Genomic DNA, 114,136 nt, shown 5'->3' with positions numbered 1-114,136 from the left:
AATCCTAGCCCTGCCACTTCCTAGCTTGGCCACCTTGGGCAGGTGAAACTCTGAATTTTTCTCATCGGTACAATGGGGATAATATGCCTCCTTCCAGATTGTTGTGAGGATTGGATGAAATAATAGAGGAATGCTATTGTGGGTGGGAGAACGCACTGTAAAAAAACTGTTCAGATCTAAGACAGGAATCACAAGGAGAAGGGCCCTCTCTCAAAATGCTCACAGTGTAGAAAGGGATTAAGTGGAACACTGGAAATGCCTGTAAAAAGGTGTAGCCCTATGAAGGATCTAGTCTTATTTTTGGTGTAGGGAAGACATGAACATTACTAAAACCCCAGATCGAGCTGTGGCTCGTGCCAGAGTGCAATGCTGTAGTCTGAAGAGAGGTGCTCTGGGATGGGGTGGGATGGAGTGGGGGCTCTTGGAGGAGGTGCTGTTAGAGCCAGCCCTGTGATTCAAAATCTTCTGTGTGCATAAAAATAATCCGAGGTCCCATCTTAGACCTACTGAATTAGAATCTTGCGGATGGGGGTTCCAGGAATCTACATCCTTACAAGCTCCCAAGAATATTCTGATGCAGGTGTCCCAGGAAACAGGTTTTAAGATACTGAGCCAGGGCTTTGAAGGATAAGGAAGAGTTCCTTTCTCTGGATTTTATTGACTTGAAGCTTGCCATCTCCAAGCCTTTCCTCTGAGGAAGAGAGCACAGCAAAGTACTGTGAGCTAGATTTGGACAAACCTGGCTTTATGTCCTAGCTCTGCCATTTTCCAGCCATTTGATTTCGGACAAGTCACCAGGCCTCTCTGTGTCTTCACTTTCTTACTCTTAAAATGGAAGGAATACTAGTTATCTGTTTCAAGATTGTTGTGAGGGTCAAGTGAGATATTATCCACTTGAAGCATTTAGTACAATGCTTGGCACATGGAAGCATTTGATAAATATTATCAGGGGGTTATTGTGATTAAATGAGAAATATCACACATAAAACCCTCAGACTAGGGTCTGGCTCATCGTATGTGCTCACTAAATGTCTGTACTTGTTTTTATTATTAGAGAAAGTTGGTGTCCCATGGTGGGGGAAAGGCTTGGCCCCACATTTATGTGCCAGCACACACACGATGACCAGTCCTGCTTACCCTTTTCCCCAGTGACACATAGGCTTACTTGAACTGGGAAGTACAACGTAACCTTCTGTTGTAAGACTCCCTAGGTGACATTGAGATGTCGACATTCTCTTCTTCACCAAATTGGCTCCTCTGAATTTCTGGGGAGCCCAGTCAGGAAGCCTGAAGAATCATCCAGCAAGTCCTCCTCCTTGGGGCTGGACTTTAGCCTCCTGTGCATCCCAATAGCCCTCACTTTTAGTCTAGGCCATCTGGGTTCTTGCAGGGGCATAGTTTGAGAACTACTGACTGAGGGGTTCAAGTCCAATTTCCCGGACTTGCATTCAAGATTCTTTGCACTCTGACTCCCACGCTGCATTTCCAGCTTCATTCTCTCCTGTTGGACCGTGCATAGCCTGTGATCCAGCTGCATCTGATACCCGTCTTCCCCAGTGTGTCTTGTGCCTTTATTCAGGCCACTCCTTCTGCCTGAAATGCTGTTTCCTGCCTCGGAAACTCCAGGTTCAGATGTCATTTCTTTGATGTTTCACAACTCCCTAGGTCATCTGCTGCTGCCTTTGTGTTTTCTCTGGAGCTGTGTTATGGCCTTTAGTACATCGTCTCTTATTTATTCCCCTCCAGGCAAGAATGGAGCCATGTTTGGTTTATCTCCATAACACCAGCACCCGATATGAGCCTGGCACAGGGTAGGTGTCATAAATATTCCATGAGTTGCAGGTAATTGAATTTCCTCATGGCCTAGAACTGTCTGTGGTGCCATCTCCTTTTCCCTAGATTTGGGCTGGTCACTCCAGGCCAGGAATTTCCTTCTTCCTTCTTCTCTCAAGGATTATAGAAGTTTGTGGTCTTTTTTTTTTTTTTTGAGACAGAGTTTTGCTCGTTGCCCAGGCTGGAGTGCAATGGCGCGATCTTGGCTCACTGCAACCTCCGCCTCCCAGGTTCAAGCAATTCTCCTGCCTCAGCCTCCTGAGTAGCTGGGATTACAGGTGCCCGCAACTACGTCTGGCTAATTTTTGTATTTTTTCTTTTTTTTTTTTTAGTAGAGACAGGGTTTCACCATGTTAGTCAGGCTGGTCTCAAACTCCTGACCTCACCTCTGCCTCCCAAAATGCTGGGATTACAGGTGTGAACCACTGTGCCCGGCTGAAGTTTGTAGTCTTTTAAAAGTAAAGCAGAAAGTCCTCTTCTCATCTGTCTACCTGTTGCTTGTGTTCTCTTTCTCCCTCCATTATAGTCTGTGCCATCTTCCCCTGCACAAAGGGCAAAGGGATGTGGAATCAGTCAGAACTGGGTTCAAATCTAGGGCCCGCCGTCTATTTACTAGCTGTGTCACCTTGGGCAAGTGTCATATGCTCTCTGAACCTCAGTTTCCACACCCATAAAATGGGATCACTGGTAAAACTCCTATTTTGAGGCTCCCTCAAGACCCCTCTGCAAACAGCACCCTTGGTTGTTTCTTCTGTTCACTGGTTTTCTCTCCTTGAGTTTCCTTTTCTGGGTGGGCCTCTCTGGCTCCTCTCTGCTCCAGCGTCTCTGTATCTTAGTTTCTTCCCTAAGGTTTCCCCTTGGTTTCTTCTTGCTTCTGCCTCCCTCTCCCTATTTAATTATCTGTGTCTAATTCTTGCCTGCTGTGTCTTTTGGTCCCTTTCCTAACTCAGTGTGGAGCTCATCAGCTCTCACAAGAGAGGAGACCAAGAGCCCAGGAACTCTCAACCCAGCGATACCTCCTCCAGCCCCAGGGCAGCTTCAAGGTGTGTCCATCTCAGCATGAAGCCAGCTAGGAGAGGGGCAGGGCACAGGGAGGGCCTACATATACCTTGAACTCCTATGCTCTGTTCAGTGTCACTGCCCAGTGGTCAGACCCATCTGCCCATGGCTTTCCCTACTTCAGCAGTCTTTATAGCTGGAGCTGTAAAAAAAAACAACAAAAAAACACCAGAGATCAGAACTTATTACTCCTTATTACTCCTCTGCTTAATTACTCCACTTCAGTGGCCTCCCATTAATTACTCTTAGGGTTGAACCTGAAGCCCCTTCCTTGCTCATGGTTTCTTGCCTGACCTACAGACCCTGCTGACTTGTCTAGCTGCACCTGGCTCCCTTCTGCCCCCGACTCACTCCATGCCAGCTGCCCGGCTTCCTTGCAGCTGCTTGTACCCACCAGCTCCTGCCTTTGCACAGGCTGTCCCCTCTGACTGCAATGTTCCTCTCCACTGATTTGCATGAGGTTGGCTCCTTCTCATACTTCAGGTCTCAGTTCAAATGTCACCATGTCACTTCTATAGCAAAGCCCTCTTGGACCACTTATCTAAAGGAGATGCCCCTTCCCTATCTTCTTTATCATTATACTCCCTCGTTTCCTTTAGCTTGCATATCTTAGATGGTAATGATATATTTATGTACATGTTTGCTGTTGGGCTCTCCTACTAGAATGTAAGATTCATGAAGGCTAGGACCATTTCCCTTTCATTCATTCCATCCAGTCAGTATTTATTGAGCATCAATTACGTGCCAGAGGCCGGGCGCGGTGGCTCACGCCTGTAATCCCTGCACTTTGGGAGACTGAGGCAGGTGGATCACCTGAGGTCAGGAGTTCCAGACCAGCCTGGCCAACATGGTGAAACCCTGTCTCTACTAAAAATACGAAAATTAGCCGGGCGTGGTGGTGGGCACCTGTAATCCCAGTTACTTGGGAGGCTGAGCCAGGAGAATTGTTGGAGCCTGGGAGGCAGAGGTTGCAATGAGCCAAGACTGCGCCATTGCACTCCAGCCTGGGCAACAAGAGTGAAACTCCATCTCGAAACAAAATAAAATAAAATAAAATAATAAAAACATGCCATATACTGGGCACGGAAATACAAGATGAGTCTTTTCCCAAGGGAGCTCATTTCTAGAGGTGGAGACAGATAATGAACTCATCATATAGCCCGCACTCTATTTGAAATTGCAACAATTCCCCTTGCCTTCCCTGTCCCCCCACCACCCCCAAATTTCCTGGTGTATGAGACAGTGATAAGGGACGTACACCAGAGGGTTTGCTTTTTTGTTTTTGTTTTTTTGGTTGTTTACTGTTCTTGTCTTCCCACTGGAATGTAAGGTCCATGAGAGTAGGGAATTTTTGTCTGTTTTATATCTCTACCCTGGCCTATAGTAATTGTTGAATAAATGAATAGACCCCAATAAATATTTGTTGAATGAATAGGTGTCCAGATGGGAGGAAGGTCTCAGCCCCTATTCAATTCAAACCAAACAACTTTGATTCAAATCTCGGTGCTGTCAAATACTGTTGCATAACAGTGTTTATGCAGTATAATTGTTGCATACCTAATATATGATGATTAAATGAGTCCATGTGGGTAAAACACATAGAAGGTACCTGGTCTTACATAGTAATGAGCAACGAGTTTGCAGATCATAGTGCGAGGGCTCATTGTGGGTAGAGGCCCAAATACATTTAACCTGTGTAGCCAGAAGGTAGAGTAGGACCAGTGAGGGCTAGTGAGGGAGGTAGACTTGCACGTCATGAAATGAAAAACTTTCTAAAAGCCGGCGTTTCCAAAGCCCCAACAACCGCTCTTGGCCAGGTGATGAGCGCCCTGTTCCTGGAGGTATGTAGAACACGCATTTGAAGGCGCCAAGGTACAAGGGATTCAGGCATCGGATGGGACAGAGGCCGGGTGTCCCTGGGTCACCGTCCCTGAGAGCGCTGTACGGGAGCTAGGCGTGGGCCATGAGCGTGCTCGCCTGGCAGTGTTGGTGCCCTGTCCGTGGAGACGTCCGTGGGCGTCCAGACCCAGCCGCGGGGCCTCATGGCGGGGAGGATGCGGGAGCGGGGGAGGGGCGCGCCAGGGCTAGCGGGCGGCCGGACCCGCTGCAGCACCCGCCGTGGCCAGCAGGGAGCGCCGCGAGACCGCCGAACCCGCGGCCGGGCCTGACGTCAGCGCCCCGCTTGCTCCGGCTCCCGCTCTGGACTCGGCGCCAGTCCCGCTCCGCGCCGCGCCGCTCCGCTCCGGCTCGGGCTCCGGCTCGCCTCGGGCTGGGCTCGGGCTCTGGCGGCGGCGTCCCCCGCGCCGGGCCCCGGGACGGGCGGCGACGCTCCAACCATGGCCCGTGCCCAGGCGCTCGTGCTGGCACTCACCTTCCAGCTCTGCGCGCCGGAGACCGAGACTCCGGCAGGTAAGCGCGCGGCGGCCGGACCGAGCCTGCCCCGCCGAGCCTCGGGGCCCGTGGCGTAGCTCGGAAGAAAGTGTGAGTGTTGAGTGACCGGGCGTTACGAGCGTGCTCCCTGTGTGTGTCTGAGCGTAGGATGGGCGATTGTGTGCCCGGGGTGTTGCGTGACTGCGAATGTTGTGTGTCCGTGAGTTCTGTGCGCAAGAAAAGGTGATGTGTGTCGGCGAGTATGTTGGGGGTGAATGTTGTGTGCATCGAGGCATTGGGTGTGCGCTGAGTGTCTTGTGGGTCTGCCAGTGTGTAGTGTTTGTGTGGCCAAGTGGGTTGTGTGTGCATCTGAGTTTGGTTGTGTTGCGGGAGTTGTATCTGCTAATGTGTTGCATTTGTTTGCATTTTGTATGCCTGGCCGGGAGTGCTGTTTGTTTTGTGTCTGAGAATGGGTTGTGTGTTTGTGTTATGCCTGTGGCCGGGGGTGCTCTCTGGATCCCGCCTGAGTGTGGATCCGGGAACGCGTGTGTGGCGTGTGTGCTTTTGAGATCCGTGTACATGTGTGAAGGCGTGGGAACGGGTCCGGAACGTGTGTGTCCGTGCGCTGTGTACGTGTGGGGAGTGTCTGGGGTATGTGGTGTGTGCCGCCGGGGGCCGCGTGGGTCCGAGTGAATGCCAAGTGTGCCGGGAATGCGTGTGTGGGAGCGAGTCTGGAACGGATGTGAGTGTGTGCGAATGTGTCCGTGTGTGCTGGCTGCGCGTCCAGGAATGTTGCGAGTGTGGAGCGCGCCTGGGCCGCGGCTGCGAGTGTGCCCTGGGCCCGGGGCCGCCCGAGGGGGCGGTGGCAGGACGTGTGTGCGCGCGTGTGCGTGTGCGCGTGTGTGGCGCGCTGGGCCGGAACAAGTTGTCGCGGCGGCGCCCCCTGGGCTGCCCGGGTCGGGCAGGGCCCGAGGCTCAGGGGAGGACCGGGCCCCGCGGCCGCCGCCTCGGGCATGTCGGACTGTTTGTTGTTTCGCAAGTTCCGCGCGGCGCTGGCGGGCGGCTGATCCGAGGCGGCGCCGGGGCTGCGGGGCGCCCGGGCCAGCGGGCCCCAGCGAGGGGCCGGCGGGCGGGGAGGGGAGGGCTGGACCGGCGGGCGCTCCTGCGGTGGCCGGGCCGCGGCTGCGCCCCGGGCGGCCGGGCGGGGGCTGTCCCCGGGCTGGGCTGCGACGTCGGGGCGCGGGCAGGGCCTGGCTCGCCGCCGGGGGACGGCGCCCCCTCCCTTGGCGCGCAGGACGCGCGGGGGACGCCCGGGCCTCCCGGGACGCTCCCTTGGTGGAGCCTGCAACTTTGTGCGGCCTCCCGGCCGGCCGGGACCGCCAGGTGTGTGCTTGAGTGTGAGCGTGAGTGTGAGCGTGTGGCTCCGCGCTTGTCTGCTGTGTGGTCGCGTTCTCCGGGTTTCGGAGTCTGGTGTCTTTGGTGTGCGTGCGCGTGTGTGTGTGCGCGCAGCTGAATGTGTGTATACGGAGCCTGTGTTTGTGTGTCCGTGTGCTCGTCGGAGTGTGGACGGTGTGTCGGGTGTGTGTGCGTGCGCGTGTTCCACATCCCACCCTGAGGCCTGGGATCCTAGACCGCGGCCCCTTCCCGCGGAATTTCGGGGCCCTGCTCCGGGTGACCTCCCCCGCCCTCGCCACCGGTGGGGCTGCTCCGCGGGCTCCGGGTAGCCGGGAGACGCCCGGGGCGGGATCCGAGCCGAGACACGTGCCGGAGCGGAGCCGCTTCCTCACGGTCGCCAGCCGCAGACAACTGACCTCCCCGGCATCGCGTTTGCGGCCCTGTTGCCGGCTCCGGTGTCTCGGGCCGGAACTCCCGTGGCTCCAGCGTTCGCGCCGGCCACTGGCCAGCGCTTGGGCCTCGCCCTGCAGCTCCGGGGCCATAGGGCACAGCTTTAGCTTTGACCTCCCCGTTCCCGAAAGGACGCCCAAGGCGACCTCCCACCCCATCCTCTCCAACTTCTCCCCCATGTCCTGCGGCAACTTTGCCTCCCTCTCCCACCGTGAAATCAAACCCGCGGGGTTCTGTATGCGCCCCATCCCCGCTCCTACCACCATCGCTTTGATTTCAAGAACACTCACAAGCCCCAAGCCCTGCCAGCAGGAGGACTGTCAGGAACTGAAGTTTGGGAGTGAGGCCTAGAGCAGGTTACTCCCATTCTTGATGCCTCAGTTTCCTCTTCTGCCTCATAGCCATCATGATAATGGTGTATGGCACTTTTGGTAGATACCAAGTACCTTGTAAAGTAAGGCTCTGTCTGTGAGTGCCAGGGAACAAAAAATGGATTTGAGAGTTGTTGCAAAGCCCCAGACAGAGGCTGTGATTTAAAGCTGGGGTATTCGGTGTCAAATTCTGCCTCTGCTACTTGCTATTCATGTGATGTCTGGCAAATCACCTCACTTGTAAAGTTCCTGGCCCCCTTTGTTATTCTTAGAGATGAACTCAGAAGCCCAAGTAGAATAGATGTGATACCCCTTGTCCCCAGTCTGGACAGAGTCAGCCCAGCTCCCTGAATGGCTCCGGAGCTTCCAGGTAGGGGCGGTGTGTGATGCCTTCTCAGCCTTGCAAACCTGGTAGTTATTTATTCTGCTGTGTTCTTGCTATTTTGTCCTTTTGGTCGCAGGAGTTGTGGACGGCAGGAATGAGGGAGCGGCTGCCCAGTGGTTTCAGGTTGGGCAATAAAGGCTTGTCTGGGCATCCCTCCCTTTTCCCTGGGGCTAGGGGAGGGGACTTAGCAGGAAGCAGTGACAGTGGCCGAGGTGGGGACGCTGAGCTCCTGGACAGCCTGCTGCCCAGCTCTGGTGTCGGAAAAAACCTAGGGCAAGCATCGTGCTTGATGGAGACAGGCCACCATCCTTCCATGATTTTCATCAGCTCAGCTGGGCATATGGGGTGGCCTTTCCATGCAGGACTGGGTTGGCCAGAGTTGCAGGGGGTACCTTGTGCTCCTCCTTCCTCCCCCTCCCCCCTTTTCTCTTCCTAGTTGCCCTCCTGCATCCTGGAACGTCCTGTCTGCCCTCTCAGAGACTCTTTCATCTGTCTCCTTCTGTCCGTCCTCAGCTATCTTTCACCTGCAGGAAGGCTCCAGCCTCCTCCTTCCCTCTTTCCCTCATGGTGCCGGGGATCTTTGTAAAATACATTTTAACTCAAAGGGTTTAAAACCCTTTGAAGGCTCCCCATTGCCTTCAGGGTGAAGTCCTTATCCCTTGGCCCTGTTGCTGGCTCTAGCTCCTGCCCGCCTGTCCAGCTGCATCTTGTTTTGTGTCACTGCCCCTTGCATCCTATGATCTGGCCAGCCTGACCTTCTTACCAAAGACCCAAATGCCCACAGCCTGCTGTCTCCTCTCTGGGCCTTTGGGCAAGCCGTGCTTTCTCTGCAGAACTTTCTAACTCCAGCTTTTCGCTGGTGAACTCCTGCAACTTGATGGGCTCTCAGCTCTAAGCATCATCCACTCCCTGAAGCCTTCCTCGGTGATGCCCTGTCCTAGCCTAGGAAGTTGGGGGTGGGGGTCAATTGGATTTTTACATAGCATTGTAATTATTGTAATTACAGTTTATTAGTGCTGTCTCCCTTACCAGACTGAGAGCTGAGGACAGAGACTGGGTTTTTAGTTTACTTCTGAATCTTAGTGCCAGGTACAAGGCCTGGCCCACCGGGTCTGAATAAATATATATGGCCTGAAAGAATAAAGTTTAAGGGGGCCAAGTTCAGAGGTGGAGATGCCAGATGGGGGCGCACTGATTCCACTGAAGGTAGAGATTGAAGAACCAGGTTTCCCTCCAGGAATCTGGAAAATTCCTGGAGGGTGGGGGATGGTGTTATGTTGTGAAAAGGCCATGTTGAGAGTGTCATCTGGGAGCTTTGAGTTGGGGAGGTTGAGTCCCTGGCAAGAGACTGAAGGGAACGGGCCTCCTGCCTGCCAGCCCCTCCCCCAGGCTCTGGCCCCACCCCTAGCAGCTGGCAGGGCTCTTCCAGCCCCCAGTCTCAGCCTTTTGTGATGGGGCCTGGCAGTTGGTGAGACGTTGAGTCTCAACGGTCTGTGTGAGTGGCTGGGGAGGAGGGAGGGAGCCCGCAGGGCCCTGTGTTAGGAGAGGGAGGGAAGCTTCCTGGAAGACCCTCCCTTAGTCCTCAGTCCTAGATCCTAGGGTGGGCGGGTGGGGTCACAGCCTCTGTTCTCACCGCTTGTGCACCGGAGGGAAGGGAGGAGAACTGCATCCCATGGTGGCCCTGGCAGATGGGGTTGGGGAGGCTGGCTGAGGTGTGTGCAGATGTGACTCTAGCATCTGGGCAGTCAGAGTGGGGGGTGTGTAGGGATTGTAACTAGGGGCATGGACACATGTGACCTGTTAGGGTGTCTAGCCATCTGGTTATCGTGTGGTGTGGCAGGATCTGAGTTTGGAGTAGGGAGGTAACCAGCTGCTTTGACCCCTGGGGAGCCTGGTGCTAAGGGTGTCTGGCTATCCAAGTATCACATTCCTGGAGTTGGGTGCAGAGCTATTTGGATGGGTGGTGTCTCGCTATCTAGGTATGGACAACCCAGTACCAGCATGTGGGAGGAGCAGGGTGTGCAGACAGAGGCTATCCCAGCATCCCTGGGTGTGGAGGTGGGTGTATCCATGTGTCTGGGAGTCCTCAGGTTAGTGGGTATTTATAAGTGGGGAGTGTCTCTGTGTTGTGTCCAGGTATGGGGCTGGCCAGGTGCCTGAGTGTCTGGTTGTAGGGGTCCCCAAGTGTCCGGCTATCTGAGGGTGGGGTTATCTGTGTATGAAACAACAGGGACCCAGTCATTGAAGTATCCAGTTGTTAGTGAGTCTGGGTGTGGGGTGCCATGTGTCTACTTTTTTTTTTTCTTCTTCTTCTTCTTTTTTTTTTTTTGAGATGGAGTCTCACTCTGTCGCCCAGGCTGGAGTGCAGTGGCGTGATCTTGGCTCATTGCAACCTCCGCCTCCCGGGTTCAAGTGATTCTCCTGTCTCAGCCTCCTAAGTAGCTGGGATTACAGGCGCATGCCACCATGCCTGGCTAATTTTTGTATTTTTAGTAGAGACTGGGTTTCACCATGTTGGTCAGGCTGGTCTTGACCTCCTGACATTGTGATCTGCCTGCCTTGGCCTTCCAAAGTGCTGAGATTACAGGCGTGAACCACAGCGCACGGCCTTTTCTTCTTTTTTTTTCAGATGGAGTCTCGCTTTGTCACCCAGGCTGGAGTGCAATGGCATGATCTCGGCTCACTGCAACCTTTGCCTCCTGGGTTCAAGCGATTCTCCTGCCTCAGCCTCCCGAATAGCTGGGATTACAGGCACCCGCCACCATGCCTGGCTAATTTTTGTATTTTTAGTAGAGATGGGGTTTCACCATGTTGGCCAGGCTGGTCTTGAACTCCTGACCTCAGGTGATCCACCTGCTTCGGCCTCCCAAAGTGTTGGGATTACAGGTGTGAGCCACTGTGCCTGGCCTCATGTGTCTATTTGTATGTTTAGATGTGGAGGTGCCCTTGTGACCTATGGTGGTGTCCATGTATCCAGGATGTGTCCACAAGGGGTGTGGACGTGTTGGGTGGGAATGTCCTGGTGGCTGTACCCAACTCAACCTCTGGTAGCCCCTTCCCTGGGACTTGCCTCCTGATCGCTCTTCAGACTCCAAAGCCAGAAGCCTTGGAAGGGGCCCCGATAGTTCTGTTTTTCAACGGTCAGCCTAGAGCTGTGTTATCTAATAGAACCTTCTGTGGTGATGGAAATTGTCCTCTACCTGCATTCTCCAATACAGTGGCTCCTGAGTCATGTATGGGTATTACATTTAAATTAATTAAAATAAAAATTCAGTCCCTCAGTTGCACTAGTCAGATTTCAAGTCCTCAAGAGTCACATGTTGCTAGTGGCTCTCATTGTACTGGTTAATGCAGGCAGAGAACATTTCCATCCTCTCAGAAAGTTCTGCAGACAGCACTGGTCTAGAGGCATGAGGCGGCCTGCAGCACCTTCAGTGAGGCCTGGGCATCTCTGGGAGGGGAATTGGTCTGGATGGACCATGACTCAGTGGCTCTTGACAAAAGGTTTTGTTCAATCCAGGCCCCTTCTCTGCAGCCTTATTAGATCTTGCCTGGACTATTGCAGTAGCCTGGTAGCCTTCTTGGCCTCTACTCTGCCTGCCATCACGCTCTCGGTTTCTTTTTTTTTTTTGAGATGGAGTCTCACTCTGTCACCCAGGCTGGAGTGCAGGGGCACCATCTTGGCTCACTGCAACCTCTGCCTCCTGGGTTCAAGCAATTCTTCAGCCTCAGCCTCCCAAGTAGCTGGGACTACAGGCGCGTGCCACCACGCTCGGCTAATTTTTTGTATTTTTAGTAAAGACGGGGTTTCGCTGTGTTAGCCAGGATGGTCTCCATCTCCTGACCTGGTGACCTGCCTGACTCGGCCTCCCAAAGTACTGGGATTACAGGCATGAGCCACCGGGCCCTCCCCAGGCTTTTGGTTTCTAATGCTTCCACCACCCTGTGGCTGGAATAAGCTTCTAAGGCAGACATAGGATGCTGCCACTCCTTTGTCCCAAGCTGAAGGCTCCCCAGAACTCAGGGGACAAAACCCAAACCCTAGCATAGCAGATGAGGCCCTGCATGACCAGCCCTTTCTTTCTGAAGCAGCTTCACATGATGCCTTTCTTCCCTGACCCCACTCCTGCCTATCCGCTGTCTGCTCCAAATCACCAGGCAAATTGCTGATCCAGGAGCCTGCCATGCCAGTTCATACCTCTCTACCTTTGCACACACTGTGCCCCTCCCTACTTCTCACCTCGCGGTGGGGGTGGGGGATCTACCTACTTGTTCAACCTTCACAGTTCAGCTCCATTGTCACTGATGCAGCGAAGCCTTCCCAGCCCTCTCCCGGTGCAGTTGGTCAAATTTCTCCCATAGTGGACGTCTGACAATGTGCTGCAGTTTTCCGTCTCCTTTTTCCACTAGGCTGGGAGCCCCCAGGGGCTGAGCTGTGTCTTCGTCATCTGTGGTCCCCAGGGCCTATACGTGGGAGATGCCCACTAAGTGGCTGCATCTCGATGCCTCTGGGTGCACAGGGAAGGCTTGGAGGGGTGAATGCAGGAGCTGGGGCTCTGCAGCACAGTCATGGGTGGGCTGGCTATGCCTCCTCCTCTGGCTCTGGGTTGGGGGCTGCCATTGCCTGCAGAATGACTGTGGGAGGACCCCTGAGGGGGACAGCTCAGAAGATGCTGCTTCCAGATGACGCAGGAGGTCTTGGGCAGATTCCCAGGATGCAAACCACAGGACCTTGTGATGACTCAGAAGGGACAAGGAGAAAGGGGGCTTGGAGGGCTGCTGAGGCTTGGGAGTTTGAGGGCAGAAGCTGGGGAGAAAGATTGAGATGGGGCTGTTAGGAAGGGGAGATGCTGAGGATATTTGACAGGGCAAGATTAAAGCTAGGGGTGGGGTGACAGCTCAGCCCCCGGGGGCTCCCAGACTAGTGGAAAAAGGAGACGGAAAACCGCAGCACACCGTCAGATGTCCACTATGGTGGGTGACAGCTGAGGCCTGGGGGACCACTGGCGGATAGAAGATAGCTGGTGGGAAAGATATACCTGGGGGATGGGACAGCTGACAGTGAAGGGACAGGCGGTATTGGGGGAACAACTGAGGGTTGGGGGACAGGTGGAGGATAGAAAGAACAAGGAGATGTGGGTGATAAGAGGTGGAGGTAAGAGGTGGAGATAAGAGGTGACAACTGGGAGGTATCAGAAACCTAGTGGATAGGACAGGTGAGTCTCAGCTGAGAGTGGGAAATACATTGCTTAGAATGTGTATGTATGTGTGTTTACAGGAGCGTGCATGTGGACTTGTGGCTGGGCATGCCTGTCAATATGTGTTTGTCTAGCGTGTGGTGGTTGAGAGCATGGGTTGAGGACCCAGACCATCTGGGTTCTAATCCTAAGCCCACCACTTCTGGCTGTGTGATACTTTGGTAAGTTACTGACCTCTCTGGGCCCTTAGTGTTCTCATTTGTGGAATGGGGATAATAATAGAACACACTGCATGCGTTTGTCATGAGGATATGTTTTACGGTTATGATTATGTAGGTTAGAACAGGTCCTGCACATAGTAAGCACTGTGTAAGTGTTCACTGTTATGATGTGTGTATGTGCCTGTGTGCGGTCATCCTGTGTGCCCAGAAAAGTTTGTTCCTGGTTTCTGATGAAGTCCAGGCCTGGGAGGGAGTAATAGTGGTGGGGATGGGGGTGGTGGTTGGGGAGTGCCTAGCCAGGTTGATTGAGTCTGGCTCTTCTCTGACATCCTAACCTCTTGTTCATCCTACTTCCTGCCCACCCTGTCCCAGGGCCTAATCCAGTAATAGGTCTTTCTCTCTATCTCTCCTCTGTCCTGCCCTGGGCTGAGGGCCAGGGGCTGTACTTTAATTGTCCGAGAGCTTTACCAGCAGAATTTGAATTCATTGTTTTCCTGCCAGCATGCTGGGGCTCTGCTCAGTTATAATACCTGGACAATGTGCTCGATTCTAGATGGCCTATCCTGTGGGTGGCAGTGGCTTCATCCTTTGCCCTTGGAGAGTCACTGGGGTGGAAGATGTTGGAGGGAGGGAGACAAGCCAGATGAGATTTCAGCCCCCAACTTGTGGGGTGAGCCAGCGTGGCCGGGCAGAGCTGTAGGTAGAGGGTTTTCCAGGGATCTGAGCTCCCCTCTCCTCCAGTGCATCACAGGGAGGCATCACGACCCTCCCAGCAACACTGTTGCAGCGTGCCAGGCTCTGGACTGCTCTGGATGTGCGCTGTCTGGGATTCCTGGGTCCAGCCTCCTCGCACAGCCCTCTGTCTCAGCCCTCTACTTCACTGGGATTGCTGCATTGCATTGAGGGTGTGCGTTCTCCTGAGTTTCTGCATGCTGTGCCTCTGCATTGTCCTATTGGACCGTGCCTCCATCCTGCCATGATCCTGCCATGTGTGTGTCTTTGCTGCTCTCTTGTATACTGTGTCACTCTGCTGGATGTCAGTGTTGCATTGGGAAGGTGAATTCTCCTGGGTTTCTGGGCGGAGCCGCTCACACTGCACCACTGTCTGAGATCAACACATGGTTTTCTGTGGCCACATTGCATGTTTGTGTCATAGAGCATTTATATTCTGCACCCCAGTGCCTCACCAGGCAGTCTACATTGCATTGGGCACGTGGACTCTTTTGGGGTTTGGGCATAGCTCCTCGCATTGCAGCACTGCACCGTGCCAACAGATGGCATGCTACCACAACATTGCATCTTGGCATCACACAGCATCTCTGTACTGCACTGCACTATTGCATGGACGTCAGTATTGCATCAGGACTGTGAACTTTTCCTGAGTTTCTGGGCATGGCCCCTCTGCATTCCACAGTTGCATTGTACCAACAGTGCACTTTGCCCCACATAGCACTTCTGTGCATGTGCACTGCTTTGCTGCACTGGATATATGCCTCATGGCCCAGCCCTTGCACTGCGCCACTGCTGCTGAAACGCTGCCCCTATGGTGTCCTGGCCTTTCACTCTCCTACCACCATGGTATCTGTAGGCTGGTGTCCTTTTCCAGGTTTTTGTTGTCAGCCCTACGTGAACAACATCTTTGCATTGAGTGTCCTCACTGCCCCATGTTGCACACGACTCGGAGTCTATATCTATAGTACAGCTTGGGACCACTTTCTTGGGCTTCAGGACTGGCTTAGGTTTGCAAAGGCAGCACCGCTGCACAGTATCTGACATTGCATTCGTGCACTGCACAGGATTACTGCCCAGGGCCTCTACCCTGCAACGAACCTGTTCACTGTTGGGTTGTATGCAGTCTACCGGATTGCGGGACCCAGAGCCCTTGTGTTGAATCCACTGGTTCCACACAGCATCTATTTTTTTTTTTTTTAAGATGGAGCCTCACTCTGTTGGCCAGGCTGGAGTGCAATGGAGCGATCTGGGCTCACTGCCACCTCCGCCCCCTGGGTTCAAGTGATTCTCCTGCCTCCGCCTCCCGAGTAGCTGGGATTACAGGCATGTGCCACCAAACCCAGCTAATTTTTGTATTTTTACTAGAGACGAGGTTTCACCATGTTGGTCAGGCTGGTCTCAAACCTCTGACCTCAAATGATCCACCTGCCTCGGCCTCTCAAAGTGCTGGGATTACGGGCGTGAGCTACTGCGCCCAGCTCCACACTGCATCTTAATTGTACTCCATTTTGTGCCACTTCCTACCCGTGCCTCGAGTCTGCACCTACTCTGTTCCTCAGGACTGTATTTATTGGGCTTATATTCTAGGCTGGGTTGCCGCACCCAGCAGTTTCTTCTTCACTCACTGCCCCTTTCCCATCCCCGTATCTCTCTGTTGTTCTGTGTGCCCGTGCTGCATGTCTATGCAGGGCACACACCCTTCCCCTGAGAATGCATGAAGCTTGAACTAGTAAGGCTTAAACTTACCATCTTGGCATTCCTCCATACACCTATCACGTAGCACTGGGTGCCAGCCCAGTGTACCACTAAGTGCACTGCAGTGGCGCGGTGTGCCTTGTGCCGCTCTGGGTCATGCCCATGATGGATGTGGCTCTTCCATGGTGCATCATGGCCCTGGCCAGTTCTGCCATGCTGTACCAGATGTCTGTAATGAGGCCTGTGCACACTGTGGGCTCTGCTCCCTGCATTGTGTAACAGTATTCTGTCTCTACACTGCAAAGCTGCTGCACTGCACCCTCCACACACTGCACTGTGGCACAGCAGAGGCCTCTCTCCATGGACCTTTATGAAGTACAGATCGTCACACTGCTCGGGTTTGTGCACAGCCCCATGCCCCTCTACTCTGTACTCTGTCTTCGTATGTTGCAGGGTGTCTGCAGGGCAGATCTGTGAACTCTTTGCCCACTGCACCACTGCACAACATAGTCCTCCATTCGGCCCTTTTCCTCTGTCTGGCATCCAGCCCTGGCCTGTGCCTTCCCCTCATACTGCCAGTGTGGCAGCTCTACTGCTAACTCTGGGATTTGCAGCACATATTGATCAGGGAGATGGGGAGTGGGCCTGGCATAAGATCTCCTGCTGTACTTGGTTTCCTTCCATTCTCAGTGGAGATGGCAAGATGTTGGCATTGTCAGGCTGTCTGTTGGCTCTGTGGGTGGTGCTAGCTCAACTTTCCCTGTGGCCCAGCCCTGGGCGATCTTTCTGGTTGCAGCTATGGAGACTCCTGGGTGATTAGAAAATGGGCATACTTCTCCCAGCCCTGACTACAATTAATGACCCATCAGTTTGTCAGGGCTCTTCGGGCAGCTCTGGGAGCCTCGGCCTAGGTCTAGATGAGTTGACTTGGGCAAGGAGAGTAGCAAGGTGGGCTGGGCCGGGCCTCTGGGCTGGAGTCATGGTCCTAGAGCTGGGTGTGGTTGGTGAGGGTCAGACTAGCTGGGATCATGGGGTCAATAAGTCCAGGCACTGTTGGCTATACACAGGGCTTGGGATGGGGTTCAAATGCATGAGACGTGGTCCTTGACCTCAGGCAGGGAGGAGGTAGGGATTAGACAGGCCTGAGATGGAGCTGTAGTTGGGGTGGAGAACCCAGGATGGGGCTGGGTTAGGCAAGCAAGTCAGGGGTGAGGCCAGTGTTGGTTCCAGGCTTGGGTTGGGCTGCTGAGAATAGGGGTACAACCTTGGATGATGAAATAGTCCAGTGTTGTTGTTGGGGTTGTATTTGAATTCCCCCACCCACAACTGGGCATGTACCTGGGCTTGGGTGAAATCCCAGCCCCTAAATGTGCAACCTGTTGGGAAAAGTTTTGCTTCTCCTGGGACCACTCTTGGGAATTGGATGTTCTATTGACAAACCAAAGGGCAGAAAAGTCTCATTGCAAACAGGCTCTGTTTGCCAGGTGTCTTCAGAAAATACTGGTTGCAGCGGCAGCCGCATTGGGCATGGAGTGCTGTTCCCTGTCTGGTGTGAGGAAAGTCTGGTGCACAGTGCTTGTGTTCACACTGACACATACACATATGCACAACTCCCATCTACCTTACTGCACACACCCACCTCCCCCTTAGGTGCAGGCTTACCACTAAATATGCCCTGTACCTTTGCTTGTAAATGGACGTCTATACACCCACGGCTTCACAGCGCCTGCCCGGGAGACCTCCCCTTTCCGACACCCATGCCCACCCTCATGCACCTCTGCCCCAAGATGACTCTTGCTCACGTGCACACTCACGCAACTGCAACCGGTCATCCGACCTTAGCGGTCCCCACTCTCATTTTACAGGTGAGGAGGTAAGGATTCAGAGAGGGCAAGTCACCTGCCCAAAGTCACAAAGGGACTTAGAGGCTCAGCGGGAAAAAGATCCCGGTCTTCCGCCTCCCATCTGAATACTTGAAACTCAGTACCAGGCTGTCCTGTCATCTTAGAGCCATGAGTGCACGTGTGCACACACATACACACATGCACACCTGCACACACTCACACGCACACCTGCATGTGGACACGTGCATGGGGAGGTGTGGAGCCCCTCCCACCAGGGAGACCCCTCCCACACTCCTCCAGAGGCAGCTCTGCCCCTTATATCACCCCATCCTGAGCCCAGCCGGATGTGGCTAAACCATCCCCCTGCCTTCCCAAATTGTGGCTGACGGTTGCTCAGGCAACCGCCTGCCAGATTGGGGAGATTAGCTGAGGAATGTAGCTGGGCCAGTTTGAACTGAGGCTGGGGGAGCCCTTGGGGGTCTTGGGTTGATTCAATTCACCCTCTCAGGGAGGCCTCTGTAGAGATGAGGTGCCCAAGGGCAGGCATTCTCCCTGTTCCCAGTCTGAGGCTGCATCCCCAGGCTTGGCCCAGGCTGCAGAAAGGGAGTGTGTGTGAACACTGAGCGTGGGGCTCAGGGCATATGTGTGTTGTGTGCTGTGCACCTCTCTGAGTGTGATTGGAGGGTGAGCCGTTTACATCCTGGAAGGGGACTTGAGGCCCCTGTCCTCACCAGTTTCTGACATCTGACTCTGGACCCCTTGGTGGCTTGGTCCCAAGCTCCCTCTGGATCCTGCTGTGCTCTCTGGAGACACCACCTGCCCTACTCATGGCTTATAGGATATATCATTTATCTCATCTGAATCCAGGATGAGATAAACTTTCCTACTCAAACACCTACTGTGGCTTCTCAATTCAAAATGAGGCCCAGCTCCTCACCCTGGCGTTCAGGGTCCTCCATGATTTGGCCTCACTCCCCTCCCTCCAGTCATAGCTCCCACGGCTTTAGCCAACCTGGGCTCCTTTCTGTGCCCTGGACGAACTGTGTTTATTGACCACCTTGCTTTGCTCCCCTGGGTCCTTTGCCACAAATGCCTTGCACCCATTTCTACCTATCCTTCTTGGCTCTGCTTAGATGCCGCCTCTTCCAGGAGGCCTTTCCCCTCTACCTGGCCCCCTCCCCTGGACCCCCTCTTGTGGCCTTGACTCTTCCCTTATTCCCTCATTCCCTCTTCCTCACCCTCACTGGGACTAGGAGGTCCCTGAGGGCAGGGCAGAGTCTTCATCATCCTTGTACCTCTAATAGTGCCAGCCTGGGACCTGCTTTGTACTGGCAGGGAAAAATCCCCTGTGAATGAAGCTGAATTAACACTTATGGCCAGCAGAAGGGCAGGCTTTGTTTTGTTTGTGCCCAGTTTCCTGGAATAAAGATAGGAGGTTTAAGTCTGAGCTTCTGCACATTGTAGCTGCATGGCCTTGAGTAAGCAGCTGTATCTCTCTGAGCCTGTTTTAATCTGTAAATTAGGAATAATAATAGTACCTAATAAACTAACAATAAGACAAAAATAATACTACCTACCTTCTGAGTTGCTGAGGATTCACCGGCTCAGGTGGTCATGGTGGTAATTCACAGCCCCTTCATAGAGGTATTGATGTGTATATGTGCATGTCTGTGCCCATGTCTGTGTCGATGGAGTCAAGAAGGATTCCTTGCCACCATTCTTGCTCTGAACTCAAAGTCAGATTTAGTGGCCTCCAGCAGGAGTTGAGTCTCTAGCAGAGCTGGGACTTGGCTTTGGGGCTTTTGGCTCCTAGCTGACCATTCCCATCTCAAGGGACCAGGGGAAGGGGTGAGGGTGGGGCTCTCCTTAGGGAGCCTGTCCCCAGAGATGTTACCCACTATGGGCTGGAGCTAGAACTGGGCCTGGCCCAGAGACACAGGTCTAGAGACGGACATGGGTCAGGGAGAGGGAGTGAATCTGGTTAAGGAATCACTCTGAGGCTCATGCCTGTAATCCCAGCACTTTGGGAGGCCAAGGTGGAGGCACCACTTGAGGCCAGAAGTTTGAGACCAGCCTGGCCAGCATGGTGACATCCCCGTCTCTACTAAAAATACAAAAACAAGCTGGGTATGGTGGCACGTGCCTATAATTCCAGCTACTTTGCAGGCTGAGGCACGAGAATAGCTTGAACCTGGGAGCTGGAGGTTGCAGTGAGCGAGATCATGCTACTGCACTTCAGCCTGGGCAACAGAATGAGACTCTATCTCAAAAAAAAAAAAAAAGGAATCACTCTGGATGGGGTCAGTCAGTCAGCCCATCCAGAGTGACTCCTTGGAGGTCACCTTGGCCGGGGTCAGTTGTAGGGGTCATTTGGCAGAGGTCAGGGGTCACTGTGGCTGGGGTGTGCAGGTCTGGGGTCGGTCAGTCTGATGGTTATTCTGGCCGAAGTGAGATAGTCTGGGGGTCATCTGTATGAGGCAGAGGCCACTTTCAACAGGGACAGTCAGCTGGGAGCCAGGCTGGCTGAGGTCGGCCTATTTGGGGGTCACCAACTTGGGTCAGTCTGGCTAGGGATCATAGGACTGTTGTCAGTCTATCTGGGGGCTCCTGTGACTGAGGTCAGGTGGTCTGGGTGTCACTCTGACCAGGTTAGTCAGTCTGGGAGTCCTGGCCGTTCGTGTGGCCTGGCTCAGGATGAACAAGAGGAAGCCAAGGGGCTGGCACTCCCAGGCTCTCCCCAGGGTGGTGAGTGAGACATCAGGGCAGCGGCTTTGTTACTTGTGAAGGAACAGGAAAGGCCTGAGCCCCATCCAGGGCTTTAGATCCTGGGCTTCCCTTTCTGGCAACCCCTCTACCTCAAGGAGGCCTTGGCTAAGAGCCTTAGGGCAGACCCAGCTCAAGCTGAAGTCAGCTGGCCTCCTCCTCCAGGAAGTCCTCCCTGACCACCATGCTCTCTCTCTGTACTTGCCATGTTCTTTCTCTCTGCTGCACTGTGGGTCTTTTTCTACAGGGGAAGCTGAGGCCCTCCAGGTACAGATGGGGTTAATACCCACCTCCTACAGGCAATAGGGTATGATGCTGACCAGGGATTTTCAAACAAAGAGCCAAAGAGCTCAGCCAAGGTCCTGCCTCAGCTCTGGAAAGAGTCTTCTGTTACTTCATCCCAACTGGTTGGTGCCATCCTCACACCCACGTCTCACCATTTCAGGAGAAGACCGGGAGCCCCCAGCAGTGAGGAGCCCCTTTGTGCCTGGCTCTTCTGGGTGTGTTTTTCTTTTTTCTTTCTTTCTTTTTTTTTTTTTTTTGAGACAGAGTCACACTCTGTCACCCTGGCTGGAGTGCAGGGGTACCATCTCAGCTCACTGCAACCTCTGCCTGCTGGGTTCAAGTGATTCTTCTATTTCTGCCTCCCAAGTAGCTGGGACTATAGGCATGCGCCACCACACCCAGCTAATTTTTTAATTTTTAGTAGAGATGGGGTTTCATCATGTTGGCCAGGCTGGTCTTGAACTCCTGACCTCAGGCGATCTGCCTGCCTCGGCTTCCCAAAGTGTTGGGATTACAGGTGTGAGCCACCGCGCCTGGCCTGGGTGTGTTTTTCATGTGCTACTTCACATCATCCGCATCACCGCCTAGAGGAGTTGCAGCTGCAGATGAAACAGTAGAGCCTCCTAAAAGTGAAGTCGCTTGCTGCGTGTGAAGATGCCTAGCACTGGGCCTGTGACATAGCACTCACTCCCCAGGTGTTGTTGTTTGGGAAAAGCTCTCTCAAACGGTGTTTTTCCTCTGCCCTCACACCACCACAGCAGCAGTCATCAACACAGGAGGCCTCTGTGACCAAATGTGTGGGGGCTTCTCCCCACCACCAAGCAAGCAATTAATTCTGTAGCAGACACCAGGTGGGTGTCCTCCAATTCAGTTCTAGCACAAGAGTCAGATCCCATGGGTTGAGGGCTCAGTCCCCATGACTGCCTCCTCCTCCAGACACCAGTCGCAAGTCTGGGCCTCCAGAACTTCTGGCCGACCCGCTGCAGGTTGGGGTTCCCACGACCCCCTCTTTGAGTTTGATTAATTTGCTGGAGCAGCTCACAGAACTCAGGGAAACACATTAACTGGTTAATTATAAAGGATATTGCAAAGGATACAGATGAAGAGATGCATAGGGTGAGGTATGGGAGAAGGGACATGGAGCTTCCTTGCCCTTTCTGGACCCACCATCTTCCAAGAAGCTCCATGTGTTCAGCTGTCTGGAAGCTCTCCGAACCCTGTCCTTTTGGGTATTTACGGAGGTTTCCTTACATAAGCATGATGGACAAATGTGATTGCACATAAAGCACCTGATCTAAACCCAGCAAGGCCTGTCTGCTTAGACTTTACTTGGCCTTTCCGTGGCATTCCTTCCTCTAGGGTATGGGGCAGGACCCTCTCTGGAATGACCCATGATTAGATTAGAGCCCTGCCTTGGACAGGTGAAAGGAGGACAGGAATAGGTCAGAGAGAAATTTTGTTTCCTGAGGCCTGTTTCTGAGGCCTAAAGTGTCCAACATTATAACATAAGACTGTACAAAGGGTTTTATATATATAAATAAATATGTATTAGGTTGTGCAAAAGTAATTGCTGTTTTTGCCATTACTTTAAAAAAATGGCAAAAACTGCAATTACTTTTGCACTAACCAAATATGTGTAAATATCACAACTATCTATACCTCTCCCTCTTCTTCTTGAGATTGGGAAGCAGCTCAGGTCTGCTCCTTCTGGTATCGAAACCTCTTTTGGTGGGAAGCTTTGACTTCATCATCTGACCCACATGGATTCAAATCCCACCTCTGTTCCCTAGTAGACTTGCATGGTACATATAAGAGCTGCTATTTCCTGAGTGCTTAAGTATGCTAGGCGTTGTGCTAAGTGGGCCACTACATCAAATCCTCAACAAGCCTATGTGCAGATAGGGAAACAGAGGCTCAGAAAGAGAAGCCACCTGCCCCTGGTCACAAGGTTTGGCAAATTGCAGTCAAGATTCGATCCCAAGTCTGTGATGCCAAAGCCTCCTCATTGATCCACCACGTGGTGCTGTGGACAAATCCCTTCACTCCTCAGATCCTCAGTCACGTCACCTGTCAAATCGGGAGGAGTACCAGTGGCTGGCAGGCACCCAGGACAGGGTCTGGCATGGTTTGCGCTTGCTTCCTCGCCACTTACTTGGGCATTTTCCTGGGTTTCTGATGCCTCAGGCTCCTGATGGGGCTCCAAACACTAAGGTTTGGGAGTGAGTGCCAGGGAGAAGCTTGCAATTCCTTTCTGAACCAATAGTGTTCTCAGGTTTATCAGGCAACCAGCTCAGGCCTTTGATGAACTCACTAAGATATATGGACCTCATTACCAACCAAAGGACTCACATGTATTTCAATCCTCACTTCCTCCCCTCTTTCTCATTTAAACTGTTAGTACTGGTTGCAAATCATGGGAAGTTGCTTCATCTAGTCATACATGTGCCTAGTCCACACATGACTGTGCTTTTGCATGTCACATTCCTGCAGGCAGAGACCTAATTTGGCCGACTTTGGGCAATGACTGAATCCCATCAACATCTGTCAAGTAGGAAAAATAGTGGTGCCTGACTCAGAATGCGTGGCCTGAACGAGGCTCTGTACTTACGCCATTTAGCATCATGCCCGGCTTGAGTGGATTGGCGGCAACTGTTGTTTTTAAAGGAGATCTCATTGGGCTGGATTATGGCATGCATGGTCCTGCCAGGCCCAGGGCCCACTGTCTGTCCTCTATGGGAAGATAGAGGGGCAGGTGACAGAACACTGAGTAACAATCCGGAGATCTCAGTTCAAACCCCACCTCCATCACCAGTGACCTGTGTGACCCTAATGAAGTCACTCAGCCTTTTGGGGTCTCAGTTTCCTTATCCACAAAGTGGAGATGATTCTATTCCTGATCTTATGGGTTGTTGTGAAGTTCCAATAATATAGCAATCCTGATAACTAGTTTTTGAGGAGGGTCTTTGATGGATGACTGAGCCAGTGGTGGTTGGGGGGTCCTGGGAAGTAATGGGGGAGTTGGCAGTGTAGGGACATCTTGGTATTGGGAGGGGACCTTGGTAGAGGGAGAGGGTGGAGGAGGGAGAATTTTGCTAGAGGGAGGGAGCAGTGTGGGGAAGGGCCTGAAGAGAGGGAGGAGGGCAGGTGGGCCTGGGTAGAAGGGAGAGTGGGGCTACCCTCCAGGAGCCCTCCTGGCCAGCAGCCCTGCCTTAGCCTGGGCTAACCAGGCCCTGCTCTCACAGCTGGCTGCACGTTCGAGGAGGCAAGTGACCCAGCAGTGCCCTGCGAGTATAGCCAGGCCCAGTACGATGACTTCCAGTGGGAGCAAGTGCGAATCCACCCTGGCACCCGGGCACCTGCGGACCTGCCCCACGGTAAGTCTACTCTCCATCGCCATTACCCCTTCTTCTCCTTCCAGAGGCACTTCTACCCACCTGCTGTGTGACCTTGGGCACATTACTTAACCTATCTGGGCCCCATCTACATTTGCATCTATAATGACATACGTGACACTGAATGTGGCTTTCTCTGGACACTGTCTAATTGTGCATGTCAGCTAGTTTCGTGTATAAAATGAGTGCAGGCCCTCATGGCTGTGAGCTAAAACTCACTTCCAATTACTCCCCTTGCTGCCTAGCTCAGGGTCCAGCCCACTCCGATTCTCAGTTCTTCCTAAATCCTCCATCTTTGGGAGGCTGTCTTCAGAGATTCTTTTCTCCCAAAGAGCCCCTGAATCCTGGTCTCTCCAGGACTTGAAGATGCTGAAAGAGCAGTAACACTGGGACTAGATGTGTATAAAACCTTCCTTCCTCTGCCCTCTTCTTCCTGGAAGTCCCAGATCCTTCTCGACTTCTACCTTGCTGTGTTCCTATTTCAAGATGGGGCACCTTTGTCATCCTGAGCTCTGGACTGGGAGTCAGGAGACTAATAATATGGATTCTAGTACTGACTTCCTGCTTTCATCATGGCCCCTAGAACACTCATTCCAGAGTCACAAAGACCTGGGCTCAAACCCTGTCTCCAGTCACTTTACCAGCAGTGTCACTTAACGTCTCTGAGCCTCCATTGTCTTCACTGTAAAATGAGGCAAACAGGACTCCATTTCAGAGGGTCATGAGATGATGCATATAAAGTACAGAGCACAGGGGTGGCATGCAGGGGTCAGTTATTTAATTGCTATGGTTGAGGGTCTTTGGGGGCCCTGATTACTAGTACTGCTCTTCACTGGATGCAGGATCAACTGGGAATTAAAAAGGAATGAGACAAATAAAGGCCAAATTGTCAACTTTATTACCGATAAGGGCTGTGTCAGAGGACATAGTGTGGGTATCAAATGGGCTTTCTGAGTGAATCCTGAAATTCCACAGCCTGAAGCCCACTCCCTTTGCCCCATCACACTAGTGCCCAGGGTGTTTACTGCCTAGCTCACATCATGGCTGAGATTGCATCTGTTGTCAGGGAGGGGCAGCAAAGATTCTCAGTGGTGGGGCCAGGACTTGAAGCCACTAGGAGAGAAGACCTTCATGACCTGGCACAGGCGCCTCCTGCAGACTCTCATGGCTTGCCCCGCCTCCCCTTCTGTGCATTTGCTTACACTGTGCCCTTCCTGGGGCACTTATCTCTGCCTCTGCAGGTGTTAGTGGGTATCACAGTTTGCCTTCTCTGAAAATAATCTGTAAAGGTACCCACCATGGCAGGGACCTCGTGTGGGCCTCTCCATATTCCCAGGGCCCAGCCTCAGTCTGATACATGGTTGGCAGTCAGGTACAAGGCAGCTGATTGGAATTCACCTCTTATAGTACTGACCACCCTGAGTGCACACTGCCTCTCTTGTCACGTGCAAGCAGAGACATACCCAGTGAGAAAGAGGAGAGGGGAATTTAGCAATTAGTGTGAGCCTTGTGCTAGGTTTTGAGGATGTGGTGGTGAGCCAGATGGACAGTCTTTGTCCTCCTGGTTCTCACATTCTAGGAATGGGAGCTGGTGGTGGAGGGAGAAGAAAGGAGGGAGATTCACACTCAGAGATGGAGAGAGGAGAAGGAAGAGCGACAGGGACAAAGGGAGTAAATGAAAGAGAAGGGGAGGGATGCAGTGAGCCGAGGGGGAGGCAGAGGGAGCAGGAGGAGGAGGAAAGAACAAAGTGTCAGATTGGAAGAGGGAGAAAGATGCACACAGCTGCTCGCAGGGAGAGGAGAGAGAAGTAGCATGAGTGGGCTAAGAGGGAGTGTGTTGGGGGTTGGGAAGTGCCCCTTCCTGGGTGGGGATGGGGACTTGAGTTTAGTTTACTACTGCCCTGCTGGGACTGATCCAGGAGCCACCTCCATAGGGCTTCTAGCTTACAGAGATGAATGAGATCGCCTCCAGCAGAGTCCCTGGGGAGCCCTCCTGGAGCGGGGATCTGAGTGAGCTTGTGTTGGCTGGCAGCCAAGCCCGGGAGGAGGCAGCGCTGGGTGGTTTCGGGTGCCCTTTGGGAAGCCCAAATCCCCCCGCCAGGTCCTCAGCCAGCCTAGTCCACTTCTACTCCACCAGTACCCAGCCTGGGTCTCTGGGGAAGGGACAGGCTGCCTTTCTCCAGGTTGGAAGTCAAGGGGATTTGTATCCCAGGAATTTAGACTCAGGGATGGGGGCTGGAAGGGAAGTTGGAATCCTTTCATTCAATCTCTGTTCTACATATTCATTCAGCTTGCGTCCTGAGGCCTCACAGCCTGGTGGGAGACACACAGGCACTTTAGTAATGACCCAGGGGGCAGGAGAGAAGCCCAGGGTGGGAGGCAGAGGGAGGGCTTTGGAAGGGGTGGCCTTTGAGGGACTGTTGTGTGCCAAGCTCTTGACTCCAGGGATGAATGACCTAGTCCCTGTCTCTAGGGATAGCTCAGAACATGGGGAAAGCTGTGGTTAGGCTGGGCATGGGCATTGTGACCTGTAGATTGTAAGGAGCCATAATTTTTTTTTTTTTCTTTTTGAGACCGAGTCTTGCTCTGTCACCCAGGCTGGAGTGCAGTGGCGTGATCTTGGCTCACTGCAACCTCTGCCTCCCAGGTTCAAGCAATTCTCCTGTTTCAGCCTCCCGAGTAGCTGGGACTACAGGCACATGCTACCACACCCTGCTAATTTTTGTTTTTTTAGTAGAGACAGGGTTTTACCATATTGGTCAGGCTGGTCTCGAACTGCTGACCTCAGGTGATTCACCCACCTCAGCCTCCCAAAGTGTTGGGATTATAGGCGTGAGCCACCGCGCCCAGCCTTTAAATGGTTTTGACAAAGTCAGGTTTGTGTGTTTTTTACTGCTCCAGGTCTCCTGTGGGAAACAGATGCTAGGAAGTGAAGGGACTCACCCAGGGAGGTGGAGCTGGGGCCAGAACTCAGAATCCCTGACTCCTGGTGGGTCCCGATGCCTGGAGTCCTCCTCAGTGCTCCCCTTGCCCTGGCCCTGTCCCTCCCCTGAGGTCTCCTCATCTCCTGCCTCTTCCTCCTCTCTTTCCAGGCTCCTACTTGATGGTCAACACTTCCCAGCATGCCCCAGGCCAGCGAGCCCATGTCATCTTCCAGAGCCTGAGCGAGAATGATACCCACTGTGTGCAGTTCAGCTACTTCCTGTACAGCCGGGACGGGCACAGCCCGGGCACCCTGGGCGTCTACGTGCGCGTTAATGGGGGCCCCCTGGGCAGTGCTGTGTGGAATATGACTGGATCCCACGGCCGTCAGTGGCACCAGGCTGAGCTGGCTGTCAGCACTTTCTGGCCCAATGAATATCAGGTGGGCTGGGTTCAGTCAGCGTTCAGCCTGTGCCTGGAGGTGGGGCAGATGGATGTCAAATTGAGGTTGGAGTAGATGAGTGGCTGAAGTTAGAATGTGTCTGCATTCAGTATCAGAGGCAACCTGTGGTCAAGGCCAGGGGTCAGTCTGGGGCCAGTCTGGGTTCAGCATCTGAGGTCATTGTTCCTAGGAATAGCCTGTGGCCCAGGTCAAGGGTGAGTTGGAACAGTGCTGACCTGGAAACTCTGTCTGGCTGCTTGAGGGTAACTGTCCAGGATTTGGATGGAAACTGGCCTCCACCTTGTTCACTATGGGCGCTGGGACCCCACCCACAACTAGCTGGCTTGGGAGGGAGGGTCAGTGTGAGCGGGGCTGACCTCTGCTAGTTGAGGCAGAGGAGGCTGAGGCCGAGCTGAAAGTGGGCACCTCCCCAGGCAAGGCTGGAGGAATATCAGTATGATTGGGGCCCTCCCGCCTCCCCCAGGTGCTGTTTGAGGCCCTCATCTCCCCAGACCGCAGGGGCTACATGGGCCTAGATGACATCCTGCTTCTCAGCTACCCCTGCGGTGAGTCCCAGCCCACTGGGGGCGCAGGGGTAAGGGGTGTGGGCGGCCGCGGCTCCTGCCTGCAGGGGGCGCAGGCCCAGCTCACGATGCAGCTCTAACCCCGCAGCAAAGGCCCCACACTTCTCCCGCCTGGGCGACGTGGAGGTCAACGCGGGCCAGAACGCGTCGTTCCAGTGCATGGCCGCGGGCAGAGCGGCCGAGGCCGAACGCTTCCTCTTGCAAGTGAGCGGGAGCGGTGATCTTGGCTGGGGGCGGGGTGGGAGGGGGTTGGTGGCTGCTTCTGGCCCTGACTCCCCGCAGATTGCTGAGTCCCTGTTTCATACTCCAGCACCGCGCACAGCGTCCCGGCCCTCCCCTAGCTCTGCTCTGCGCTCTCTTGGGTCCCCCATTCCCCCAGGTTAGAGCGCGGCTCCAGGAACCTATGTCCGCGCGGTGTAGTAGGGACGGCTAAATGGGGCTCGGGTCAGAGCGAGATCGGGACCCCTCGCTCCGAGGCGCCCCTGACCCCCTCACTCTCTTCCCTGCAGCGGCAGAGCGGGGCGCTGGTGCCGGCGGCGGGCGTGCGGCACATCAGCCACCGGCGCTTCCTGGCCACTTTCCCGCTGGCTGCCGTGAGCCGCGCCGAGCAGGACCTGTACCGCTGTGTGTCCCAGGCCCCGCGCGGCGCGGGCGTCTCTAACTTCGCGGAGCTCATCGTCAAGGGTCAGCTGGTGGACGCCGGGGAGCGCCGGGACCTCACCCTCGAGGGGCGGGGCCGGCGGCGGGGGCGGGCTCTGCCCGGGGGCGTGGCCGTAGGGGGTGGGGCCGGCAGGGTGTCGCTGGGGCGCTATCTGAAGATGGGCCTGTGGAAATGGCAGTGGCCCAGCCGGGATGAGATCTGATCTAGGGGTCGGGGCTGGCTTCGAGGGGGACGGACAGGGTCAAGGTGAGAGCCTAAAGAGGGGTGGGGTTCTGGCTGTGTGACTTCTGTGTTGATCCTAGCTGGCCTGCGGTCCGCTCCAGGAGGCGAGGATTTGGGGGATTAGGAGGGGCCTGAGAGAGGGGTTGTGGGCTGATGGGCGAGGGCGGGGTCAGCCTTTGGAGCCAGGTGCCCCTTAGGGCCCGGGATTTAGTGGGGGTAGGAGAGCGGGTCTGGTTGAGGGCTTGGTAGCAGCGTGAGAGGCCCTAGGAGGACGGAGAGGGATTTGGGTGGGGTGGAACTCAGAGTTGGGTCCTGGGGTCTCACAGCAGCATCGGTCCGCCTCGCCTCTCCCCCATCTCCTCGCAGAGCCCCCAACTCCCATCGCGCCCCCACAGCTGCTGCGTGCTGGCCCCACCTACCTCATCATCCAGCTAAACACCAACTCCATCATTGGCGACGGGCCGATCGTGCGCAAGGAGATTGAGTACCGCATGGCGCGCGGGCCCTGGGCTGAGGTGCACGCCGTCAGCCTGCAGACCTACAAGCTGTGGCACCTCGACCCCGACACAGAGTATGAGATCAGCGTGCTGCTCACGCGTCCCGGAGACGGCGGCACTGGCCGCCCTGGGCCACCCCTCATCAGCCGCACCAAATGCGCAGGTGGGTGCAGCCGCTACCCCTGGCCTCAGTCTCTGGTGGGCCCAGGGCTCTGGAGGGGCGCATTCGAGAGGTAGCGTGGCCTGTGCTTGTAAACCTTTCTAAAACATTGTGATTTTTCCTCAACCCTTGTTATGGTAAAGATAATGATAGCTAATACTTTACTTTGTGTCAGGCACTTAAACATATCTGTGTGTAGACACACACACAAACCCATATTTATAGATTTAAAACTTACAACACCACCACGATGTAGGTGCTCTTGTCGTACCCATTTTAGATGTGACTGAGGTACAGAGATGTTAAGTGACTGGCCCAAGAGCACACAGCTAGTAAGTGGCAGAGATGGGATTGGAACTCTTGACTGGCTGACTCCAGAATCTGTGTTCTTAATTCTACATCTAGATAAAATAAGCAACTAAATACCATCAAATACAAGTATATTATACATTCTAGCTGGTTTCTCTTGTCTGGGTGTTGAGCCTGAGGTCTGCTCTTCCTTGTTAAAAAGGGCAAAGCAGCTGTTGGAGGATGGTACACCTGTGCCAGATGAGGGTCTTTTTTGTTTAATCAGAAGAGAAATTGAGAACACAACAGGTTTTTCTTTTTGTGACTTTAGTATTGTTGTTGTTATTATTTTTCCTTTTGAGACAGAGTTTTGCTCTGTCACCCAGGCTGGAGCACAGTGGCGTGATCTTGGTTCACTGCAACCTCCGCCTCCTGGGTTCAAGTGATTCTCCTGCCTCAGCCTCCCGAGTAGCTGGGATTACAGGCATGCGCCACCATGCCTGGCTAATTTTTGTATTTTTACTGGAGACAGAGTTTCACCAGGTTGGCCAGGCTGGTCACAAACTCCTGACCTCAGGTGATCCACCCGCCTCGGCCTTCCAAAGTGCTAAGATTATAGGCGTGAGCCACCGTGCCTGGCTTAGTGTGTTTTTTTAATGGACTTACTAAGATAAATGTAGAGTCACATGCAGTTGTAAAAAAAAATACAGAAAGATTCTCTGCGCAAGTCACCCTATTTTCTGCAGTGGTAACATGTTGCAAAACTATAGCATAATATCACAGTCAAGATATTCACATTGATACAAACCACAGATCTTATTCAGACTTTTCTGGTTTTGCTTGTACTTGTTTGTGTGTGTGTATATGTGTATGTAGTTCTGCACAATTTATCACATGTGTAGGTTTGTGTATTCACCACTACAGTCAAAATACTGAATAGCTCAATCCCCTTAAGGACTCTTTTATAACCACATTCACCTCCCTTTCTTCCTCTACTCCCCAACTTTTGGTAGTCACTGATCTGTCCTTTCTAAAATTTTGTTGTTTCAAAAATATTATATGAATGAAATCAGAGTATGTAACCTCTAGAATTGGCTTTTTTTGGATAACAGCTTTATTGCAATATAATCCACATCTCATACAATTCAATCCTTAAAATGTACAGTTCAGTGGTTTTTAGTATACAGTAGTCCCCGTGTATCTGAGGTTTCTCCTTCTATGGTTTTAGTTACCTGTGGTCAACTTGAGGCTTGAAAAGGTGAGTACAATACAATAAGATATTTTGAGAGAGAGAGACAGACCACATTTGTATAACTTTTATTATAGTGTGGTGTTGTAATTGTTCTATTTTATTATTAGTTATTGTTGTGAGCCTCTTACTGTGCCTAATGTAGAAATTAAACTTTATCATAGGTGTGTATGTATAGGAAAAACATAGTTTATCTAGGGTTCGGAACTCTCTGTGGTTTAAGGCATCCACTAGGGGTCTTGGAATGTGTCCCCTGCGGATATGGGGGGACTACTGTATTGACAGAGTTACACAACCATTAACTCAATTAATTAATTGAGTCAACCATTAACCATTAATCAATTTTGGAACATTTTCATCACCTCAGAAGGAAATTTTGTACTCTTTAGCAGTCATCCCCATTTCACTCGCACACCTCTAGCCCTAGGCAACCACTAATTTCCTTTCTGTCCCTATGGATTTGCCTCTCTGTGGACATTTCACATAAATGGAATCATATAATATATAATCTTTTGTGACTGGCTTCTTCCATTTATTTTATTATTTATTTATTTATTATTAAGACGGAGTTTCACTCTGTTGCCAGGCTGGAGTGCAGTGGCGTGATCTCGGTTCACTGCAACCTCCACCTCCTGGGATCAAGGGATTCTCCTGCCTCAGCCTCCTGAGTAGCTGAGACTACAGGCGCCCGCCACCACGCCTGGCTAATTTTCGTATTTTTAGTAGAGATGGGGTTTGGCCATGTTGGCCAGGCTGGTCTCGAATTCCTGACATGAGGTGATCCGCCTGCCTTAGCCTCCCAAAGTGCTGGGATTACAGGCGTGAGCCACTGCACCTGACCCTTCTTCCATTTAACATGATGTTTTCAAGGTTTATCCTCATTGTAGCATGTATCAATACTCCATTCTTTTTTATTGCTTAATAATATTCCATTATACAAATATATCACATTTTATTTGTCATTCATCAGTTGATGGAAATTGGGGTTGTTTACACTTTTCGGCTATTATGAACAGTATTGCTATATTTGTGTACAGGTTTTTATATTGATATATATTTTCATTTTTCTTATGTACCATATATATCATATCTCTGTTTATTCATTGAGGAACTGCTGGACTGTTTTCCAAAGCAGCTGTACCACTTTAAATTTCCACTACTTGTCTATGAGGGTTCTAGTTTCTCTGCATCCTTGTCACCACTTGTTATTATCTGTCTTCTTATAAGCACTCTAGTATATATGAAATGGTATCTCATTGTGATTTTGATTTGCATTACCCTGATGGCTAATGATATTGAGCATTTTTTCATGTGCTTATTGACCATTTCTATATCTTCTTCTTTGTAGAAATGTCTTCAGAGTGTTGAAAATGACCAGTTTTTAAGTTGGGTTATTTGTCTTTTTATTATTGAGTTGTAAGATTATTTATATATTCTGAGTAGGCCGGGCATGGTGGTGGCTCACGCCTGTAATCCCAGCACTTTGTGGGGGCTGAGGAGGGCAGATCACTTGAGGCCAGGAGTTCGAGACCAGCCTAGCCAACATGATGAAACCCAGCCTCTACTAAAAATACAAAAATTAGCCAGGTGTGGTGGTGGGCTGTTGTCCCAGCTACTCAGGAGGCTGAGGCACGAGAATCGCTTGAACCCAGGAGGTGGACATTACAGTGAGCTGAGATGGTGCCACTGCACTCCAGCCTGGGTGACAGACTGAGACTCTGTCTCAAAAAAAAAGGAGTTATTTATATATTCTGGACACTAGATGCTTATCAGATGTTTATGTTTGGAAATACTTTCTCCCATTCTGTGGATTATATTTTCCTTTTCTTGATAGTTTTTTTTTGAAGCACGAAAGTTTTCAATTTATCTATTTTTTTCTTTTGTTGTTTGTGCTTTTGATGTCATCCCTAAGAAACCATTGCCTAATCCACAGTCATGAAGATTTACTCCTGTGTTTTTTTTCTAATAGTTTTATAGTTTCAGCTATTACATTCAGGTCTTTGATCCACTTTGAGTTAATTTTTCAAATGTGGTGTGAGGTAGGGATCCAACCTCATTCTTTTTTTTTTTTTTGAGACAGAGTTTCACCCTTGTCGCCCAGGCTGGAGTGTAATGGCGCAATCTCGGCTCACTGCAACCTCCACCTCCCAGGTTCAAGCGATTCTCCTGCCTCAGCCTCCTGAGTAGCTGGGATTACAGGCACGTGCCACCATGCCCAGCTAATTTTTATATTTTTGGTAGAGACAGGGTTTCACCATGTTGGCCGGGCTGGTCTCAAACTCCTGATGTCACGTGATCCACCTGGCTCAGTCTCCCAAAGTGCTAGGATTATAGGCATGCGTGGCCAACTTCGTTCTTTTTGTATGTAGATCTTCATTACCATTTGTTGAAAAGTCTATTCTTATTGAATTATCTTGGCACTGGAATTGGTTTCTTTCATTCAGCATAGTTTCCTTCATCCAAGTTGTGTATATCAGTAGTTTATTACTTTTTATTGCTTTTTATTTTTATTCCATTCTGTGGAAATGCCAGTTTGTTTAACCATTCACCTGTTGAATGACATCTGGGCTGGTTCCACTTTTTCATTATTACAAGTAAAGCTTCTGTGAGCATTCATACAGAGGTTTTTGCATGAACATAACTTTTCATTTTTCTGGGATAAATGCTCAAGAGTACAATCAATGAGTCATATGGTGATTGCATGTTTAGTTTTATCAGAAACTGCCAGAGTGGCTGTGTTGTTTTATACTCTCACCAACAATGCATGAGTGATCCAGTTTTCTGCATCCTTGCCAGCATTTAGTGTTGTCACTATTTTTTAGTTTGGACTTCCTGAGAGGTGTGTAGTGATATCCCATCATGGTCTTAATTTGCATTTCTTCAGCATCTAGTGATGTCGAACATCTTTTCTTTTCTTTTTTTTTTTTTGAGATGGAATCTCACTCTGTTGCCCAGGCTGGAGTGCAGCAGCATGATCTCAGCTCACTGCAACCTCCACCTCCCAGGTACAAGCAATTCTTGTGCCTCAGCCTCCCGAGTAGCTGGGATTACAGGCACACACCACCACAACTGGCTAATTTTTGTATTTTTGGGACAGATGGGGTTTCAGCATGTTGGCAAGGCTGGTCTTGAACTCCTGACCTCAAGTGTTCTGCCTGCCTCAGCCTCCCAAAATGCTGGGATTACAAACATGAGCCACGGCGCCTGGACAAACATCTTTTCATGTGCTGTTTGCCATCTGTATATCCTCTTTGGTGCATCGTCTGTTCATGTCTTTGAACATTTTCTAATTGGATTATTCTTTTTGTTGTTGTTGTTGTTGTTAAGTATTGAGAGTTTTTTGTACATTCTAGGTATCAGTCCTTTGTTAAATGTGGAGTTTGTAAATATTTCCTCCCAGTAGCTTGTCGTTTCACCCTCTTTATATGGACTTTCACAGAACTATTTTCAATTTTGATGGGGTTCAATTTATAAAATTTCCCTTTTATGAATTGTGGTTTTGGTATAAAGTCTAAGAACTCCTTGCCTATCCCTGTCTCCCAAAGATTTTCTCCTGGGGTTTTTTTTTTGATACGGAGTTTCACTCTTGTTGCCCAGGCTGGAGTGCAATGGCATGATCTCAGCTTACCACAATCTCTGCCTCCCGGGTTCAAGTGATTCTCCTGCTTCAGCCTCCTGAGTAGCTGGGATTACAGGCATATACCACCATGCCTGGCTAATTTTGTATTTTTAGTAGAGGTGGTTGGTCAGGCTGGTCTTGAACTCCTGACCTTAGGTGATCCGGCCTCCCAAAGTGCTGGGATTACAGGCATGAGCCACCGTGCCTGGCCTCCTGTTTTTTTTCTAAAAGTGTTATAGTTTTACATTTTACATTTAAGTTCATGATCTATTTTGGGTAAAGTGTGAGGTTTAGGTCAATGTTATTTGTTGCTAATCAATATTCGTAAGTGTTTTAAAAAGCCAATCTGTGAATTATCTAAAATCCAGTTTAAAGCCACACTTTGGGAACTCCTTGGGTGGTAGGTCTAAAATCTGGTTTAATGTCACACTTTGAGAGACCCTTGAGTGGTGGGTCAGAATGTTCCAGTAGGAATTGCTTTCTAGTGAAGGGGTCTGGGTCAGGTTACTTAACCTTTCTTAGTTTCAGTCCCCCTGTTTTACAAAATGGGAATAATAACATTTACCATATAGGGTTAGTTTGAAGATTTATTCAACAAATGCTTATTGAGTGCCTATTACGTGCGAGGTGCTATTGTGGTTGTTAGGGATATATGACTATAACCAGGACAGACAAAGGCCACCAACATGTGAGTTCTTCATGGAACTCCCATTTTGGCAAGAGGAGATAGATAATAGATGAGTAAACAAGTGAAGTATACAGTTGACCTTTGAACATCACAGGTTTGAATTGGGCAGGTCCACTTACATAGATTTTTTTTCACTCACACATGCATCAAAAATACGGTATTTGCGGGCTGGGCATGGTGGGTTATACCTTTTATCCCAGTGTTTTGGGAGGCTGAGATGGGAGGAATGCTTGAGGCAAGGAGTTTGAGACCAGCCTGGACAACATAGCAAAACCCTGTCTCTGCAACACAACAGCAACAATAATTAGCTGAATGTGGTGGCATGTGCCTGTAGTCACAGCTATTCAGGAGGCTGAGGCAGGAGGATTGCGGGAGCCCAGGAGATCAAGGCTGCAGTGAGCTAAGATTTCACACTGCACTCCAGCCTGGATGATAGATCAAGATCTTATCTAGAGACAAACAAACCAGCAATACAAAAAACTCCAGTGTTTCTAGGGCCTGTATATATGAAGGGCCAACTATGGGACTTGAATATGTGTGAATTCGGTTATATGTAGGGGTCCTAGAACCAATCCCTGGCATATACCGAGGGAGGACTTTATGGCCTGTCAGATGGTGATAAGTGCCGTGAAGAAGAAAAGCAGGGAGTGGGGCCTGGAGGGTTGATACTTTTAAAAGTCTCAAGGGAAGGTGACATTTGAGCAGAGGTCTGAAGGAGGTGAGGGACTGAGCCATGCAGAGAGCTGGGGGCTTGCTGGGGGAAGCAAGCACCAGCCCGACTGAGCAGCCAGCACAAAGGCCTGGAGGCTGGAGAATGCTTGGCACGTGCAAGGGGCATCCAGGAGACCAGTGTCACTGTGTTAGTGACTGAGTGGGAGATGGCAGGAGAAGAGGCTGAAGTTGAGCTGCAGATGTGGGACTTAGAGCCGTTGTACACAGAGCTGGGGAGCCACTGAAGAGTTTAGAGAGCAGGAGTGAGCATCATCTACTTTTGTTTAAAAGGATCACTCTGGCCCTTTTGTGGAGAACGTTCTCCAGGAGGGCAAAGGTGCCACAGAGACCAGGGAGGAGGCTACTGCAATGATCTGCTTAAGAGGTGGTGATGGCTGGGAGCCGAGTGGAAGTGGTGGTGATGGGGAGAAGTGGTCAGATTCTGGGTTTATTTTAAAGGCAGAGCTAACTGCATTTGCTGATGGATTGAATATGGGATGAGAGAAAGGGAAATAGAAGTCAAGGATGGCTCCAAGGTGTTTTGCTGGAGCAGCAGGAACGATGGAGCTGTCGTTTCCTGGAGCGGACTGTGGTGGCAGCTGATTTGACGTGGGTGTCATAGATCAGGAGTTCTGTGTTGGAAATGTTGACTTTGAGATCCCCATTAGACATTCAAGTGGAGATATTCATCAGCAGATGGATACATGAGTGTGGAGTTCAGGGAAGAGGTTCGGGCTGCAGATAGAAATTTGAAAGTCATCAGTGTGGAGATGGTATAGATGGCATCTAAAGCCCTGAGGTTGGATGAGATCTTTTACGCTGATGGTTCTCAACTAGGGGCAATTTTGTCTCCTAGGAGACATTTGACAGTGACTGAGGACATAACGGTTGTCACAACTGGGTGGTGGGTGGCGGCAATGGGGTGTTACTGGCATCTAAAGGGATAGAGGCCAGGGAAGCTGCTAGACATCCTACAATGCACAGACAGCCACATAAGAAAGAATTATCTAGTCTAAAATGTTCATAGTGCTGAGGTTGGGAATCCCCGATTCAGTCCTTAGATTTTTAGGGAATAAATGTAGATGGAAGAAAGAGGAGTTGGAAAGCCTGAACCTTGGAGCCTCCAGTGTTTTGGGTTAAATGCAGACAATTGCAGGGAAATGCATTAAATGCATGTGAAGTATAGCGCTTAACACACAGTAAGCACCCAGTAAATGATGGTATTTTTAATCTTTCAAAGGCAGTTCTGGTTTGCCACTTAGGATAAAAGGAATCATAGCACAGGGTTCCGCAGAGGATCTCTATTGCACTCCCCTTAGTGTACAGATGGGGAAGCTGAAACCCAGAGAGGGGAAGAGACTTGGCTGTGATCAGACAGTGGGTCAAGAACCCAGGTTTCATGATGACGGCTGTTGATTATTCCCATTTTACAGATGAATAAACTCAGATTTAGAGATTTAGCCACTTGTACAAATCTACACAGTGAGTCCATGGCAGAGCTAGAATCAAAATTTGAATCTCTTGATTTCTCATCCAGTGTTTTGTTTTATTTTGTTTTTAGAGACAGGGTGTCACCCTGTCACCTGGGCTGGAGTGCAGTGGCATGATCATAGCTCACTGCGTGCAGTCTTGAACTCCTGGGCTCAAGTGATCCTCTTGCTTCAGCCTCCTAAGCAGCTGGGGCTACAGGCTTGCACCACCATGCCCAGCTAATTTATATACATATATATATATATATATTTTTTTTTTTTGTAGAGACAGGGTTTCACTCTGTTGCTCAGGCTGATCTTAAACTCCTGGCTTCAAGGGATCCTCCTGTTTCAGCCTCCCAAAGTGCTGGGATTACAGACAGGAGCCAGTGCATCCAGCCTAATCCAGTGTTTTTAACAGCAGCAGCAGCAGCTGCTGCTGCCACCATCATGGGCTGAATGCCCACTTTGTGCTGGGCACTGTGAAATAGTTTTCATAGGCTGGCCAGGACGGAAGCTGGGGCAGGGGCCTGGCAGACAGGGTGCAAACACCTCCCCCTGCCCTTCTGAATTACACGCTTCTCTTTGTTGACATCGTGGCCCCTCCCTGCTTAGGCGCGTTGGCCGGCAGTTGTTTTGCTGTTGGCCAGCTGTGTTGTCATCTCCTCCATCCCCATGAAACTCCCCTCGCACTATATTATTTACTGTAAAAACAATAATATAGCATCAGGCAAAGGCATTTTTTAAAATAAGCACTCCGAAGCTCATCATCCTAGCCCAACAGCTGTTTTAATTTTTCTGACTTCTTCACATCTCTGCCCATATGCCTGCAGTAGACATTTTTACACCCTTGCATTGGGATGTAGAAAGCATTTCGTATGCTGCTTCATTTGCTTGGTGTTGTTACATGTGTTATGTTGTTTATAATTATGTTTACTGACTCTAGAAGTCCATTGAATGTCCCCATTTGGCTGGACTGTTTGCCTCCAGACTTCTATAATGATAAATAATACTATATTGAGAAACCTAGCGCTTGTAGTTCTTCCCTTCTCCCCCAACCCTGAGTTATTTCTTTAGGATAAAGAGTCAGGAGTGGTTGAAGAAAGGGCTTTTAAATATATTGCTTTAAAAAATTGTTGTGCTAATTTATACTGCTACTGGTATCTCATGTTAATGCACACATGTTTATTAATTACTATAGACTGGTAATGACTGTAGGCTGGTAATGACTGTAGGCTGGGCAATTTGACTCATATTATCTCATGTAACTCTCACATTTGCTCTTTAAAGTAGGCATCGTACTCTCCATTTGTTTGTTTTTGTTTCTTTTTTTTGACAGAGTCTCACTCTGTCACCCAGGCTGGAGTGCAGTGGCATGATCTTGGCTCACCGCTTCCTCTACCTCCAGGGCTGAAGCTATCCACCCACCTCAGCCTCCCAAGTAGCTGGGACTACAGGCGCGCACCACCATGCCTGGCTAATTTTTATATTTTTGTAGAGATGAGGTCTCACTACTATGTTGCCCATGAAGGTCTCAAACCCCTGAGCGATCCTGCCTTGGCTTCCCAAAATGCTGAGATTACAGGCGTGAGCTACTGCACCCAGCCATAATCTCCATTTTTTAGTGGAGGAACCTGACATCAACATTCAAAGGGGGTTAAGTAACTTGCCTGAAGCCACAGAACTATGGCCAGGTGCAGTGGCTCATGCCTGTAATCCCAGAACTTTGGGAGACTGAGGCAGGTGGATCACTTCAGCTCAGGAGACTGAGACCAGCCTGGGGCAACATGGTGAAACCCCGTCTCTACAATAAATACAAAACAAATTAACCAGGTGCAAGGCGGCACGTGCCTGTGGTCCCAGCTACTCAGGAAGGTGAGGTGGGAGGATTGAGACTGCAGTGAGCCAATGATAGCACCACTGCACTCCAGCCTGGGTGACAGTGAGACTGTGTCTCAAAAAAACAAACACAAACAAACAAAGAAAAAAAAGAACTAATGAGGGGTGGAGATAGGATGTGAACTTGGGTGTACCAGATCCCAGTCCAAAGCTCCTCCCATGAGAAAAAGTTGAACATTTCAGGGTTATTGCATCTTGTTTAGCCTTACTAAAGTCAACACATGGTGGCCTAATTCAACAGCTGTTAAATGTTATCCTCATTGTTTTAATGTGCATTTTGACCTCTGATCTCGGAGTGACCTGTAGCCCTGTGTAATTTAGAGGGATGGGGCTTTGAGGTCCCCAAGTTCTGTTTTGTCAGCGTGTGTTGACAGTTGAAGAGAGTGTGTCTGGGTGCCAGATGGTTTTTAGAAACGTGGAGAAACTCATGGATTCACACCCCTCAATCAACATATCAGTCTGTAGTCAACAAACTATTTGAGCTCCCTGGATCTGTCCAGATATGATCAGGGTAGGCAGGAAGAAACAAGAGAAGTGGACCTTCTTTTCAAAGAGCTCTCAGTCTACCTGGGTGGATGGGAGGTGGCACAGTTGTCAAAGAATGAGATGCCTAAGTCTGAAGTTGGGAGTTTCATCCTCCAAAGTTGCTATCTTGGGCCCTGTAAGGTGATTTTAAGAAGCTTGAGTAGGTTGCCAGTATTTAAAAATCTGGAGATTTCACATAAAAATTGGAATTTCTGGCTCCTCTTGAAAAATGGGAGGATCTGGCAACTCTGAACCTGTAGTCCTGCCTGGCAGCAGTCATCTAGAGGTGAGCAGTAGCTGCCCCTTTTGGATGGGACACTACTGTCCTGTTTGCCGTGGTCTTTACCCAGCATACGTCCCCCGTTTACATGGAACTTCTCCTGCCCTTCTGCAAATGCTGCAGGAGGACTAGGAAGCAGAATGCTTCTGCCAAGCCCTAGGGGCTGGAAAGGAATGCAGGGCTGCATTCCAGGGGGTGGGGATGGTGTGAGCTGAGCTGCAGGGAACAGAGAGCCACTCCCAGTAGTGCAAATAAAGCAGTAGTACCTCGGCTCTTGTAGACTCCCAGGACAGTGCACACAGGGCAGCCAGGACCACAGCCAGAGAGTTGAAGAATAACGCGAGGACCTCTGGGAAAGATGGCAAGTGAGCACACCCCAGATCTGCCTCCTCTGGCGCAAACATAGAAGAATGATGGCTTAAAACTACATTAAAAAAATTAGAAAAATCTCTACGGGCCAGGAATGGGAGAGAAAACCTAAGTGTGGTAAATGGGCTTGCAGCCCACAGTACCCAGGATACAGGGAGCAGTGGCAGCCAGCCCCTCAGTGTCCATATGGGATGGGATTTGGGTGGTCCCTGCTTGTGGGGAGAAGGGAGCCAGTCAGGAGGCAGGCTTTGTTCCTAGTGAGTGCTGAAATCTCTCTTCGATGGCTCCATGTATAACTGGAGACATGCTGCTTGCCTGCATTCCAGGGAAGAAAGGAAACCTTCTGGGTGGAAACAGAAACTTGTATTGTGCCGTACATGGGGCCAGTGTTGAAAACTGTGTTACTGGTGCACTCCCAAGATAGGAGCAGCCTGGGCGAATGCTTTCCTTTGCATCTTCTTCATAAGGGGAATTCTGAACAAATTAATCACATAAAAAATGCCACTAGGGGCTGGGTGCGGTGGCTCAAGCCTGTAATCCCAGTACTTTGGGAGGTAGAGGCAGGAGGATCAGTTGAGCCCAGGAGTTTGAGATGAGCCTGGGCAACACAGCAAGACCCTATCTCTACAAAAAATACAAAAATTAGCTGGGCTTGGTGGTACGCACCTGTAGTGCCAGCTACTTGGGGGACTGAGGCAGGAGGATCACTTGAGCCTGGGAGATCAAGGCTGCAATGAGCCATGATCCTGCCACTGCACTCCAGCTTGGATGACAGAGCAAGACCTTGTCTCAAAAAAAAAAAAAAAAGAAAAAAAAAATGCTCCTAGGGGTTGTACTTAATCTTCTTAAGAGATTGTATAGCGGTGCTTTCTCACCTGTTCATTAAGGGATGCCGAGGTCCCTCTAGCTGGGGACACTTTGCAGGCGATCACAGAACTTGAGAGTAATGAAACTATACTTCATGGAATCAGAGTGTAAGAGAGAAAAGGATCATTTGATGCAATCTTGGTGTCTTCCCTCATTTTACTGATCCAGAAATTGAGGCCCAGAGATTTGCCCAAGATCACACAGCTGGTCAATGCAGATGCAGGACTAAGGGCTGAGTCCTGGGCTCCATCTTGCCTTTGCTTCAGAAGCCTTGACTTTTCTTTTCTTTTCTTTTCTTTTTTTTCGAGACAGCGTCTCACTGTGTCGCCCAGGCTGGAGTGCAGTGGTGCGATCATGGCTCACTGCAGCCTCAACCTCCCAGGTTTAAGCAATACTCCTGCTTCAGCTCCCTGAGTAGCTGGGACCACAGGCATGTGCCACCATGCCCGGCTTATTTTTGCGTTTTTAGTAGAGATGGGTCTTCTCCATGTTGGCCAGGCTGGTCTCAAACTCCTGACCTCAGGTGATCCACCTGCCTTGGCTTTCCAAAGTGCTGGGATTACAGGTGTGAGCCACCACGCCTGGCCAACTTTTTATTTTTTGTAGAGATTGTGTCTTGTTGTGTTGCCCAGGCTGGTCTCAAACTCCTGGGCTCCAGCGATTCTCCTGCCTTGGCCTCCCAAAGTGTTGGGATTACAGGCATGAGCCACTGTGCCCAGCCCAGTTTCTTTATTTATAAGATGGGGATAGCATTCTGGTCCATAGAGTCATCAAGAAACCGTAAAACATAACATGCACCTCCCTTCTGCTGGGGTAGCTCGCTCTCTCCTGAGGCATCAGTGAATTCCTATTGGGGAGGTGGGGAGTGGTGGTTAAGAGCATGGATTTCGGAGCCAGCCTGACCAGGTTTGGATCCCAGCTTCACCACTTACCATATCTGTGACTGTGGGCAAGTTACTGAATTTCTCTGTGCCATTGTTTTCATATCTGTATGATAGGGCTAATAATAGCACTTGTCTCACTAGATTACAAGGATTAAATGAGATAAAGCATTTTTTGTTTTTTTTTGAGATGGAGTCTCGCTCTGTTGCCCAGGCTAGAGTGCAATGGCACAATCTCAGCTCACCGCAACCTCTGCCTCCCAGGTTCAAGAGACTCCTCTGCCTCAGCCTCCCAAGCAGCTGGGACCACAGGCTTGCGCCACCACGCCTGGCTAATTTTTTTGTATTTTTCTTTTTTTAGTAGAGACGGGGCTTCACCATATTGGCCAGGCTGGGCTTGAACTCCTGACCTTGTGATCCGCCTGCCTCGGCCTCCCAAAGTGCTGGGATTATAGGCATGAGCCACCATGCCTGGTCGAGATAAAGCATTTTAAAGACTCGAGAACAATGCCCAGCCTATCCAAAACCCCCAATACATGTTAACTGCCTTTATTATCATTATCATTATATAATAGATTGTGTTTCCCTTTTTGCTTTGACAGCCAGGGAACCCACCACTGAATTTGAACCTTATCTTTAGACCTCCACATAGGACCTAATGTCATGTATTTCTGTTTCTGTTTCCCTGTCATTCTCTGGCTTTATTTAACTATTTGGCTCTCATTTCCCTCATTACCCTGATTTCTGTATGTTATTATATTATATGTATTACTATACATTGTTTCAGAACAAGTTTGGAATTAATACCTTAAGAAAAATATATCAACAGTTTGATTCAGACTGGCCTGTTGTAGTCCAGGGTGATCTTGAATTAGGAGGTGAACTGTGCTATTAAAAATAAATTATTGGCCGGGTGCGGTGGCTCACACCTGTAACCCAAGCACTTTGGGAGGCTGAGGTGGGTGGATCACTTGAGGTCAGGAGTTCAAGACCAGCCTGGCCAACATGTGAAACGCTGTCTCTACCAAAAATACAAAAATTAGCCAGGCATGGTGGTGTACGCCTGTAATCCCAGCTACTTGGGAGTCTGAGGTGGAAGGATTGCTTGAACCTGGGAGGCGGAGGTTGCAGTGAGCCTAGATCATGCCATTGCACTCCATCCTGGGTGACAGAGTGAGCCTCTGTCAAAAAAAAAAAAAGCTAATATTTTTGAGGGCTTATTGTATATTAGCCATTGTCATGCATCCTTTGTGTGTATTTCCTTAAACCTTACAATGATCCTATGAGGCAGGGCCTATTATCTTTTCATTTTGTAGTTGAGGAATCTAAGGATTAGAGGGGTGAAGTGATTCAGCCAGCAGTTGCCAGCTGCAAGTGGCAGAGCCAGGATTCAAATGTAGTCCGCCTGACTCCAAAGCACATACTTTTACTCCCTGTTTGATGTTCTAGGGGTCCCCTGAGCTCTTGGGGGCAATGGAGGGATGATTTCAGTCAGCTGACTGATGCTTTCTCTCCCTGTTCTTCTTCCTCTTCTCTTCCCATTTCTTCTAACTTCTTCTCTCTGCTTCCTGCATTCTCCAGAGCCCATGAGGGCCCCCAAAGGCCTGGCTTTTGCTGAGATCCAGGCCCGCCAGCTGACCCTGCAGTGGGAACCACTGGGCTACAACGTGACGCGTTGCCACACCTATACTGTGTCGCTGTGCTATCACTACACCCTGGGCAGCAGCCACAATCAGACCATCCGAGAGTGTGTGAAGACAGAGCAAGGTGTCAGCCGCTACACCATCAAGAACCTGCTGCCCTATCGGAACGTTCACGTGAGGCTTGTCCTCACTAACCCTGAGGGGCGCAAAGAGGGCAAGGAGGTCACTTTCCAGACGGATGAGGATGGTAAGAGTCTCAGTCCCCATTCCCGGGGCCCTGTGTACCTCCCACAGATACGCCATGTCTGAGACTGAAATTTACTGAGGGTATTTTTTTTTTTTTTTTTGCTTAGGATTAAACCAACTGTATAACACCAAAGTAGTGATGGCTCCTATTTTTTCTCTGGAAGACTTTGGGTTAGATTGGTCTAATTTCTTTCCTTAAGTGTTTGAAAGAATTCAGCAGTGAAGCCATTTGGGCATAGAGTTTTCTTTGTGGCAAGGTTTTTAGTAAATTTTAGTTTTTAAAATAGATATTGGGATATTCAGATTTTTTTATTCTTGTATCAGTTTAGATGGACTGTATTTTTTAAGGAATTTGTTCATTACACCTAAATTGTCAAATTTCTTGAGATAATGTTGTTTATAATTTTTTTTATTTATTTAGAGACAGAGTCTTGCTCTGTTGCCCAGGCTGGAGTACAGTGGCACCATCTCAGTTTGCTGCAGCCTCCTCCTCCCAGGCTCAAGCGATCCTCCCACCTCAGCCTCCTGAGCTGGGACTACAGGCATGCACCACCACGCCAAGCTAGTTTATTTATTTTTGAGGCAGGGACTCACACTTTTGTCCAGGTGGGAGTGCAGTGTCATGATTATGGCTCACTGCAGCCTCGACCTCCCAGGCTCAAATGATCCCTCTACCTCAGCCTCCCAAGTAGCTGGGACTATAGACGTGCACTGCCATGCCTGGCTAATTTTTTTGTATTTTTTGTAGAGACGGGGTTTTGCCATGTTGCCCAGGCTGGTCTCGAACTCCTGGGCTCAAGTGATCCACCCACCTTGGCCTCCAAAAGTGCTGGGATTACAGGCATGAGCCACTTCATTTGCCAATATTCTTATATTTATTTAATGTCCATAGGCTCTATAGTGATATCATCTTTTTCATTTCTGATATTGGTAATTTCTGTTTTCTTTTTTCTTGTTTACCCTTGTGAAGACTGTATAAATTAATCTTTCCAAAGAACCAACTGTTGGCTTACTTGATTTTCTTTATTGTCTATTTTTTATTTCCTTTGTTATACTTTCTTTGGAGTTGATTTGCTGTTCTGTTTGCCTTTTGAGATAGAAGTTTCTTAGATCATTAATACTGAGCCCTTCTTCATTTCTAATATACGTGTTTAAAGCTACACATTTTCCTCTAAGTCCTGCTTTAGCTGTGTCCCACAAGTTTTGATATTTCCTATCTTCATTATCATTCAGTTCAATTTGTTGTCTATACAATTGAACTGTTATTTCTGTTATAATTTCTGCTTTGACTTAAGAGTTACTTAGAATTATGTTGCTTAATTTCTAAGCAATTGGGACTTTTCCTTTTTTGTTTGTTTTTGAGACACAGTTTCACTCTGTCACCCAGGCTGGAGTGCAGTGGTGCAATCTCGGCTCACTGCAAACTCCGCCTTCTGGGTTCAAGTGATTCTCATGCCTCAGCCTCCTGAGTAGCTGGGATTTCAGGTGCCCGCCACCACGCCTGGCTAATTTTTGTATTTTTAGTAGAGACAGGGTTTCATCATGTTGGCCAGGCTGGTCTCGAACTCCTGACCTCAGGTGATCTGCCCACCTTGGCCCTGCAAAGTGCGGAGATTATAGGCATGAGCCACTGCACCCGGCCAGCAATTGGGACTTTTCTAATTGTCTTTTTATTATTGATTTCTAGGTTAATTCCACTGTAGTCAGAGTGTATACTCTAAATTTTATCTTGTGAAATTTGATCTTTACTTTATGGCCCAACATATTGTTAAATTTTGGTAAATGTTCCAGTGTATTTGAAAAGAACATGTATTCTGTTGCTGTTGAATGCAGTGTTCTACATATGTCAAACTAATATTTAGCCCTTAGCACATGTCAAGCACCATTCTGAATGGTTTTGATATATTACTGCATTTAATACCCATGACAACCCTATGTGGTAGGTTACTATTTCTATTCCCATTTTATTTCTATTCCCATTTTATAGAAGAAGTCACAGAAAGCCTGGCTTTCTAACCTGACCATGTGGCTTCACAGTTGTCATTCTTTTTTTTTTTTTTTTTTTTTTTTGAGATGGAGTCTTGTTCTGTTGCCCAGGCTGGAGAGCAGTGGTGCAACCTCAACTCACTGCAACCTCTGCCTTCCTGGTTCCAGCGATTCTCCCACCTCAGCCTGTCGAGTAACTGGGATTATAGGCACCTACCACTACGCCGGCTAATTTTTTGTATTTTTGGTAGAGATGGGGGTTTCACCATGTTGGCCAGGCTGGTCTCGAACTCCTGACCTCAAGTGATCCGCCTGCCTCGGCCTCCCAAAGGTGCTGGGATTACATGCGTGAGCCACCGTGCCCAGCCAGTTGTCATTCTTAAGAGCTACACTCGAATGCTATCACAGGTCCAAAGCCTTTCCCTGGGTTCCTACAGATTCCAGTTACCACTAAGCTCCTTGGTTTATGGCTTTGTCTTGCTGCCGCACATGCACAGTTTTCTGTTCTGCACAGCACTGGCCTAGATTCAAAATTCAGCTCCTTCTTTACTTTCTGCTTTTCTCTGCCTTAGGACTTCAGCTTCCCCATAGTGGTTTATCAAGGTATTTTCCCAAGCAAAGATCATTCTCTTCCTAAATGACACTCCTGTGCCTGCCATTAACAGTATACATTTACACAAGGAAAACAAAACAAAGCCATGCCTGCAAGTGTTAATGCTAAAATGTTAACAGTATCTCTGGGTGATACAATTGTAGATGCCATTAATTTTCTTTAAGCTCATTTTGATTTTCTACATTGAACATGTCATTTATGTAATTAGAAATTTTTAGACAAGAAAATATCTCCACCCATAATCTCAATACCGCAATGCAATTGCTGTTTTCATTTCTCTGGCCCATGTGCATATTTTCTGAAAACTACCCAACTGGAACAAAATTGGAGCCTTCAAACGTATTTCTTTCCTGAATGCAACCTACACAGTAATGAAAATGCCAGCTATCCATTTTGAGTACTTAGTAATAGGTTGAACCATATGCAATTGCTGATGTTTGCCTTGGGGCTTTATGTACATCACATCATTTGAGTCCTGGCTTGAGAGGGGTTATATCATTCCCACTTCACAGCTGAGTTAAGTAAGGTGCAGAGAGGCTGAATAGTCCATGAGAACCAGGTAGGAGCGGCAAGGCTGGAATTTAAACCCAGGTGTCTGGCACCAAAGCCCACTTTCCCCTGGCCCCTGCTGCCATTCCCTTGCAGTGCCCAGTGGGATTGCAGCCGAGTCCCTGACCTTCACTCCACTGGAGGACATGATCTTCCTCAAGTGGGAGGAGCCCCAGGAGCCCAATGGTCTCATCACCCAGTATGAGGTGGGTTTGGGACCCTATTACAGTGGGGGACCCTGGTGGAAGGTGAGAGGTGGCCCTCTTTCTCTCTGCTGCTACAGTAGGAGGTGCATGGGAAGACAGATGTGATTGTCATAGTTTCTTCAACTATGGCCAGGTCTGTGCCCTGTGTATTCTAGAGGAGGGTCCTGAAGGCAGGAGGGAGAGGCGAAGATGACTAGAAGCCTGGCTTGATGGCATCCATAGTCTCCTTTGCTTAGCCTTATCTCTCACTTCCCTGGAACATGGTGGGTGGAGGCTGCTGGTCAGGGATGCTCTGACCATCCAGTGCCCACCTGCCTGCCAATCCTGCCCCCAGATCAGCTACCAGAGCATCGAGTCATCAGACCCGGCAGTGAACGTGCCAGGCCCACGACGTACCATCTCCAAGCTCCGCAATGAGACCTACCATGTCTTCTCCAACCTGCACCCAGGCACCACCTACCTATTCTCCGTGCGGGCCCGCACAGGCAAAGGCTTCGGCCAGGCGGCACTCACTGAGATAACCACTAACATCTCTGGTGAGCCCCACCTGACCCGGCCCAGCCTCTTCGGAGGTGGCCCAGAATCCCAGGGTTCCATGGGCAGAAGGGAAATGGGGGGCATCCTGGGGGTAGTTACAGAGGGCCCCTGCTGAGATAAATATGCCATTTAGGAGTTAAAGTCAGGCTCAGGGAGGATGAAGTCAGAGGAGTCAGGAGACTGGTCAGTGGAATCAGAAGATTGAGGTTGGGGCTGGTGCCTGAGGTCAGGGGCCAGGGTAGCTCAGGTCATGTCAGCAGGAACAAAGAGGCTAAGGCTGAAGTAGGGGAGATCTGAGGACTGTGGTCAAGGAGGCTGGAAGCCTGGTCTTCCTGGTCCAGTGGCCAAGCTCCAGCTTGTGACCCTGTCCCCTTCTCCAGCTCCCAGCTTTGATTATGCCGACATGCCGTCACCCCTGGGCGAGTCTGAGAACACCATCACCGTGCTGCTGAGGCCGGCACAGGGCCGCGGTGCGCCCATCAGGTGGGAAAGCAGGGACGGAGGGGTGGGAGTCCAGGGCCTTAGGAAAGAGGCCCCTCCTCTGACCCAGAGCCCCATCCCAGGCCAGCTCACCCTTTTCCTCCCTCAGTCTCCCACGCAGGGCTTGGAGTGTCTGGAGGAGATTGTTCTGTGATGCTTGGCAGGCGAGAAGCCTGCAGTCCCTCCCCTCTGAGGCCATGGGTCTCAGATGGTGACTGTCAGGAGGACCCTGGATAGGTCCAGCGTGGAGAAGGGACTGTCCAGGCCTGTCCAGGGGGCCTTTCCGCAGACACCTTGGAGAAGTGAAACTCTGGGGGCTTTATATCATCCCAGCCTTTTCCTGGAAGCACAGATATGGGCTTTCTAGAAGGCTGGGGCAGCCAGCCAGATAGGGCCATCTCTCTGGAATGGCTAGGAGCTTGGCTTCTCCACCTCCTCTCCCCAGAGGAAGCTGGGCTTGCTGGTGCCGTGGTGGCTGCCTCTGCTTGGGAGAGGGTGCTGGAGACAAGACTGTGTGTGTGTGTGTGTGTGTACGTGGGATGTGAACCTGGGTGTGTCTTTGTGATAAAGACATGGGATGTGTGGTGTGAGTGTGTGTGAGAGGCGTGTATGGGAGACATAAGTGTGCATGTGTGTGAGAGTGTGAGGGTGTTTGTGCAACTGTGTGCACGTACTGTTAGCCAGACCCCGTGCTAGGGGCTTTATCTGCAAGAAGCCATTTATCCTCATGGCAGCCCTGTGGCATGGGTATTATTACCTTCATTTTACATATCGGGAAACTGACTCAGAGAGCCTGAATCACTTGCCCTCAAGGCCACACAGCTAGTAAGTGGTGGAGCTGGGATTTGGAAGCCAAGTCTGTCTGCTGTGCCTCTACCTTTTCTAGAAGTTATAGAGCCTCCCTGCCCTTCTGGTCCACCCCTTCCTTCCACGAAGGTACATGCTCTGGGAGAGGGTGACAGCCTTTAGGTGGGGGGGTGTGAGGGTCCTAGTCAGTTCCCCAGGAAGAGAGTGGGCTGCCTGGGTGACCATGGCAGTCCCTCACCTCCTCACTCCCCACTGTATCCTCTCCTCTTCTGCTTTGTCTTCCCTGTATTTGCCACTGCAAATCCTGCCCTGGGCTGATTCCCAGACCCTCAGGGAAGACCCATGAAAAAGTCACGGGGTCTGCAGGGCCTTTTGCCTGTTGCTAGAGCCTCAGGGCCCTTATGCCGCTGAGTCTGGGATGGGTTGGGAACCCTTTCTTTCTTGTCCTCTTGAGGGATCCTGTGAGCAGCACTGGTCAGGGTCCCTCAGGATGATGATTGCAAGGCTAGGTGGGGGCAGGCTTGGTGGGAGGGGAGCGGCAAGATGGCTGCATGACCCTGGGCATGTCCCGTTACCTTCCTGAGCTTCCGTTTCTTTATCTGCACAATGGGGATTATTCTAGATTAAGATGCACTTTGTTCATGGCTAATGTTAATGATTACCTCCTGGTGGGATTTAGGGCTAGGAGAGGCCTGACCTTAGCCTGGGGTAATGGAGGCTGAAAGGGGCTTGGACTGGTGTTTATAATGGGCTAGTGACAAGCCATGGGCTGGTGTCCAACACTCTGGGATGATTCCCCACAACTTGGATGCTCCAAAGAAACATCTGGTGAGCAAGGAAAAGGCATTTCTGCTTCCCCAAGGAGAGGCTGTCAGTATGGGATGTCACACGCCAAGACGTGACCGAGACTGTAACTGGAAATATTTAAATTTGTCAGGATTCACTTATTTACTCTCCACTTTGTTCTGCAGAGGATTTGGAGGAGCTCATAGCAGAAACCTATTTAGTAAAGAGATAAAATAGAAACACAGCTGGGACCAGGGAGCACGAACCAGAGTGGGCAGTCAGGATCCTGAGACAGCAGGGCTCCGATTTGCTGATCAGAGGCTGCCTTGGCATTGGGAGGGTGCTAGAGACATAGTGTTGGGTGTCCTTGTTTGCTAAATGACTGTCTCTTACTAGAGGTCAGTTTTAGGAAGCCCAGATGCCTAGTGTATAGCACAGGGCTCATAGTCTGAGCTCAGTCATCTCTTTCTGAATGAATGAATGAATGAATGAATGAATCTGGTTAACCCTGTCATTTACTGAGTCCCAGAAGGGAGCTTTCAGTAGCTTTGGTTTCCCAGGTCTTGTGTCACACACACAGGAGGACTCATGGAGGAAGCAGGCTGGGGCCTTATGGCTTGGTTATATTGAGCAGGGTCCACGATCCTCTTAGCCTGGATTAGTAACAGGAATAACCGCTGACAGGTGCTGGCTGCTTGCTTAACTTGCCTGTTCTTCCCATCTATCTTCTGAACAGTCTTGCAATTACTCCCATTTTATGGAGGAAGAAACCGAGGCCCAGGGAGGTTAGGGGACTTGCCCAGCTAGTAAGGAGCAGTGTGTGGAAGTTAGTCCCCAGGAGGGCTTGACCACAAAGCGCATGCCTTTAACTGCCAGCTGGCTCTCCCAGTCCTCTGGCCGCCTGTGATCCCCTGTACACTCTCCTCCCTGTCCAGTGTGTACCAGGTGATTGTGGAGGAGGAGCGGGCGCGGAGGCTGCGGCGGGAGCCAGGTGGACAGGACTGCTTCCCAGTGCCATTGACCTTCGAGGCGGCGCTGGCCCGAGGCCTGGTGCACTACTTCGGGGCCGAACTGGCGGCCAGCAGTCTACCTGAGGCCATGCCCTTTACCGTGGGTGACAACCAGACCTACCGAGGCTTCTGGAACCCACCACTTGAGCCTAGGAAGGCCTATCTCATCTACTTCCAGGCAGCAAGCCACCTGAAGGGGGTGAGGGACCGGCCAGGGTCATGGTGGGCGTGGTTGGGTGTGGGGGATGGCAGACAGGAGATACCTTGGAGCAGGCCCAGCGCAGACTCCAGGCCCGGCACTTCCCATAGCCCCACCTCCCATAGCCCCACCTCCCATAGCTCCACCTCCCATAGCTCCACCTCCCATAGCCCCACCTCCCGTAGCCCCACCTCCCATAGCTCCTCCTCCCACAGCCCACCCCCCATAGCCCTACCTCCTGTAGCCCCACCTCCCATAGCCCTGGCCCCACAGCTCCTCCCCCATAACCTTGCCCCTCCCATAGCCCTGCCTCCTTTTGCCCACCTCCCATTGCCCCACCTCCAATAGCCTTACCTCCCATAGAGCCACCCCCACGGCCCCGCCTCCCACAGCCCCACCTCCCAGAGTCCGTCCCATAGTCCCTCCTCCCATAGCCCCTCCCCCATGGTCCCACCCCTCCCATAGCCAGCCCTCCTGACCCCAGGCTCCTTCCCACAGAGCACTACCCCCTTCCTGAGCCTTCTTTCCCAGGCTCCTCCTTTCTATCCAGGTCCCCAGTCTAGTCTCTGCCCCTTCCTGAGGCCCTGCCTTCTATCTTAGATGCTTCTCTTCCCAGAGGAGTCCATCTCAGATTCCAGCGTTCCTGTGTTAAGGCCTAGGACCCGCCTCCTCCCTGAAGCCCCACCTTATCCTCCAGGCTCCTCCCTCCTCTGCTTCTTGCCTGGTTTCTTGCCTGGTTTCTGACTTCCTAGCTGGACCTCTGGCCCTAGGCCTCGCCCCGATGTCCGAGGCCCCGCCCATTTCCCCATGACGTTTGTTTCTCTTTTGCTTCCGATCTCATCCCCCTTTCCTAAGGCACTGCAGGTGCCTCCCCTCTAGGCCCCGCTCTCAAGGGTCCCCCCAGGCCTGCCTTCGGGTGGGGTGTCCCTTGATGCCATCAGCACCAGACAAAGCCCTGAACAGGCCCAAGAAACGCTGTCTGAGGTTCCCACCCTGGGGAGGGAGAGGTCGGGGCTTCAGCAACGCTGAGACCCCCATCTGTGCCTCCAGGAGACCCGGCTGAATTGCATCCGCATTGCCAGGAAAGGTAAGTCCGCTGAGTTCCTGCAGCCTTTCAGCGGCAGGTTTCTCACCTGCCCAGCGCTGGGGAGGTGGATCCTGAGGACCTAGGGCTGTGGGAGTAGAGGAGGGTGGTTGGGCAGTCCTGGGGCCAGGAGGGGCTTTGCTGCTGGGTTTCCATGTGCCCTACCTCAAGGGCGCCTTCTCCCAGGCTGACAGCAGGGGCCTGGAGCAGGCTTGTGGAGAGGAGCCATTATAGTTGGGCGTTGGGGGTGATGGGTACTGGGTGCTGGTTCTGGGTTACGTATCTGTCCGGCTTTCCTGTGGTGGGGGAGAAGGTGAGGTCAGCATGGGCCCTGTGCTGTAGGTATCTTTCCTGCTTCCAGACAGGGAATGTGGTTGGTTCCCCATCCTGAGATGGACTAACCATGCCCTAGGTACACAATTCCTAATCCCTGTTACCTCCCAGGAGGGCAAGAGGGTGGGGCTGAAGCCCAGGTGTCTGCTCTCCCCTATCCACTGAGAGCTGGGAGGATCTGAGAAAGTGGGAAGCGAGGGAAGCTATTCCTGGCAAAGGATCAGTGAGGACTGTGGCGTGGAAGTGCAGAAGGTATCAGGGATGGTGAGGAGGTAGATTTGCTCAAAAGGCAGGACACATGTTGAGGATGTGGGGCGGTTTGTGCAGCCCAGTTTGTTCCTTGGGCACAGCCACCTACAGGAGGGGCTTGATGGTCCCTGTCTTTCCTCTGATCCCTTGTTCTGCTTTGTTCTCCCCAGCTGCCTGCAAGGAAAGCAAGCGGCCCCTGGAGGTGTCCCAGAGATCGGAGGAGATGGGGCTTATCCTGGGCATCTGTGCAGGGGGGCTTGCTGTCCTCATCCTTCTCCTGGGTGCCATCATTGTCATCATCCGCAAGGGGTGAGTGAGGCCGGTGCCCTGTCCCACCAGTGGCTTCTACCCCTTAGAGGCCTGGTGGCACAGAGGAATAGTGGCTAAGAGCTGGTAGGGCAGCTGTCCTGCAGGTGTGTGGAGGGCTGCCAGCCTGGGCATTGCCTCTACAGATGGATCTGAGCTGGGTGGTGGGAAGCCAGAGACTGAGCAGATGGGGCTGCCCTGGAATGGCATGGCTGGAGTACAGTTCTGGCTGGTGCCAGGTGCTGCCATCCAGGGAGGGGCGCTCAGTGCCTGGTGCCAAGGAGCTATGCCTGCTGGGACTGTTTCAATAGGGAGGGCATAGAGGTGACCTGGCTTTGAACCCCTACCCTCCTGCAGACCTTCAGCCAAGGTGTCTGCCCTGCTTATGGGATTGTGCAGTTGACCTGAGCAGAGGATGGAGCTCACTCCTCTTTAAACCAAGGGCCCTGAGCCATGGCTCTTCCCGGGATCCACCTTCTCTCAGGCTCAACTTGCCCTGGACCCTGTTCCTGTGGATCCTTGAGGAGCCCTCCTGGGCCTGTGACTGATAAACCCCTCCCCCTGCAGCCCCTACTATCCCTCGTGTCTCAAAGGTCCAGCCTGTGTTTGCATGAAATGTGTTTCCTAGTGGATTTGCAGAGGGCAGCATAAATCCCAGGACACTGTAGAATCCAGAACCTAGAATCTTGCAGTTTCAGAAGTGTAGGATTTAGGACTCTAGGAATCTTAGGCTTTAGAATTGTAGAGGCTCAGAGCCCCAGAACGTAAGAGCTGCCAGGTAGTTCAAGGCCATCTAGTCTAGTGGTTTTCAAATCTTTTTAAAGAAACAGAACCTGCCTTCAAAACACCAGAAAACCCTTCCCTGGGAGCCTAGTAAATGGAGCAGATGAAGGCTGAGCAGCAGTGCTGGTCGGAAGCTGGGTGGGGGCTTCTGGGACCTTTCTGTTTGCCAGCTCTGCCCCACCATGTTCCCCACCAGGCAGCCGTGGGACACTGTGGTCCAAGCACCTTAAATGAGGGATGGGGATGTTGAGGCCTAGAGGGCACGCAGGGCTGCCCAAGGCTACCTGGAGAACTAGAGGCAGAGCCAGCTCCACCCTTCCCCACCTGGGCTCTGGCTTCTATAGCCCCTACTGCTGCCAGGCTGGGCATACATGGATGAGTTGGCTGTATCTCTGGGCTGCCAGGAGCAGATAATAGGATCCAGGAAGATGAGAGAGAGAGCTGGCTGGGGCCACCTTGCCTGAGGCCAGACACCAGCAAGAGAGAGAGAGTCTAGGGGTGGAGTGTGCAGCGGAGTGGAGGAGATGGGGGGGGGGGATGGCCCAGCCAGGGCGATACACTCTGATTTTTCCCCTCGTTGTTCCTGCACAGCTTTAAGAGAGACTATTTTAAAGTATCATTTAATGAGGGATTACTATGTGCCAGGAGCTTCACACACATCATCCATGAGCACATTAGTTATTGGACATCTACTGTGTACCAGGCACTGTTCTGCACTCAGGATGCATCAGAGAACATTTCCTTCTTGGATCTTGACTGACTCCCTTTTTTCTGAATGAAGAAACTGTAACGAAAACACCTTGCCCAGGCCACTTGGCTGATGAGCAGTAGGGCCTGACTTCAACTCAGGCTCGCCTACAAATGCGAAGGCCTCACTGAGTCTGGTGCACAGGCAGTGCCCCCAGAATGGCAAGCCCCTGACTTTCCCCCACCAGGGGGCCTGAGAAATGACTTTAAGTAGGGCTGGGGCTGGAGAGGGCTATAATGGAGGGGGCAGATTTCAGTTTCAGGTGGTATTTGAGGTCCTAGAAATCTACCCTCAAGGAGAAGAGGATTGGCCGAGTGGGGGGTGTCAAAGAGAGCGCTGCAAAGAGAGCACTGGGCCCAGGACAGGGTGGATCAGAAATGTTGTCAGGGCCTCACTGGGAAACCTTCCATTATGTATTTGCTACCCCATAAACCCAAGTTATCCCAGATGCCTCCAGGAACCCCTCATCCCCCATCACTCTGGACCTCCTTACTTCCTCTAAAAGCCATTCAGTCTCACTGTGTAGTACCCACTGCATGCCCCTGGATCTGAGCCTGGCCTTCAGGGCCTTCCGTGCTCCTCAGGGCTTTTGCAGTCTGCACTGTGGGTATCATGGGATGCAGCAGCCCTGGCAGGGATGGGGGTGTTCAGATCAACGTGGGGTGCCAACATAACTAACAAGAGTAGGAAGTTGCTGAGGAGGGCAGTTACCACGCCCCCAGGAGGGAGTCCCAGGGGGATTATGGGTAATAGAGGCCAGCTGGAAGAAGATTTCAGATTCTCCATCCTGCCCTGCCTCTGTGGACGATCAGACTGGATGCATCTGCTGTAGGGGAATTCCAGGGCCTGGAAGGGAGGCTGGTGACCCCAGGCCAGGTCAGATCCCCTGGCTGTGCTTCCAGAAGTCGCCATACCCCACCCTTCTCCGTGGCAGCACTTTCTTCTCCCCGCACTTTGTCATTTACTTACTTGTAGTGTTTTGCTCAATGCTTGCCTCCTCTCCTGGGTTAAGAGCTCCATGAAGGGCAGAGAAAGCCCTGTCTTGTCTATATCTCCACAGTCTAGCCCAGGGGAGTCGGGTCTCCCCACTTTGAGGTGTAGGGAGGAGTGGTTTGTGGGCACTGCTGGGTGCTTCCCGGTGCTGGGGCCTCACAGCAGTCCCTGTGGGAGATTATTATTAACCTCACTGTGTATGTATGTGTTTTTTTTTTTTTTTTTTTTTAATGGACTCAAGCTCTGTCATCCAGGCTAGAGTGCGGTGGCGCGATCTCAGCTCACTGCAAGCTCTGCCTCCCAGGTTCACGCCATTCTCCTGCCTCAGCCTTCCGAGTAGCTGGGACTACAGGCGCCCACCACCACGCCCAGCTAATTTTTTTTTTATTTTTAGTAGAGACGGGGTTTCACCTTGTTAGCCAGGATGGGTATGTATGTATTTTTTGAGACAGAGTTTTGCTCTTGTTGTCCAGGCTGGAGTGCAGTGATGCAGTCTTGGCTCACTGCAACCTCTGCCTCCTGGGTTCAAGTGATTCTCCTGCCTCAGCCTCCTGAGTAGCTGGGATTACAGGCGCCCACCACCACACTCGGCTAATTTTTTGTATTTTTAGTAGAGACAGGGTATCATCATGTTGGCCAGGCTGGTCTCGAACTCCCGACCTCAGGTGATGCACCTGCCTCGGCCTCCCAAAGTGCAGGGATTATAGGCCTACCTGAGCCACCATGCCCAGGCTTAACCTCACTTTTTAAAGAAGAAAGTGGAAGCGCATGGAGGTGAAGTTCTTTTATTTATTTTTCCTCATTTATTGATTACTCCATTCAACAAAATATTTATTGTGGGATTACAATGTGTGGGGCCCTGGGGAAACCGAGGGAGACAAAAAGACAAGGATTCTGTCCTCCTGTACTTTGTAGCCAGTGGAGAGCCTGGCATGAAATTAGAAAAAGCACAAATGGAAGAGATAATTGCAAATTGTGAAAAGAACAGGGTGCTGGGTGTTGGGGGCAAAGAGAATACAAGAGACATCATGTAGCTGGCACTCGTGGGAGAGTGGTCCGGGAAGGCCCTTTTGAAGGCACAATGTGTCAACTGAGGCCAGAAGAATGCCATTTCTTCAGCCGTGTCCTCCCTCGTGGGGCCTCTGCAACAGCCCCAGCGCCCTGGACTCTCCCCTCTCTCCCTGGGATGGAGGAGATGTGCTCTGTGACCTGGGGCCAAGCTCCTGCCTTTGCTGGTCCGTCTTCCGCTCTCCTCCCCTTCATCTGCAGGATTTCCTGTGGAAGGCCATTCTTTGGGGTCCCTGCTGACAGGGTGATGTGGGGGCAAGTGAATGGAGGCCTCTGGAGAGCCTGGGAGGAGAGCACAGAGGAAGTTCCAGGACCAGGGTCCTGGGGCAGGTGTTTGCTCTGGACTCTGCCACTGACCCCCAGAGAGGCCCAGGCAGCCCATGCTCCCTGACTCAGCTTCCCCGCCTATGAAATGGGAATCCAACCTGCTTTACACTGTGGGTGCTTTGCGGTAAGGTAGGGCTCTTGATGGAAGCTGTGCCCCAGGTGCTCCCAGAGGGGATGACCTGGCTCCTTTAGTGGATCCCACACCCAGGGGCAGGCAGGGTAGGTAAGGGTGGGCCCTAGTTGTGTCCTGGGCATACATCTGGAGTCCTCTCCATCCTGCCCCCTTTCTGTCCCCACCCAGGTGGAGGTGCAGGCAAAGGGCTGACCCCTTATGGGCAGAGGGCCGTGCAGGGTGGGAGGGTGGGGGATGAGAACAGCCCTGGTAAGCACAGTTAGCCTAGAGAGTATGAGTCTGTGTGTGTCAGGGGATGTCTAATGTGTGTGTGTGTTTGTGAATATATGTCTGAGTGTGTGTCAAGTGTGTCTGAATACGTGTGTATGCATGTCAGCACCTGTGTGTCTGCATTTGTGTGTGTTGATATGTGTTTCTCCATGTATGAGTGTGTATGTGAGCATATATCTACATGTGTGTCTGTGTGAGTGTGCATATGTGTATGACTGTGTGTGAAAGCTCTGCGGCCCCCTAGGTCCTTTTCCCACCTCCTCCTCACTCCTGCAGTAGCCTTGGGGAAGGTTTCAGAAGGGCCTTGGGTCCTGGTCATTAATATCTGAGCCCGACCAGGGAGGTCCTCCTGACCTGTTCAGTCCCTGGCCAGCCCCCTCCCCAGCCCAGGAGGTACCCACCCTGCTGCCTGGGCATTGCCTCAGCCCGGCCTTGGTGGACGGACCTCGGACACAACTGTGCTGTTCTCTCTTTGCACGCTGCCAGGAGAGACCACTATGCCTACTCCTACTACCCGTAAGTAGCTCTACCTTGCCTGGGAGTCCCCGGCCCTGCCTAGGGGGAGATCCCCTGCCCCCGCCTTCTCTGGTTGGGCTTGGTCTCGCTGCACTCAGCCTGGCCTGGTGTCCACCCGGTTCTCCCTGGTTACCTCGGCCTCTGACTTTCTTTCCTCTGCTCTGTCCTTCCCCTCTGCATCTTCCTCCTCAAGTCGTGGTCATGAGTGCTGGTTCTGCCCCTAAGAGGCATGGGTTCAGAGCTGGCCCTGCTGAGTCACCCCCAGCAAGTCCGTGAGCCTCAATGTCCCCTTCACCACCAGAGCAGCCCCTTACGTCTACTGTTCCTCGTGGTTAGAAGGATGTCCTGACCTCCAACCAAATCCACGTTCAGGACACGCTCTGGAGCCCATGTCCATGTGCATGTGTGTGCTTGTGTGCATGTGGGTGGGGCCTACCTGTTCTGAGACTGGCAGCTTCTCCCACAGCACAGGCAACTCTCAGGCCCCTACAAGTCCCTTCTCCAGCCAGGCAGCCCCAGCTCTGCAGACCCACCATTTCCTGGGAGCCTCCTCTGGGCCAAGCCCTGTGCTCAGTTCTTGACAGAGTCCTCACAACAGCTCTGAGAAATAGGAGCTTTTATCACTCCCACTTTACTGATGAGGAAACTGAGGCTCAGAGAGACCAAGGGAGTTGTGGGAGGTCGCAAAATGCACTGGAACTGGGACACAACCCAGGCCCCTGCTGACTCCACAGCCTGCCGATGCTACTCTGTCTTCTCTCTCTGTCTTCTACTCTGCAAGCCTTCCGGAACATTCCTCCTGCCCCTGTGCTGGTTTTCCCTCCCTCGAAGTGCAGGCCCAGAGGGCGCCAGGCCAGCCCTGAGGACAGTGGGTCTCTCACCTCCTCCTCCCTGGACAGCTCCTTACCTTAGTGTTTCCTGACACGAGCTTTTCCAACAACTCAACACCCAGCGACTCGCGCTGAGCCCCCAGCTCGGCTCCTGCAGGGGCTGTGGACAGGCAGCTCTCCCTGCTGCTTGCGCAGTTAGTTTTCAAAACCAGATGCAGAACTTCTCAAAGAATCTGTATTAAATTCCGTCTGCTTAATCTCACATTGAGCTCAGCTGGATGCCAACAGCGTTAGGTGTCCCTCCCGGGTTCCATCTTCTGGGGATCGGGTTGGTTTGTTTCTGTAGCTCTTCTTCCAGGTAGGCCAGGAATCCTGGGCTGGGAACAGAGCCTGTGGCACACCCCTGGAGACCGCCCTCTAGGCCAGCATCTGCTCAGTGACGGGTCCTCTCTGGGCTCCATGTTCAGCCAGGCTGGCTGGCTGTCCTCTGTCCATGGCCCTATCTCCCCACCTCCTTTTCTCCCTCCCACTTTCCTCCAAGTTCCTTCGAAGTCACAAACTGCCATCCTCATCCGTGAAGCTGGGCCTGGAGGGAGAGGAGGTCTCTCTTTCTCTTCCCTGCTGCTCTGAGCAGCAGGATGGACTGGTGGGCAGTGGTGGGAATCTGGACCTTCTGTGGGTCTCTTTACAAGTCTGTGGTGGTCTATGCTGGGACCATCCTAGGTGCTACTGGCAGTAGGGAGAAGCCAAGGGTGGAGTTCATTCTGTGCGTGGGGGAAGCCCCCGAGCTCTGGCTGAGCACAAGCTAGACTCTCTGCGGGGAAGGAGGGGTGTAGTCCCTCCTTCCTGCAGGAGAAGGAGGAGTCTGGAGAGCGGTCCCTGTTTAACACAGGGAGGAGAGAGGTGGGGACATGCTGGGCCTGGAGCTGGGCCAGCCATTTTCCTAGTTTGGGGTGCAGTGGGGGTGAGGGGGGCTGTCTGCTGTGACACCAAATTAGCCCTGGAGTGACTTTCTTTCCCATTTCCTAAGCCCAGGGGGCCAGTGAAACTTAGGAGTGAGATCCCAGCCTGAATCCACTGTTGCTCCACCCCTTTCCCTTAGCAAAGGTCCCTAGGACGGGCTCTGCCAAGCCCTTTTCAGGGAAGAAGCAGCTCTGGGTCTAGTGAGTGAAGGATGGGGGCAGAGCCCTCAGCATCCAGAGATGCTTCTAGGACAGCTGCTGGCTCCTGGCCTTGAGGTCCCCTTACTCCAGGGCCTCCCCAGCCACCTCTGGGTGCTGTCCAGCCCCACACAATGCCTGTGTCTCCCCTCAACCCCCCTCTCCAGGAAGCCGGTGAACATGACCAAGGCCACCGTCAACTACCGCCAGGAGAAGACACACATGATGAGCGCCGTGGACCGCAGCTTCACAGACCAGAGCACCCTGCAGGAGGACGAGCGGCTGGGCCTGTCCTTCATGGACACCCATGGCTACAGCACCCGGGGTGAGTGCCCGGCCCTCCTACCCCTTCTTCATGGCTCTGGGGCTCCCGACCTGAGACAATAGGGTCCCCATATCAGGTGAGTTCTGTAACACCTGCAACCAAAAGTGAAGCATCTATGGTGCTCCTGCTGGATACCTTCTGGATACAGAGCCAGCACAGGTGGCGTTTTTGCATTGTGTACTAGAGGAGCTTGCAAGGAATTCTGCTAGTAAAAGGAATGCAAGGTCCATTGTGACAATCGTCAAGGAGGAGGTGCTGCTGTAGGATCAGAGGGATCAGAGTGGCCTCACCCCTTATTGAGCACCTGTTATGTGAGAGGTGGGGATACAGTGGCTGAGAGAGACCGATATAGAGTCAGACCTGGGCTTACCTCTCCCTTTCTTAGCTGTGTGACCTGGGGCAAGTCACTTAAGCCCTCTGGATGTCTGTTTCCTTGTGTATAAAATGGGAATGCAGATTGCCTCTGCTAGTAGGGCCGATGTGAAGACTAAATGAGATAATGTGTGCAAAATCACTTAGGGCTGTGCTTGTATTCACAGAATATAGTGAGTCAGCCGTTATGTACTAGGTCTGTGTCATAACTTGCTTCATCCCACATCTTTTTATTCTGTTTAGTGTTGATTTGTACAGAAGAGAATACGTAATGTTTATGAAAGTCATAAAATCATAACAATACAACAAACAGCAATGAACCTCATTGGTGAATTAGAACATTATCTTGGTACACCTCCCTGGCTATATCCCCTACCTCTTTCTTAGATGTAAATATTCCCTTGAAATTGTTGTGGTTTTTTTTTTTGAGATGGAGTCTCACTCTGTCACCCAGGCTGGAGTGCAGTGGCATGATCTCGGCTCACTGTAACCTCTGCCTCCCAGGTTCAAACGATTTTCCTGCCTTAACCTCCCAAGTAGCTGGGATTACAGGCACCTGCCACCATACCCGGCTAATTTTTTTGTTTTTTTGAGACAGAGTCTCACTCTGTTGCCCAGGCTGGAGTGCAGTGGCGTGATCTTGGCTCCCTGTAACCTCTGCCTCCAGGGTTGGAGCAATTCTCCTGGCTCAGCCTCCTGAGTAGCTGGGATTACAGGTGTGTGCCACCACACCCAGATAATTTTTGTATTTTTAGTAGAGATGGGGTTTCACCATGTTGGCCAGGCTGGTCTTGAACTCCTGACCTTAGGTGATCCACCCACCTTGGCCTCCCAGAGTCTTGGGATTACAGGCGTGAGCCACCGCACCTGGCCAGTTTTTGTATTTTTAGTAGAGACAGGGTTTCACCATGTTAGCCACGCTGGTCTCGAACTCCTGACCTCAATTGATCTGTCCGCCTCAGCCTCCCAAAGTGTTGGGATTACTGGCGTGAGTCACTGTGCCTAGCCTCCCTTGAAATTTGTGTTTATAATTTTCCTACCTTTTTTGGGGATAGTTTTTTGTTTGTTTTTTTTTTTTGAGACGGAGTCTCCCTCTGTCACCCAGGCTGGAGTGCAGTGGCGCAATCTCTGCTCACTGCAAGCTCCGCCTCCGGCATTCATGCCATTCTTCTCCCTCAGTCTCCCTAGTAGCTGGGACTACAGGCGCCCGCCACTGCGCCTGGCTAATTTTTTGTATTTTTAATAGAGACGGGATTTCACCGTGTTAGCCAGGATGGTCTCGATCTCCTGACCTCATGATCCACCTGCCTCGGCCTCCCAAAGTGCTGGGATTACAGGCGTGAGCCACCGCGCCCGGACTTTTGGGGGTAGTTTTACCATGTGTACATATATCCCCAAACAACGCATTGTATAGTTTTGCTCATTTTCATCCTTTATAAAAATGAAATCACACACTACTTCTTAACTCCACATCATATTTAAATTTACCCATGTGGATGTTTTGCTGCAGTTCATTTACTTTCTCTGATGCGTAGTTTCCCATTGTATGGCTGTATCACAATTGACTTCTCCATTCTGCCATCCATGGGCATTCGATTGGTTTTTAGTTTTCTTGTTATCACAAATGAGACTGCTGTGAATATTCTGATGTGGATGTCTAGATGCACCTGCACACAAGGTTCTAGAAATAGAATTGCTGGATTATGGAGTACGTGCATCTTCAGCTTAATAAGAGTGCCAAGTTGCTTTCCAAAGCAACTCTGCCTGTTTTCTTTCCTAGCAGCAGTGTGTAAGACTTTCTGTTGCTCTACATCAAGATCAAAATTTGCCAGCCTTTTTCACTTCTGCCACATTAGTTTGTATAAAATGGTAATTCTCTATAGTCTTAATTTGCATTTCACTGATGACTAATGAGGTTGAACGTATTTTCAAGTCATCAATGGCCATTCAGGTCTCTTTTTCCGTGAAATGCCTGTTCATGTCTTTCACCTAATTTTCTATTGGGTTTTCTGTTGCTTTCTTAGTGGTTTTTAGGAGTTCTTTATATATTTAGGATAATAATCATTTGTCACTTGTGAATTGCAAATATCTCCTCCCAATTTGTGGCTTATCTTCCTAGGTTATTTATAGTGTCTTTGGATGAACAGAAGATTTTTATTTTCGCGTATTTAAATTCATCAGTCTTTTTCTTTGTGATTTCTACTTTTTGTGTTTTTTAAAGAAGTTTTCCCTATCCAAAGTTATAAAATATTTTTTGCTTTTTTTCTAGAACTTATAACATTTTACATTTTATATTTAAATCTTTATCCATCTGGAATTGATTTTTGTGTGTGGTGGTATAAATTAAGGATTTTATTTTTTCCATGGTGATAAGCCACTGTCCCAGCATCATTTATTATAGTTCACGCTTTCCCTGCTGATTTGCAGTGCCATCTTTCTCGCACACCCCATTTCTACAGATAAGTAGATCATTTTTCAGTTCCCTGTTTCTTTCATTGGTCGGTTTGGTTGATTCCTAACCACACGGTCTAATTATCGAGGCTATTTAAGTCTTGATATCTGAAACATGAAGCTGTGCCAACTTTGTGCTTCATCAAGGATGTCTTGGCTATTTTTGTTTTCATTCTCTCTCTCTTTCTTAATGAGATAGGATCTAGCTCTGTCACCCAGGCTGGAGTGCAGTGGCACAGTCTGGGCTCACTGCAACCTTCGTCTTCCGGGCTCAAGCGATCTCCCACCTCAGCCTCCCGAGGAGCTGGGACTACAGGGGTGCACCACCATGCCTGGCTAATCTTTGCATTTTTTTTTTTTTTGGTAGAGACGGGGTTTCACTATGTTACTCCAGGCTGGTCTCAAACTCCTGGGCTCCAGTGATCTGCCCGCCTCAGCCTCCCAAAGTGTTGGAATTACAGGCATGAGCCATCACGCTCGGCTAATTCTCTTTGTTATAAATTTTAGAGTCATCTCTTTAAGTTTCTTGAAAAACTTTGTTGGATGGTTTTGTATTGAATTTATAGATCAATTTGGAAGAATCGCCATCTTATGAAATTGTCTTTCCACCCATGAAAGTAATGTATATTGCCCCATTTATTTAGGTCTTGAATGTCTTTCAATAATTCTCTCCATAAAATCTTGTACATCTTTTTTTAGATAGATGTCCGTAGGTTCTTTATTTTTGACTTCAATTGCAAATGGTACACTTTTCAAATATTACATTTCCATTTCTTATATAGAGAAATGCAGTTTATTTTTGATTGTATATTGATCTTACATTCATACTTCTTTTTTTTTTGTGAGACAGAATCTCACTCTGTCACCCAGGCTGGAGTGCAGTGGCGCAATCTCAGCTCACTCCAACCTCTGCCTCCCTGGTTCAAGTGATTCTCCTGCTTCAGCCTCCCAAGTAGCTGGGATTACAGACGTGCGCCACCACGCCCAGCTAATTTTTGTATTTTTTTTTAGTAGAGATGGGGTTTCACCATGTTGACCAGGCTAGTCTCGCACTCCTGACCTCAGGTGATCCACCCACCTTGGCCTCTCGAAGTGCTGAGATTACAGGCGTGAGCCACCGTGCCCAGCCTTATATTCATACTTCTCGATATGCTTTCTTATTCTCATTTGTCTGTAGAATGTTTCAGGCTTTCTGAGCGTTAAAGGATCTGTGAATATCCTTTGCAGAAGAAATAGTTGTTTCTTCTTTCCCACTTCTTATTCTTTTTCCCCATGTTTTTTTGGCTGGGACCTCCAGTACTGTGTTGAATAGACTGGTTGTAGCTGGAATCCTTGTCTTCTTTTCCTGACTTTAACAGGAATGTTTCTAATATTTAAACACAGAATGAAGATTGCTTTGGGGTTTTGGTAGAAATGTTTTTATCAGGCTAACCAAATTCCTTTTAGTTTTTAGTTTGCTGAGAGGTTTTAAGTGGGCATTAAACTTACCAAATAATTTTTTCTGCAATTATTGTGATAATTATTTTTTCCCCTTTTGTCTGCTAATGGGATGAGTGACATTTTTAGATTTTTAAAAAATTACCTTAAATTCCTGGGATAAATTCAACTTGGTCATGATGATTATGATGTTTCCTTTCTTTTCTTTTCTTTTTTTTTCTTTTTGAGATAGGGTTTCACTCTGTTGCCCAGGCTGGACTATAGTGGTGTGATCATGGTTCACTGCAACCTCGACCTCCTGGGCTCAAGTGATCCTCCTACCTCAGCCTCCTGAATAGCTGGGACGACAGGTGCCCACTGTCATGCCTTGCTACTTTGTTTTTTTTTTTGTATTTTTTGTAGAGACAGGGTTTTGTCATGTTGTCCAGGTTGGTCTTGAACCCCTGGGCCCAAGCAATTTACTTGTCTTTGCCTCTCAAAGTGCTGGGATTACAGGTGTGAGCCACCGTGTCTGGCCAGATTTTAAACTTCTAATTTGGTATATTTAAAGGACTAAACAACTATTCAGGCTTTCTATTTTTTTAAAAATAGAAAGTTATATTTTTGATAAGTTATATTTGTCTAGGTATTTGGCCATTTTATTTATGTTTTTAAACTCAGTGTTATGCACTTATTAATCATATTCTCCTTGTAATCTCTCTTATTAAATTTTCACCATTTTATACCATTTTACCCTGCTTAGTAGCTGTTTTTTTTTTTTTTTTGAAACGGGGTCTCACTCTGTCGCCCAGGCTGGAGTGCAGTGGTGCAATCCCGGCTCACTGCAACCCTCTGCCTCCCGGGTTCAAGTGATTCTCCTGCCTCAGCCTCCGTAGTAGCTGGGATTACAGGCACCTGCCATCATGCCTGGCTAATTTTTGTATTTTTTGTAGAGACGGGGTTTCACTATGTTGGCCAGGCTGGTCTCGAACTCCTGACCTCAAGTGATCCACCCGTCTTGGCCTCCCAAAGTGCTGAGATTACAAGTGTGAGCCACCGCACCTGCCTGCTTAGTAGCTGTTATTAACCCTTCAGCTTACAAATCAGGAAACAGAGGCTTGGAGAGGGGAAGTCACTTGTCCAGGTTAAACAGCCAGAAAGTGGCAGAGTCAGGACTTAAATGCAAGTCTTTCTGAATTGCAAATTTGTTTCTACTGCATCATGCTGCACCTCGAGGGATGGGTAGGATTCAGACCGCAGAGATGGGAAGGAAAGGGCATGTGTAGAGGAGGCACCGTATGTGCAAATGTGTGGTGATAGGCATGGGAGGAGACAGGGAGAGGTGTGACTGCACTAAATCCTCCAGTGGGTGCTAGAGAGAGCAGGAGATCAGGGTGGTGTGGGCTCATGCCTAACCGCTGAGTCTTGTTGAGAGACAGAGAGAGGCAGGAAACACGGGCTCTGCTCCTGGGATTCACTGATGAGTTGGGGAGTCAGGACTGACCCAGGGAAGTCGGGACCAGGCTAATTGCTATGTGGATAGTGGGGACGATCAGTGCTGTTAGTTTTGAGAAAATATGCCCTTGGGCAGGAGTGGTCAGCATTTTGGTGAGATGGGTATGGTTGACTGATGGTGAGGAGGAAGGGGCACTGAGCTTGGGCAGAGGTGATGGTTGGAAACTCAAAAGGTGCTAGGTGCGGTGGCTCACACCTGTAATCCCAGCACTTGAGGAGGCAGAGGCAGGCAGATCGCTTGAGGTTAGGAGTTCAAGACCAGCCTGGCTAACGTGGTGAAACCCCGTCTCTACTAAAAATAAAAAAATTAGCCAGGGATGGTGGCAGGCGCCTGTAATCCCAGCTACTTGGGAGGCTGAGGCACAAGAATTGCTTGAACCTGGGAGGCAGAGGTTGCAGTGAGCCGAGATCACTCCACTGCACTGCACTCCAGCCTGGCAGACAGAGCAAGACTCTGTCTCAAAAAAAAAAAGACAAAAAAAAAAAAAAAAACCAAAACGTGTCCAGGAGCTGAGCTGAGCTGTGCCTCAGCACCTTCTCTCTCTTTATTCTTCTCTGCCCTCCACTTGCTGGTCTGCCTTCCACTTCCTTCTTTTCCAAACAGTGGAGGCCAGGTTTTTGTGGTTTAGAATGGAAAGCCATTTTGATTTTGGTGGATCCTTCTATGCAAATTTTAAATGAAGGACTTATCACTGTGGGTAACTGGTGGCGGGGCTGGTGTGAAAAAGCCAGCTGGAACCTTCCCAAGGTGTTGGAATGAGCCCTGTTGTCTCTGAAATCCTGCCTGCGAAAACCCTCAGATCCTCCTGGGCCTTGTCCGTCTGGAGCTATTGACTCCTGTGGGTGCCAGTCGGTGTTGGCCAAATTGTTTGTCAAATAAGTGCCAGGTTTTTTCATGCCCATCAATGCCCCTTAATCAGGGAAGCAGAGAGAGCAGTGCGGACAGCAGGGTCTCAGAGTCAGGTGGATTCAAGCCTGGGTTTGAATCCTAGTGCTTCCATTTAATGAGCAAGTAACTTAACTCTTCTGGGCCTCAGTTTTCTCGTTTGCACAAGAGGAACAATGATAGTGCCCCTGCCATATGGATATTCTAAGGAATAAATGACTTAAGAATTGTGCTGGGCACTCAATATGTTAGATATGGCTAGCTCTTATTACAGGCTGTGCTTCTGTAGGAAAGAAACTTACTTGCTAATTGCAAACAGTGGAGGAAAAGTTTGGGGTGCTACCACATTGAATAACTGGGGGCCTCTCCTCATCTGAGGGTGGTGGGAATCAGGGAAAGTGCCATCACTGAGGGAGGGCTGAGGATTTTCATTTCCAGAAGAGGAAACTGAGACCCAGAGAGGTCAAGGAACTTGAGCCAGAATTTGAATTCAGGTCTCTCTGACTCCAAACCTAGTGTTCTTTTTTCTGGGCCTCAGCCCTCCCATAAAGCATCAGCTGTCCAGTGGTTACTCACAGAAGATGTTCCACAGTCACGATGGTGCTAGGAAGAGCCTGGGAGAGTCCCAAAGTGGAGACTTTGAAGGTGGGCCTATGGGCAAACTGGTCCTTAGAGGTAGGGGATGGGGTGGGGTAGGAAGTGTGTCTCAAGTCCCACAGGGGAACTCATAGGCAAGGAGAGTAGGGACCTGTCCTCTCTGGGCCCAGGAATTGGAGGGTCCTTTTGGGAACATCATCATCCCTTCCTTTCCTGGTGGTCTTATTTGTAGAACATCTTGTGTTATTCTTAGGCTCAGCTGTCAGCTGCCCAGATGTGGCTCTGGCTTTCCAGGCGGGACTTTTTGCTTGTCCTCAGCCACTGCGCACTGATTGCATGCCTCCTTGTGGGGCTGTGCCAGGGCTGCCAGCCTTTCAGGATCTCTGGGATAAACTCTTTGATTCTCTGCCACCCTCATTTGCTCCTTTCTCTGCCAGGAGAGCTCTCTGTGGAGCTGTCGGCCCACTTTCCACAAAGAGCACGAGGGCTTCTCCATCTCGCCAGTTTCTTCTCTGAGTTCTTTGAGCCAACAGAAGTCCCTCTTCTTGAAACTGTTGCACTTGCCTGGTGGTGCGTTACGGACACTCCTTGGAATCATCTTTTCAAGCTGCCTTTTAGGTCCCAGACCCAAGATCTTACAGCAGAGAAGGACCAAGACTCTTGTCAGCCAGCTGCCATGGCTTTCTGGCACTCAGGGGCTTCCTTCCTTTCCTGGAAATGACTAGTAATGTCAACAGTTGCCCTTGCAGGTGCTCGCTGTGTGCCAGGCACTGGGCTGGGTGCTTTATATACATTATTATATTTAATATTTACATCATCATATTGGATTGTAACAATTTTTACCTTCACTTGACATGTGAGAATGGAAGTTTGGAGAGAGTAGGTAACATCCCCACGGTCACATACAGAGCTGGGAATTGATCTGAAGTCTTTCCAGAGCCCATCTCTCAGTGTCTACATTGCACTGTGTTCTCCTGAGGATGTTTCATGAAACAAACAAGAAAAGCCCTCCGTGGCAAAAGATGTTTATGAAACATTGCTGTTTCCACTCCTCTCTTGAAGATTTAAAATGCAAACAAACATGCCGAAAGCCCCGAGAGGTCTTGCAGGGAAGAAACCTGTTTGTTTTTGTTTAAACCAGAATTTCACAGACTCCTTTAAAACACAGAATTCCTCTTCCTCCTCTTGCTCTTCTTTTTAATGGGACACCACTTAATCATCTTGCATACCTACGATTTTCTGAAACACTTTGGCAACCACCAAATTAGGCCAGTCTTTTCTCTTTGGACCTCAGTTTCCCCATCTGTAAAATTAAGGGTTTGGGCATCCCACCACAATGGCATAACTGGTACTTGATTTGCCATCCAGCTGTAAGCAACCAGAAATCCAGCTAAAATATAGGAATCAATTGCTTTCAGACATTGAACTATAGGCAGCTGAAGACCGTGGTTCCTGAGAGCAGAGAAGCAAATGAGGTGAAGTCATCTTCAAACCATGGCACAGGAAGGTGGAACCCAAGCACAATGGAGCAGCCTCCCTGCCCTGGTTGGGGTTTGAGGAAGTTGAGCTCATCAGGGGGTCCCTGGTGATCCTGCATTCATTCTGCCAGTTAGTTGCTGAGTAGGAATTCTAGGCCAGGCACCGGAGAGGGTTCTTGCTGGGAGGGTCATTTCAGTTGAGAGTTGAAGGATGAGTATGAGTTCATCAGGCAAGAAAAGTAGGGGGAGGAGGAGTTTTGGAGGGAGAAGGACAGCATATGTGAAGGCACAGGGAGTGGGGGCAGGTTATCTAGGCCCCACTGACAGTCCCCCACTGGACCCTGCCAGCTTAGATCTGGGCAGAGATTGGCTTGAAAATGTGGGGAGGGCTGGAGTTGAATAAGCCCCTCACAGCCTCACCCAGAGCAGGAGGAGGGACATGCGTACAGTCGTGCACCGCATAATGAAGTTTTGGTCAACAATGGACCACGTATACCATGGTGGTCCTATAAGATTATAACGGAGTTGAAAAACTCCTGTGACCTAGTGACATTGTAGCCATCATAATGTCGTCGTGCAATGCATTATTCACTTGTTTGTGGTGAAGCTGGAATAAACCTACTGCACTGTCAGTTGTAAAAAAGTCTAGCACATACAATTATGTGCAGTACATAATAGTTAATGATGACTGTGTTACTGGTTTATGTATTTAATATACTATTAATCATTATTTTAGAGTGTACTTATTTTTTAAAAAGTTAACTGTAAAACAGCCTGTGGCAGGTCCTTCAGGAAGTGTCCCAGAAGAAGGCACGATTTTCTTTCTTTTTTTTTTTTATTGTACTTTAAGTTCTAGGGTACATGGCACAATGTGCAGGTTTGTTACATATGTATACCTGTGCCATGTTGGTGTGCTACACCCATTAACTCGTCATTTACATTAGGTATATCTCCTAATGCTATCCTTCCCCCCTCCCCTCATCCCATGACAGGCCCCGGTGTGTGATGTTCCCCGCCCTGTGTCCAAGTGTTCTCATTGTTCATTTCCCACCTATGAGTGAGAACATGTGATGTTTGGTTTTCTGTCCTTGCAACAGTTTGCTCAGAATGATGGTTTCCAGCTTCATCCATGTCCCTACAAAGGACATGAACTCATCCTTTTTTATGGCTGCATAGTATTCCATAGTGTGTATGTGCCACATTTTCTTAATCCAGTCTATCACTGATGGACATTTGGGTTGGTTCCAAGTCTTAGAAGGCAACGTTTTCATAGGTGATGACGGCTACATGTGTGTTATTGCCCTTAAAGACCTCCCAGTGGGACAAGATGTGGAGGTGGAAGACAGCGATACTGATGATCCTGACCCTGTGCAGGCCTAGGCTAATGTGTATGTGTGTGTGTGTGTGTGTGTCTTAGTTTTTAACAAAAAAAATTTAAAAAACGAAAAAAAATTTTAAATAGAAAAAAGTGTATAGAATAAAGATAGAAAATATTTTTGTATAGCTGTACTATGTGCATGTCATTACAAGAGTCAAAAAATTCAAATTAAAACATTTCAGTAAGCTAAGGTTAATTTATTATTGAAGAAGGAAAACTATTTTTAAATAAGTGTATTGTAGCCTAAGCATACAGTGTTTATAAAGCTCACAGTAGCGTACAGGAATGTCCTAGGCCTTCATATTCACTTACCAGTCACTCAGTGACTCACCCAGGACAGCTTCCAGTCCTGCAGCTTCATTCATGGTAAATGCCTTATACAGGTGTATCATTTATTATGATTTTTTTTTTCTTTTTTTTGAGACAGAGTCTCGCACTGTCACCTGGGCTGGAGTGCAGTGGCGCGATCTCGGCTCACTGCAACCTCTGCCTCCCAGGTTCAAGTGATTCTCCTGCCTCAGCCTCCCAAGTATCTGGGATTACAGGCTCGTGCCATCATACCCAGCTAATTTTTTGTATTTTTAGTAGAGACGGGGTTTCACCATGTTGGCCAGGTTGGTCTCGAACTCCTGACCTCATGATTCACCCACCTCGGCCTCCCAAATTTCTGGGATTACAGGTTTGAGCCACCACACCCGGCCCATTTATTATTTTTATAGCGTATTTTTACTGTGCATTTTCTATGTTAAGATACATAAATACTTACCATTGTGTTATAATTGCCTACAGTATTCAGTACAAGTTTGTAGCTTAGGAGCAATAGGCTATGCCGTGCAGCCCAGGTCCATGGAGTAGGCTCTACTATCTGAGTTTGTGTAAATACACTCTGTGGTGTTCGCACAAAGACCAAATCACCTAACAGTGCATTTTTCGGAATGCATCCCTGTTGTTAAGCGATGCATAAGTATTAAGTGAGTGAGTGGGCGTGCGTGTCCCAAGGCGGGTGTGGCTATTTTCTCAGTCCCAGGACCTGATCTCCAAGACCAGAGTGGGACGTCCTTGGGAATGCTGAGCAGAACAGCCGGGGACGGGGTGGTCCTGGGGGCTGGGGGGAGGATGGTTTCCCAGGGTGTGTGAGGAGCTGTGGACCTCTCCACCCACTCCCCCACTGGCTGCGGCCCCGCACAGGCTGACGGTGGAACTGCCTGCGCAGGAGAAAGGCGCCTATTCGGGTACCTGGTGTTAATCTGCAGAGGGGTTGGCAGCAGCTGCTAATTTCTGATTTGCTTGTCTTTGAATGGGGGTAATTGCTGGGAGTTGCCAGTGTTCCAGGTTGTTCTCTGGAAGAGGGGGAGGAAGAAGCGGCTGTCATGGGCTCTGCGGAGCGCTGCCTTCTGCAGGTAGCATGGTGAAGCCTCGCTGGATAGAGTGAGGGGATAATGAAATCTAGCCAGGCAGAGCTGCAAGGGCCCTCGGAGGCCACCTGATCTGACCGGCTCATTCTACAGGTGGAACCGAGATTTGGAGGGAGGGAATGTGTCCAGGACCACACAGGGTGGGCCTGGCTAGGCTGCTTGGCTCCAGCCAACAACCCAGCTATCCTTGGCATTGGCTGTGCCTCCCCACCCCCACAGACCCCAGTCTCTCCAGGACCCCCGAGGCTGGGGCATGTGTGTCAAGAACGCTTTTGTCTTTCTCTGACTGCAGGAGACCAGCGCAGCGGTGGGGTCACTGAGGCCAGCAGCCTCCTGGGGGGCTCCCCGAGGCGTCCCTGTGGCCGGAAGGGCTCCCCATACCACACGGGGCAGCTGCACCCTGCGGTGCGTGTCGCAGACCTTCTGCAGCACATCAACCAGATGAAGACGGCCGAGGGTTACGGCTTCAAGCAGGAGTATGAGGTGCACGCCGGCCCCGGGCCAGCAGGATCCCTGCAGAGGCCTCACCTGGCTCTTACTCTCTGTGGACTCTGACCCTGGCAACCCTCAGCCTAGTCCTGGTTGGACCCCTGCTCTGACAGTTCCCAGCTCAACCTTTTTGACCTCGACTCTGACCCTCATCCTAATTTTAGACTGATTTGGTTTTTCACTCTCATGCTAACCCTGATTTGAAATCTGACCTTGAATCTCGTCTCCATCTCTATGTGGACTGTGATCGGGATCCTTATTCTGTCCCTAAACTGAATCTGCCCACTGACACTGACCTTGACCTAATCCCAGCCTGACATTGATCCTGACTGTCATCCTAAGCTCCATTTGAACTCTGGATCTCATCCCACCTCTGTCTGGACTCTGACATCGCCCTTATCCTAATCTAAATCTGACCTCACCTTTACCTTCTTTCTAACCGTTATTCTAAGCCTGACCCTTATTCCAAAATGTCTTTGAACCCTGACCCTCTTTTCCTCTTTTCTTATTTCCCTTCCCCCCACATGCCTTGGTTTTGACCCTGGTCCCTGGCTGATAAAAGGACCCACAGTGACACAGTGACTTTATCTCAGGCCCAAGTTCAGCTTGAATCTGGCCCTTATCATCCCACCCCCATCCTGCCTACATCATCCCCACTGAGGGGAAGGGGCCCTATCAGTGAGGGTCCCTCTCTCCCACTGACCACCACTTTTCTTTCTGGTAGAGCTTCTTTGAAGGCTGGGACGCCACAAAGAAGAAAGACAAGGTCAAGGGCAGCCGGCAGGAGCCAATGCCTGCCTGTGAGTCCTGAGGAAGGGCCTGGGGTCCAGGGCAGTGGGTGGGAGGGCATCAGGAGGGGGAGCACAGCCAGGGTGAGCTGGGGCAGCCTCAGAGATGATAGTAGCATTGGCCACCTTTTATTGAGGGCCTACCACACGTCACGCCCTGTGCTTGTTTCATTTATTCCCTTCAATTTCCCTGTGAAACGGGAAATACTATAATCCCTGTTTTACAAATAAGGAAACTGAGGCTTGGGAGATTAAGATTCCTGCTTAAGGTCTCAGAGCCAGTAATTGCCTGAGCAGCATACACTCTTAGGCCTCCTTGACTCCATAGCCCAGGCTCTACCCCCTGGCGTGTCCTGCCTCCCATGGTGCCCAGAGACTACTGGTAAGCCCTGAGACTCTAGGTTCCCTGGCTGCCCTGCCTGTGCCCTATCCCCTAGCCTCCAGGAATCCCTCCCTGACTGCCTAGCTCTGGGCTCCCCAGTTCAGCCCCTGCCCACCTGCTCTGTGTTTACAGATGATCGGCACCGAGTGAAACTGCACCCGATGCTGGGAGACCCCAATGCCGACTACATTAATGCCAACTACATAGATGTGAGTGCCTTGCCCTGTCATTTCTGCAGACCTGGCCCTGCCTGCTCCAGGCTTACTATCCAGGCAGGGCAGAAACCTGTCAGGATAAATCGGGGTTCAAATGGCTGAGTTCGGAGTGCCCCTATCTCTGCAGTCAGTGCCAGGGAGCTCAGAGGAGGGAGGACAGTGGGCAGCAGCTTCTGGAAGGCTTTCTGTAGGCTGGAGTTGGCCTGAGAGATGAGGTGCTTTAGAGAAGCAAAGCAAAGGGAAGAGGCAGACAGCTAGGCCAAGAGGTGAGGAAGGCGGGAGGCATGGAGAATGGAATTCTCATCGTGCACCATGAGGCTGAAGAGGTAGGCAGGGGCTGGATTGTGAAGACCTCAAATGGCAGGCTCAGGAGTGGGGGCTTTTTCCTAGGGGCACCAGGGAGTTGTTAAAGTGTTTTGACCATGATCAGAGTGGTCCTTTAAGAATAATAATGCACATTTATCCAGCACGTACTGAGTGCCAAGCACTGTGCTAAGCACTTTACACCCAAGATCTCCTTTTCTGTAATCCCTCCACCCACCCTTTGAGGCAGTTAGCACCATGACCTCACTTTACAGGTGAGGAAACCAGGGCTCAGAGACGTGGAGCGACTTGTCCCAGGTTGCACAGCTAGTGAGTGGTAAAGAAAGGACTCAAATCTCAGCCTGTCTGTGTCTCTAAAGCCTTTGCTGCTGTGAGGCTGTCCTGCCCCCTGCTGCAGCAGCAGGACTTGGATGGATTGGAGGGAGGGGCCAGAGACAGAGCAGGCAGCCAGGAGGCCTGGGCTTGGGTGTCAAAGAGAGGTGATGAGTCTACTTCCTAGGTGTGGAAGAGGGGCGAGGCGGGACAGGGCCCCTAATCCCTACAGCAAACCAAGTTTGGGAGAGCATCATTTAATCACGTATGAAATATATTTTGAGCACTTCCTTTGTGCCATGCATTGTGCTGGGCACCAGGGATACAGATGTGAACAAGACAGTCATGGCCTCTGCTTTCCTTGAACATATCTATTTGAGTGGGTGAGACAGATAGACATGTTTACAAATCAAAATAACTTCAGATTAGATGAGCAAGTGCAGGCCAGGAGAGAGATCACACAGCTTGAGTGTTACACAGCAGGCTAGTGGCAGAGCCAGGGCTGGTGTGGCGGGCTTTGTGGAGGAAGCAGGGCTTGAGCTGCCTCTGGGTGGCTGGAGAGGAGAGGGAAGAGTGTCCCGGGTGAGGAGCTGCCTAAGCAAAGGCCTGGGGGGCCAGGCAGAGCAAGGCACAGGTCTGGGAGCCGAGGTAGTCAGGGCCTCTGGAGGTGGCCTCTCCTCTCCCTCTTCTTCTCCTCCTCCTGGGGCCAGATGTGCCATGCCATGTTTCCCAGAATCCCTTGCTGCCTCCCCCACTCATCCTGTCCCTTGGTTGGAGTCAGGGCCAGGCCCAGCCTGGCAGACTTGGGCAGCTTTGGTGACAGCGGGCCTCTCCTTGGTCTTGCCAAGGTCCCAGTTGGCTTCTCTTGGGCCCTGGCAGGGACATGCCACTCCCCACTCTGTGGCTCAGCCCGGCCCGGCCTGCCCATCTCCGCTCTGCCTGCCCTGCTCACATCGCCCATTCTGGCCACTCCTGTGCTCCGTCCACCTCCATCTGCCCCTGGCCTAATATCTGTCTCTTTTGCTTTGTACTGTTTCCTCACTGGAATCATTAAGATTCGGATAAACCGAGAAGTAAGTATCTCTCTCCCCTTCTCCTCCTCCTCCTCTTCCTCCTGTCTGTCTGACTGGCTGTATCTCAGACTCTCTCATGGTCTCTGGCTGTCTGTCTCTCTGTCTCTGTCCTTCCTTTCTACTTATGTGCCCAGCACCAACCGTCCATTTCAGCAGCCTGGCCAGGGGCCACCCAGGGCTGAAGATTCAAGAGTGTTCCTATTGTAAGCAGTTCCCTCCCATCCTCCACTGCCTTGAGCAGGGGCAGCAGTGTTGGGGGTGCTTCCCCTGCCCATTCTGCACTGGTCACAACAGTCTGTCACCTTCCTTCCCTGGCTCCGCCATTCCCAAGGAGTCCTCCCTAGCTGCACCTTCTACAGGACCCTTTGGAGGGTGCAGGGGAAGCTGCCCTGGAGGGCCCTGTTTCTGCTGCTTAAGGGTCAAGATCTTGGACAGCCCCAGGTCAGCCTCCTAAAACTACTTTCCCTAGTGTTCAAATACCTTCATGATCAGTTTGCCTGAAACTCAACCCCGACCATTTTACCCTCAATTTAGCCTTAATTTGAATGTTTTTTGGTGGAAGCAGTTTGGATAGTCTGTTTTTAAATATTATGCTTTTTTTTTTTTTTTTTTTTGAGGTGGAGTTTCGCTCTTGTTGCCCAGGCTGGAGCGCAGTGGCACGATCTCGGCTCACTGCAACCTCTGCCTCCTGGGTTCAAGTGATTCTCCTGCCTCAGCCTCCCAAGTAGCTGGAATTACAGGCATGCACCACCACGCCCAGCTAATTTTTGTATTTTTAGTAGAGATGGGGTTTCACCATGTTAGGCTGGTCTCAAACTCCTGACCTTAGGTGATCCACCTGCCTTGGCCTCCCAAAGTGCTGGGATTACAGGCATGAGCCACCACACCTGGCCCATTTTTTAGCTTTTTAAAATTAAAAAAACTACCCTAATTCATCTAGCTATTCTCTGATTTCATTTCTTTTTTCTTTTTTTTTGAGACAGGTTCTTGCTCTGGAGTGCAGGGGTGTGATCATGGCTCACTGCAGCCTTGAAGTCCTATGCACAAGCAATCCTCCTACCTCAGCCTCCTGAGTAGCTGGGACTACAGGCGTGTGCTGCCATGCCCGGCTAATTTTTTCCTTTTTTTTTTTTTTTTTAAGAGATGGGGTCTTCTCAGTACTTTGGGAGGCCAAGGCAGGCAGATTGCTTGAGTCCAGGAGTTCGAGATCAGCGTGGGCAACATAGTGAGATTGTCTCTACAAAAAATACAAAAATTAGCTGGGCGTGGTGGCTCATGCCTGTAGTCCCAGCTACTGGGGAGGCTGAAGTGGGAGGGTTGCTTAAGCCTGGGAGGCAGAAGTTGCAGTGAGCCGAGATCGTGCCATTGCACTCCAGACTGACCAACAGAGCCAGTCCCTGTCTCAAAAAAAAAAAAAAAAAAAAAAAAAAAAAAAAAGAGAGAGAGAGATGGGGTCTCACTATGTTGCCTAGGCTGGGGATTTTTAATACATATATACTGTTTTCATAATATTTAATGACTGGTGATTATTTGCTATTTTGTGGGTGCTTTTTCCATTTTGTCTCCTTTTTCTTTTAAAAAATATATTTCTTGGCTGGGTGCAGTGGCTCACACCTGTAATCTCAGTACTTTGGGAGGCTGAGGCGGGAGGATTGCTTGAGCCCAGGAGTTAGACCAGCCTGGGTAACATAGTGAGACCCCATTTCTACAAACAAACCAACAAACAAAAATTAGTTGGATGTAGTGGCCTGTGCCTGTAGTCCCAGCTACTTGGGAGGTTGAGGTGGGAGGATTGCTTGAGCACTGGAGGTCGAGGCTGCAGTGGAGAGACAGTGGCATGGAGCGACAGCAGGAGGGAATTGGGCTAGACGTGGAGAAGTTCCAGTGCTGAGGGCTGAGAGTCACTGGGAGGCTTTTCGTTATTAGTCACTTTGACTATGTTTTGGTCATTTTCGTGGGAACAGTGAGCAGGTATCCAGCAGAATCTCTGAGTGTTTGTCTTGCTATTATCCTCATATTGCAGAGGAGAACAAAGGCTTAGAGAGGCCAAGAGCCTGGCTACTCAGGATGTTTTGAGGCCAGCAATATGGACACCACCTGGGAGCTGGTGATGCATAATCCCGGGCCCCACCCCAGACCTTTGAATCTGAATCTGCCTTTTAACAAGATCCCCTGGGAGATTTATGTCTCAAGAAAGACTGAGAAGCACCTTCTCAGCGCTCAGAGTTACACAGCTACTGCTCGGCATAGCTGTGGCAGGGACCCAGGTCCATTCAACTCCAAGACTCAGATTCTTCACCCCATAGTCAATCGCCTTCTGCCCCAGCAATTCTTGACTTCCATTTGATACACTTGATTCATTTGTATCTTCAAGGATACTGCTTCAGCTTTAAAATAGTAATAGTAATAATAATGGCTATTACTGAATAAGTACTGACTTTGTGCTAGACACAGTGGCAGACATTTAACATACTAGTTTATTTGCTCCTCACAACAGCCCTCAGAGGTAAATGCTGTAATTATTCCATTTTATAGACATGAAAATGGAGGCATAGAGAAATGAAGGAGTTTTTGCTCAAAGGCACACAGCTAGTGAGAGGTAGAGCTGGGATTTGAACCTTGGCAGTCTGGCCCCTGGGCTCCTCAGGCCTGGGAAGTTCACGAGACCGGAGGAGTTGCTGGGAGCTGTGTTGAGGGTGTAAACTTGAGGTAGGGGGCTGGGCTAGTTTTCTCAGCGCCAGCCCTGCAGTACTAATTCCCCTTTCCGCATTGCCCGCATTGATGCCCTTGGTATCTGGTGAATTCTTTTGCTCAGAAAGATGAGGCCTTGTGGCAGGACCTCATGGGTGGCTGTGGCCCTGGGGTGGCTTGTCGGAGGGCAGGTTTCTCTCCTCAGCTTGGGGGCTCTGGGGATGGAGGATGAAGTAGCTCTTGGCCTCTCTCTTGTGGGAGGTGGTACAGGTAAAGTGCTTAGCACAGTATGTGACCATAACAGGGTCATTATTATTGATCTTAAAGATTTTAACATTTTATCCAAGGGCCATGAGTAATGTCTGTGCCCATATACTTCCATCCTGAAGCCCTCATCTAGGCCCCCCACGCTCTGAGTGACTGAGGAGTAAGGGGGAGGGGTACTGTCCATTCTGGTTATCCCAAGTGTGGGGGCTAAGATAACTGACAAGCTCTGGTTATCCCACGTGTGGGATCTGGGTTGATTAGAGCTTCTGGAACCCTGGGAACAGGGCAGGGCCATCGGGGACTCTGTCTCCAAACAACAGCCTGGCTGAAAGCAGATGCCTCTCTCCACTTTATGGGTGGGGGGTCCCTCTAGGCACATAAAGGAGTCATGTCCTCCCTGGGGTTGCACAGCCCAGGTTGGATTAAGCCCACGACTCTGGCGTCCCAGCTGTACTTCTCCACTTCCTTGGGGACCTGGGGGGATGCAAAGTCATCCTGCTTAGGAGGTCCTAGGGATGCGAGGGAGCAGTTCCCTGGTGGGGTAGGGGTTCTGCTGCTGGGAGGGGAGGGTAGAGGAGGTGTGAGGGAGTGAGGGGCTACTCCCTGGGGTCTAACCGTGCCCTCTCCTCCTGTTCCAGGGTTACCACAGGTCAAACCACTTCATAGCCACTCAAGGTACCTGGCACCTCTGCCCACATGCGCCTTCCCATGTGCCTCCCAGCGTGCTGGAATGCCCTCAGCTTGCCTTTCTGCCTCCCCTGCTGATCCGCTTGATTCCTGAATGTCTCCCCACCGTCGCCATATTCTGGCTCCCTGCTTGTTCATCTGCTCCCTATTCTGCTGGATCTCTTGGAATCTGGCCAACTACCTTTGTCCCCTCTTTGTGTTTGTGTCTCCCTGATGTGCTCAGTCCATCTGTTGCTCCTGGTCTACCTGCCTGTCTCCAAAGTGGTGTCTGTAAAAGGGCCAGCTGGGCTCAGGCCTCATGGGTGTGGGTTGGGCCTCTCGGTCTGGTGGCTGCCTGGATTCTTCTGTTTGCATCCCTTTCCACGACTGTCCATCTGTCTGTCCCTCCTGGACACTCATGCCATTGCCCAACCATCTGGTCCTCCTCCAGGGTCCCATTCAGGATGAGCAGGCTCTTTAGCCAGGCCCTCTCCTGATGCTACCCAACCTCAGGGCCCTACAGGCATGCGTCAGCTGCAAGCTGGGTGTTGTGGGCAGCATGAAGCCCCCGTTGGGGCTCAGGAGGCCTCCTGGCCTGGGGTGTGGTGCTGGATGGTGCTGGATGTGCTGACCTGGGGTGGAGACCTTGTCTCAGGGACAGGCACCCTCTGCCTGCATCCCCAGGGCCGAAGCCTGAGATGGTCTACGACTTCTGGCGTATGGTGTGGCAGGAGCACTGTTCCAGCATCGTCATGATCACCAAGCTGGTCGAGGTGGGCAGGGTAAGCCGGGCTGCGGGGCGAGCTGGGGCGCATGGCAGGCCAAGGGGGCAGCGAAGAGCCCACTGAGTCCCATCCTGTGGGGCCTCCAGGTGAAATGCTCACGGTATTGGCCGGAGGACTCAGACACCTACGGGGACATCAAGATTACGCTGGTGAAGACAGAGACCCTGGCTGAGTATGTCGTGCGCACTTTTGCCCTGGAGCGGGTGAGTCTCCCCACCGCCTGTTCCCTGCAGAGGGAGCCTGAGCAGGGATTAGAGCCCACTCCCACTTCCCCCAGCCCTGGGAGCAGGAGGGTGAGGAGCACACCACTGCCCATCCCAGCAAGGAAGCTACTTGGTCACTGTTGGCTGGGAGCACTCTAGAAGGGCAGGAAGGTCACTGCCTTTGTTGGTGCCCATAGGAGGAAGCTGAGACAATGAAGGGGGTGACAGTATCTGCCAGGTGCTGGCTCCTACTCTGTGCTGAGCCTGTTATAAATATTGTTTCAGTCCTGGAAAGCTCCGTGTGATTAGCCCAGATACAGAAAGTGAGGCTCAGAGGGCTTATGCCAGGCAGGAGAGGCCACATAGTCAGTGGCTGGCCGGCGAGTCCTGTCCACGATCCCATTTGATCTGCTCTGTAAAGTCCTCAGAGGAAAGATAGTTTTTTTTTCCTTTAAATTAAGACCCTGGGAGTCAAAATGATATATGTTTACACAACAACCTGGTGGCAGAGGTGAGTATTTCACAGCCCAGGTTTAGGCATCAGGCAGACCATTGTCCAAATCCTGCATGTTGTTGGTTTCTCTAACCTTGGGAAAGTGGTTTCTCCTCTTTGAGCCTTAGTTTTCTTGTTTGTACAATGGGACATTAATACCTACTTCATCAGTAAATTGATCATTGGGATTAGTTGAGATTATACAATGAGATGCTTACTGCAGTGCCTGGCACACAGCAGGTGTCTAATGGTGACAGATGCTGCCAGGGACTCTGATTATTATTCCCATTGTCTCCCCAGAGAGGCTACTCTGCCCGGCACGAGGTCCGCCAGTTCCACTTCACAGCGTGGCCAGAGCATGGCGTCCCCTACCACGCCACGGGGCTGCTGGCTTTCATCCGGCGCGTGAAGGCCTCCACCCCACCTGATGCCGGGCCCATTGTCATCCACTGCAGGTGGGGGCACCGGGAATCCCAAGGAGAAAAGGGGCCCTTCTCCCTGGGAAGTTGGGCTTGGGGTCAGGTTGGTTCAGGATCTGTAGTGGGGACCAGGCCTGGGTTCTCCTGCTTAGAGACGGAGTGCAGGAGGGAACGACCCCCAAAGGCCCTGTCCCCTTTGGCCTTTGGCTCTGAGGTTGGCATCTTCATGTGCCCCCCAAGACCTGTGAAGCCCCTTGACCCAGGTGCTGAGGAGGCACTGGAGATAGGGAGGGGCCTCCGGGCCGGTGAGGCGCCAGGCACGATTGAGTTCTGCCTGCTTTCAGTAAGCAGCTTTTTGTTGCACACCTGCCGCGTGCTAGGCCTGGCCTGGGGGTGGGAAGGACTTCACTTCTCTCCACCAAACCCAGTGGGCCTTGCCTACCCCTTGGCCTTCACACCTTCTGCAGACCCTGACTGGCTCCCGTGACCCCAGCTGCCCCTCCTCTCTCTGCTTTCTCCCTGGCTCCACATCTTTCTCTTGCTTCTTAAATGGGGACCCAGTACGCTGTCCTGGCCTGCCCTCTGTCTCCCCCTGGAGAGCGTAACCCCCAACCTTTGTGGCTTTGTCCATGGCCTCTGTGTCTCATTGCGGTTCCTCTACTGTGTTCTTATCAGCTCCCCAAATGCCACACGGTAGAGTCGTCCTCCCTGCCCTGCCACCTAAACCAGCTTCTCTTTGATTTCTTTAGGCCTCTTTAAGATGCCATCTTTTAAAAACAAAACTTTATTGATATATAATACACTTAAAGCAAAGTGCAGAAATATGTTTAAAAATATGAATTTTCATAAACTGAGCACACTTATGAAAAAACCAGCTCTACTGAGATTAAGAAACAGAACATTGCCTGGGCACAGGGGCTCATGCCTGTAATCTCAGCACTTTGGGAAGCCAAGGCGGGAGGATCATTTGAGGCCCAAAGTTCGAGACCAGCCTGGGCAACATAGTGAGACCTCATTGCTACAAAAATAAAAAAATTAGTGGGTTGTGGTGGCACAAGCCTGTAGTCCCAGCTACCTGTGAGGCTGAGGTGGGAAGTTTGTTTGAGTATGGGAGTTCCAGGTTACAGTAAACTGTAATTGCACCACTGTACTCCAGCCTGGGCAACAGAGCGAGACTCTGCCTCTAAAAAAAAATTTTTTTTTTAAAGTTAAGAAAGGAGCAGAACATGAACAGTTCCCAGAAGCCCCCTTGAACCCGTTTCTGGCCTGAATTCCCCCATCCCCAGTCCCAGAGAAATCACTATTCTGACTTCTAAAGCGCAGTTAGTTGCACATGTTTTTGGACTTGTCATAAATGGAATCATACAGCATGTGCTCTTTGCTGTTTGTCTTCTTTCCCTGAGCCTTAGGTTTGTGAGGCTTGTCCACAGTGGATCATCTTCCATCAAGTGAATAAATGACAGTGTGTTTGTCCATTCTGCCATGATAGGCATTTGGATTGTTTCCAGTCTTAAGCTATTATGAGTAGTGCTGCTAAGGACATTCGATCGTATGTCTTTTGGCCAAGAAATGTATTTCTTTCTGTGTGGTATGTACGTAGGAGTAGAACTGTTATCTGTGTGAACGTTCAGCTTTAGGAGATATTGCTGAGCAGTTTTACAAGGGGGTTGTGCTAAGTTAAGCCCCACCAGGGGTATATGGGGTATTCAGTTGCTATATGTCCTCGCTAGCACGTGGATGCCACTGTTTTCAAACCTGAAATCTTGCTGTCATCTTTGTCCACTCTCCTTCCCCCTCAACTCTGCACAACCTTGCGTGAGGACAATGATCTTGATGTGCCCCCAGTCAAGTTAGGGAGACAGCCACATAAACAATGACCATGTAGCAGGAAGAGTGTTTTATTGAATTAATTAATTTTTTTTTTTTTGAGACAGGATCTTGTTCTGTCATCCAGGCTGGAGTGCAGTGGTGTGGTCTTGGTTCACTGCAACCTCCATCTCCTGGGTTCAAGCGATTCTTCTGCCTCAGCCTCCTGAGTAGCTGGAATTACAGGCACGTGCCACCACACCTGGCTATTTTTTGTATTTTTTGGTAGAGACAGGGTTTCACTATGTTGGCCAGGCTGGTCTCGAACTCCTGACCTCAAGTGATCCACCCACTTCAGCCTCCCAGAGTGCTGGGATTACAGGCCTGAGCCACCGTGCCTGGCCACGAAGAGTGTTTTAATAAAAATCTGCCCACGTTGCTTTGGGAACTCAAAAGAATGACATCATCCTGGAAGGGTCAGGGATGCTCCCGTGGGTATGTGAATGGGTATGAGTGTGTGGGCTTTTCAAGGATGTGTAGGAGATTTGGTGGTTTTCAGGAGGAAAGAACATTCTTGAATTAGCTCGGAGGATCATCATTCCTGTTCTCTCCTAATCTAAGTTGCTAGGTTGAGCCAGTGTCACCTTTGCATTCTCCCCACCCTCTCTCCTCTCCTTCCCTGAGGCCCATCCCATCTCTGTCCTCTAGCACATTTCACTAGAGCTCTTCCATCCAGCAGCCTGCGTCCTGGCTCCTTACTCGGGGAGGGGCAATCATCTCTGTGTCCGTGTCCCCTGTATGGTGTAGACATGGCCAGTGCCCTCCTCTCTTCTTCTCCTTAGTCCCGGGCTTCCTCCCCAAAGCTCTGACCTGGTCTGGGGCTGCTCTCTCTCCAGCGCGGGCACCGGCCGCACAGGTTGCTATATCGTCCTGGATGTGATGCTGGACATGGCAGAGTGTGAGGGCGTCGTGGACATTTACAACTGTGTGAAGACTCTCTGCTCCCGGCGTGTCAACATGATCCAGACTGAGGTGCGGGGACCTGGCCCTGTCCCCACCATTACTTCTAGGACTGGAGTTTCTCGTGAAGGATCCTGGAGCCGGCAGAGCATGCCCAAAGGGTGTCCTGAGGCTCTTGCCTTCCCTCAGATCATCCCTGACCTTGGGCCGCCAACTGCATAGGGTTATCCTGAACTGCTCCCCTGTGTTCTGTTGGGTGGGGTCAGACAACCGGTCCTGTAGCTGACATACCTGGGATTGCATCCTCAGTGGATGTGTGACCGTGAGCTGTCCCCCACCTCTCAGAGCACTCACAGAGTTGTTATAGGGGGTAGGGATGAAATAGGAGATAAAGGGGCATGTCCATGGAGGTTGTTTCAGGTAGGCTTGGTCCAGCCTGTAGTAACATGGTTGGCCTCCACCTCAGGACACCCTGCTTCAACCTTGAGCTTGCTTAAGCCCCATCACCACAGATCTCCAGCTTCTAGGCCCCTCCTCGGCCTCATTCTCATCTCCTGTTCCAGGAGCAGTACATCTTCATTCATGATGCAATCCTGGAGGCCTGCCTGTGTGGGGAGACCACCATCCCTGTCAGTGAGTTCAAGGCCACCTACAAGGAGATGATCCGCATTGATCCTCAGAGTAATTCCTCCCAGCTGCGGGAAGAGTTCCAGGTGAGGGATGAGTGCGTGTGTATAGGTGTGTGTGTGTGTGTGTCTGTGTGTGTGTTGGGGCGTCCTTAATACTGCAGGAGTCATTGAGGGCCAAGAAGCAGGGACCAGCCTGAGGCCACAGCTGGAGGGACAGAGCTGAGCTACCAGGAAGGACTTTGGGACAGCGGAAGATGGGGTGCATCAAAGCAGTTAAGAGCCCAGGCTTTGAAGTCAGATAAACCCAGGTTCAAATCCTGGCTTACCTAGTTAAGAGCTGTGAGTATCCTTGAACAATTCCCTTTACCTCTCTGAGCCTCAGTTTTGTTACCCAGAGAAGAGAAGTAGTTAATATGTCCCTTGGGGTGTTTGTATTCATTGGGATTCTTTTGGTTGTGAGTGATAAAAATCCAGCTTTTGTAACTGAAAAGTCTGAGGATCGTGCAGCTTCAGTTGTAGCTGGATCCAGGGGCTCAGATGATGATGCCAACAGGTGGTTTCTGTCTGCCTTGGTTCTGCTCTCCTATTTTTGGCTTCATTCTCAGACCTGCACCTGGCCGCCAGCAGTGCTGGGCTCCCATCATCTCTATTGCCTGGTGACTTAGGAAAAAGGCGCTTGCTGCTCCCAGCATCCCCCCAACAGTCCTAGATCAGACTTTCATGTTCCCATCCCTGGACCAGTCACAGGTTGGAGAGGTGGAGCTCACTGATTGCCCCTGGCTCTGGTCACATGCCCAAGGCCTGGCTCTTGGGGCAGGACCAGCCTCACCATATCACATGGCTGAGATGGGAAAAGGCTGGTTCTCCAGAGAAGCCTGAGAGCGATCATTGGGTGGCAGAGACCTCAGAAGTCCCCTCCACTCCAGGGTTCCTGCAGTGGCTCAGCAGGATGGCACGTGCTGGGGACCTGGCACTTCTCACAGGAGGTGCAGGGTTCCCGGAGGAGGGTGTCAGGCTTTGGGGATCATGATAGACTGTGGTTCCCTGTGAGGGATCTCCAAGAACAAGAGAAAAACTGAGAGCCCCTGGGTCTGGATGCGTGAGGTGTGAAGGCATGCGGGCGGAGGAGATGCCCTGGAGATCCAGGTGTGATTCAGTGCCCGGTGCTTAGGACTTCATTCTGTTCAGACAGGGCCGTGACCAAGGAACGTGACCGCCTCTCCACGTGCCTGGAGTCCGCTTCTTGGAGGGCGTGGGGTTTCAGGGGTTGCCTCAGTGAAGGCACTGGTCAGCTAGTAAAGATCCTCACTGTGCCCGTGTGTGCCGAGCTCAGCCCAGTGCTTGTCATGATCTCACTTTGGCCTCCCAGCAGCCCCATGAAGTAGGCATATTACTTCCCTATTTCACAGTCAAGGAAACTGAGGCTGAGAGATGCAGTAGCTTGTCTGAGGTTATGTGGGTGGCAAGGAGGTAGACTCTGGTCTCTAGAGCTCTATCCAGGCCCTACAATGGCCTAGAGACAGGGAGTCTGGCTCCGTGCCCTCTACCCTTCTCTCTGGACCTCAGTTTCTCCATCCATAAAATGGGATTAGTAACTCAGTCCAGCCTCCTTCATGGGGATGCGAGGAGGCCCAGCAAGCCCTGGACGTAACTCTCTGTCCCCACCCCCGCTCCCTGTAGACGCTGAACTCGGTCACCCCGCCACTGGACGTGGAGGAGTGCAGCATCGCCCTGTTGCCCCGGAACCGTGACAAGAACCGCAGCATGGACGTCCTGCCACCCGACCGCTGCCTGCCCTTCCTCATCTCCACTGATGGGGACCCCAACAACTACATTAATGCAGCCCTGACTGACGTGAGAGCTTGGGGTGGAGTGGGCTCTGGGGCTCCCCTTCCCAGCGGCATCAGGGAAGGTCCAGGGGCCACGGGAACAAAGCTGAAGGCTCTGTTGGGGGGACCCCTGCCCATTCTGGGGAACAGGCCTGTGTGTGACCCTCCTACTCCTAGGGAGCTTCCATTCAGGGCATTCAAGCCAGTGCCCCCCACACTCTGCCTCAGTGGGGTCTGGTTGTGGAGTTCAGGCAGGGCTGTCTCCAAGATTAGGCCCAGCAGAGCCTGGGGTAGGATGAGTGATTCAGGGGACTTTGGCTGGGGAGACCTCGAGGGTTTGGGGATGGAACTCGAGACCTGATGTCTGGAGGCAGGGGAGCTTGTCCTGGGGAGAATGAGCTGGAGTCTGCTCCAGGACCAGGCCTGGGACAGTGATCTCTGGCCCCATTCTTCCCTGGGTGGGCATGGGCCCTCTGAGGGCTCAGGAGCCTTTTAGAAGTCTCTTTCCCTGCTCCAAGCTCAGGGGCTCTGCCTCCTTTACTGAGGGTTGCAAGCAGCGCAGGAGATGGGTGCTGGCATTTTAGGCCCCTGCTAAATGGCTCCAAGATGCTGCTGTCTGAGGCGGGAAGGGTCTAGGATTATTATCCCTATTCCTCTGCCACACTGGAACCAGTTCAGATATAGACACAGGAGACACACGGGTGGAGATCATATGTTATAGATAAAACTGGAGATGGAGTTTGAGATGTGTGGCCAGTTGGTGGGCCGCTCCTTCACCCCTCCCCGATATAGCCGTGCAACCGCAGGCCACCCCTCCCCGTCAGGGACTGGCCTTTACTGGCAGGGAGCAGGAGCAATTGAGTGCACACTTTCCAAGGGTAGGCTGGCCTGGAAAAAGAGGAAGGAGTGGAGCCAAGCAGCCTCGCTCATGGGAGGAGTGAGTGAAGGATGGGCCAGGGCCAGGTGTGTCACTGCTGCGTCTCTCCACGCGGAAATGAGGGATGCCGATGGGGAAGGTTCTCCCATAGCGGGTAAGAGGGAGATGGGCTTTTTGCGGCCTGATGCCTGGCCAGGAACTCCTTGGCAGGACAGTGCGGGGGACAGCGGGGTTTCTTTAAAGAGGGTAACCACCCAGGGGGCTTCCGGGTGTCAGCTGAAGGGGAGGGGAAGAGCTGCCCTAGCCACTGATCAGAGAGATGTGAGGGGCCCATCAGTCACTGTCACTCAGCTTGGTGGATGGAATGTGTGTGCCCACATGCTCGCCTGGGGACATCTGGCCTGCTGAGGGGTCAGGGGTCCTGGAGGGGTGGCATGTAGTACTGGGAAGATCTTTGAACTAAACTTAGGAAGCTGTGCCCTCCCGCCCAGCCCCCTCCTTGGCCTTGGTGTGCCCATCTGCACATTGGGGGCCTGGAAAGGAGACTGTCTGAGGGTCCTGAGCTGGGGCTCCCTGGCCCTGATGGGTGGGTTATCACGTGGAAAAGTTCTGAGACAGCCCTGTCCCCTCCTGAGGTCCTTGATGCCTCTGACGTCTGACCCCAGCCAGGCAGGTCCTATTGGCTTGGAGCCAGGAGGCCCCATTTCTCAGACAGGCCCTGAACTCGTCAGTGAGGGGCCAGCTGGAGTCTTTGTGGTGGTCAAGTCTGCAAGGAGCCCTGTTGGGCACCCAGGCCTGCGTTTTGGAATCTGGCTGGGCCTGGCCTTGAGGAGTTGTTAATCATGAGCCTTCAGAGAGTCCTGGAGAGAGATCGCTGGGGGACCAGGGGGGCTCTTTGTTTCTCTGCACTGCACCTTGCAGGATTACAAAGGGCAGATCAATATTTGGTTAGGGCCCAAGTCAGGGTCAAGGCCAGAAGAAGCCAGAGAAAGACCAGGGTCATGGGAGCTTGTGCCAGCCCCTAGGTCAGGAGGAAGACTGGGGGTCAGGAGAAGACCTCGGGGAAGGGAGAGGGGACATGGCACAGGGTGGGGCAGGGCAGGTCACCAGGGGAGCCTGGGAGCTAGATCTTTAATGGGAGAAGGCCGGGTGCCAGCCCCCCTGGCAGGACGAGGGAGCAGTGAGCAGCGTCGGGGCCTGTCACTGCCTGGAGAGCCTGGGGCCCCAGACCCTTCACTTATGGAGTTGGAAGGGACCTAGAGATTTATTCAAAATATTTATTGAGCCCCTACAGGGTTCTGGGTGGAGACCATACCCTAGAAGCTCTGCTCTCCTGAACCTTGCTTTTAGCAGGTGGAGTGGGATAGTCAGGAAATATACAATGAAATGTCATCAACTGGAAATTTCTACAAAAACAGCCAGGCAGTGTTTAATGTGGATTTGGGGTGTGTGGGGGGCTATTTTTGATGAGGTGGTGGGGGAGGGCTTCTTTGAGGAGGTGATAAGTAAAGACCAGAAGGAAGTGAGGGAGACAGCCATATAGACATTTGGGAAATTTGGCCTAGGCAGCCAAAATAGCAGATGCCGAAGCGCGGAGGCAGGGAGTAAGCGCGGAGGCAGGGAGTAAGCTCGGCCAGCCTCTGCCTTGAGCTCAGCCTCATGCCCAAGCTCCCCTCGCCATACCTTTGGAAACTTTTGCTGTTTAGTTCTGGGGGGTCATGGGCTTGGTCCCCAGAGGCCTGGGCCCACCCTGTCAACCCAGGCCTCAGTGTGCCAACCAACATCAGAAATGGTCCACTGGAGGCAGCCTGGTCCTGTGGGGCACAACTGTCCAACTCAGGGTGGGCAGTGCGGGAAGACAGCCTGGGGCAGAGGCTCAGCCCTGGCCAGGGGCCGGGAACAGGGCCCTGCTGAGTTCCGGTTTCCCTGCAGAGCTACACACGGAGTGCGGCCTTCATCGTGACCCTGCACCCGCTGCAGAGCACCACGCCCGACTTCTGGCGGCTGGTCTACGATTATGGGTGCACCTCCATCGTCATGCTCAACCAGCTGAACCAGTCCAACTCCGCCTGGGTGAGGCCTCCACTGGCCAGGCCAATGGGCCGCCTGCTGCCCAGGTCCTCTGTGTATTCAGGGCCATGGTCCCCAAAGCCAAAAGTTGGGTCCCAGCTCTGCCATCTATTTATTGTGTGATGAATCATACACCTTCCCAGAGCCTCAGTTTCTTCATCTGTAAAACAAGGGTGTCAGATGGGAGATCACTAGTTGCTCTTTTTCTTTTCTTTTTTTTGAGACAAGGTCTCACTCTTTTGCCCAGGCTGGAGTGCAGTGGCGCGATCACAGCTCACTAAGTTGTGCAGCCTCGACCTCCTGGGCCCAAGCCATCCTTCCACCTCAGCCTATCGAGTAGCTGGGACTACAGGCTGCATCACCACAGCTGGCTGATTTTTTTTTTTTTTTTTTCCCAGTAGAGACAAGGTCTCACTGTGTTGCCCAGGCTGGTCTCGAACACCTGGCCTCAAGTGATCCTCCCACCTTGGTCTCCCAAAGAACTGGGATTATAGGCATGAGCCACTGCCTCTGGCCACAGTTGCTCTTTATTGGCCCCCTGCTAAGCCAGGGACTGCTTTGCACTCATGGTCTTATTTAGAATCTATAATGACCTTGGAGGGAAGGCTTCAGTGAGAAAATTAAGACCCAAAGAGGTTCAGTGCCTTCTCCAGGGCCACATGGCTGGGGAGGGGCAGAGCTGCGCTCCCCAGCCTCAGCTGCCTCATTCCAGAGCTTCTGCTCTTTTAGTCACTCCACTAAAGCGCCCATCACGGGGGCCTCCGAGGTAGAGTACAATTCAAGCCTCCTACTTTCTGACTGTTTGATCTAGGGTAAGTTGATTGACCTCTTTTGAGTTTTACTTTCCTTCTCTGTAAAATGGGGGCCATCATAGGACCTGTTCTTGTGGGGTTATTGTGAGGACCAGGTCAGGTGTGCATAGGATATGTGGCACTGCTGTGTCTGCTGCACAGTAGGCATGTGGTATGTGGCAGGGACAAAGATGATGAGGGTGACAGTTGTATCTGAGATTGGCCCAGACACTCGTTCAGTGACCTCAGCCTGGGGGCAGCCCCTCTGACTCCCCTGTTTCCCTTTGGACCTCCCAAGAAGTACAGATACCCAGCCTTCCAGCCCTGCCTGACCATGTGCTTTAGGTCTCTGGACCCCTTCCCACCCCAGCTTTCTGCTGGGCCCAGGGGGCTAGGAAGATTTGCTGTAAAATGAGTACAACAGCTTCTTAATGGCCTCCTTGAGAAGATTGCATTAACTGGGCTCTTTATGAGTCAGGCACTTTGTGAAAATGACCCAGGACTACAGGATAATGGGCCTCAGCCCTGGTGCAGCAGGAACCATCCTTGCTAGGGTAGAGGGGAGAGGCCCAGAGGGAGGCTCACAGAGATGTAGTTCACTGGGCACTGATTTGCTCATCTGCTCAACCAATTTTGCCCATGAACAGCTCCCTGCAGTGCAGGGAGGAGACAGAGGGAGAAGAGACACAGCCCCTCCCAGATCTCATGGTCCAGGAGGAAACAGGTAGAAAAACTGATAGTGACAGCACAGAGGGAAAAGAGCTATGAAAGAGCTGGCACAGGGACAGAGAAGTCCGGGGGATCATGTATTGGCGATGGCTTCCTGGAGGAGGTAGTGTCTGAGCTGAGATGTGTGGGAAGGGCAGAATTAACTAGGTGAGGAGGTGGAGGAAGAGTGACCCGTGGAGAGGGAGCAGCCTGTGCAGGGTTCTGAACGCACAGGGTTGCCAGGACCTGAGGCAAAATGAGGAAGGTGGTGTCCTCCTGTCCTGGGCTGTGGTCAGAGGGGATTGATGAGCACGGTGTCTTTTTGGGAGAGGATGGGAGTCATTTTACCGATGGAGAAACTGAGGCCAAGAGAAAGGAAGAGCCTTTCCTGGGCTTCAGGCAGAGCTGAGACTAGAAACTGAGGCTCAGGATACTTAGCCTGGAGGATGTGTGTGTGTATTTGTACGTGTGTTTGTGTGTGTGAGGTCATAGGGCTGTACCTCCTCTGTCCCTCCACAGTCTGGAGTCTGGGAGGGGGTTGTATTTAGGACCCTGACTCCATGGAGGGGTCCTGGGGCAGAAGTGGGGGTACTGAACTGTGTTGCAGCATCAGGGACACCCCACCTCTGTGAGCTGGTGCTGAAGGGCAGAGGCAGTGAGAGAGAAGGCTGGGGGGAGGTTCTGGGGTGGGTGGGAGTGATCCAGGCCTATTCCTGGAAGCAGGCAGCCTCATGTAGGAGCGTGTGAACCGGTTAAGGTGTAGCTTTCTAGCTGCACAGCAGTAGGCATCAGTGCAGTTTGCAAAGGGTTCATCTTGGCTGATCTGAACGTGTCAGTGCAGAACGCATTGGGGCAGGTGGGCCTTGCAGACTGTGGGCGATTGGTGGTGATTGGGGGGGCTGCTGAAGGTGAGTCTGGAGTGAGTGGGTGGGCCAGGGTTCGTGGGAGCCACAGGGCAAGTGTGGAGCCCTTGGGGTGGGCATGGCTGTGGGGTGAGCCCCGGCCAGGCTCTACTCAGCTCTCCCCTCTCCGTGCTCATGCCCAGCCCTGCCTGCAGTACTGGCCAGAGCCAGGCCGGCAGCAATATGGCCTCATGGAGGTGGAGTTTATGTCGGGCACAGCTGATGAAGACTTAGTGGCTCGAGTCTTCCGGGTGCAGAACATCTCTCGGGTGAGTGGTCTGAGGAGCCCCAGGGAAGGACCCTGGGTGGTGGCTGGGGCAGCTTTTAATGACCCTCTGTGTCATCAGGGGCCCCTGGGACCCTGGTGCTCATGTCCCCCCTGGCTGGCTGCCCCTGTCCCCAGTTGCAGGAGGGGCACCTGCTGGTGCGGCACTTCCAGTTCCTGCGCTGGTCTGCATACCGGGACACACCTGACTCCAAGAAGGCCTTCTTGCACCTGCTGGCTGAGGTGGACAAGTGGCAGGCCGAGAGTGGGGATGGGCGCACCATCGTGCACTGCCTGTGAGTACCTGCCCTGCGGGAGGGCAGGTGGAGGGGTTGGGGAGCCAGGGGCAGAGGTCCAGTCTGAAAGGGTGCCAGCTTTGGCTGGACTGCAAAGCTGGCACCGAAACCCCTGGGCTCTTAGATGGCTGTGGCCAGGATGCTGCCCAACCAGCCAAGGCTGGCCCTGGAGGAATCCAGTGAGTTTCCAGGCTATAGACTCAGCCCTGAACAACTGCCCAGTATCCTCTGTATGATGTCTGACTTTGCCAATTTAATTAGAGTCCTTGGTCAGAATTTTTTACCCCATGAGATTGTGGCACACTTTTATGCCAACAGAATTCCAGTCTTTGTTCATGCATGCACACATGTGACTTTTTCCATCCATCCATCCATCCATCCATCCATCCATCCATCCATCCATCTGCATGCCCCATTCATAAGTTCATGTATTCACTCATGTCTGGGTGCAGTCACTCCTTTGCTCCCCACTTTTTCATGCTTTCAGCACTTACTGAGCCTTTCGAGTGGCAGGCTGGGCCTACTGGAAGCTGGTGCGGAGCTGAGTCAGTCCGGGTCTGGCCCCCAGGGGTTTTGGTTCTGGTGGGAAAGACCCCTGAGAAGGGGAGTGAGGGCCGCATCAGTCTGCCATTCCCCAGGAGGCACCCCACACGTGGAGTCACAGGGAAGGAGGGAGAGGCACGGAGGGGATGGAGCTCTGTGGGAGGCTGTAGGTTTGACTTGGGGTTTGGGTACGTTTGTGCCTGTGTGCCCACGTTGCCAGGTGGTGACCAGTCTTCTCAGCATTCCTGTTCCACCTTGCTCTCTGGGTACGGGCTTGCTGCTCCCCCGCCCTTCTTTGTCACTGTCTTTGTCTCTCCGGGTGTTTCTCTTGGAGTGTGTCTGGCCTCCTTTCTCTCAGAATCCGCAGTCTGTTTCGCCTTGAGAATATGTCTTCTGAGATGTCTTAGCCTCTGATCCTTCTTAACCTGGTCCTGCTCCTCCCTCTGGGTTCCCTAGCCCCGCCCCTTACCTCTGGGTCCTCTGCCCCGCCCTTCTGAGTTCCCTAGTTCTGCCCCTCACCTTGGGCTCTTTGGCCCTCCTTAGTTTCCTAGCCCCGCCCCTCACCTCTGGACTCTTTGGCCCCTCCTTTCTGGGTTTCCTAGCTCTGCCCCTCATCTCTGGGCGATTTGGCCTCTTCCTTCTGGGTTCCCTAGCTCCGCCCCTCTCCTCTAGGCTCTCGGGCCCCTCCTTTCTGTGTTCTCTAACTCCGCCCCTCACCTCTGGGCTCTCTGCCCCACCCTTCTAGATTCCCTAGCTCCGTCCCTCTCCTCTAGGCTCTCTGCCCCTCCCTCGTGGTTCCCTGGCCCTTTTCTTACCTTCAGGTTCCAAGGCCCCGCCCCTCAGCTTTTGCATCTCTCATTCAGAAACGGGGGAGGACGCAGCGGCACCTTCTGCGCCTGCGCCACGGTCCTGGAGATGATCCGCTGCCACAACTTGGTGGACGTTTTCTTTGCTGCCAAAACCCTCCGGAACTACAAACCCAACATGGTGGAGACCATGGTGAGGGGCTGTGTCCCGTGCCCAGCCACTTCCACCTTCCTGGTCCATGCCAGGCCAGGTTCCTTAGCACCCACTCTCCCATATCTGGGCCCCACCACTGGGCCTTGGTTCTAGCCCTGTGGTCCTAAAACATTACCCCCATTTCTCCCTTCTCCCCGAGGGCGGGCCTGGGCTTGGGCTCGTGCTTGCCCTCTCACTCCCCGTTCCCCTCCCCCCACAATACTGGAGTCGGGGTCAGGCTCATGATTCCCTCCCTCTCTTCCTCTCCCCAGGATCAGTACCACTTTTGCTACGATGTGGCCCTGGAGTACTTGGAGGGGCTGGAGTCAAGATAGCGGGGCCCTGGCCTGGGGCACCCACTGCACACTCAGGGCCAGACCCACCATCCTGGACTGGCGAGGAAGATCAGTGCCTCCTGCTCTGCCCAAACACACTCCCATGGGGCAAGCACTGGAGTGGATGCTGGGCTATCTTGCTCCCCCTTCCACTGTGGGCAGGGCCTTTCGCTTGTCCCATGGGCAGGTGGTGGGCCAAGGAGGAGCTTAGCAAGTCTGCAGCCCAGCCCCACCTCCATAGGGTCCTGCAGGCCTGTGCTGAGAGGCCTGGCGCTGCCTGGCAGAGTGACAAAGGCTCAGGACGGCTGGCTCTGGGGGACTCAGGCCAAACCCCTTGGCACCATCCTGGCTTTTGGCAGGAATGAGTGAGGCCCTGCAGAGAGCATCCCAGGCCAAGGTTCCCACTCAGCCTGCCCCCTCTGCATGTGGGTAGAGGATGTACTGGGACTTGGCATTTAGGATTCCATCTGGCCCAGCCCCTGAAGGTCCTGGGGAAGCAGGACTCAATTCTGAATAGCCAGTGGGGCACACTGACTGTCCTCCCCAGGGGAACTGCAGCGCCCTCCTCCCCACTGCCCCCTGCAGCCCCTGGGATATTTTGCTCACTATCCCTCCCCACTTGCTTCCCTGATATGTGCTCTGAGCTTCCCTGAACCAGGATCTGCCTATTACTGCTGTGCCCCATGGGGGGCTCCTTCCCTGCCTGAGGCACTGTTGCAGAATGAAGTCACCTCGCCCCCCTCTTCCTTTAATCTTCAGGCCTCACTGGCCTGTCCTGCTCAGCTTGGGCCAGTGACAATCTGCAAGGCTGAACAACAGCCCCTGGGGTTGAGGCCCCTGTGGCTCCTGGTCAGGCTGCCCATTGTGGGGAGGGGCAGTGTTAGAGCAGGGCTGGTCATACCCTCTGGAGTTCAGAGGAAGAGGTAGGACCAGTGCTTTTTTGTTTCTTTTGTTATTTTTGGTTGGGTGGGTGGGAAGGTCTCTTTAAAATGGGGCAGGCCACACCCCCATTCCGTGCCTCAATTTCCCCATCTGTAAACTGTAGATATGACTACTGACCTACCTCGCAGGGGGCTGTGGGGAGGCATAAGCTGATGTTTGTAAAGCGCTTTGTAAATAAACGTGCTCTCTGAATGCCACAGAGCAGCCCTGTGTGTGTCTCACCAGCCTGACGGGGCCTGCTCACCTGCCCCCAGCCTCCAGTGCAGTGGGAGGGCCCTGGAGAAGCCTGGGTTCTGATCTGGTCCTGGTTTTTCCATTCGTAAAATGGTGGGAGTGTGGACCAGGACATCACTCAGGGTCCTTCCACTTTCAGAGTTGGTTCCAAGGGACCCTGGCCATTGCTGTCCCCATCCAGGCCTCTGAAGCAGTTCCTCAGGTAGGGTATATCAACTCGAGATCCCTGAGGGCCACAGAGCTGCCTCTCACTCCACTGGGGGCCCTGGATCAGGTTCAGCTCTTTCTGGGACAGCATGGGAGGCTCAGGCTTTAGTGTCAGGCAGATGGGCCCAGCAGCTGCGAGACCCTGGGCAAGTTAGTGCCCTCTCTGGGGCCTACTTTATCATCTGTAAAGTGGGGACAGTCCTGTTTGGATCAGATGAGGTAATGATTAAGTGCCTTATGTAGTGCCAAGCGTGTTGAAAGGGCTTACTTTACAAACATGGCAGAGATGGGGGCAGAGGAGACACAGCCCTGCTGGGGATGACCGTCCCATTGCCCCAGCCCAGCCCATTCCCAGCCCCAGCCACGTCCATGGGGTAGAGAGGGAGGAGGAGCAGGCTGGCTGGTAGGGACCTGGGTCACTCCTGGCTCTGTCACAGGCTTGCTGCCTGACCTTGGACAAGACAATTCCTGTTTCTGGAACTCAGTTTCTTCATATGAAGGCTGACTCTATGATGTCACATTCTGTTTGCACACTGGCTGACCCTCTGTGCCTCAGTTTCTCCATTGGTCAGAGGATACAACCCATTCTAATGACCTCACAATTCAGCATACTTTAATCTGAGTTAAAAATTAATTGGCCAGTTAGGATCACACTTGGATAGGGCACAGACTGACCCCCTCATCCTCATTCTGAGCTGACCTCTGAGCCTTACGCGATGCATCACAAATGTGTGTCACGGGTACTGGCCAAGCGATAGAATATGACTTGCTTTGGCCAATAGCATGGGCAGAAGTGATGGCGTGTGAGTTCTGGATCCCAGGTCTCATGAGGCCTTGCAGTTTTTGCTTTTGCTCTTCTGGAACTCTGCTATACAAGGGAAGCTGTCTCACCTACCGGATGATTTGAGGGCACACAGAGGAGAACCAGCGCGTGCCATGAACAGTCAGTAGCAACTCCCAGGCTGTGAGTGAGGCTGTCTTGGACCTTCCAGTCTAGCTGACCTGTCAGGTAAGTGTAGCCACATGGCTAAGCTTAGAAGACACTGCCCAACCAACCCCTAGAACTGGGAGAGATGATAAATGGTTTTTTTTTTGAAGACAGTCTGTTGAAATCACTTGTTACATACACAGTTAGTTTTTGCTAACTGATACACACGCGTGCGGAGCAGTCTGGATGCGGCTTGGCCCTTTGCAGTCTGGATGCGGCTCGGCCCTTTGCTCTGTTCGGTGCTGGCTCCTCAAGGGCAGGGAGTATTTCTGTGCCATCTTGTGTCCATTGCCCAGTAAGGGGCTTGTCATGGAGCTAGTGCCCTGGAAATGTTGGCACGAGGGAGGGAAGGAAGGAGAGGTTGGACTTGCCTGCCCAACTGACCAGGGGCCTTGTGTGGCCTCTCAGAGAAGCTGGGGAGGTGGGCTCTGTATTAGGAGGAGCACCAGCTCCAGAACCCATAGTCCCGCCCCCAGCTCCACAACCCACAGTCGGGTGACCTTGCACAATCCCCTAACAACCCTGCAATAAACATAACAGGACCTACCTGCAGGATTGGTTGTGAGGTCTAGGGACAAAATATTTAAAAGGAACCAGCATAGTCCCTGGTGACATAATTGACCCTCAATAAAGGGCATCTCACGCCATAATACTGAAGCCCCTGGATAATGAAAATGGTGACGATCACCTTTCATCTAGTGCCTATTCCTGTGTTATGTGTCCTACACCCTTTGGCTCTTCCTTACTCCATACAGCAGCTCTTTAAAGGGGGGATTCCTACCCCTCCATTTTAGAGACAAGACATGGAGGCTCAGGGAAGTGAGTTTACTCACCCAAGGTCACCTGGCCAATATATGGCAGAGCAGGGACTTGAACCCATGTTTAGGCTGACTCCAACACCTGGGCCTTTAACTGCTCTGCTCTGTGGCCTCCCTGGCTCAAAAGCCTAAGGATCCCCTCGGTGTAATACCAGATGGGGAATTTGTGGCCTAAGCACTGCTTTTCAAATGCTGTGAAATGTGTCAGAGGTGGCGGCCTTTCAGACAAGGTGGCCAGGAGCACAGGAAGATGAATGGTCCAGCCGGGTTCTGTCCAGGGCCTCTGGCTGGGTAGAAACCTCCACCCACCCAGGCCCCAGCAAATAAGATTTCTACAAGTGCAGCTAGGCCAGCTGCCTGTTACTGCCAGAAGCTAAGTTGTTTCTTTATACCATAATAAATCTGGCTGTAGGAGTCAGCGAAAGCAATGATTACTTCACACAACCTCTCTCAGCCCCTGATTGAGATGCATTATATATCCCAGGCACCCAGGAGATGGAGCCGTGACATTGATGGATGCCAAGGCCACTTGCAAGGCCCTCACTGGGAGCAGGGCCTGGCCAATCTCTCTCCCTGGGCTCCATGGACCTCCCCCCGCCCCAGTGACCTCTGATGGACAGGAGCTTAATGAGCTTTGGCCTCAACATCCCCATGGCTAAGGGCAGTGCAGAAATAATGGAGTCATTGCATAGGCAGGATCAACAGGTTCAAGTCAGGCAATGAATGGCCAGCAGGTAGAGGATGAGGGCTTTGGACGTGGGGATATAAGAAAGCAAAGCTTTATTCGGCACTGAAATGCACATTGCTCAGTGCTCTCTGTAGACTGTCATATGTCAGTCTCCAGTTCCACCTGTGAGGTAGGTACGATGATCATCACCATTTTACAGATGAGGAGACTGAGGCTTAGAGAGCTTAAGCAACTTGCCCCAGGTCAGAGAGCCAACAAGGTCACACAAACAACAGCAACCAGTGTGATCGTTTGAAAAAACAGGCCAGATCCCATCACTCACCTGCTCAAACTCTCCAGTGCCTCCTGCTGCTGTGTGCATGAGCACTGTGCTCCTGACCATGACCTCTGAGGCCCACCTGTCCTGGCTCTACCCTGTCTGTCCACGTCCCTCCTGCACGCTCCTGCGCACTCCAGGCTCTTCTTTCCCCATCATTCTGAGCTCTTTGCATGGACACCCTTCTCCAGTCCTGCATACCTGGCTCTTGCCTGGTGTCCAGTTCCCAGATCAGATGTCCCCTTCCTGAGATGCCCTCCCTGAATGCCCTGAGTGGCCCTCCAGCACCCACTGTCCCTGTGTCTTTCAGGGCCCATCCTGTGTCTGTGCCTTGCTGCTTTCTCACAGTGGGTGATGAGCTTGTTCATTCACTGGGTATTTCTTCTCACCAGACTGAGCAGCGAGAGGCCAGGGCCATGTAGGTCTTGTCCTCCTGTGTCCGTTGCACTGGGCATGGTGCCTGGCACATGACAAGAACTCAACGAGTATTTGTTGAATGAATGAAAGTTGCAGAGCTGGGACTGGAGCTCAGGTCTGTCTGGCTCCAAAGCCTATACTCTTAAGCACATAATTTTTAGTCCTTGGATGACCACATGGCTTGAAGTCATGAGGCTGGGTTCCAATGCTGGCTCAGCTACCACCATGCTGTGTGGCATTGAGCAAACATCTGGGGCTCAGTCTCCTGATTTGTCCATGAGGAGGCAGAACTAGGTGCTTTCTAGGAGCTCATTCTAAGTAGGACAGCATCAGGTTCAACATCCCTCAGACAATGGGGCTGACATTGCTCAGTGGGGTCCAGGCCATTGGCCTAAGCATCTGGTGTCTGAGGCTGGTGGCTTTACACTGACTTTAGTCTGATGGGCCTGCACCCCCGCCCTGGCTGGTCCTGGTGATCACAATAGTGACTGCTGTGCATTGTCCCTAATACAGACTGTTCCTAATCTCCCCAGCATCCTGAGAGGTGGGTATCACCAAGCCCATTTAGCAGGCAAGAAAGCTGAAGCTCAGAGAAATGAGGGCAGAGCTCTCAATGTCACAGCTAGAAAAGATTCAGTCTCTGGACTAGAACTTGGGATTGACTCCAAAGCCGGTGCTCATGCAAACAACAGCCAGTCTATGCCTGCACCACACCAGCTGCTTGAGGCTGCTCTCAACCCTCAGCCAGGCTGCTCTCCCAACCCTGCCCTAGCTGGGCTCATCTCCACTGTGCCTCACCATCAACAGCCTCTCCAGGCCCAGGGCCGGCTTGAAACACTGCCTGATCATCCTAGTCTGCTGCATTCTCACCGTGAGGGTGGCCTGAGTCAGCGGGAGCGCAGGAGCCGAGAACGCCTTTCAAGAAAAAGGAAACTCGTCTAAGCTCACCTCCTACTCTCTCCCTGGGATGGGAAGAGGGACCCTGACCAGAAATGTCATTTTCTGCTCATTTCAAAGTGAATAATGTGGCTGTCTTGGGCTGTGTTTAATCTCTTAATGCATCCCTGTTTGAAGAGCAATGGGCTCAACATCCCTCAGAGACAATGGGGCTGGCATTGCTCATTAGTGCCCAGGCCACTGGCCTAAGCATCTGCTTTCTGAGCCTGATGAAATCTTGGGTGTAGTCTGAGCTTTGGTCTGATGGACCTCTGTACCTACTTTGGCAGGTCCTTGCATTATACCTAATGTGGACATTGTCCCTAATCTTCCCAGAAATCCTGAGAGACAGATGTTACCAAAACAATTTGATATATGAGGAAAGAGGCTCAGAGAGCTGAGGTGAATTGCTTAAGGCTACACAGCTAGAAAAGAGCCAAGACAGAATTAAAAGCCATGTCACTTGACTCCAAACCATTGCTCTTATAATCATTGGAGAAATACTGGCAGATCTAAACCTGAACCACATTAACTGCTGGAAGTTTCTCTTGTCCGTGAACCAGTCTGCCCTCTCAACACTTACTCAAGCTAGGCTCAGCCACAGCCACAAACAGGCTTAGCTGAGGCCCACAGTCAAACAGGGCTCAGGGCTGGGCATCTAGTAGGCCTGCAGCAAAAGCCAGTGACTGGACAATTGAATGTCTTGAATCTGCAGAGGGTGGAGGTGGCCTGAGTCAGCAGGAGCTGAGAAAGCCTTTTGAAGAAAAATGAAATGTATCTCAACCCACTCCCTACTTACTCCCAGAAGTGGGAAGAGGGAACCTGTCCAGGAATTTTATTTTCTATTCTTTTGAAAGTGGAACAATGTGGCTTTCTTGAGCTGTGTTTATTCTGTGACTGCATTCTCTCTTTGAAGAGGGCTGGGATTGCTCCCCAGGGCTCCAGCCCATGCATGCTCCTTTCCCTACAAAGGCATAGCAACTCTTCCCCTTCTAGCCTCTTCCCCAATCAACCCTTTGCTCCCTTCCATGTCTGCCTCTCTCGCCCATGACAGTTCTTAATTTATTGTCTCTGAGCTCCAAATACATCCTTCGTTGCCCTGCTTTGTAATACTGGAGCTGGACCCTGTGAACAGTTCTCTTGTGCCAGCTAGAGCAATGTTAGGCTTTGTCAGGAGAGGGTGCTAGAGGGACACTGTAAGGTCCCTCTGCAGCGGGAAGGCACTTCCCTTCCAGGTTCTGGTCCTCCTTCCATCTTTTTGTTTCCAGCACAGGAGCCAAGGCCCAGTGCTATCATCTCAGTGGCCTGTGTGGACCAGCTCCAAACGTCTTTTCTGTATAACAGGAAAGAACCATCAGGCTTCACTCTCTCCACCTGGACATCGATTCTATAGACCAGCCCTACTCACACTTGACACCAGCCTGAACCCATGTGGGATCAGGTTCCCACAAAGACGGCCATGTCCACAGACTGAGCCAGCTTACTTTCCCTGGCAGGTTTCTTAGCCACTGGAGGCTGCATGTTCTCATGGTCATCACTCCCTCATAGAGGAGGTCTGAGTCAGGGGGAACACCTTCTCCTGAGGCCCTATTTCCTTCATTATTCACTTTCCCTCAGCCTAGAAACAGTAGCTACTTTTTTGCACTTGCTGCTTCTGGGTCTCATAGAGTGTTCTTTTACCCTTTTTAGTAATTAACTATCCTTTGTTAGATAATAATTCTTTATATTAAAATTTCCATGTTCAGATTATGGGTGTGAGCTCTGTCTCCTGACTGGATCCTAATTGATAAGGAATTGAGAGCAGGAATGGTCCCAGGTGACAGACCCGCAAAGATGAGATTTTGATAGGTTTCATTGTGCCTTTGGGCTGGAGCACAATGCTGAGTTCCTTGCCAGTGGGAATGGGATGCTTGTAATCTACAGCATAATGGCACCATAATGTTGCTATCACCTGTAATGGATTTTGGTGCAATGCCAACTGGAGCAAGTGTCTTGGGAACTCAGGTGACTCCTGCACCTGACCATGATTACACCAGTAATGATGCCCACAAGGACTGTGGTGTGGGATGAATCTTGCATGCACTGGAGCACTTACTAGAAAAAAAAAGACAAGTTGAGGTTATTTAATTCTCAGCTCAAATCATAGTTTGAGGACCACAGAGCTTCCATGTCATCCGTAAAAGAATCTCATATTTCATGTAGCCACAGGGCTGATATTGCTCAAAACCAAACATAAAATTTAATTGTGTGGGTGGCAGAATTTAAATGTCAGTTAAATTTATAGCATCACAAGTTTTTCATGTGAAAGTTTGGGTATAAATCAGGGAAGAATGTGATCTTGAAACTTGGAATAGGGACATCTGGTTGGACTCAGATAAAATGGAGAATCCTGATTCCCTGAGGCCCTCTGAGCCTCCCTTGCCAATGGAAATATCTTCCCCTCTTGTATCTGAGGAGGTTAGTTTTCCTTTGTTTGAAAATGCGGAGATAACCTCATATGGGGCAGATGCCTTGAGGTACCATGACCATTATCCTCAGGAGATGCCACAAGCACCCTTTGTTACCACTAGATCCATAACAAGGGTCAAATCTCAGCATGCTCCAAGGGGACAGGTACGCACTGTGATGCAGAACGAGGCAACACAACAGAAGAAAGGCAAGATTTTGCTAATGGCAAGATTTTACATAATTCAGGGAATATTTATGGGAGCTGATTCTAAGGGTGGAAGGTAATAATTCTGAATTCATGGATGTGGATTTGGTATTTAATGTGTTAAGTTGTGCAACTGAAGTTGGCTCTAACAGTTTACTCAGTTGGTTGACTGAAACTTGGACTTGAAGGTGGCTTACATTTAATGAAATTGAAATGCCAGAGGTTCCATGGCATAATGTGGAAGAGGGAGTCCAAAGGCTTAAGGAGATAGGATGTTGGAGTGAATTTATCATGTGTGACCTGCACAACCACCCCTGCAAACTATGTTCCATGAAAATTCTCAGAAGACACCTTCTTAACTAAGGCACTGAGAAATATATTATTGAGAGGAGAACCTTCATCCTTAAGAAACTCTGTGGATGTTCACCTTCATAGTCCAGTTATTACCATAGATTATGCTATCATTCTTGTGAACTTCTTGATTTCATGGGGACGATAGCATCCTGGAGCTGCAGAGGCTAAGTGGAATTGCTTAATAACCAAAGACAATATGGATGATGCACCATAAAGGGCAGCAGGGATGTGCCTGTAATTAGAATGCCTTGGCCCATAGGGATCTTTGGTGGTGACTAATTGACCACTTTGTCCCTAGAAAGGAAATAGACAGATAGCCTACTAAAGCACTGCTTGATCTGTATCACAGAAAAACAAATGAACAAACACAACTCTAGCACTGGTGCCCAAAACCCGACTGGAATGACTGTTGGAGTTACGGCTTCTCATCCAGTTTCTAGACCTAAAGCAATTCACAGATCAGAGCATCTTGATTTAGGAGGATGCCAGACCCTTTGAAGAAGATTCTTGCAGTAGTGCTATAAGTATATACCATAAGTCTTCCTCCATGCCTGCCTTATTCTAAGTGAAGTAACTCAGGAATGGTAAACCAAATATTGTATGTTCTCACTTATAAGTGGGAGCTAAGCTATGAGGATACAAAGGTGTAAGAATGATATAATGGACTTTGGGGACTCAGTGGGGAAGGTTTGGGGGGTGCGAGGGACAAAAGACTACATATTGGGTGTGTGTACACTACTTGGGTGATGGGTGCACTAAAATCTCAGAAATCACCACTAAGGAATTTATCCATGTAACCAAAAACGACTTGTGCCCCCAAAACATTTGAAATAAAAATAATTAAAAAAAAACAAACTTCCTCCAAGCCTTCTCCAAGGGGACCTGTGGCCACTTACTAGAATGACTGCATTTGGGGAAAGAAAGTACCCAGTCCTTTGGGGGATTACTAGACATTGACTCTGAATTTATGATAATTCCTGGGGTTGCAAAATGCCACTGTGGTCCACCATTCAAAGTCTTGACTTAGATCATCAGGTGATAGATATTTAGCCCAAATGTGTTCAGTTGGACATTCCCCCAGTTTCTGAATGTATAAGTGAAATTGGCATACTCTCACTGGAAGAGACCCCTTTTTGGGTCTTTGTCTTATGGAATGAGATCCATCATGGAAGAAAGGGCCTAAATAGAAGTTTCTGGAACTTCCTCTCTTTGCCATGATAGCAAATTGGAAGCACTTCCATATCCGCGGGGAAATTTCAGAGATTCATGAAGCCTTGAAATATGCAGGGGTGGTGATTCCTATCCCATCCCCATTTAACTTGCCTATTTGACCTATGCAGAGGTTGGAAGGGTTTTGGAGAATGACTATATTATTGTATATTTCATTAGGTGGTAACTCCAATTGCAGCTGCTGCCCCAGATAGAGCATCTTTACTGGAGCAACTCAGTATACCACTTTGGTATGTAGCTGTTCACCCATCTACTGCATTTTTCTCTGTACCAATTAGTGAGGACTATCAAAAACAGTTTGCTTTTACCTGGAAGGGCCAACAGTACACATTCACAGTCTTGCCTCAGAACCAAGTCAATTTCTCTTGCTTTCTCCTATTATATAGTCTACAGATAATATGATCATTTTGACATTCTACAAAGCATTGCACTGGTGTACTACATTGATGATGAGCTGATTATGCCTGATGAACAGGCAGTAGCAAGTACAACATATGTGAATGTCAGGGTGGGAAATAAATCCCACAAAATTTCAGAGGTCTGCTGTCTTGGTAGTTTCTGAGGTTCAGTGGTCTGGAACATGTTGATATGTCTCTCCAAGGTGAAAGTCAAGTTGTTGCACATTACATACTGCTAAAAAAGAGGCACAGCACTTGGTAAGCATTTTGGATTTTAGAGGCAACATATGTCACATTTGCGTGTGTAACTTTGACTCATGAGCAAAAATCTCCATAAGGCTTCCAGTCTTGAGTCAAGGAGGTTCTGCAGCAAATTAAGGCTTCAGAAAAAGTTTCTCTACCACTTGGATGATCCAGTAGATCCAGTGATTCTCAAATTGTCCACAGCAGGTAGGGATGCTGTATGGAATCACAGCTAAGCCCCTAAAAGGGAATCACAATGCAAACTTTTAGGATTCTAAAGTAAATCTATTCCTGTTTATTCGGACACTACTTTTTTCCCCCCTGAGAAATAGCTTCTAGCTTGCTATTGGACTGTGGTAGAGACTGGGTGCCTAACTGGGACATCAAGTGACCATGCAGCCTAAGATTCCTAATTGAGATTCTATTGACGCAACTAGTTATAAGGTTAGCTTTGTGTGGCAGCAATCTATCATCAAATGAGAATGATATTAAAGAGACCTCACTTGGGCAAGCCTGGAAGGTATGAGTAAGTTGTATGAATTAGTAGTTCAAACTCCTTTCTCATCAACTTCTGCCTCATTGCCTTGTCCCCCTCAAATCATGCCTATGGCCTCGTGGGGAGCTCCTTATGACCAGTTGCTGAACAATGAAAACTCAAGCCTGGTTTACAGATGGTGCTGTCCGATATACCAACCAAAACAGAAGACTGAGGTATCACAGCCCCATTAGGGTGACCTTGAAATACAGTGGTGAGGGAAAATCTTATAAGCAGTATATTTGGTTGTCCATTCTGGAATAAGAGATGGCCAGAGTATGGCTCTACACTGATTTATGAGCAGTTGTTAATGGTATGGTTTGGCTGGTTGGTCAGAGACTTGGAAGAAACAGGACTGGAAGATTGAAGAGGGGGAATTCTGCAGAAGAGTCATGTGGATGGGCTTCTCAGAATGGGCATAGACTGTGAAGATTTGTGTCCCATGTGAATGTTTGCTAAAGGGCATCCACTGCAGAGGAGGCTTTCAATAAGTAGGTGAGCAATATAACATGCTTTGTGATGATCAGTTAACCTCTTTATTCCTCTGTCCCTATGCTTGTCCAATGGGCCCATGAGTACAGTGGCTGTAGTGGCAGGGATGGAAGATATGCCTGGGCTTAAAAACATGAACATCCCTTTCCTAAGGACTTCTTTGGATACTGCCACTGCTGGGTGCTCAATCTTCTGACGGAAGAGACCAACATGAGCCCACAGTATGCCACCATTCCCTGGATAGACTGGTCATCTACCAGGTTTCATCTTGATTTCATTGTACGTCTCCCATCATGTAGGGGGCATAGATTCTTCCTTATTGAAATAGAATCATTATCTGGAGATATATTTGATGTCCCTGCCTGTGATTCTTTTGTCCCTGCCACCATCTGTGTACTCATAGAATGTCTCACCCACTATCATGGTATAGTACACAGAATTGCCTCTTCCCAAGGAATTCATTTCACAACAAAGGAAATGTAAAAGTGGGCTGATTCCCATGGAATTAACTGGTCTTACCACATCACTCATCACCTGGAAGTGAACGGTCTAATTAAAAGATGGAATGGCTTACTGAAGGCTCAGGTATGGCACCACTTGGGAGACATTCCCTGAAAGGATGCAATATATGCTTTGAATCAGACACCATTGTATAGTGCTACCTTCCTCGTTGTTAGAATACCTGGGTCCATTAATCAGGGGTGGAAGTGGGAGTGGTTCTATGTCAGTCAATTTTCAATCAAGATACAGAAAACATATGAGATTAACTAAGGGGGAATAAAAGAGAACTCTAAAGAATACCACTAAAGTGAAGGAGAATGTACAAGGCCCAAAACTTAGAAGGAAGAGAGGATCCTCTCCACAGCTGGGATTCAGACCCTTGAGGAGGGTGTAGTTGCAGCCTATTGGATGGTAGAAAATTTCACTGGATTGTCAGCCCAGAGATGGTCTCATGGTGGGCTGAAGGGGTGGGTTGCCCCTCCACACCTGTGGGTGTTTCTCGTAAGGTGGGACGAGAGACTTGGAAAAGAAAAAGAAACAAAGTATAGAGAAAGAAATAAGGGGACCCGGGGAACCAGCGTTCAGCATATGGAGGATCCCGCCAGCCTCTGAGTTCCCTTAGTATTTATTCATTCGTGGGTGTTTCTCCGAGAGGGGGATGTGTCAGGGTCACAAGACAATAGTGGGGAGAGGGTCAGCAGACAAACACGTGAACAAAGGTCTTTGCATCATAGACAAGGTAAAGAATCAAGTGCTGTGCTTTTAGATATGCATACACATAAACATCTCAATGCTTTACAAAGCAGTATTGCTGCCCCCTGTCCCACCTCCAGCCCTAAGGCGGTTTTTCCCTATCTCAGTAGATGGAACGTACAATCGGGTTTTATACCGAGACATTCCATTGCCCAGGGACGGGCAGGAGAGAGATGCCTTCCTCTTGTCTCAACTGCAAGAGGCATGCCTTCCTCTTATACTAATCCTCCTCAGCACAGACCCTTTACGGGTGTCGGGCTGGGGGACGGTCAGGTCTTTCCCTTCCCACGAGGCCATATTTCAGACTATCACATGGGGAGACACCTTGGACAATACCTGGCTTTCCTAGGCAGAGGTCCCTGCGGCCTTCCACAGTTTTTGTGTCCCTGGGTACTTGAGATTAGAGAGTGGTGATGACTCTTAAGGGGCATGCTGCCTTCAAGCATCTGTTTAACAAAGCACATCTAGCACAACCCTTAATCCATTTAACCCTGAGTTTGACACAGCACATGTTTCAGAGAGCACGGGGTTGGGGGTAAGGTCATAGATTAACAGAATCTCAAGGCAGAAGAATTTGTCTTAGTACAGAACAAAATGGAGTCTCCTATGTCTACTTCTTTCTGCACAGACACAGTAACAATCTGATCTCTCTTGCTTTTCCCCACAGTGGGCTAAGGTTAGTGGGCATGCCTGCTGAGATGCTGATGAAATTCAGAAGCTGCCTGTGAGGGTTTCTGTTGAACTTGCTGGGAAGCCAGCTGGAGCACTGGCTGCCAAGAAGTTTCTCAGAGTATTTGGGGTGGGAGGATAGGAAGCCATTTTTGGGAAGATGAGTGGAAGTGAGCTGGGGCTTCTATAGATCCTGCCTTTGAGAAGCCAGATATGGGAGGGCTGCTGCTATCACCAGCGGTGTGCTCTACTGAGTGTCCTGCACACCACCGAATGCAAGAAGAAGCCAAGTACTCTGGAATCAGAGTGTCCAACATCCTGCCAGTGCCATCTATTGACAAAATCAACACCATGCCAACTTGCAAGAGAAAACGTTCTAGTTTCACAAGCAGGCCATGAGGGGTGGATTTGGAACTCAGAAGCAATAAATGACAACTGGTACAGGCTCCTCTCATTATTATTCTTAATCACCCACTTGGAGAATGTTTGCTTCTTGTCTTTGCAAATTTGAACTCTGCTGGCTTGGATATCTTTGTTCCTAAGGCAAGGATGGGGGGAATCCTAGAGGACACAACGTTGGTTCCAATGAATGGAAGGATGAGACTGCCTCTAGCCATTTGGGGTTCTTACGTCACCTATCAAACAGGCCGATAAAAGGGTTACTCTTTTGGATGGAATGATTGATCCTGGTTTCCACGGAAAAATTGGATTGCTTCTACACGATGGGGACAGGAGGGCTATGTCTGGAACTCAGGGGATTCTGTGGGTGTGCCTCTTAGTACTTCCAAGCCCAACTGTACAGGTTAATGGAGAACTTCATCAATCCAAAAAAGGCAGGATAATTGAGGGCTCATATCATTCAAGAATGAGGTTTTGACTTACTCTTCCTGGTAAAAAAAAAACCCCAACTAGCTGAGGTTCTGGTTGAGGGTAGGGAAGATTCAGAATGGGTAGTGGAAGAAGGAAATCATAGATATAAATTATGGCCTTGTGGTCAGTTACAGAAATGAGGACTAGAGTAGCTTTGCATATTTTCTCATTTATTGTTATGTGTATATATTTATGACTATGTTAATTGTTTTCTTCTCCTTCTTCCCGTTGGTATTATTCTTTTTCTTTTTCTTTTTCTTTTTTTCTTTTTTTTTTGAGACAGAGTCTTGCTCTGTCGCCCAGGCTGGAGTGCAGTGGCGCGATCTCGGCTCACTGCAACCTCTGCCTCCTGGGTTCAAGCGATTCTCCTGCCTCAGCCTCCCAAGTAGCTAGGACTACAGGAGTGTGCCACCACGCCGGGCTAATTTTTTGTATTTTTAGTAGAGACGCGGTTTCACTGTGTTAGCCAGGATGGTCTCGATCTCCTGACCTCGTGATCCACCCGCCTTGGCCTCCCAAAGTGCTGGGATTACAGGTGTGAGACACTGTGCCTGGCCTATTTTTCTTTCCAACTATTATTTCAGGTTCAGGGGTTACATGTGCAGGTTTGTTACATGGGTAAATTATGCGTCGCAGGGATTTGGTATACAGATTATTTTGTCACCCAGGTAATAAGCATGGTACCCAATAGGTAGTTTTTTGATCCTTACCCTCCTCCCAGCCTCCACCCTCAAGCAGGCCTGGGTGTCTGTTGTTCCCTTCTTTGTGTTCATGTGTTCTCCCCATTGTTATTTATATACCAGTTATTGGAGGTTAACTTTACCATATGGCCTTTAGGAAACAGAATATTCAGTGTGACTGTGCTGATTTTGAGGAGTTGTTCATATAGCCAGCAAGGGGTGAATGATGTTGGAACTACGTGTCTCCTTATTTTGAGGCAAGGGTGGGAACTTCCTTATGTGTACAAGGGATAACTGCATCTCCTTAGGTGGAAACACAGAGTTGCCTTGTTGTGAATGGAAGTTTAAAAGTGTGTAGTAGATATATATGGAAGCTGATTCGTCAAAGGCAAGGACTGTGATGGTTCCACCAATTGTTTCTCAAGTCCACCCTTCTGTGTCCTGCTTTGTGTTACTGGAGCTGGACCCTATAAACATTTGTTTGCAGGGTGGTGCAATGTTAATCTCTGTCAATAGAGGGCAGTGGAGGGGTATTGAAAGGCTATAGAGATGGATGGCATTTCTTTGTTTTTTTTTTTGTTTGTTTGTTTTGTTTTTTGAGATGGAGTCTCTCTCTGTTGCCCAGGCTGGAGTGCAGTGGCGTGATCTTGGCTTACTGTAACCTCTGCCTCTCAGGTTCAAGCAATTCTCCTGTCTCAGCCTCCCCAGTAGCTGGGACCACAGGCACACACCACCATGCCCAGCTAAGTTTGGTATTTTTAGTAGAGACGGGGTTTCACCATATTGGTCAGGCTGGTCTTGAGCTCCTGACCTCAGGTGATCCACCCACCTCGGCCTCCCAAAGTGCTGGGATTACAGGTGTGAGCCACCGCGCCCAGCCTCATGAACAGTTCTTTACATTACATTTTCCATGTTTAGGTTACTGGTGTGGTCTCTGTCTTCTGAATGGTCTCTATTCACATACTCTCCACCCTGGCATCTGGCCTCCTTGCTGCCTCCATCTCAATCAGATTTGAGATGAAGATTTGGCCTCCCCCTTGCTCTCCTCTTGGCCTTTCTCTTCACCTCTGCCTCTTTCAGATCCGTCTTGGAAAGTCCCAGTTTCTGTGTGAACATGGTGAAGATGAGGATGTGGCATCTTCCCAGCATGCCTTGCAGAAAGGCCAAAGCCTGGAGCTGGGAATCAGGATGCCTGGGTTCTAGGCCCAGCTCAGCTTCTAACCTATGTCCTTTACAGGCGGGGAAAGTGAGGAGAAGTTGTGTCAGATGCCTACTTCCATCCAAGCTGCTCTAATGACCTGCAAAGGCTTTCTCCCCACCTCAATTTCCATGATGTTCTGTGATCCTCATGACAACCCTTCTTCTTACGGCTTGGCTGGATAGATCTTGTCATTATTATTCCACTTACATTATTATTCCAGTTGTATTATCGTTATTCTGATTAATACAGTGCTTCTTAACTGGGGGCAATTTTGCTTCCCAGGGACCATTTGGTTATCACAATGTGGTTTTGCTACTGACATCTAGTGGGTAGAGGCCAGCGATGCTGCTAAATATCCTACAATACATGGGACAGCCCCCCCCGCCCTTGGCCCCTCAACAAGAAATTATCTGGCCTGCAATGTCAGTAGTGCTGAGGATGAGAAGTCCTGAATTAATAGGTATAGAAAGAGAGGTCTTACAAGGGGAGGTGGCTTGCCCAGGGTCACACAGAAAGTGAGCAGCAGAGCTTGGATGAGAGCCTAGGCACTGAAACCCCTAGCCCTGGTCTTTTCAACCCTTCCCCATTCTTCTCCCAGGTCCAAGGGTAGGAAGGCAATGGAAAGCCAGTGAAACCTTCCCCGAGGAATTCTGTGCCTGCAGGTGGCTGACATTCTCCTCTCGCCTCCCTGCCTTACCAACCCCCAGCCACTTGCCAAGGCAGCCATCTGCTTTCTCAACTCCTGTTCTGAGCTGCTGAGAAGCTGCTGAGAAAACTGCACTTAGTGAGTACTGGCAACATCGCCAAGGGGTGATTGCCAACGTCAGCGGGCTCCAGCATCGCCCATCGTTTCTGCCACCTCCCTGTCATCTGCTCCGACCGCCCTTCCCTTCAAGGACTATTCAGATCCTCCACCTTTCTTAAGTTCTCCCCTAGTCCCACCATCAGCTTTTTCACTCCCAGTAGTGACCTGACTTTCTCAAATACTCCCTTCTCTGCTGAACCTGTTCTCAGCCCGCTTGGGAAGAGGACTCTTAACTATCTCAGGACAGACTCTCTCCTCTGGTTGAGGGCCAGTCCGTTTCCACCTTCCGGACTGATTCCTTTCTGCCTTTGTGGGACATTGTCCCTATAGCGTTCTCTCTCTCTGTCCCCACTTCCCCCGGCATTTGTCAGCACCCCTGACTTCCCTGCATAAAGCCTGCTCAATCTCCCCCATACTTAATTTTAAAATAAATTCCTTTCTTGAAATCTTCTGGCCCCTCGAGCCACTTTCATTTCTTCCCCTCCCATCCACATACTGTTTGTACTGCCCAGATGAGCCACTCACCCTGCTTGCTCCAGCTGCAAACCTCCTACTCACCTTCAAACCCAGCTCAGATGTCAGCTTTCCTAAGATGCTGTAACAGATGTGGTTGGTGTCCCCCTCCCCTTGGCACTCTGAGTTCTGCAGTTACAGTTCTGAGCATGCTGACAGCTTCCCACCTCAAATGCCTGTATCTCTTTCTCTCTTTCTCTGGCACCTGGAGAACTTGCTTGTCTGTGTGGCAGGTGTCAGCTAGGAGTACAGGGGACAGGAGGAGTTAATGCCTCGAGAGTTGGTGAACAATGCCCACTACCCCTTGAGTCATGAGAGTGGACTCTGGGGCATCTTCCACGCAGGCCTCAGAGGCTCCCCAGCAGGACTGAGCCCCGAAGCTGCCGTCGCTGTAACCCACTGCCTAGTGCTTAGTTCATGCTTCACTGACTTTTCTCTTTTCCCCACTTAGTCGCTCCATTTCCACACTTTATCTGAGAGGGATCCCCTCTCAGATAAACTATCAGCACTGGGGCCCTTGACTCAGGGCAAGCTGTTGAAATGACCATTTCCTGGGGTTGCTCACATTGGAAGCAACAGGTGGTTCATCCATGTGCTTCAAAAAGAGCACCCTTTGGGGCAGCCACCCTGAGACACACCCCTGTCCCCCTAACCCTGGAGGGAGTTAACTGCTCCCTCCTCCTGTTCCCTGATGCCTGTTATTGTTTCTTGACACAGAGTTTCTGTCTCTTGTTCCAGACTGTGAGTCCCTGAGATAAAAGCAAGCTCTTCCCTACCTCTGTGTCCCCTTAACCTGGCATGTCACCCTGGCACATCAGTGGCCAAGAAATGTTTACTGAGTGAGTGAGAAAAGGAATGGATGAAGGGGATAGGAGTCTCCAGGGCCACCCATGGTGGGTGACCAGCCCCGTGGAGAGAACTGTCCCATGGATGTGGTCCTCTCAACCCCGCCTTCTCCTCTCCGCCAAGGGGGCCTATCTCTGCCCACCCCTGCCTGGCCCAGAACCCCTCACCCTGACCCCCGTCCTACCTGCTATGATGCAGTCTGCCTGGTGCAGGCCAGGAAAAGTCCCCAGACAGGGGAGCGGGCCCCTCGGTAGGAGATTCCGGCTCTGGCTAAATAAAGGTCACAGGAACCCAGTGAAATGCTGTTATAATGCGACATAATTCAGTGCTGCCTTCCAGCAGATGTCGCTTTGGAGGGATGGATTTGTCCCAGCTGGACTCTGGGATGCTTTCTGAAGCACACGGAAGAACCACCTGCTGCTTCCGATGTGAGCAGCCCCAGGAAATGGTAATTTTGACAAATCAACGTATTCAAGACAAACGCATGGACCCAGTTTCCACCAGGAGGAATTACAATCCTTGCTGAGGAAGTGAAACAGCTGCTGTGGAGCCAAGCGGCTGTACAGGCTACGTCCAGCCCTGAAGCCCCTGGGGAACAGGATGCTCCGAGCACAGATCGCTGGGGAGTCAAACTCAGCACCCTGGTCCCATAAAGGACCATTTTACAGATGAGAAAACAGGCCTGTGGCAAACTGAGGCAAAGGAGCGCTTGCCCAAGGTCACACACACTGAGCCAGTGGCAGACCTGGGGCCCTGAGCTGAATCCAGACAGCTCTGGCCCCACCCTCTCCCACGGCTCTGAGGAGCTGGCAGGTGAGACTCGTGCTGAAATAAAAACTAAAACAACCGACATCGTGACCAACTCACAGGTTGGGCCTGCCCTTTTGTTACAGATGCTGACCTGGGAATGAGAGACTCTGGGATCTGATGCTGGTTCTGCCCCTACCTTCCTGTGTGACCTGAGTTTCCCCCCCATTCAAGGGGCATAATGCTCCACTTCCCAGGATGATGTGAGGATCACGTGAGGTCCAGGAGAAACTCCTTGGCACACTGTGTGAAAGTAAACCTGGGAACAGTGTTATCGTCACCCACACACCTGCAGTGATGGGATGCTGAGGACAGGGATGGTCCTTCCCTGAGCTGCTAGAAGTGAAGGAGAAACCAACGTGTCTTTTTCCAGGCACACAGCTCTGAGCTAGGGGAGGGGCCTCAGGGTGGGTTGTAAGTCTGGAGGCCTTGGCCATCCTTCCTCCCATAATGTAGGGGTGTCTCTGAAGCCATATTCCCCTTTCTGTCCCAGCAGGTGACATGGAATCTCAGCTCTTAAACATCCTGGCTACAAAGGTTTGGCAGTGCTGGGTTGGGGGCAAATATCTGGGGAAGGGAAAGAGAGAAAGAAGAGGCTTACAGAGAAATGGGGAGGAAGAAGAGGAGGGTGAGAAGAAAAGGAGGAGGTGGGAGAGGATGAGGAGGAAAAGAAAGACAGAAGGAGACAGCGGAACATTTGGAGGAGGACTGTTTCCATTCTATGGTACAAAATGCAAGCAGAAATTGTGGGCTCTAGAATCAGAAAAATCTAAAATCAAAGGCTGACTCCACCGCTCAGTATTTGGGGGACTTTGGGCTAATCATTCAACTGTTCTAAACTTCAGTTTTCACATCTGTAAAATGGGGATAAGAACGGTGCCCATTTCTTAGAGATAATCTTG

General features: G+C 50.9%; 1 protein-coding gene across 13 annotated transcripts; it reads left to right on the top strand.

Moving 5' to 3' along the window:
* Nucleotides 1-5,105: 5,105 nt before the first annotated feature.
* PTPRU (protein tyrosine phosphatase receptor type U) lies at nt 5,106-95,277 on the top strand. Of its 13 annotated transcripts, none has more exons than XM_016957732.4 (32): nt 5,129-5,301; nt 23,844-23,975; nt 27,086-27,357; nt 27,842-27,923; nt 28,030-28,145; nt 28,451-28,625; nt 29,191-29,484; nt 43,908-44,216; nt 47,460-47,569; nt 47,904-48,105; nt 48,487-48,589; nt 51,115-51,388; nt 52,439-52,475; nt 53,225-53,363; nt 58,169-58,198; nt 60,356-60,513; nt 72,314-72,504; nt 73,235-73,310; nt 73,813-73,889; nt 75,587-75,604; nt 79,201-79,237; nt 79,913-80,001; nt 80,100-80,216; nt 81,010-81,164; nt 83,831-83,966; nt 84,458-84,607; nt 86,204-86,377; nt 89,162-89,302; nt 91,844-91,969; nt 92,104-92,261; nt 93,668-93,803; nt 94,076-95,277. In XM_016957732.4, the coding sequence occupies exons 1-32, from the start codon at nt 5,229-5,231 to the stop codon at nt 94,136-94,138; spliced, it is 4,350 nt and encodes a 1,449-aa protein (XP_016813221.1). In that variant the 5' UTR covers nt 5,129-5,228; the 3' UTR covers nt 94,139-95,277. The 13 variants fall into 13 exon arrangements, with proteins under 13 accessions (XP_016813223.1, XP_016813245.1, XP_016813238.1 ...); XM_016957728.4 differs by having other exon boundaries at nt 79,913-80,010; XM_016957762.4 differs by lacking the exon at nt 5,129-5,301 and adding an exon at nt 6,575-6,645 and having other exon boundaries at nt 79,913-80,010.
* Nucleotides 95,278-114,136: the final 18,859 nt, after the last annotated feature.

This window comes from Pan troglodytes, chromosome 1 (assembly GCF_028858775.2).
Source record: "Pan troglodytes isolate AG18354 chromosome 1, NHGRI_mPanTro3-v2.0_pri, whole genome shotgun sequence".
In the NCBI taxonomy this organism is placed as follows: domain Eukaryota; kingdom Metazoa; phylum Chordata; class Mammalia; order Primates; family Hominidae; genus Pan; species Pan troglodytes.
This window is presented reverse-complemented; position numbering and strand designations above follow the sequence as displayed.

What these genes read in the sequence shown, in the direction of transcription:
- PTPRU (XM_016957728.4), top strand. Translation starts at nt 5,229, where the DNA reads ATGGCCCGTGCCCAGGCGCTCGTGCTGGCACTCACCTTCCAGCTCTGC. An exon ending in GCTTCTCAGCTACCCCTGCG is followed by an intron (nt 27,924 to 28,029) that starts GTGAGTCCCAGC and finishes CTAACCCCGCAG; the next exon opens with CAAAGGCCCCACACTTCTCC. An exon ending in CATCCGCATTGCCAGGAAAG is followed by an intron (nt 52,476 to 53,224) that starts GTAAGTCCGCTG and finishes TGTTCTCCCCAG; the next exon opens with CTGCCTGCAAGGAAAGCAAG.